A 109128-nucleotide genomic window follows, 5' to 3' on the forward strand; every position below is an offset into this window, starting at 1 on the left:
AAAACCACTGAAATATCAAAGGTTGTCCAAGGGGAATTAAATACAGCCTGTGCTCCCGCGCAGGGAGACAAATCAGGCAGAAAGACAGCGTGAGCACAGACTCCGCAAGTGGAGGGCAACGCGTCCTTCGTGTGATGGGACTCTCTCCTGAGTCTGGGATTGACCTGAAAAACCTTTGATACGAAAGATAAATTTAGCATGCAAAACAGTCACCAGTTTACTGCAAATCTGCTTTTTGAGTTGATCTTCTGTTGGATGCTGCCTGAAAATCTTTCTGTGTGCTGCTGTAAGGCTCTGGGAATTAGCGTGGGATCATATTTTATCCATATGTCTCCTAACCACAGATTCATACTGTTTTAATTTAAAGCTTTATTATAGATTGCCTGTTTTTCTGAAGGGCAAACTGAAAACAAATAATTTCTGATGTCATAGGTCAGGACGATGGTTTTGGTTGCAGAAATATTTTCCACTTAACTATGTGGCCGTTAAGACTTGGCTTTGTCCCTTAGTTGCAACTCTTGATTATTATTGGTTGCCTTTAAAAAAACCTGATTATGCAGGTCTCATTTTTAATGTGTAAATTTAATGTAATTTTGATTTTTCTAGTTTTAATATTTCTTAACTTATTTAGCAGCAACATTCCCAGCAAAACTGTACATAGGCATGTGAAATTACAGTAAGCATGTATTCTAAAAAATTAATTGGTATTTGGGACAAATACCTGTTTTGAAATCAATGTCTGATTGATGTGAAAACCTGGTGTATGTCAGAGCAGTGTATTGTTCTAATGTCCCTATTTGACAAGAGATTGTTTTAAGAAAGATGAGATACATAGAACTGCGCAGGAGAGGCACAGGCAGTCCCGACAGAGCAGTGCTGTGGAGAACTTTGTTCTCCAGCCAGGTGAGGCTGAAGCAGGACGGCACGAGGCCGTCAGGTGAGAGGGACAGCTGGATTTTTCTGCCCCAGAGGAAACAGCAAGCTCTGGCCTCTGGCGTGTCACAGGATCATGGAACTGTGGAGGTGGGAAAGCACTCCCAGACACCGACAAAAGCCCCAGCTCAAGCAGGGCCCGAGCGAGCCGGCTGCCCAGGATTGTGTCCCCTCAGTTGGGACGATCTCCTCAGAGAAGCGTCTGGTTCCAGTGTTTGGTTTTACGGCAGCGGCCTACCACAGCCGGCTCTGGATTGCCGCGGATGGCCAAGGCTGCTCATTTTTTGAAGTGCACTCCGTGTTCACACACTTCAGATACAACTTAGGAAAAAAAAAAAAAAAAAGAACCAAAACCCGACTCCCAAATTAGAAGTGTTGGAGCTGTAATGCCTTCAGCCGTTATACCCAGCTATGAACTCTAGGGGTTCTTCCCCTTATCCAAACTTACTGTAAATCTATTCTCTAAACCTGCTCTCGGGCCTCGTTCGGCGGCCGGTCCATCTCTCCGCTCTTCCCCAGCCGCCGCGGAGCCCAGCGCTGCCCGCAGTCCCCGCGGAGGGGCGGCTCTCCCGCGGGCCGCGCGCCCCCCTGAGGCGCAGCCGCCATTTTAGCGCTGCCCGCCGGAAGGGGCGGGGGCGGCGCGGGCCGGGATGGCGGCGGAGCTGCGGGAGGCGCTGGGCCAGCGCCTGCGGGATTTGGGCATCGCTACGGTCACCGCCGAGCACCCCCAGGTAGGGGCAGGGGCCGCCGCTGCCTCTCGGCATCCTCCTTACCTTCCTTCCATCCGGAACCACCGCTAGGGACAGGACACGGTGGCGCACTCTGAGGCCCTGTACAGAATTTACAGAATTTTATCACTAGGGAATTTCTCGCCAAATAGACCTCCAGGCGCCGGGCCTGGAGTAATATTTTAGTGCATTTTGGGGCCGTTTTGCGCACAGCCGCCAGGTTCCCCCTCTTTTATTTCTGCTGCCCAGATCTCCCTTTTCCCCTCCAGTTCCCCCGTGATTGCAGGAGCGACAGCCCATCCACTTCTTCACGGCCCAGGCACCACTCTAGGATGCTTTCCAGACTTCTTCTCCCTCCCAGTTAGAAGTGCACGTACCACATCATTCCAGTCTGGCTGCAGTGGAGCCGCAAAAAGGAAGGGTGTCGGGGCAGCCCTCCTCTGTTTTTAGGGTGATATTCTTGCTGTATATGAGACAGAAATGATTCAGAGAGCGTGCACGAGAAGCATGTCACATTTTATTTGTGTTCTTTTAAAATTTCTTCATAAAAGGGTACAGTTTTTAGGCTGAGTATAACATTCAATATTTTCCAAGTATTTAACAGATGATACCTGCCAGCACGCAACTGTCAGTCTAATGGGATATATAGAGTCTCACACTACACTGATGATATTTTCCAGGTGTTCACTGTTGAAGAAATGATGCCCCACGTCCAACACATGAAAGGCGGTCACAGTAAAAACCTTTTTCTTAAAGACAAAAAGAAGAAAGGGTTCTGGCTGGTGACTGTTCTGCACGACAGGCAAATCAATTTAAACGATCTTGCTAAAAAACTGGGTGTTGGAAGTGGAAACCTAAGGTTTGCTGATGAAAACGCTATGCTGGAAAAACTGAAAGTGGGCCAGGGCTGTGCGACACCCCTCGCCCTCTTCTGTGACCAGGGAGATGTGAGGTTTGTGCTAGATGCTGGATTTCTGGAAGGTGGCCATGAAAAGGTGTATTTTCATCCAATGACAAATTCTGCAACCATGGGCTTAAGCCCCAACGACTTTCTGAAGTTCGTGAGATCAACAGGCCATGATCCAATCATCATACATTTTGACGAACACATGAAGTAGATGCTGCTTTCTGTCACTAGGCATTGATTTTGTAGAGTATAAAAGCAAAACTGGTGAAAGTCTTATTATAAATAAAATTTTTCAAGTTTTGTCTCCTTATCATGAGTAAAATTGCCAATTACATGGTTTTTTTTTTTCCAATTGTGTTAAGTTTATATTGTATAATCTGGTGTGAAAAAAATACCATCTTGGGGTATTAGATGTTTTAACAGAGTATCTTTCAATGGTGTTAAGTTTATATTGTATAATATAAAGAAAAAAATGAGAAAGAAAAAAGTGAGAAAAAAACCCAACCCTGTCTTTGGGGTATTAGATGTTTTAACAGAATATTCTTTACAAGACAAGACATGTTTGCAATCTACCACTAATTAACCACTAAGTAGAGAAGGTGTTATTTAAAGGATGTTAGAGTCTTTATTAATAAAATGGACAAACCTGGAACTTTCTGTGCATGGTACTGACCTTGAAGGTTTAAACTTCAAAGAACATTATTAGGAAATAACAAATTAACTTAAAGTTCTAAAATATTTGTCAGTACACACAGAACAGAGATGTTTAGATTGTGTACCCGTACCCATTTATCCCCAGCTACATGTTGCTTTCTTTTTATTATTTTTACCTAGAAAAAAAATCAACTTGCCTACACTACAGAAAACGCATTTGATTGTCTACGTTTTTAGTTGCATTTTCAGAGTCTCCTCCCCTTGGGAGATGATGGAGCCCGCTGGTAATGGCCCCATGACCATGGGCACATGCCTTGCCCATTTTTAGAGCCCCCCAGAAGGGGCAGGACACCCGGAGTCACCAGCCAGCCACAGGCTGGGGGGACCCTGGTGCCAGCCTCGCCCCGGCAGCGTTGCTCCAGGGAGTAACGTTACTGCGGGCTCCTGACCCAGTGTCGTGTGTCTTGGGGACAGCTCCTCTCTCCCACCTAAATGAATAAAATCCCTCCCAACATTGTGTGTTGAAGACAGAAGTGGCAGAAACTGTGCAGTCCAATAAACATACTGTGGTAACGAGTACCCCCACAACACCCAAAGAGGGGAGAGGTGAAAGTGAGGGACAAAATGTGAAGATGATGGGGAAAAAGGCTTTTGAATGGAGCCTAACGAAAAGGTCCCGTACAAACTATGGCAAAAGGCAAGTGGTAGTGTCAACACAACTTGGGACAGAATGGAAATAAAGATTACAGAAGAGTGAAGAAAAAACCCCACAAAAGGCCTTGCCATCTTGGATGGCTGTTTGCTGCTGCACCATGCTACAGGAGGCAAAGCGAACTGAGAAAGGGAAACACTTCGTAAAAACACAAGGCAGAAACCAGTCAATCTGACTGGGTTCCATTCTACACGGCCAAGACAGTTCTGCGAGCTGAGAACATCATTAACATGGGTTGGGTTTTTTCCCCCGTAAGGAAATCTTCTAATTCTACAGAATGAACAGCTGCCATTAACAGAGTAAGGAAAAGCATCTTCTAGGGCAAGGCAAGTTACTTCACAAACATCCTTACCATGGTTTCCTTGATTTCTGAAGGATCTGGCCGCTGTTCTGAGGGGTGAACTTGACAGAATACTTCATACACAGCAGTTTAAATCCTCCCCTCCACCTTCAAAAGACATGAACCAACCCCCCCATCTATCACGGCAGTCATCTCAAACGGGAAAGAAGTGACCTAAAAATGTTGAAGCTCTAGGGAGAGTCACTAGAAAGATGTCCAGATACATGTGATTTTACATTTGTTAAGTGAAAGACTGAAAGGAACATCTGGTATTTGGGAATATTGGGTTGATTAATGAACTCTGGATTGACAAATGCATTACTAAATTAGCTAGATATTAAGATACAGTCTTATGTGTCTCTAAAAGTAAAATTTATCTTACCCTCACAGCCTGTCACTCTCTCTCTCTCTCTCTCTCCCCTTTAGGGTTTCTTCTTTGTGGTACCCCAAAATCCTTTAGCACTTAAATATTAAATTTGACTCGTCAAGGTTTTTTTAATCCAGAAAGCTCTAAATGTGAAAAATTGAGACATGTGCACAATAGCAGTTTACTATGCTTCACAAATCTTTATCTCTAAAATTTAACTACCTCTGTCCTCCCAAGAGATACTGAGACTTGTCTCAGCAAAAATAACCACCAAGCAAAATCAAAGCTTTAAATACTACATCTGGCAAATCTATAATGATTTCTTTTTCTATTTACTTATGAAATTAGTGTCTTTTTTTTAAAATAATATCAAAATAGCATATAGTTAAAAGGTACACTGGCCTACACAAATAAACAACACAAAAACTACACACTGTCCAGAAAAATTCTGCTACAGTTTTATCATTTTCCTTCCAGAAGAAATACTCACTGAACACATCACCAACTGACCACAACGCCATTACTTCACACCAATATCCTTCCAGTAACATCAGTTTCCAGCAAAAAGTGTGTATAAATGTACACACAAAATAAGAATAAAAATTATTTGGTTTGGCATTTTAATAACATCATTAATAAATGTATACAATGGCAAACATTAAAAAAAAATCAATATGTAAAGGAAATTACAGTTTTAAATAAGAGCTTTTTGAGTTTTGTTTCACACCTAGGTACATTCCTTTAAGGCAGTTTTATTAATATCAAAGCATTATTTACATATACATTATCATCTAACTCTAAAAATCATACATGAGCTCCTTTGTTGAGGCTGCATCATGTCTTGGGAAAAAGTTTAGAAATAATACGTGTTGGGGATGTTACTAAACCCTCAGCAGACTATCAGAAAAGTAAATTCAAATTATACATTGTGTAGTACTACAACCTCTTCTGTAATCTTGAACTAGCAGTGACAGATTTGGCAACTCTTGGGGTAAAAAGCTGTGTACTCTCCTTGTACGCTGTCCAACCGCTGCCGTGTTCCTCCCCTGGGAGTCTGTGTTTGAGAAAACGTCAAGTGGGTCCCAAATTAAATTTCCGGTTTTATTTTATTTTAAGGGCACAGACTGAAAAGATTAAGAAAGGAAAACAATAATTTAAGAATCATCAGAGCACGGAGAACATCCTGACTGCTCTTCTGCTCTGAAACTTCTTTGCAAAAGAAGGTGCTCACAGAAGTAGCTTCTGATCTTAAATGCAAACCCTGTCTGTGATCGCACAGATGCTTTAAGAAGACGTAATAATACGCAAAAAGCAAGCATAGAAGTTGTGCTGGGTGATCTTGGCCAACTTAACGAACACAGAAAGGAGCTGAGCTAACAACTGAAACGTCAGGAGATGTCCATGCGACGGAAGCGACGCGGCGCGTGTGGCGAGGGCAGCTTACACGTGCCCAGCAGCACTCCTGGCCACGCGGCCACGGCGATACGCCACTCCTGCCTAACTCCCAGGGCCTCGGAGAGTCTACCCAAACACACACAACTGCTCGGGTTCTCGGAATACAAACACCATTTGGCACTACAGTTTAAATCTGTTAATTCAAGACACGTACGTTCTTCTAAGAATAGGAAGGCTACTAAAGGGCTAGTGTTTGATAGCCTGAAATGCATCGGCCCTCTGTTTCAGAGCGAGCTAGGAGAATCCAGTCACAATCAGACCCTGAAATGAGCTTGAAAAAACCATCGTTTAGAGTCAAGAGATTATGTTCCTAACATTTATGGTATTTCATTCTCTCTCATAACAGCTATGCCTTTAGTAAGTGCTACCGGCATTCTAGACCGCGTACCTTTGCTTATGAATTCTGAAAAGGCAACTCTTCCTTCAGCCTGTGGCTCTGCCTACCTTGCAGCACCGAGTGGCACAGAAACCAAGCAATTCTTACTGCTTAGAGCGCTCTCCTCCCGGAGCACACCAGGGCTCGGGCTGTCTCACCTGGTATTGGGGGAGAAACTCGGCTGCCCCCCGAGCTCCGAGTGCACGCAGGAACACCCCAATTACCTGGACACAGGCCCTGAGCAACAGCACCTCCCCAGCCACTGCCATCCATCCCATCCGCCCCGCTGGTAACATCTCACAGCTCTCACTGCACGGCTTGGAACGCCCCGAATCCTCCTCAAAAACATCACGCGATGCCCCAAATCCTTCACAAAACCATCACGGGATCAGTTACAATATGGGAAATTATTCCACGTAGGCACCAACTGAGCTCTGGCGGCCTACAAAAGCATCGTGGAGCTGGATTTCAGGAGTGCTCTGGGCTTCAGATCACTCCTGGGACTGCTCATCTGTGTTGATACTCTGCAAAACTCACCATGCGGCCACTGAAATCCGTGAACATCCTGACACTGAGAATAAGGGACCACAAATGGATGCTAGTGGGACGCTAGTAATCAAAAAACGCCAATGATTTTAATGAAATATCAGAAATGTCTTCAGAGGAAGACTGGAAATTCTGTATGGTGGAAAGCTGCAAAATTGGTCCTATTTTCACTCAAAAAAACCCTCAAAAATGTTTAAATTCTATGTGAAAACAATCCCAGGCTGAACCAAGTATTTTTACTGTAAAACCAAAATAATCTGTTTAGATCTAGATTTTTTAGCACATTTTACCACAACAAATATTTCAGAAGGAAGTCACTTTAAGGAAAAAACAACAACAAAAAATTCCCCTTCTAAATCTTATTCAACTTTCCTCTTTTCTTCCTGTTTTTGACAAAATTTCAGTAAAAATCAAAAGATGACTTGCCAGTATGCTTTGGATCTGCTGAACGGCATTCTCCCTCCAGTGCAAGATGATTCTGTTGCACCTGTCCCTGACAGCTGGAGAGTTTAGACACGACAAAGCCTGTAAAAGCTGTTTGGGAGCTGAGGAAGCTGTAGCAGCTCTCCCAGTGTCAGCAGCAGCGGGCCCCACGTAGAGGCAGCCCGCCACCTCCTTCTGCTGACACCTCAGCCTTGCCTTCACTTACGCCACTGGAGATAGCTGGGGGGGAAGTCACCTATGTGAGTGCTGGCAGATGGGACACGAGGAGGTTACCCACTGAACCACCCCTTAGAACAGGAATATAAACGCGCTTACCCGTTTGTAATAAAACACGAATGTGGTAACTCATTTGGGATCTGCTTGTAAGTTCGTGTACGCTTCCTCTGAGCTCTCTGCAAATGCTTTCACAACAACAAATGTATGCAACCACTGAATGTACCAATAACACTTGTTGACTTTAATATAAATCAATAATGAACAAAATGTATCTTACTAGTAAAAGATAACCTTAAGGGGAACCGATTGTAAAATGCATATGATATTATTTACATTTCTTTTTGCCATCAAGAAACCTCCTAAGCCACAATCAGCTCATGTCAACAGACAAACAATAAAAAAAATTAGTCAATACACAAACATCGTAAGACAGTCTTATCCTGGAAATGCCATTTGTTGAAAACAGCCTTATATTAAAATAAAAGTTATAGAAAACTCATACCTGACGATTTCCTGCCAGAAACATCTGAACATATATATGCAGAATAACTTGGGAATGTGAAAAAAACAAACGACAAACAATTTCTATATAATACCATTATCCCATGACTCCCACTTTTGTTAGTTATTGAACTTTTTCATGTATGTAAACAGATTTTTCTCTCGCAGTATGCAACAAAAATCAGCATAGACTTTAAGAGCAATTTCATGCAGATTATGCTAACCAAATAAGGCAGTGAAGTGCCAGTAAGCTGTGAGGTTTTTGTATCTGTATATACAGTAAATTTCAACAAAATACTACAGCATTTACTTTAGATTTACAGAAGTAAATATAAACTGCTAGTTATGGGGTTTTTTAGCTAACTATTAGCAGAAGCTTAAGCAAATCAGTGGCTAATTTCAGAAACAGAAGATGAAAGAAGTTTTGTTTTTTTTTTCCCTGGAGTAATTCTTGAGACCTTAAAATTCTTGGTCCTTAGGGAGATGAGAACTGTCCTTTATTCAGTAGATCTTAACAGTGCAATGTGCAATAATTCCTAAGACCATCTACAAATTTTCGGCAGTAGACTCCAGTAGAGCTCCTTGATTCAAGGAAGGAAGGAAGGTAGGTAGGTTTTTATTTCTTGCCTGCTCTAGTCACGAAGAATGTAAAAAATTCCCTTAATTTTTATTAATGATTCCTACAGTCGCTGTCTTGTTACTTCAGATATAAAGGCTTCATACTGAGATACTGAAGGACACTTTTCTCTCTGTGTACAGTTGAAAGGTAGAAAGAGAAAAGAACGTAAGAAAAGCTTAAAGTGTAGAAGTATAAAATACAGAGTTAAGTCACTAACAGAACTAACAGCACTAATAGCATGCATCAAAGATGTTTTAATGAAGTCAAGAGAAGGACAGAATGCCAGAGACAAGCTTTATACAAAGGCAGTTTCCTTGTCGTATAGACTACTTCGTTTTGTTAAACTATTCTTTCAGATTTATCTGTCCCTTTCTAAGAACTGACTTCAATATTACTTCTTAGTGTGATTTCTTTGAACTTTCAGGAGATGAGAAAAATAAATTGTCGTTTTTACAGGCAAAAGACTAAATGGGATGAAGTTCCCTGCGTACACAGGCAAAATAACTGCTGAAAAACAACCTGTTCTGGCTTAACTAATAAGCAAGACAGAAGCCAGTTAAGCAAGCAGTATTTACATCTGGTTAATGCAATGTGCACTTGTTCTTATATGTAATGCTGTTAGTTATTTGTAAATGAAATTAATCTCATTTACATTTTGGGCAGGAAACTCACCACTTGGCCCACATCTCATGTAGTGGGCAATAGAATTAGGAGCTTTGTTGCTCCCTAGACCTGCTTTTTGAATTTCTGCTTTCTGGGATAGCTTCCACATCTGCAGAGAAAAGCATTTCATGTTATTCATTGTGTTCATCAGGACATGAAAAAAAACCCCTCATGCATTAAAATACATTCTACTTATTAGTAGAGCAAAAGGATATAATAAACATTTTTTTTTTTTTTTTAAGAGGAAAGGACAGAGGAGAGGGATAGAAGAAACCCACTGGAAGTGCCTATTCAACTGCACTCATTAAAATTCCTCTTAGCATTTAGAATAACCAGGTATTACTTTCAAAGCCACAATCAGATAGACTTAACTTTTAGATAAACTAATCCTAAATTTCTGCCTGCGTGAAAAGGAAAAAAAATAAAAAATCAGATGTAATCATGACTGAATGAACCTAGCACAGAACTTAACTCATCTTTGCATTTCTACCTGCTACACATCGACAGAAACGTTCACATTCAGTTCTGCAAAACAGAAAATGATCTTGCATGCAACAGCTCGAACGTGCAAAATGCAGTATCTCCATTTGCTGTTCACTTAAAGCAAAGCATCAAGCAAACCTTCAACTGCAAGCAAATTATTGAGCCTGAACAACAAAACCTTTTTTGGCTGGCAGCCACATATTTAGTGTTTATAATTACCATGCAAAGCCCTAATATAGCATTTTTTAAAGGCAGCAGGGACCAAGGAATGAGCAAGTGCATCTGAATGGCCCAGGAGCGGTGGTGACTGGGTCTGGAAGGCACTTCATGGATCCTTCCACTAGTTGAGCACAGACGGAAAGAGACATCCATTATGTATCTATTGTTAAAGCATAAAGTCCAAAAAATGGAGGAAAAAATAATCCTTCTGTACATGAAAACGTTTGTTGTCTTTCATATGTACTAAACAAATGTTGACAACTCATTTTTCAGTCACATTAAGAAGTCTCTAGCAGCATGCTTTCACTGCTGCACCTGAACTCAATGGAGCAAAAAGAGGAGCACAAAAAGTTATCATCCTCATCACTAAAATGCAATTCATTACAAATGTATAAAGCCATGCAAAATAGTAGCTTGAGCTGGACAAGGTTACTCTAGAACTCCCCCAGAGGATCTGAGACACTAGTGTTCAAAGACACTAACACACTCCGTTATTCTGAAGCCCTTTGTGTTTAGGAGAGAAGCTGATTTAATGCTGTTGTCCCCCTGCCCCAAAGGAGTAAGGTAAAACACAGGCTAAAAAGGCATTAAATATCAGGCATAAATATTCACTGTCAGATTTGGTTTGCACGTGAAAGCTCAGTGCTGTGAAAAGAAATGAAACAATGCCAACTCAAGTGCCCCACGGGCAGTGGCTGGAAAAAATGTACTTTGTTGCCTTGTGAGTGAGCTTTAACTTCACCCCACAGGCTTAACCTTTAAAATTTATTTTTAGGCATTGGCCTTGCTCATGATTACAATCAGGGTTCAGTGGTCATGCTGGAGAGTTCGTAATAAACATATCTGGAGACAATACTGGTATTTTTTTGTTGCTGTGACAGTCTAAGGACCTAATCAAGACAAGGCTGGCAAATGAGATAACAGCATGCCTGAAAGCTTATCCCATTTCTCCAACGAGAGCAGGTGATCTAAACAGAAGATACTACCTCTAGCAACAAACCTTGTTCTGCTCACAACAAGCAGTCTCACTGCAAGACACAGGCTTGCAATCAATTAAGAAAACTACAGATACTGGTAGCACAGGGTGAGTTCATAACAAGTACTATCAGAGCTAAGAAGATTTTCTCTCCAATTCCTTATATAACTTGCCAAATGTATTATGCACATCACTTCAGCTAACAGCACTGTTCAACTCAAAGCTAATTCAAACACACCTATAGATGAACAGAAACGAAGCCAAATGCCATGACCCAAGATCAGAACAGTGATCTCGCTGTGTGAGAGTAAACGTCTGTGAAATTAAGATTGTATTTCAGATTTGGATTTTTTTCCAAACGAGACAAATTCTAGAGGGGATACAGCACTGACAACACGCTGTGAACAACACTGAAGAGAAGGGAGCAATTTATCAGCCCAATCATAACGGATGCCTGCACGCATGCTAAAGGATGGCTGCTTTGCATTTTGAAATGGCAATTTTACCCTGCACAGAATGGCTCTGAGACATCCAATCGTCTCCTCTTGTTCCTTTTCCCCACCTTCAAACGTAGCTGGAGCTCTGCAAAGAGCTATCTCCGCAGTTTATTACCAACTCTCCTGTATGAAATGGAGCCCTTGCAGACTAAGCTACGGGACGTCTGCTGCTCTTCCCTGAGGAGCTGTGTGTCCGCAGCACTTCTGCCCCCTCCTACTCACTGAGGAACTAAAGCGCACCCCACACAGCAGCACCACGACAGCCACCGAACTGCCAGCAAAGTAAATTCAACTGTAAAAATCGAACTGCCAGCAAAGTAAATTCAACTGTAAAAATCAGAAGATGACATTCATTATTTTTAATATATAGTTTGAATTATATATATTTTTTCCTCTAGATATATTTTATTCAGGTTTTTTTACAGCGTATGTAATTTTGGCCTACAGTAAGTGTCAGTAACTATTTCCTCTTGCAAAAAATTGCTCATGTCTAAAGCCTCATGTAACTAGTTTAAGTAAGATACAATTTTAAACTCTGTTTATATTTATGATTAAGAAGCTTCAGGAAATGGCAGAGCCTGTGTTCTATTAAGTAATGACTTTTCAACATTCCTCTTTGATCATCTGGAATTTCATGAGTTATTGGCTTAAGCATTCCAGTTTGCAAGCAAGGTGTTTTTGTTGTTTGGGGTTTTTTGTTTGTTTGGGTTTTTTTAAAGTGTGTTAATTTAACATTTTCCTGTTATTTTTGTTACACACCTTGTTTTCTATTATATTAGTGTTACTTCTATTAAGAAGAAAAAATGAATTTCCACCATCATCAGTACAGGTTTTTATTACCATACATCACAAGGAGTCTCATGTAACTCTGTTATTTGACTCCTAATAAGACCATACACTTCACCACATTTGTACACCAGACGTGGAAACACAAAGCATGCAAAAGGGAAAAGGTGGAAAGGGTCATTTTTTCATTACAAGTGCTGCACATCATGTGACTACTTATTACCTCTTCATAAGAATTATCATTTATGTTTAGGATTATGAATGGCCTTTGTATTTATTAATGGTCAAATATTTTAATAACTGTGAACAGTAGTTCATATTTATCGTGCAAGCTAGAGGCACTGAATTACTGGGCTCTAAGCTGTTCCTTGTGCAAAGTGCATTTATGGCAGGACATGGCATAAATGACAAGGGCAAGACACTGAAATCTCCCTAAACGCTTCATAAGTATCTCGTTTGTGAAAGAAGAGGGGAAAAAAGTATTTTTACCCCAAGTACATAATCAATGTGTTACTGATTCATCTGAAAGCACGAGCACAACTGAAAAATACTGTCTTTGTACCAGAAGTGCTGTTGTTCACTGTGCCATTTCTGGCAATGCAGCATGCGACTGGTTTGACATGCATTCAGTAACGTACAGCAAAATACCAAAATATTTGTAATGCGTGACAAATAACAACATAGCTGGCATTATAAAGACTTTTAAAGGCATGCAAAATATATACAGTGCAATTAATGTTTCATGCAAACTTTGGTGAGGTTACAATTTTACATTCAGACATGCTGGAGTAAACAACTGAACCCTATGCCATTGTTCTTAGAAAACCACAAGCCACAGATCTAACAGGGAATTCTTTTTTCATTGTAGTGAAATTTTCTCTAAACCCAGTGGACACTGAGAAGAACACTTACATGTCACGTTAGACTATACGTGTATATATATATAATACAACTTCCTTATACACAACCATACTCATACCACACAGTTTTATTATCTTCAGAAACCAGCAGTGGGGCTTCAGCCTCACTAGTGTTCACACAGGTGGTAGGACCCAATTCACTAGTCAGAACTGCCCGCAGGTCACTACGATCAGATTTCTGATTAGCAGAAGGCTGTTCTTGGTTTCTCGGTACTGGTCTAAATGCTGACAGATTTGCCTGATCAGTTGTTTTGGATATAGATCTTGGAGGCAATCCACTTATATTACTAACTAATTCGGTGTTAAGGGATAAAAATGGCTGAGCCACAGTAAATGACCCTGTGCTGTCATTACCAGATATACTGACTTTATCATTAAACACACTCGTGCTTAGCAAAGTTCTCTCACGAAAATTTGACCTTTCCATCCTTGAGGTCTTAGGCACATCAGAGTTACAGCCTAAAAGATGTGGTTTAACTGCCTTAGCTGCATCGCTCTGTGGAACACAATCTACTCTGTAAGCCACACAGTGACAAAAATTAGAGGGTAACTGGTGTGCTGAGTACTCACTAGAGGCTGCTGGAACACTTCTGTCAGCGGTGGGTGGTGCTGGATCAACTGATACAGGTTGCCTACTGTCCTTAGACAAAAAATCGTGGATGCTTGTCCTTCGAGTAGTTCCTTCTGCCGTAGAAATCACGCTGCTTGCACGAGGTAAGGTAGCATAAGGATTGCAATCTCTTGATTGTCGCTGTGATACAGTTGCCTGTATCTTTTCTTTAACGGATTTGGCCTTCCCTTGAGTGCCCGATGTAAATTTTATTGGAGAGCTAGTAAAGTAGGTATCTTCAGTTTTACGAAGGCTGGGCCTTACAAGTTGTTCTGGTTTAACGGATCGTCCATCTGAGAAATCAACTGTGTTTTTCACACTTAAGGATCTCACAATACCACAACCAGCAGATGGCTGTTTTCTTAGCTTTTCCCTTCCTGTCAGCTCCACAGACTCAGATAAGCTTTTCATGACTTCATCTAAAAGATTCTCTTCACTTGCAGATTTCATCTGTCAAAAAAACCCGAAACACCAATTTATGAATTGTCATTTTGACATTTCTTAAGCAAGCTTTGTGGACATAAATGAAAAAATTCTAAAAAGTTTTTTTAAGTTTCCAGACCTAAAAGCGGTATTAAACATTTATGGTACATACTGATGAGTTTTCTGTACAGCTTACAAGCAAGTACTTTGAAAACCAGGTATCGGACAGATCACAACTACCTCGAGTTAGTTCCTGTCATCCTGATTAACTCAACAAGTCAGATGATCAAAACTTCCAGTCACCTTTTCGCTCACTTGCCCGCTGTCATCACTCCTCACTACTTCCCAGGCTATTTCATAGACACTATTCTTTTGACTTATACTGATCACGCAGAGGTAAAAGCTTAAATTCTCTATACGCTCAAATCATAAAGAGAAGAATCTCAGAAAGTAATACAAAGCACAGAACCTTTAGGTACCCTTGGTGCCTAAACTTGCACCAGACAGCTCCCAATTTTTTCTTTTTGGAGAAAAGAATTCAGAGCTAGAAAAAGCAGTTTAGGTGAATACTCCTCACGGACTCAGTGGAGAAAGACTGCAGTCTTTTTCAAACTGGTGAAAGAGACAATTTGGAAACAATTAAGCTAAAAGCATTACGGAAATGCTCTGGAGGAAGACTGTAAAGAGACCTCTTCAATACCCTTCCAATCTGAATGATTCTGTGATGAAAGGGATTAATGAACAGCCATGGACTAGACTTGATGACTCAGGTGGTTTCTTTCATTTCTGTTGCCAGAAGAATATTGTCTAATGCTTAAAAACCAAAAATCCTTGTCAGAGAGACCATAGGTGAGAGGTCATGTTATGTAACAAAAAAATCCAGAAACACAGTCCAGACTCAAGTCACAGACTACCTCCATCAATTCAGCTGTGAATGGATATGTTTCAAGTTCAATTGTGTCGTTAAAAATAGATGGAGTCTGATCCTTATTCTTGAGAGGTCCTCGTCACAGTAACTGGCTTGCTTTATCCTAGAGCACTTCTGGGTTTTGGACAGATCTACTCAAGAAATTAGAATACTAGCAGAGTACAAGGTGATTTTGGGCTTCTAACAAACCATCATTGATTTACAGAAATATTCTATTTGTCTTACTCCTCTCAGATTTCTATGAACTCCAAGGTCATTTTCTTTGCCCAGTAGAGTTAAAAAGATGAAACTGAAGCAGACAAGAGTCTCTCCTCAGGGAATGAAGTAAAGCACCTTCCTTCCCGTTGATGTACGACAGATCTGACAACAGCTCTTACTGAAGACAAGTGCTGAACTGGAAGAAGAAGAGTAAATCTACTTTGCATCTATGGCCTTCCATCTGAACCCTGATGAGCGTACCACGCATCAGTACACTGGACAATTTTATGCCCTAGAGATTGACTGTCTTACCAAATTCAGTGACCCGGAAAGGGTCAAGCTGCGAAATTCCAGATGATTTTATGTGTAACACAGCAAGTACAGTTTCTCAGGACACAGTCCACACTACTGAATGCAGATGTAACCAGTATCTCCACAAAGTTTTAAAGCAAATCTACTCGTTAAGAGTGTTACATCAGTTCTGTGTCCATATATGGGATACCACACAGTTAAAATATTTTTTAAACTAACCTCACTTGAGGTACTCTTGTTGCTTTCTTCTAAAAACTGTTGCAGGGTAACAACTTCACTTCCAGGAGAACCGGTTTTGATCTGTTTTCCATGACTATCCAGTGTTTCCGGCGTTCTTTGCTGGAGCACAGGACTGGACCGTGTATGACCTTTCAGATACTGAATAGGACTGCTGCTGCTGCTAGACCAAGCCTCATGCTCATGTAGCAGACTGAATTCCCCACTGCTGTGACTCTGTGGCCTGCTTTGATTGTTAATTGCACCTGCTTTTGGGGTACAGGGTATTAAGTATTTCCGTAAGAAAAAAAAAATAGATGAAAGTTGTTAAACAGTATAACCTACTCAAATCTGGAACATTATCAGATTCAGTTAACAATAATTCTACTTAAAATACTAAAAAAACATTTGTCCTTTTTTACTCAAACCAAATATATTAATACAATTGCACTCCCCTGACTTACCTCTTAAAGCTCTTTAAACATGATGTGATGGCTTCTGAACTAAAACACCACCTTTCACTTGTAATCTGCGCCCCCCATCTCCATAACACCATATTGCCTCCACTCTTGCTCAGCATCACTATGAGGCCCACGCTCTAATATAGTATTAATGAGTTTTACATTAAACAAAATACAAAGAAGGGAATGGAAAGAAAATATTTTCTTCATAGTTCTTCAATAAGAACTATTTAGGAATGCTGCTTCTCTCCAACAGTTTCTGCCGTTACTTCTAGTTTATTACAATTGTGACCTGAAGGAAGCATATGCCATTAAATGCAAAAAAAATCTCCACAACACCATTTCTTGTTATTTTTCAATAATTGTGAATTGCTTAAATAGACGATGAATAAGGAATTATTTCCTACTCCATGTTACTCCTAAGAAATGAACTTAAGTTTGAAGAATGATCCATTGTTTACAGCAGAAATTTCTAATACCATATAGAAACTGGGGCAAGGACTACCCCAAAGAATCTTTTACAGAAGGGAATAAGGAAGAGACACAAAAATAAACTAATAAAAATCTTAAGCTAGCCTATGTCTCTAAATTTCCAAAGAGATACTGTTTAATAAATACAAGCCATAAATATTAAAGTGAAGTCTTCAGTTGGCAGCACTCTACTCTAGCATGTGCAATGGTCTCCAGCTAGAATGGCCCTTACAAACAAAAATATATCAAGGCTCATAATATGTGAAATTTAGAAAATATTGTTAAATCCAGGAATGTTGTTAGTCTTTTAAAAACAAAATACAGAAGTTTTGAGGATGGTATTACATACGCCATTTTGTCTGGTTTGTGTTGTATGCTATACAGCTTTAGAGCAGCAGTGCACACGTAGTAGGATGCAAGGAGATGAAAAATGGAGCAACTCCTCTGCTTAAAAACATGCAATTCTAACTTAATTGGGGGCAATTCTTATTCTGGAACATCATTACTTGGGTTAGGTTTGGTTTAAAATCGTTTGAAACTAATATCACCCTTATAATATTTATTAAAAACTAAGTTCTATTAATGCTGGTATCCTTTCCTAATCTGGGGAATGAAGGCTCTAACATGCTTAAAGAAAAACATGCTGTGGTATGTTGTGGGAGTATTTTTTTTTCTTTTAACCTATATAGATGATCTTACAGAGAAAGTAATGGAAATGAAGCGTGTATGCAAATTCCCCTACAGCATACCTTTGACTTCATGGAGTGAAGCATTGTTATTGCTATTGCTAGTGGATGTCCTGCCACTATCAAGGCTGGCTGGTCTGGAAGCTAAATGGAAAATTAGGAGACACTGTGATGAACAAAATTTTAGCAGATGACATGGTACCTTTACATTCTGCTCTCAGAATGCTCAGAGGCAGGAATCATGCACTATTTCACAGGCTGAGCATGCCCATTGTCAACAAAGTGGTTTCTTACAGATCAGAAAGCGAAGGGATTTCCAGGCAGTCCAAGAGGACACTTTAGAAAAGGGCACTACAGGAATAGTAAGGTACAAGGGAGAGGAAGAGAGAAATAGAGTGTACATTTAGAATTGAAACTGATTGGTTAGTGGGAAACCAGGATTTCAGATGAAAGGATGGGCATGCAGAAAGCTGCTCGTGATTAGGTCACTTACAACAGATTTGACAAGGAACCTTGCACATTGTTGAAATGCCACGAACAGGAGGAGCAAGAGCATCTGCACAGATAATGTCCTGTACTCCTATCCAATACAACGGAAATGCACTGTTACTATCTTCAAAAACGTTTGTTGCTCATACTAATTTCAAGTGTTTATACTAGGCTTAAAACTTCGCGTCTAAATAATCTATTACAGCTTTCACTTCATAGCTTTGCTTGAAGGAACACGCAATGATTTTATAAAACACAGTACATGACAAATTTAGGTTTCACTGAACAATAAACATTGAAGACATCAGGCCAGATTTGGGTTTTTTAGGATTGAAATGACAACTTCTTCTATTTCACTATTAACTCCAAATAAATTTTTCAGAGGGAAAATGTTTTCATCCTGTTCAGATGCACTTCACAGATACTTTCTACTAGAGATATAGAACATCTATCTGATGCAGTAGTTCAGAAAGAAAAGAGTAATCTGAAGAAATGATACTATCCATTCAAGAGATATGCAAATCACAGAAAGCATGCTCACTTGTAATGATGCCATTCACTTTTTTTTTTGCAAACGTCGTTAACATTCACATAATATATCCTTAATTCATTTAATTCAAGTTCACATCTTACCATGAACTCTTGATCCTGTACTAGAATCATCACTAATACCTTGTGGACTTACATCTTCAAAGGATGTAGTATCTATACACAGAGACATAAAAGACAATGTAAAATAAAATGAAATTAAAATATTACTGAAATACTTATCTGTAAAACAAACAAAAACATTTTTCAAACCAATCCATTTTTACTTAGGTAACATTCTGTAGGAAAAATCCTGAAACATTTTATAACTGCAGTTATTAAACCCATTTGGTATCTTAGCACTGCAACTCAATTATTTAGGTTGCTTTTTGCCGAAAAACTTAAAACATAAGTAAAGGCAATATTTATATGAAATTGCTGCTACACATAGTCACATCACTGTGCAAAAAGCTTCCACCTATACCTTTATTATTTAGCAACTGCTTGGATCTGAAGCCTGTAGAAGAGTTGACAGTTGCAAAGTTGATAGCTGTAGTAGAGAAGGCCATAGCTCCCAATTCTTTCCTCCTTTTACCCGTAGATATATCATCAGGACCCTCCAGATGCTCAGAACTACCTGTCCATTGTCCTCCTGCTAGGACCATGGACTGCACCAGGTCATTCATGGCTGGGATGCAAATGAAAGCAAATGATCAGCATGGTCAATGTATTTGCTTCTGTTCTTATTTTGTATTGCAAAATGCTGGACAGTTTTCTAAGCATTAAAGTGCATTGAATACTGGAAGATATAAACACAAGATCATCCATGTTATGACATGCAATCAGCTCAATGAATGAGAAGTGGTGTAAGTCAGAGATATCTTTCAGCTCAGTATGGTTCTTAAAACTGATTTTATTAGATATAATCACCATGCTTGTGCTGCAATGATACGCAATATGTGTGTCAGAAGCTTTGATAGACTGTTTGCAATGATAAAATGGAATGAATAAGGATAAAATGGGCAAAGGTGCTAATACAATATAATGTCAACAATGATACGGGATCCTTGTACAGTGCAGGTTACTGCAGGGATACTGTATTTTACATAATAACAAATAAAAGGATCTGAAAAAGATGACATCTGATGATATTCACCTTTACTTCACAAAGCTAGAGAAAATTGTCCATCCCTCATTACAAAATAAAATAAAATAAATCAATACAACATTTTGGCAACAACAAGTGATGAATACTCGAAGAGTGACAGACCACCATATAGCCTTGCACTATTTTCTACACTTTCCTTTAACAAAAAGTTACAGTGATCTCTTAACAAAAGGCTTATGAAATGTGTAATTTAGAACTGCTTAAGTTAACACAGTGCACTGTAAATTTATATACACAGAGATGTGTGTATATAGACAACTATGTATACAAATATATGCCATCACAATGCACTGAATATATATATGTATGTGCGTCTGCTTGTGCATGTACATGTGGGGGTACGTGTGTGCACATGTGCACATATATAAAGTATTCAGTGCCAAGGTTTAAAAAAAAAAAAGAAAAAAGAAAAAAAGAAAAAGCTCCAGCTCCTTGTATTGTAGCAGGACTTGCACATTGCAAAATAGGAGGAAAAATACAGCGCAGTCCAGGGAGAGGTTAGTGAAAAATTAGTAATGGAAGCCAGTGTAGCCATTTAAAAGAAGCTGAACTGTCATAAAGTCTTACACATGGAGCGACGGTAGAAGGCCTTCATTTTGTCTTTTTCCTTCGGTCTGTTCCTCAAAAAGGGCAGTCTTTTCAGTGCAACCACTTTTATGTCATAGCATGAGGAAAAACGGAAACAGGGAAATGAAAGAAAAAAAGGGAGAAGAACAGATGGAAGTTAAATGTTGAAACTAAGGACAGAAATGAATGTCTGAGTTTAAGCTATGTATGCTATGCTAAAAGCTATCATTCCCATGCTTCCGTGTGATAATGAGATATGAAAACTACACTGAAATATGAGAATTACACTATGAAAACTTTAATATACTCAGAAATGCACCGAAAACAATGGTGAAGAGTGTAACAGTTAGAAATTTCTGTCAAGCTCTTGAAAAAAATATATGTAACTTCTTTGCAGATGATTATAGAAATTGACGATTATATAGTTTTACTGTGAAAAATAACATTTCTTGAACATAAAGAAAAATGTGAAGCAAAAAAAGCTTAACATGAAAGCAACTCTAAGTACAACTTATACTTTAAAATATGTTCACATCATTATTTTTTGAGATTCATAACTTTTTATAATGTTTTGCCCAGCATCTCTAGTAGGACACAATCTATTACCAATCTTCATTTGTTACATTTTGGGCTCATTAATAGTTTTTGTCATCTACCGTCTTGTACAAAAATTACACAGACCTTATGTTCAATGTACTGTTTTTGTGCAGTGATTTTAATATTTTAGTGAAATAATCCACTTCAAATTTCTAATAAGAAAAATAAAATGAAGATTTATTGGCTGGAATGGTATACACCAATTTTCTTAGCTGAAAAAAATACCAAAGATTAAAAAGAAATAGCAAAAGAAAATCCAATGTGAGCGTTGCTGTAACATTTGGAGAGGGCTAAGAGAAAGTTGTGATACATAATACCAAGAAACAGAGTTAAAATTACTAATAGTATTAGAAGATGGAGGAGGGGGAAATCACAAGTTAATCTTGACCTTAGATTCAGCTCTTCTGCATTAGTTATTGATTACTGGCAGACACCTGCATTGTGAAGCATCAGATAAATGTGTCAGCTGACTGCCAAGCACACAGGAGCCACATGCAAACAACTGGCATGTAAAGATCCAGAAAGAAATGCATAATGAAATTACTGAAAAGGTCTTATTTATGCAGATATGAAAGCAGCGTAGTCCAGTCTATCAGCCCAAAATCTGCTTATTTTAGCTCTCTCAAGTCACTTTTGAGACACGAGCTTTGTCGTTTGCCTTGGTTTCCTGCTCAAGCAGCAGCTGGGCATACAGCAGCTTCTATTTGATATAGCAGGGCATATATACATACGCATTTACAAGTGCACATTGTAAATGTTACCCTGAAAGAGAAACCTTTCTGCCTCTCCATCACATGGTTCTGTGCTTGCACTTACAGCAACAAGTTTACAGTGCTATACATCTTACAGCTCCCAACGAGCGCGTGACTGGAACAGCCACGAGTGTCCAAAACCAACACAGAAGTTCTCACACTGGCAGAATCTCACTCCGTCGTGATCGGAGAGGGACAGCAAACGCCCCCCTCTGTCAGCTCCTTACGACACGGGGTGGGGAAGACAAGAAAGGTACTTGTGCTACCTCTGTGAGATAGGAGTATACTAACTACAAGTTCACTTTGGAATTATTCGCTACATAGGTACACAGATATTGTACTATCTACAGATACTTGGAGGTACTTCGAAGTAACCAGAGTTTTGTTTTGGTTTGCTTCAGATCAATAAAGCATTCCTCCTCTTGTAGATCCTGAGGAAACAAGCCAAAACCAACATAAACAGAGATGCTGACTGGCCCAAAAAAAGAAGCAAGGCTGCTAAACCTCCCATAAAGGAGACATGCGTGTTGTCTATCTAATTGCATGTAAAAGTACATTTCTAATAACTCCCTGCCAAAGGAACATGAGGCACCGCATCAGACTGATTTTCTAACAGGTAAATAACTAAATAGTTTTGGCACTAATCCCATTCAAAGAGGTAATTCTATTTCTAACTTTTTGTCACCATGGTGAAACATGATTCTTTTGTAACTTCTATAACCCTTTGAAGACAAGATAACTGATCCCTCTATAGACAACTGATATGGACAAGATAACCGATCCCTCTTAATTAAAAATGTCCACCCTCATCTTATTAACAAGTAACCAGAGGATGTTCAAGAATCCTTTGAGTCATCTGTGATTCTTGTTCATTAACACAGATCACTCCAAAAGGACTGATTTATGGCTCTCAGCAACTGTACCGAACAGGAAACTCCACTGCAACTACTGATGTCCTGGAAATCGTACATCAAAACCTGTCCTTTGGCAAAATGCAACCTCCTTGAGACAAGGATTTACACAAGTAATTTCTGCCTAGAACAAAAAATACTGGATTGGCAGAGCTACAGCAGAAACAAACAGGACATCACAAAGTTTAGGTTAAGCAGCTTTAGCTCTTACCCCTTTATTCCAACAGACTTTAAAAACAGGATGGCAGGAGGACTATTTTGGTCTTGGTAATCATCTACTCAAAGAAGTCTAGATATAATTCACTAACTTTTCTTCCTCTTTTCAGTATTCTATGAACATGTTCTTGCTTTCTGAGCTGAGAATGAACGATGAGTATTGCAGAGAATTCCATCACTGGTCAGGAAATCTCCCATTTTGTAATCCTCCTACTGTTTGCCAGAAATATTCTGGGGATTTCTGCATGGATAGTATTAAAATCCTTACATCATTCCGTTCATGCACACAAGAAAATGTTAGGCAGACATCTTCTAAATGTTTTGGTAATAGAAAAAGGAGCCCAATATACTTTTTACTCCACCATGATACAATGTGTCTGCTACTGGTACTACTATTTAAACCTGACAAGCTTACTAATAGCCTTAATTCCTTGGGACACTGTTAATAAGCTGAAATGGCTGAAGTGGAAGATATTAAAAACAATCTGTTTTTCTCCACCAAAAAAAAAGAAACTCCACTTGTTTGACTTGGGTTTTCTATGCAAAAAGCTCAGAATGGTATCCCACCCCCCCAAGAAAAAAGGCTCTGCACGAAGCAGATGTCAGATCTGTTGGTACTCACCCGATTCAAACACTTAACACAGATATGAAAAGCAAAGGTGAAACTCTGCTATCTGAGGAGCACACGGTGTCCACAGCACCTGCAGGATTTACCTGGTGCTGCATGCAGTAAGAGACATACAGGCACCCCCTCCTTTCCAGAGAACCTCTGGAACCAGACAGGGCTTCAAGCACTCTGGGAGACCTCACGTGCTGTTTTCTCTGCAGAACAGGGTAACCCGATTTTTTCACCAAGATCACCTATCTTTGTAAGAGAATAGGTCTCTTGAAAACATTTGCATGAGAAAATATCCTGCATTAGGAAAACAGTCTCCATCACCACCTTCCAAAGAAGAAAATCTACAGATTTCACATAGAGAATCTGTATCAGTAGTGGTAGCAGCAGGATAATTCACTTAGGAATTGGTATCTCCTCTCAGTTCTCTGACAGGGGATATGGGGTAGGAAACCTATACATCTCAAAGACCACTTCATGTCAGAGACTCTGTCCTCTAGCTTTTGAGAGCCGCTGATTTGTGCCAGTGACGGCAAGTTGGGGGATGTAAGCTGCCTCCTCTTGCCTTCTGAAGGACATGCAGGACGCTTCACCTCCGCAGTTCCCTCCGGATCCATCTCCATTCCCAGACGCAGGAGCTCAGGGTGAAACACGAGCTGTCTCCTCCCGTACCCACAACTTCCTTCAGCCAGTGTGGAAAGCTACAACACCTGAGCATTTGCACAGACAGGCAGCGACTCATGGGTTTTCTCTGTCTTGTAGCTTGAGTGGAAGCCGCTAGTGCCAAGCCACTTCTTACAGAAAAGAAAGGAGCCACTGTATCTTGATATTTAGAACTTACAGTCATTCTAAAAGCAGAAGAAATAAGACTGCAAAATGCACACCATTACTGGTACTTCTCACACTGAGACGTTCTCTTAACTTTGTGAGATGCAAACTGTCTCAGTAAGACTGTCAGCATTGAACTGGCACATAATTCATCCAAATTCTATCAAAAACTGTGGTTGCCATGGTGACGTGTAATGGAGGAAGGTTAGGATCCAGAATTAGATCAGCTCTTCCAGTTTGTGGATAAATACACTGGGATTAAGAGGAACACGAACAAGGTCCACAGAGTAGAAAATTAACGAGGTCTGAACAATTTCAAACCTCTTTTGAGGATCAGCCACCGGAACTTCCCATGGCTCCACCAAGAGGGTAACTGCACACTACAAGGTCCCAAGTATCATGCAAAGAAAACTGTCACATAAAAGAGCCCTTCCACAACATGAAATCACTGACACAGATGCATATGGTCTAAACCAAAGCATGCACGCTCTTGATTCAAACCAACACACTTACAAACACACCTACTGCAGCTTCAGTCTATCCTGAATGCCACAAGACTTCCAGTTTGTGTGTAAAAGCAACAGTTGCTTTTTCAAAAATTCAAAAGTCCCTGTTCTGAACCTTAACAGACCCTTACGCACTGAAAAACACTAAGCTTCCCAAATTGACAAATTAGCGACAAGTGATAAAATGTACCCTTGAACTTAGTATTTTTTTCAGTTATTAAAAAAATACACACAAATCTGATTTTAAGTTTCCTTGAAACAGTGTTTTTAGAAGTTTTTAACTTTGACTAAGCTTCTGCAATAAGCACAGAAGAAAAAAAACTCCATCATAGTGGCTTTAATCATTTCTAACACAGTAAGTTCATAGCTGGCACAAAAACCCAGAATACTGATCTGCTGTCTTTTGAAATGCAAGACATTAAATTTTAAAAAAAGTATTGCAAAGATTTTAAGTGAATTTTATTACACTTGTATTCTGATGCTTTTACATGCATGGCCAAAATGGTTTTGGTGCATAATTGTTGAATACAATCATGACAACCTGATAACTTGGTTGTAATAATATCTCCCAAGTTGTGAGAAATTGGGACAGTTTATGATTCATGCCAATAGCGGATAACAGAAGATATAGATAAGAAATGTACATGCTGCACAGAATGTGGCCTTCTATACTGTGGGCATCCTAACATGACTGCTGTTAGGCTCTTTCAAGGTTAGCAAATTCTGTCTGGAATATTTGATCTATCCACACCTCTGTAACCCTCCTCAGTCTCCCTCTCAGCCACTTAACTCTAATCTTTAGGAACAGTAACTATCCACATCATCTTAACAGGTTACGTCTCTACATTAACTCTTCCTAGTGCATACTCAAATACTATCACAATTCTTCACTGTGGGTTTTGTTGAGATGCTGGAGAAACACCTTCAGACAGAAGATCTTTTTAGCAACTGAAGGATGTTAGCACAGCCACAGCTTGGAAAGCACTTCCAAGAGAGGGGGAATGATTCATGCTGGGACAAGAGGGAGAAATAAAAAAGGGTGCCAGTGGTGGCATCTGACATTCTATTCAAAATTCTGCTTGCCTGACCCAGTAACATCTTACCCAAGCACTGTGAATGTATTTTAACATTTACCTTTAGAGCCATAGAAATGTTAAAAACTAGTTCCTGTCCAAACACTCCAGGAGTTTGCAAGAAGTCAGTATAGATCTGTCATTAATAAATTAATCCAGGCTTCATTCCTGAAGACTTAACAAGTTACCTTTAAAAATCCTCCAAGCACATAGCTTTTTCCAGCACCTCCTGACTTTTAATCAAATCAAGAAGACATGTAGCCAAGGATTATTAAAAGAAAAATAAATGTTTTGCAGTACTCACTACTACTCTTTTTGGTCCCCAAGGTCTGGCCATCTTCAAGAGAGTTTGAGCCCACAGAGGAACTATCTTGACTGTCCTGGTGGGGCAGCTGAAGAAATCCTTCACTGGATTCTGAACGGGTAGGCGTAAGGGTCACAGACTTCAAGCGTTCTCGATTAACATCCTTCTTAGATTTTATCAGCTTCCTCATTTTCAGAGTAATCCAGTTACCCCTTCTGTTACCAATAATACAGTACATTTATTGCATTTATAATACGTTACTTATGCCTTCAGACGTTTCCTAATTTGTATGCAAGAACACAGACATGATTCTGCTCCCCTGAAGTTTAACAAAATCTCAATTTGCAGGTGGAACAGAATAGCTATGTCATGTTTTAGATTTATGTTTATTTTTATATCATGTTCATCAGTACCTTCTTGGCGGAGATGGTTCATAAAATTTGTACTGATCCATTATCTTCTCCTCCAATTTCTCCTTCTGTCGCCTTAATTCATTTAGCTTGTCACTGTAAACAGAAATTAATGATAATCTATGCTTCAAAAATATATATAACGTGTGAGCAGCATGTTCCTTTGGATATCTGTTATCTGAAAGTTGTCGTTTTCACAAGGGATTCTTATATAGCACTTGTTTCTTACTGAAAAATCAAGGAAGAGATACAGCTAACAAGCAGTCTTACATTTAATGTCATGATATAAAATTGAAAAATTTCCATTTGCCTTTATCACACAACAGTATTCTCCCCCTTTTTTAGTAAGGAAGTACATATAGGCTCCAAGAGAACCAGTTAGATATGCACATTTTCTCTTCTCTCAAATTCACTAAAAATGTTTAAAAACAAACACAGGAACTTTGCTTGTAGTGGAATGAAGAATAAATAACATTTTTATTTCTCATTTGATCATCACTAACGGACACAGTTGCACTGATGCTTTAGAACTAAAAATATCATGTTTGGAGTTTATCTGCTTTTCATATAATAATTTAAATTTTTGGAATAAAAAGAGAAGTATTTCAGAAATAGCATGTGTTAATTGCTATATAAAACAAAGCTTTTTTAAAAATATATAGGTATTAGTGTAACTGTCCTAATCACAGTAATTTAATTGTTTTAAAAAAAACTCACATGTACTGCCTTTGCTCTACATGGAAGAGATCCTTGCTTTCCATATTCTGCTCAAGTAATGTTCTATTCTGTAGCATTAATGTCTGAATTTGATCTAGTAGATGTCTGTTTTCCTCCTCCAGATTTCCTTTAAGCTGGCTAAGCAGCTGTTAAAATATATGAAATGGTACATGCATATATATGTGAGAATATTTTACACAGAGATAATAAGATTATGAAGAAAATTTAGGTCTACAAAGAATTCTGGTAGTCAAATCAAACAGAAAACTTAACTAAATCATGACTCAACTAACATAAGCCTCTTTGATGCTTTAAATAACTTAACACAGTTTACCTAAAATGAGCCCAAATTTTTGTATTGCCAGTACAACAGGCAAATTAATTTGTCTTCAGACCCGCTTCATTATCGATAAACCAAATGACTAAATCTCAAGCGCTTCGTTTCATTTTATGAATCTACAAATACACTTGTACAAATATGACAATGATACCAGCCTGAAAAACAGCGTAATTCCACATACCTCACATTGATTATTTAGTTTTGTCGATGTAATATCCAGTTGTTGGTACTGTTCTTTGAGTTTAGAAAACTCAGCTTCTAATCGCGTTTGTTCTAGTTTGGAATTGTTCAATAATGTTTTCAAATTCTTATGATCAGTTTGGAGAACTTCATTCTCTCTCAAGAGTTGACTGTATGTATGAGTAAGCCTGGAATTAAGACACCATAAAAGAATACACACAGATAGAAGGAAGCGTATTCATTACCCACGTTCCCTATGAAACTTCCAAGGCCCTCTACTACTCCACAGAATACATATCAACGTTTCTTACTATCACATACTGTAGGTAAGTCATCTCAGTCTAATTTTTGTAGGCATGCAGTCTGCCTTTAAGGCAAACACTCTGGGTTTCCTGTGTATTTTTTTTTAAATTTCTAAATTTAAATCTAAATCTAAAGGATTTCTAAATGTGGACATCGCAACTAGTTTTAAGATGCCACTTTTCAAAACATAAGAATCTTACACAACAGCCAGACCTTCTTGCCAACACAACATAGTAAGTAAATAGGAATGGCCCAAACTTTGGCAATCATGTAGGTTGCATATATTGATTCCTGGGCTTCCTTTGTCCTTCCTCCTAAAATGACTGTTTTGACGACTAATGGAGCGGAGCTGCTATAAGGTGAGGATTGCAAATGTCCTCAATTGCTGCGTCAGGTATTAAGGAATGTGAGAGGATACAACACTTGTTCATCAGACTATACTGGCGAGTGCTCAGAGCTTTACTGATACACATACCAGACTTTCACTTTACCTTTCATTTTCATCACGAAGTTTTTTATACTCTGCTGCTACAGTTTCATGTTTTTCATTTTGTTGTAGCATTTTCTCCTGTTCTACCTTGAGGACTTTCTCCAATTCTTCCAGCTGCACTTTCTGTTTCAGCAACTGATTGTACCTGCGAACAAAAAATAAAATATTTAAGTTCCTTTTTTTGGAATGACAATATGGAATTTTTTTGAAAAGGTGATCTTTCAAAGTTTTAAGATCTTAATGTTATATTTAAGTAATACTAATTTTATTCATAGTAGTTATACAGGTTTTTTTGCTTTTTGCCCAGGAATCACAGACTCCCAATTTTACTCATGTGTATTAGTATTTACCTATCTTCTAGGTCCTTATGCTCCACCTCCAGGTTTTTGTGTGCAGATTTAAGACTTCCATGTTTAGCAATCAGGGATTCATACTCGGCAGCTTGGCGTTCGTGCAGATGTTCCAGCTTTTCATGATCTTTGAGAAGCGAATCATACAACGATTTCAGATCCTCACGTTCCTTGAGCACACATTCATTTTCGTTTTCCAGAGCAGACTGCTGGATCAACAGTTGTGCATTCTGATTCATAAGAGATGTGCTTTGAGAATTAAGGGTGGAATTTTCAACCTGCAGGCATAAATATTTGACAAGAGTTGCAAATAAATTTCATAGTCTGGATTATCTTGTGTCTCTCCTCCTATAAAAGATTTCTTGAGTTTAACCCTTAGCATCTTGGCAACCTTCCAGTTGTTCCATTACCTGACAACCTTTAATGGAAATACTTCTTTTCTTATACTCCAATAGACAATTTCAATTCAAAATATTCCACGAAAATTTTCATAGCAGTATTACAAGAAAGCACTTAAGGATATGCTTAAATTGACATGGGATGGGGTGGGGGATATAAAATTATTATTTACCTTCAAGTATCTGTTAAAGTGCTATCTAGATGAGAGGTACATTTTCTTCTCAGCATTGACAGCTCTAGCATCAAAATATCTCAGAGAAACAGATCATCAGTGATCCTTGTATCACACAATAGGATCTGTCACATGACTAAAACTTTCATATTGGCACAGATTTTTTTTTAAATCTTTATTGTACAGAATCTCTATTGTCACCATAAAATCCTTATTGTGGCCACATATCCTTTAGAATGAGACTTCCAACAGTAGCATCCATTGAACAGAGAGAAAGGGAAATAAAACAGCAGCTTCTGGAAGGAACTACCCACATTCCATTTTACTGAGGAACTGCCATTCAGTTCCTTCTCTTCCAACAACAGTAATGTCAGTTGATCACTTTATGTATGTGTTGTGAGGTCTGGTGGAAAGTGCTCTTCTCGTAGAAGAGTACGATTTCTCCAACAATTATGTCAGAACAGTATTAATGTCTACTAATACATTAAAGCCTTCAACATTAGACAGATTTAAAGAATCCCAACAACTTCACTTTGTGTGCCTCTGGTAAGATTAACCTAACCTAAACCCTTGGATATCTTAAAGAACTGACGATACCTAAGGTGCTTGTCATCTGACCTGCATTAAGCTAGCCTCCTTCTCTTTCTTGTTCAAGAGATGAAAAACACAAGCTACTGAGAGGCTTCTAATACCCTCAGGATATCTATGAAGCAAAAAAAAAAAAAAAAGATCACTCCAGTGCACGCTGTTACTAAGGAACAAATCCCTTTCTGTTGGGACTGCAGCATTCTTTGTTACAGATGAGAAAGCTGAACCTTTCACTGGAAATGAAGTAATGTCTGATGGCAAGTGTATACTGTGAAACTTCCCAGACTCAATTCCAAGTTTGATTCAGTTCAGAATTTCCAGTTATCCTTTAAGACATCCATTCTTTTTTATGTTCCTTATGGGTATCAGAAGGAACAGCAGAATTACAGTTGCCTAAGGACAGTTTTGACAGAGTCCGTGTAGACCAGCTTAGTTTGCGCTTCAGATTTAGCTAACTGTTAATCACTCTTACTTTCTTGAACATATTTCACCTTTCGTTATGATTTAGAGTTGATGTAGAGTTGTCTTGCAACTCGCGTGAAGTTATGAGCAAGACAACTGAATTCTCAAGGAAGGAGAACAACTCCCTTTCTCAGTCTGTTGGGTATAACATCATTCAGTCATCCCTGGCAATAAAAATTACATTGCTTGGTGGGGTTCACCACAATATAATAATAATAAAAAAAAAAAATTAAAAGGCATAAAATGCTTCCTCCTCCCAATTTACTGTCTCAATACTTTCAAAAATATCGACAGCTAACTCCTTCTCCAGGTTTATCAGATTGGAAAGGCCTGTGCTGTTGTGCAATTCATGAGGCAAAAAAGGAACTACATATATATTCCTGTTTTTTTGACAAATGGTATTACAAAACACTCCAAGAGTTCTAAATCGCAGAGATATATCCTCAGTCTGCTTGAAATGCTCTACTTCCATGCCCACATCCACTAATTTTTAACAACTAGATGAGGACACAGTGTGTGCACAAATGTCCCGTTTTGTTCACAGGCTTGCCAGCCACAAAGCGGAGTACTGCGCACTAATGAGATTTCCATGTGGTAAATAGAAAGTGCATCTGTGGTACAACTATGTTCTGCTTTCCAGAAAGAGACACGATGATAACTTGAGCCATTCACAAAATGCATTATTTGTTTACTCGTTTAAAGACTCCTGCACTCTCTGACTTCCATCTACCTTCTATCATTTCTGACAGTGTTTACTATTTCTGCCAAATTGTGGACTTTGCGTTCTCTAAGTAGTTCTGATTCTTAGAGCCCCAAAACGCATTAGATCCATTAACAAGAATATTTCACTTAGCAGAGAAAAAATTACATATGTATTTAATAAGCCTGTTAAAAGTATGAAGAACAACATCTGAATTTTGGCCGTAAGAGTCTGTGGGCAACCATTCTTACAGTTTCCATGGTCACACATTACCTTTTTTTGCCTCTGAATTATCTGAATTCATTCTTCACATATTTATGTAGGTTTCAAAGGGTTTTTTTCAGATCTTCCGAACTTACTAACATCTTGACTTTCCTCTTAGGTATGGCTTTTACTTTTTTTTTTTTTAAACTCTATTTATAAAAATAGACAAAACACTAAATTTATTAGAGTCTCTTTGGACACACTACTTCCCTGACCTAATTTAGAAGTAAAAGACATTTAAAAAAAAAATTATCTTAGAAGACTGGATAAGAGAATCTACTCTACTCCTAAGTCAAGAGTTTAAACTGGACAAACATAAAGGATTAAAAACAACTTCTAAAAATGTTATTATTCATCAGCAAACAAAATGTTATTTGACTGCTCTTAGTGCAGATTGTTTACACATTACTTTCTTTTCCATGTCTGTACCAGAAGTGAAATGTGATTTATAATACATTATTGCCATTAAAGGTTTCATTTGAAAAAACTTTGTATTATTTTTGAAAGCAAAATAGGAAAATATTACCTGCAGCTTGGCATTTTGAGTTTGTAGAGTTGTATTTTGTTCCTGTAGAGAAACAGTCTGTCTCTGAAGTGCAAGAATCTGAGCCTGCAGATTGCTATTCTGTGTCTCAAGTTGCTTTAATTGTGTCTTTAGGGCTTGCTTCTCTGCCTGCAGTGTAGCATTCTTTGAACATTAAAAAAAAAAGACAATTTCAGTTCACAGCTCTTGACCGAACTTGAAGAAAAAAAACCTTGTTTCTCCAAAACCAACAAAGCACCATGACTTTGCAGAGATTTACAGGAAGAAACAAAAGTATAGATCACCTTATACAACGAAGTAACACACAGTGATATTATCACTACAGGTTAAGATTGAAAAAATGGGTAACTAATATTGTACCTATGGAGAAATAGTAGAGAAATCTCCATGACTCATGTGAAAAAAGATTATATGAGGGATTTACAGATATCTGAGGATTCAAAAGGGCAAATTCAGGTTTCCACATCTCCTTTTAAATACTGGTCGTACTCTTTACGGCATCCCTCAGAGCAGAATCCAGCTGCTTCATAAACTATAATTTATTTCAGATTCTGCTTGGTACGTAAACGACGTGATAAATTGCTTATTTTCTTAACAATACTCTCATTTGTTTTACTGCAACAGCTCACACCAAATAATTAAAACCAGAATAATGTTTAAAACACATCTTACATTCCTTTCCACTTCAATTAATCTATCTTTAACTTTCAATAACTCTCTAGTAGTTTCCTGATTTTCTTTCTCCCACTTATTGACAGGTTGGTTGTCTTCTCCACTTCTTGGAGGAGAATTCTGAACCATCCTTTCCTCTTCTTGTCTTTGCTTGAGAGCTTCATAGTTCTTTTTCACCTGAAATTATTACGACAACTTACATCAGGTTCAGAATTTTTCATTTTCTACATCCTAATTTATTACATGACCATACCACTTCTCAAAGAGCAGAAATTGCCATGTTACTGTATTTGTAAATGTGCTTTTTGTAGAAGTTTGGGGAGGTGACATACAAATTATTTGTGGATATGGATAGCTTAACCCTAACAAACACTGGTCTAAGAAGAAGAGACCTCTATTTTCTCTTTTATTTCAGTGCTTTCAAATGTATCCCCCAACTACTATAACCAAGTCCTACAACCTAGAAGACTGTATTTGTTTATTTTAACCAGTCCACTCAGGCTGTTCAAGGTAAACCAGAATATGTGACTGACAATGACTACTTTTGGCATCCCAAACTCAAATCAACTTCATTATTTATCTACCTGACATATTCAATGATCAATGAATAAACCCAACAACTTTTCATGTGATTTCAACACCGGGCTCGTATTAAAGTCTTAAAAAGCAGTCACCTTCACCCTGCTTGACATGACGCAAACAACACCCATCTCTTGCTATCTTATACAAAAGGTCAAGTGTAGAAATAACAATAGCTGTATAGGAGTAATTTAACCTTATAGAACAAATGTTGTTCTCCTTACTGTTTTAAGTTCCTGACGAAGTTGCTGGTTTAAATTTGTAGATTCTTCTAAACGAGCCTCCAAAGCAGCAATTTTTTCTTCTTTGATTTCGAGAGACTTCTTAAGTGTGGATTCTAACTTTGACTCCAAAAGCTTGTACCTACTGATCAATGACATCACACACAAAAAAGTCTGTATTCCAAAAAACTGAGGTATTTAAATTCAAAAATGTTCTGAAACAGCAGCCTCATAGCTACTTTCAAAAATGCTTGTATGCTGACTCTATTCAAAAGCATGAAGACACCTCAGTATTATTATCAAGACCTATGTCTAAACAAACAGAAGATGGTGGTCAAAAACATTTCTGAATCCTTCTTTCTTTTAAAACATACTAAGACATACAAAAAGCCACGTTCAGCAACACCAGTAGGGTGCTGACTTTATCTGGATCATTAGCATGTGTGTGATGACAGCACTCTTCCTTCTGGCTCCACTCCAGAGGATCCAGCGGAGACCTGAACTAAATTAGAATGTGAAGTATTTGGAGAGCAAGATTTTCATCAATTTCCATTTCCTGCCAGCTCACAAAGAGGAGGCACTAGGGAAGAAGACAGAATACAGTGCTTTGCAGGTGCATACTCATTTGATGTATGAATGTGCAAATTGCTCACTCAGCCCAGCTGCTGATATTTTAAGACTGTTACCACTCCCCATGTGTAAAGCTTCCACTTTTTACCATGTTTACAGTACTGTAGGGCATCTAAAAAACCAAAACCAGATATTTGGGAGGTAAGTGGTCAGATTTAGATTATATCAGTTTAGGACAGTACCTCCTTTTTAGAAAATATTGAAAACCACACTCATTAATCACCTTTAAGCAGCGCAGTCACTGTATATGTGCTCAGAATCTGGAAAACATCCCACTTCTCCCCACAGTAGGATAAAACAAAACAAACCACTAATACCTCCCTTTTTAATCTTGACTGCTGAAAAAAATCTATCAGTTTAGTGAACGGAATAGATTGCAAGAGACTCCTGAATGGACAACAGCATTAGATCTAGTCAGGAACTGGAGCAGAAGACCAATGGCAAGAGAATTAATAAGTAGAAAGCTGTCCAGTAGCACCACGTAAGAGGACAAGAGTCCCAGATTTTAAGGTATGACAAGTAATTCTCAGGGACTTAAGAAACAGTAAGGCAGTCTATGACTAGTAGAATAGATGGCATTTCATCTTCTTGAGCTGAAGCATACATTCAGCTACAAATAAGAATTTCTATTACTTAAAAGTCGTGCAATTATGTAGAAAACAAAGAAGAAAGAAGACTAATAGAGACAAATCTCCAGTTTCCTTGTGAACACCTAATAACGAAAGATGGTACAAATTTTCTATTGTCATTGGGATTTGGGTATTTCAGATTCAGGGTCAAAATCCATAAATCTTTTTTGCCTAAAGACAACAGCCATTTGAAAGGCAAGAGAAAATGGAAAACACTTCAAAGTCAATTCATCAAACATGGTCAGCTTAGACCCCAACAGAAAGACTCTGAAGTCCTACCAAGAACATTCAATGAAGACCCACAAGCAGTTCTCCAATGAAGAAGAGAAAAACTGTGCATTTTTAATTTCTGTCATCAAAATGAGAGAGGGAGACCAAAAATACACTGAGAATTGACTTTGGCCATAATGAACCTCGCTTTCTAGCAGCCTGATGGAACAATTGCTAATGCCTCACCTAGGTAATAATATAAAGCAAGCAATCCAGGTACCTTTTGGATGAATGAGAAAGTTGAGAATAATGGAACGGCAGGGCAGTGACAGAGCACAATTTCAAGCCAACCACTCTGAAAACAAATATTCCCCATTCACAGTCACCCAGCTCTACGTGAAGTTGTTAAAGATAGGTCTACATTCTGGTTTGAGGAGAAGCTCAGAACAGCAGCACAGCCCAAATTCCTTCACATCTAAAACTATTTGGTCACAAGCGTGAGCTCAGAGGTAGGCTTTAGATAATGCTCTGGGCAAGCTTCAAGCTATAAAGCTTACTGGACACCTCCCCACAGATCAGTGAGAATAGGCACATCATACCCAGCCTCATATCCAAATATCTCATGCATCAAATATTCCATCTGCTTTTGTGGTGCTCGCACATGGTCAGTGCTGGACAATCAAATTTGCCGTAACACCTTTCCTGTCAGGCATTATCTCCTGCTGCAAAGCAATCTGGAAAGAACTAACCATGAGCTGTTTCTATGACAGTGTGGCTGAGCAGCACCAAACTACAAGAGATCTAAGGCCAGCACTAGACATGTGCCAAGTGCAGGTCAACCAGTACGCAATGCTTAAGCCTGCTCTCCGGGCCGTGCCCTTAATATATACACAGCAAAAACCATCCACCAAGTCCTTGAAAATGGAATACCGTTTAGAAGAGCACTAAGGAAAGGTGGGGGGAATGAAAAGGAAATTACTTATTTGTGTCATTCCCACACACAGCTAACCTGGAAGCAAAGGAAGAAATGAGACAGGTCGTGACAGGTGCCAGAAGTATGCTGGAAGTTCATCTACAGATTATAATTTAATGAAAGCTGGATAAAATTCCCCATTCCACAGAGACATGCAACTCCAAATTTTCTTCCAAATTATAATTTCTAGATCTATTATAACATCATTCTGTACAATGTGAAGGAAACACTAGTATTGTATGGCCCAAAGTCATAATTCATACAGCGTCACAAGTCAACTAACCTGTGAGAAGTGAACCCGCAACACCTGATCTTTAGAAGAGCACTTGTAAAGGACAAGTGCCATTGTCTGGAAAGTAGAAGCAGATTCATAGATCTTTTCATGCAGCATAATTTGCAAAAGCACCTTTACAGACCAATATTCTCTCCCTTTGCAGGAGCACTCATTCCAACCACTGGGAATCTAGAACATGATTTAGAAAAATGTTGCTCAATCTACACTTCTTCATCTAAGCAGTTTAAGCTTCAACTCAGCTCAAGGAATGGTTCTTCTCTGCATGGTATATTCACCTAAGGACAAAGCAAATGCATACTACACACTGTATGCTACACAGTAATGCTTAAATCGGAAGAAATCATACTAGTCAAAGTTCTGAGCACTTTTCTTGACAGAACTCTGTATCTGTGAGCTGAGAAAGGTAGATGAAAGACACCAGCAGAAAACAAGAGGTGGTAACAGATTCTCCCTACAGGATTCTGGCATCACCCCAGTAACAGAGCACAGGCAGCAAGAAAGGGAAACCGAAGGAAAAAAGAAAGTTGTTCAGTTTTCTTTTGATACAGAAGGCCCAAAATCACTCTACATGTTCATGACAATCAGTTGTAGCACCAGATCATGGCAGCAGCTTTTTGTTTTGTTTTTAAAGAGCACAACTGAAGAGCATCATGAAATAAAGACTGGCTAGAAGCCCATACTAGTCTGCTTTTCTCCTGTCACAAATTTTCCCTAAATCCCTGGAGGATAAGACAGAACACAACACACAGTAGAGGAAACAGATGTCAGGATAGCAGCTGCTTTATAACGGCAGGTGTGGTAGAGTGATAGAGCCAGTACGAAGTTTTGGAGACACTTAAGTATTGGATACTTCCCAGCCTGTCTAAGTGGGAATTGTAAACAGGTTCCTTTTGGTAGGAAGAATTAGAAGGAAACAGTTGTAAGGAAAGACTGAGACAGTTTAAGGTAACCATTATGTGACAAAAGCTTAAGAACCATTTCTATCAGTCAAGCAGTCAAAAAGGAAAAAAACCACTTTGGGCCTATTATCTTTTACTGCTACTGTTCCTGCTGCTAACGAGAACATAAAACATTTTAATTATACATCAACTGTACCTCCTGACATATTTCAAAAAATTTCTTAGTAGCAAAAAGTGACAATTCACTTTCACAGACAGCTGAATGTTAAAAGCACATCAACTACCTTATTAATTTCGGAGAACAGCAAGATCCATTTTGGGTCCATTAGCATGCCTTAAGAATCTCCGAGTATGCACAAAAACAGTCCGTAAAACTAGTTTATCTGTATGAGTAAAGACGACCTCCATTTCTACACTGTTCCAGGTAGGCCTGGACATTCTCACCTGTCGTCGCTGCTCTGTTCATCGTGCAAGAGACGCTCCTTGTTTAAGCCTATTTTTTCAAGTTCATGGGCAAGTTTTTCTAGATCATTGTTCATTTGTTGAGTCTTCAATTTTTCACTCACCAAGTCCTTACACAGGTAAAAATTACAGTCAGTATTATCATATTAATAAAATAACGTAGTCTTAATTCTAAAAGTGCTGAGGAAAGAGTCTTTTAACACTACGTGATTTGAGTAACGCAACGTTACATCTCCTTTCCTTCCAATTCTCAGCCTTCACCTCTATCAGACGTTATGTGTAACTATAACATGATTTCACCACACCTGTTTGCTCCCTTCCTTTCTGTAGAACTTCCCTTTCAAATTCAGTCTTGAACATTACAGGCAAGGGGAAACGTTTCAGCCAGAACAAAGACTAATATGAAGAATCTGAACAATGTTCATTGAAGAAAGGCTCCGTGACAAAGACCTCTGTAAGCAACCTTGCCCAATTAAGTGCAATATGGTTATATTACACCACTTGATTATTATATAAATTTTGATTATCTAACGCTTTCCCTACCGTAACCACTGAAGATGCTAATGGTACACAGATTAAAGCACAAAAAATACACGCTTTTTTCAAAAATACAGATATAATTTCTCTACATTACAAACAGATAATGACAGCAATGGTAACTAATTTCTGTTTACCTCTCGTAAAGTGACGAGGGTTTTCTTATCGATGGTAGCTCTTTTTACAAGTTCTTTATTTTCTTTTTCGAGTTCTTTCAGGCGTACACATGACTCTTTATAGACAACTATTTCTTTAAATAGAGATTTATTTTCCTTTTCTAGATTACTAATTTTTACATTGTTTTCTTCTAAAGTACTATCTTTAATTTCTGCTTGTTGTCGAAGCCTTTTATTTTCTTTTTCTAGCTGCTTCTTATCTTTTTCCAGTTGAGAAGTCTCTTGTTCTAACAACTTATTCTCCTTTTCCAATTGCTCTAGGCGCTTACTAGAGATTTTTAACTCTTCTAAGTTCTTTTGCAGAGTCTGATTTTCAGACTCTAAATCTTGTAATTCACTTTCTAATTGCTGAATCTTCTTATTGCTGTTTTCAAGGGCTTTCTGTAGCCTTTGGTTTTCTGTGTCTAGGCCTTGGTAGCTGACTTCCAAGCGTTCAGTCTTCTTAAACGAGGCTTTCATGAGTTCAAGGCTTTTTTTAAGTTGCTCCTTTTCACTCTCCAGTTCCTTATTTTCTAATTGTAACTGTGCCACTTTAATGCTTGTACACTTCAAGGATTCAATTGTTCTTCTTAACTCTAAATTTTCTTCATCAAGCTGTGAATTCTCCTTTTCTAAGGATTCTAACTGAAAAGTGAGATTTTTTAGGCTATCCAAAGTTTTTTTCAGTTTTCTGTTTTCCATTTCCAGGTCTGAGTTTTCTTGTTCTAAGGCCTCAATCTTCTCACAAGTAATTTTTAAGTTCGTAATCTTTTTCTGTAATAATTCATTTTCCTTCTCCAGATGATGCAGCTCATTTTCAAGTTCTTCTGCTCTCTCCCCTTTCTCTTTATAGTGTTCCAGTTCTTTCCTGACTTGCTTTTTTTCAAATTCAATCTTATTTAACTTACTGCTGGTCTCTTTAATAGACTCATGAAGGATTTTATTTTCTTTCTCAATTTCTTTCATTCTCGCTTCAGCACTGATTTGTGAGCGTTGTCTTAGAGAAGCTACAGTTTGATTCAAATGTTCATTTTCTTGTTCTAATAGCTTAATCTGATTTGGGGGGAAAAAATTGTAAACTCTGGTGAACAACATGCCAACAAGTAATTCCTTGCCTATATAAACTGAAAGCTACTAAGATAATAAGATTACATCATACTTCCCTTTTATTAGAAGATTTTAAAAAAAAATCTCTTATTCTTACTGGTATTTAGTTGAAGCATTACAAACACTGTATGTACACAAGTGGAAGTTTGACAACAAAATAAGTCAAAGTGAATCTTCGAGTATCTTCCTCTTAGATATCAGTAGATAACAAAAATAAAACTAACAAAGCACAAACAAAACCAAAGTTGTATCTATTTCTCAGCATCATTTCATTTTCATTTGTGTTTACTCATATTTACATTATTTTTCTTAAACTCTGTGATTTCCAGAGCTATGTGTCCATGAAGAACAAAACTGCAGTCAAGTTCTAAACCAAACTTGAGATGGAGGTCTGGGAGCTGCAAAAGTGTCTTTGTTTCACTTGGGAAAAACAGAGGTGATGTGTGCGCTAAGAGGGCATCCTGATCACAGTCAGTAACATTTTGTGAAGAAACACAAAGTTATATTAATTTTTGGGTTATAAAGAACCCTTGGACATGCTGTTCCAAAACAGCTTCCAAAGTATATCATATTAGAACTGAATTATTTTCTTAGGTAACATATTCCCAGATTTGCTTCAAGGATAAAGGCAGCATTTACATCTTGATTTTTAGTATTTTTTTACTTTTTCAGTTACTCCAAATCATTTGAAATTATCTGGGTGCGTAACAGACAGCAAAACGCAGGCAACTGTTTACATCAATATGTAAGAACACACTAATAACACAGCATAAGGGATGTTTCAACAATAAACTGTTTTGGAGAAAAGCGAAAGTGCTAGTTGCAATGAAAAACAGACCAAGAAAATTACAGACTGTTCTTTCATATTTACGTCTGAACGTAACTATTAATTACAGGATCTACGGCTCTGTTCCCAGCAATGACAAGCTGTTCTGAAATGATTAATGCGAAACTAATTAACAGGTGTCTGAAAACACAACTTTGCAACACTTCTTTACATAACCTGGTATGTTACTTAACATGCATAATTACTTTCCGTGAAGTTTGCTTCTGCAACCCAAACTTAACAAAAAAATCATGATCAATGCATCCCTCATTTTTGATGAAACCAAATGAACCTTGTACAGTCAACTGCAGTAAGTTTCAGCACAGAATTTGTAAAAGACATGAAAGATGCTGCTAACCCATCACAGCTCCTAAGTACATTATTTTTAAGCAGAAATAGTCCCACTGAAACATCAGTCCTAGTCCAACATGTTTAAAAGAATACACGTATCGCTGATGGTTGAACTGGGATTTACGACTTATTCCAGAAAGTTTTAGCCCTTTTTTCCCTAGAGTGCACTTCTAATACAATACACAAATCAATTACTGTAAACAAGATAAGCTTCTAAACCTCTAAACAAGAAAAGCTGGCACATTTTCCTTAAAATTATCCTTGGTGTTCTCTTTAAATGAAAGTAAAGCTTCAATGCAAAGCTTCCCCCACCACCACTTATTTTTTTTTCTTTCTTTTCCAAGTATGGAATTTCACTTGCTGATTAAATTGGGCTTTCAAAAAATTTCAGGACTTTTTAAATACAGTATTCTGTATTCCAAAATACTCTACTTTTAAATTAGCCTGAAAGATGTCAATCTCATCAAGAAGTATCAGTGGAATTTATAAAAGGTAACTACAATTCTAGTTCTGAAGGACTTGATTACTAAATATGGGATTTCCAGAAGTTTCCGTAAGTCCTGTTTCCTAGTGACTGCCTTGCACAGGTGAATTGCTCTCCAAAGACCTTTAGGAGTTGTCAGCACCCACTAGATACAGATATGTCAGTGACATTCAGTACCCTCCCAAGCACAGCTCGAATCTTTGTAAGAGACCCAGATGCCAGTTTCTGGCAACCAAAAATAAATTCTGCTATCCACCTACAAGTCACAGCTAGAAAACATTCTAGTAAAGGGGAATATTTTGAAGCTGGGTGTCATGGTTCCCACCACAGCTAAGCAAGAGTCAAGTGACACAGGAGCAAGAGCCAGCAGAGGAGCAGCAGACCAGCTCTGCTACACTGGTCTCGGTCGGGCCCCTTGGAGGGCCCGGCTGCTGTAATTCCCATTAACACTCCGACATTACTTCAAACACTGACCCGCTGTCTGGAACCTGTTCTCCTCCACTGTGAGGTGCCTGGCTTACCTCCAAAGTTCCCAGTTTTCTGTTTTGGCTGAGCTACACCCTCTAAGCAACTATAGCAAATGCACAGCCCACGAAAGCCACAGAAGCGTTACAAAACACTACAAAGTTTTAAAACTAACAGTAAAGTCTCAGTTAAAAATGAGTCATGTCTCTCACTGGCTGCAGGTCTTAAGACAAGCTATTTTGCTGCAGATGTGTCTTTCTGGCAGATCTGCTACATTTACAATGCCTTTATGCCTGTAAAAAAGTACAAAAGGGGAACAGTAGAGTACAACACAGCATTAAAATTTCTGATTCTGCTACTCACTTGTCGCTCTGAGTTTTCTCGAAGTGCTTCAAGTGTCTTTTCAAGCTGTGCTTTTTCTTTTGTCAAATCTTTACTCAAATTTTGACTGTTCTGAAGACTTTGTTTCTCTTGGCTAATTTCATTCTCTAGCTCTTCAAGCTAGGGACAAAGAAACAGATTTTTAAAAATGTACTTAATGACAATAGTAGTACTCTTCGCTGCGTTGAAGGTGCCCTTATAGTAATGAATAAAGAAGGTTAAAGGAAAGAATAAAATGGAATGTCTCTTTTTCATCTGAAACAACTAATCTCTTCTAGGAATAAATTTACTTCTGCCAGAATTTGCTCCCTGGCTCAGAAGACTGTATCTATAAAGTACTTTTACATAAAAAAGTGGTCAGATTTCATTGGGCTCTGGATATTTCCCCAAGCATCTTTCTTTCTCTTAAAATTCTGTTTTAGTGAGATTTATACTGCTCCTCCAAGTCCCTCTGAACTCATAAGGGCTGAATGTTGTTTGATCTTACTTAACTACTTCAAGAGACACTTATGATGATTCCCTGGGAATTAAATATTCAGGTTTGTTTGTCAAATGGTTCCAACTCGCAATGCCACCAGACAGCAAAACTGTTTACAAGTGAAAATAACCAAGTGTAATTTTTCTGTCACATGTAAGTTACAATTAGTTACTTAGAAGCAACATACACATTGTATTTTTAAACAATTACCTGCTGGAAGGTTTATATTCTATGTCAAGTCCATCATCCACATTACCCAATCCTAGAGGATTCCAGACCCCAGGCAGGGGCAATACTTTTACAAACGAGTTATCTGAATTATACATTAAATTGCTGCTAAATACCGAGAGATACAATCACAAAAAGGCAGCAGAATGGAATTTGTTCCTCCACGAAGCAATTTGTTGATCCGAAATAGGCAAAAAGCATGGCATCACTCAGGCCAGAACCTGAATTAAATCTTTCTCTTAGGACAAGAATACTAATGTTTGACCAATCTTTTGCTTCCCTCCTCCTCTCAAGTTCAAAACCTCCTGGTCCCTTGCTTGGCAGACCAATGCCTGCTTTACAGGAATATTGGCACTTTGAGTGGTTTTTGCAGAGGAGAAGTAACTGGCTCAATCACCCCTGCAGGGATGCAGTCAGCCTTCATCTGGGAACCAAATTTATCCCTCATCTGCCCAACTGCCAAGTGGGCACTGGAGTGGAGTTCCTGTGGTCACTCTATCTCGTATTTATAAGATTTATATATTATATATTATAGTGGTTTAAGAGAAAGCATGTCCAGATAGAAGTGGACTAAGTACACAGGATCCTTAACAGACATTTTGTTCAACTTCACATTTTGCTGAAGTGATGACTGTTCAGAACATTTTTAGGGGCAAGTGAGAAAAAAGATGTGTCGCCAGACATCCAAAATGGTAAGAATGGTTATCAGAAACCACAGGGACCTACTATCGCTTGCTTCTTATACCTATTCCTTTCTTTTGTACCCTCCTAACTGTCTTTCTGGTACTGTACAGAAACTCCAAGCAGCACACAGGCTGCTGCAGAAAAATACCATATTGTTAAGAAGTCAGAAGCAGCATGGAAAGATGAAGTACAGTAGGGATTTATTGCATTTTTTTTTAATTATCTCTTACCCACTCTTCTCTAAGAATAGCCTAACATCTGCTGAAGTAAAAGCTATTTCAGAAACTTCAGACATTTCACTCCACCGTAATCAGTCCCTGTTTTTTCCAATTTTTATTCTCTATAAATATCACTAAATTACTGTGCTTGATATACATAATTTGGAGAGCAAAATATTGTAGATCAGCACAGATAAATCTGACAAACTCCTCCCATTCACTCGCTCATCAATTCCTTAGCCACTCTTCTCTCAATTCTGAATGAGGACACATGACCAAGTTTTCTGCTTAGGTGAAAACTGGCTGATGGGTCTATGTGCACATACTTTCCCCTGCTTAATAATTACAAAAATTAAAATAATGTTGTCAAGTTTCATAAAACTCTTGGATTACTTATTATGTTCCCAAAGTTAACATACTGATTTTTTTTCCCCTCGCTGGTATAAGAGCTTTCTGAATGAAATGGTCACATTCTTACATCATTAATAAAAAAGCATTATTAAAGAGGAGAAAAACCTCTCTGGGGTTGTTTTCTTTTTACCATAAACTACGAAACACCGTAACACCATCCAGACCCTAGTAATACTTTACCCAAAATAACAGCAATTCATAAAATTACCCTTTAGAAAGAACATGGCAAGCAACATTAGGCAACTTATACACAATTCAAACATACACCAACGATTACCTTTTTGCTAAGTCTTTGGTTTTCTTTTTCCATTTTCAGAATCCTTGAAGTGCTGCCTTCTACAGAACCCACTGCACTCTGTAGTTCTTCCACTGTCTTCAGCAAACTTTGGTTTTCCATTTCCAACTTCAGTAATCTGCTTGATGTCAGTTCATTTACCTCATGACCAAGTGATTTCTGTGGTACTGTAAGAGGAAAAAAAACCACCATTATAAGAAATTACTTATTCCCTGGAGTTCTTGGACTTTGCATTTTTAGACTTAGGGGATTCAGAAGCCTTGGATGGTCTCTCCAATGCCTTCTTGGTGAATAAAGGCAGCTAGGATCAATGACCCATCCTCCTTACCCAACACATAATACTGCAGATGCATCAAAGGAAATGTTCTACTCATCCTAATGTTCCTAAACACAGCAGAGATTTGTTTCCTGCAACTGAGGATGTATCTCTAAATCTCCACAAATCCTTTGTATGGCATCCAGTGCATGACCGAGCATGCTGTATTGGAAGAATCAAAATTTTTGCCACAGCTATCTCTGTAAACAATTACTCTGAGAAGCTTTAACACATCTTTCTTAACTTTGAGAACAGTAAAGCAAGACGACTCATGATCTGTCCTACAGAGTATAGAAGTTTGAATGGCAACACAATGTAACTCCAAGGTATTTATGGGTTTTAACTGACAAGAATCACAAGAACAGAGACTTTTCATGTAGGCTATATCTCCAAGGATACACAGGATTCAGTAAAAAAAAGCAAACAAACAAAAACAACCAAACAAAAAACCTAACCCCAACAAAAGCAAACAAAAACCAACCCAAAACCCCAAACTGTCACATCTCTCCAGAGGACTAAAGCTCTGTACTTTAGAAATAACGACGCGTAATTTCCTAATGCTGTCCAGTGTCTGAGCTTTCAATTTTTCTATTTCATCAGTCTGCAAGTATTATTATGTTTACCTTCGGAAATTTCAGTAGTCCTATTTATCTGTTCAAGTTCCCAGCCAAGATGCAATGATTCATCCATACTTTGTTTCTGAGCCATTTCTAGAGTCATATTTTCCTCCATGAGTTCCTCAATCTTCTTTCTGTCCATATCACGCTCCTTAAAAATTATTGCACATGTTACTTCAAAAAAAAATATGTCTCAACATGCACTAAATATTTTAGTATCCAGTATGCCACTGAGAAATGCAAAGTGCATTTTCTGATTTGCTAATATACAGTGAGACAGCGAGGGACACACAGAAGTATGGAGAACTTGAAGAGAAGTCTAACAACCAGTAAAGAGAAAAATGTCAAGAACAACTTCTCATCATAACGTGTGGCAATGACTACTTATCCTTTTTCAAAGTTCACTTTTCTCCATATATCAGGAAAGAAAGTATACATGATAAGCACAGCTTGGTAGCCCACAAAGAACAAACGGACAGAGAAGCAAAACTTTTAACTTCTCCAAACTATCATAAGACTACTTCCAGGCAAAAAGCTGTAACAGGACTGGGTCCATGAAGAGCGTCTCAGCTGGCTCTTCATCAGTCCCTCTCCCCACACATGCCACTTTAACAGGAGTAAGCTGCAAGTGCAACTCTCAACATTTTGCAGAAAATGAAAGTGAACAGAAGGTAATAACCTGTCAGCCCTTACAGAAAACAAAAAAACCCACTCAGGCAAATTCTGACTTTATATTTTAGAATATTTACTTTTTGGAGAAGGATTGATTAAAAACAGAAATTATTTTGGGAATATCCTTCTGATAAATATGTCACTGTATTGCCAGAATTTGAAATATGAATAACCTCTCTTAACTAAGTATTTAAGTGACAACAGACTCTCTTCACATAAAAAACCTGATCCTATTGTTATTACTAGCAAGTCTCTATTTCATATCACCGTATTTTTAGCTATCCAACTAAACACTGCACTGCCTTTAAGAAGAGTACTGCCTTGGCAATTTTTCCTTCCCAAGGCAGAACCAAAGCTACTGTAGGAAACTATATCTGAAAAGTGTCAGCAAATCAAGACATACCTTTCTTCTGTCCCACAGCATTTTCACTGGAAGTTCTTTTATTAAAAATGGAAATGAAATTCAATTCATCAGTTGTCTCTGTCATCCTCCATTTACACTTACCATCTCCATATCATGTAATTTAGCTTTTAATTGTAGATTCTCTTTTTCTAACTCATGTAATTTATCTGAACGAGCTCTAGTCCCCTCTAATTGATCTTCCAACATTGTCTTTGTTTCTAGCAACACTTGATTGTCTTCCTTTAACTCCTGCAAGAATTAAGCAACAAAACAAGTCACAAAAAGAGGTATTTCCTTATTAATACAAACTCTGATACACATCACACCTAGTCTTAGAAACACTGCTCTCATGCTAAAACATTCATTTGGAAGCTGTAACTGACTTTTTATGTATAAAGAACAAATTTACAGCGATTTCACATAACTGCAACTGGTGACATTTTTATCAAAAGGAAATTTTACCTAACTTAAAAGAATTTAAATAGTGCCTAAACCATTCAGAATAAAAACGTACTCATAATTACAATCAAACCACGTGATCCGAGATGTGACTTGGAAAGATGTGTTGCACGTATATGGATTACAGCTAAGCAAAAGGCTGACATGAAATAAAAATTACAGACATCAGGCTCCAAACAGACAAAAAAAGTACTTCACACACCATGTAATTGAATTGTGGAGCTTATTGCTACGTAATTGTGTAGATGAAATGGCTTACATGTGTTGAGAAGTTATCTAATTCATGCAAGAGAAGACCAAAAAGCTCAAAAGAACAATTTTCCTAAGCAGAGTATCATTTTTCTCTCAGTATAATTTTCCTGAGCAGGGACTGCTGGAGTTTGGGAGAGCACAATAGGAAAGTATCACCAAGTGCTTGCCCTGTTCTTTCACTCTCCCCTAAGCTCTACTCTTGGCCACTGTCAAAGGCTGGAGACGGATGTAGATGCTGCTTTCAGTCCATAATTTATCTTAGGATCAGGCTGAAGTCCCTAATCTTTGTGTTGAAGAGCAAAACTTAAGAGAATAATTTTCCACCGGCCTACAGAGCACTGGGCAAACTTACTTAAGCCCAAAGTCAGAACATGATGCTGAAAATGCAACCGCATTCTTAAAATACAACCTGCCATATTCAAAGGTCCTAAACAACTTTACGTACATAGAGGATTTTTTTAATGGCATCTGATGAAAATAATAATATGTAAGAACTCCTAATTGGCAATTTTACTCATGATATAAAGGCAAAACTTTTCAAACTTCAGCATCCAGTCAGCTGCAAAATCTGAAAAAAGATCAGTGAATATTACATATAAATATTTATCCTTCACACTCCTCCCTACACAAATATTAACATTATTATTATGAAGCAAAGCCAACTAAGTAACATCTGTCTCTATTCAAGCATGCTTGAAAAATCAGATAGTTTACAAGCTATGAAACACGTAAACAAATACTAGGTTTTTTAGTAAACAATCTGTGAAAATGACGTTTCCACTGCTTTCAAATCATGTACACTACTAATCTCTTTTCCTTTACCAATATCTTTAACCACATGCTTTCAGTCCCTCTTACAACAGTAGTAGATATACGCAGTCTAAAAAGTCGTTCATGTAAGATGATTTTCAAAATAGTTCACATACAAAGGTTTGCTCATACACAGGCAGGCTGATGATAATGCTCCCCACTCACAGTACCTGACTTGCCAACAGATCCATGCATGCTGACCTACTACATCATATACAGGTAACAGCCAGCAACTTTGAGGAAATTTGAGAACATAAATCACAGCACTGGACCTTTAACACTGAGCTCAAGTTGAATAGCAGTACCTTGTTCAAATTATGTCAAGCACTGAGGAAAGATCCAGTGTTGGAAAGCAGTTACCAGCCTTTGTTTTCAAGTGGCACGTGAAGGCAGCTTTGGAGCCTCCTCAAGAATGGATGTTTCAATGACAGCTGTTAAGGTCTGTATTTAGTGTATCTTTAGAAAGTTTCCTCCAGTTTCATGAGATTATTTCACATTACACAGTAAGATGAAAAAAATTATTTCCACAAGCAAAGCTACAAACAAGGCATCTTAAAAAAAATAGTCTTGGGAACCAAGACTGTTTTAAAAATTTCCAGAATGTCTAAAGCCCTTTTAACAATGTTTTAATCTGCACCATGCACCTTAACTCTCACTACAGTCTGCTGTTATTTTTTTACACTGCAGTTCACTTGGAAAAAACTATCCATCCCATTTTCCATTACAAAGCTATTAACTCCCACGTCAGTCAATATGCTTTATTTCTGACTAAAGGTATTATTAGAAGTTCTGGATGAAGGACCTGCACTTGAACATCAAAAAGATTTGGGTTTTGCCTTGCAGTTTTTCCTCTCTCATCAACAGTAACTTCTATCAGAAGTAGTTCTTTTCTGCTGTGACATAGGAAGTATACAATCATTAACAAGTTTTAAGTTTTAAACACTCAAAGAAAGAAGTCTCTTTCCAGAAGATGCTACACCACTGGTTGTTAGTATTATGACCTTTTCCAGCTGCAGTAAGTAGAATATTGGAGATATTCCATCATGTCTAGGCAGCAGTTCAGTGGGAAGAAAATCTGGAGGTTACCACAGATCACAATGTTGAAATGTTGCTTAGGAGTTACTATACGAGAAGGTATACAGAAAAGTCATCTTTCCACTGTATTCAGAACTGGTGAAGCCAAAATGAGAGTGTGAGATCCAGCTTTAGGGACTCAATTTTAAGAAAGATTTGAATTAAGACAGAACCCAGAGAACAGAAAAAACACCTCCTAAGGCAGAATGCTGTGGGGCTGCAAAGCACAAAGAGCCAGAAGAGACAACACATGACACATCAGTCTTCAGAGAAAAAAAAGGCTGCTATGGAATGCTGCAGAGACTTCACCACTCAGGTCCTAAAGCACAGATTAATGCCAAGCATTCATTTGGAGTGGTATGGGTATATCAGAAATACCACGCTTAAAGCAGAAGGACCGAACGAGTTCCTGAGATCCCATCCAGGCCTGTGAATCCAAGAGGCCACATTAAATGAAAAAGTTACATAAAAATATCACGCGTAACAGTTTAGCCTAATATCTTGGGTTTGCTTTTTGGTCATTTTTACCCTAAAGAAAGGGCTTCATACCAGGATTGTAACAACTACACCTAGGCAACATAATATTTTTTCCAACAAGCATTCATTTTGAGTTCTCCCTGCTTTCCTAGCAGTCTTTTGTTTTTAGTGACCACCTTCAAAATTTCTTTAAACTTTCATTAGTTCTGACCCCCACAAGTAATTGTTTCTTTCACAAATTCTGCCACCTTGGTATGTGCCCAATAAATTTGACATTTACAGACAGAAGGACGGCCTAATAAAATCCCGCATGTTGGCGATCTGTTTCTTAAACTTCTAATTCATGACCGAACTGTGATTCTCTCTTGCCTGGTGACAGTGCATCTTTTTTTAGCATATTTTATCCATGGCATGCTGTCATCCTATACTCATTTATGTGTATAGCCACTGTTTCCTCCACACTTTACTTACAAAATTACCTTCTCTTCGGAGATGCGCAAGAGGAGAAAGAAATTATTACGTTTATAGCATATTTTTAATTAACTCCTCCTTGGCTTTCTCATTACATAGTATATGTCCTGCACACAGGCTCCTAGTGATCTTACTAGCTTCGAGCTATGGTGAACACTGCTGACTTCAAATGAAACTGCATGCCATTAGAAACAAGGACTCTTATGTAAAAACTGTCATTTATCACAAAAGACTATCATATATCCCAGAGCAAGAAGCTCTAACACTGTTTTCATGTCCTAATGTTTAAGTCACCAAAATAACTCTGAAAAAGCCACAGCAAACAAAAATCCATGGTTATTTGTTTGTTTTTTTTTTTTTCCTTACTATACCTCCACTCTAGCTTTGTAGAATTCAATATCATGCAGCCTCTCTTTATACCGGCTGACTTCACTTTCAAGCTTGTCGACTCGAATTGCCTTCTCACGAAGAGCATCTAATTCATCTCTGTACACTCTGGCAGAACGGGCATCTGAGAGTAAATTCATATTCTAGAAAACATGAAAATACAGAAATTAAAGGCAAGAATACTGGACAGTACACACAGAAGGATAACACAGCTGCTTCCTTATTTAAATTGGGGTACTGCAGAGGGATGTAAGTTAATTCTGAGAAAGGTAAAGAAAACAATAATTTAGAGGCTCAGTCCAGATGATGTATTTCCAAGAAAACTGCATTGGCCTTTTTCAAGGAGAGGTATGCACACATGTGTACATTTCAGAACAGAATATTTCTTTTACAGATAATCTCAAATGACCCCAAATAATTTTATACACTTATTCCTAATAATAAATGAATCAGACATTCTTCCTCATTATCAACACACAGACTCAACGTGTAAAAGAAAACCAGACAAAATTTAAGTGCATTGGTTTTGAAAAATATTCAGCACATGTACATTCACAGGATATTTTAGTGGTAAACTGTTTCAATGTGGAAACAAAAAAAATTAGAGAAGAGATACTAACTCAACTCAGAATATTCTTCCAGCGTACTAGAGCAAAAAAAGGAATAAATTACACGAGATTGTGTTCAGAGTGCAAAATAAAAAAATGCATGAAAACATACTTCCTAATACAAAAAAAAGGCAGAGGTGAGTGTGTGGATTGTTCTGGTGGTGGCAGCTTTTTTTAAAACAACAGATTTACAAAACAAATACCTCTTGCTGAAGTCTCTTCAGTTCACCTTCCATCTGTTCAAGTTCTTGTTTACAGTCAAGTAACTGCTCAGTCTTTTCCTCACTTAGAAGACAAACACAAAACCAAAATATGACTACAAAGCTTGATAATTATCTAGTTTGACAACAAAATACTGAGATTCATGAAACTTCTCTCATTTAATCCAGACTTTAATGGACATCAGGGTGTAAAACCTAGGTATGTCATTATGCTTTAGATATTCTTTAGGCTATAGTCTATATCTCATCTTTTAAATTTGGCCAGATTTTTTGTAGTCCTTAATTCTTGTACACTAAGGTTTCCTACTTATGTGGCGCAGAAAACATTAGGGTGTGATAAGGGACTTTTTTGGGATAAGGGATTTCTTTGGTAAAAAACCCCAGAATGTACACATGAATGTGTACCAGGAGATTCATGTCCAAAAGCAAACGTAGAATAATTTCAAAATATACATTGAAAAGGTCCAAAGATTTTCCAGACAATGATCGCTGATGCATCCTGTCACAGATCAGGTAAAGCCAATTTTAAAAGCACTTTCATGCTTTTGTAATTTTTCTTTTTCTTACAGAGAAGAATTAAGGTTTTCAGCTACCTTTACTCATTAAAAGAAGATACCGCTTCATAACCTTAATAATTTTGTGAAATGCATAACGAATTTTAATTTTATGGAACCAACACAGTGTCTGTTTTAGTCTATTCAGAAATTTATAATAAAAACAATTTGACATAGAATACTACAACTCTTACAGGACTCATTCTTAACTCCAGCTAACACATATTTCTCAGAGCTCAGAAAAGGAGTTCGTTAAACAATAAGGAAGCGCAAGGGAAACATTTAATTCTCTCAAAGGCACAGAATACCTAATGTTCAAATTTCAATTGCACCTCAGAATAAACAGTATTCACTGTTGAAAAAACCCGCTGTATCCACTATTATATGTCCCTAAAAGATATACTGCGTATTCAAACATGTTACTATATAACTTAATATTTTGGAACAGAAGTATGAAACAAAACAGAAGTAAAAAAAGGGGGAAATAAGATAATTTAATGGACTGAAATGTATAATACAATCTAAAAGTAATCATACTAAGAAAAAATATATTTGTTTTGAACAAATCTAGAACAGTTGCTTTTAAAAATGAGCCCATCTCACAAGTACCTTTCTGCAACCATACATCATTTCAAAGAGGTTGTTGACAGTCTACAAGCATACCGGGATCCACCTACGTACAGCTCACTGCAACATCACTGTCCCCAGCAGGTATCAAAGCTCTCCCTCTACACGGGGGTTCAGAAACCATACAGAAATACATATGTATTCTGTATTACGTTAGATTATTGTAACTCTTCTATTAACATTCATATTCCTATACTATTGTTCTACACCGAAACACACTGGACTTAATATAGAAAACTAGATGTGCAATTTCCAGTTCTGGAGTTTCTTACTACAAGTCAAATCGCTGTTTTGCCTCCAATGGAAAAATAATCTTTACAGACCTTTAGTATGAAATTTTATTAGCTGCAGCGCATATTGAACCAGGTATGAGGGTTCGTTGCCAAAACCAGATTATAAATAATTTTTAAGCAGAGTATTTTCAACCCTGGAATCAATCTAATTTTAGATTTATCAAATACATGCAGCACTTAATACCAAATGCGACAGACAGAAGTTAATTTATCAAAGTCTAGTATTTTAAATATACTGCTATGCGTAAAGGAAATTTATTTACGAGTTGAATTTAAATAGAGTGCAAAATGTGAAATGTTCCGAGCCATCACTGTTGCCCTAATTGCATGCTTCAGCTACAGACTAGAGGGGATTGTACTAAATTATACAGAACATACCAGTGTTCACTGTTTAGGCTATCTATTAACTGTCAATCAAACTAATAACAGCAATTTTTTCACTAATTTTCTTGGTGCAGCTGTTTATAGAATATCCTGGGCGGGCTCATTTCAGTAGACACATAATAATACAGACATGAGAAAAAAAGAGCCGTATCTTTTTGTCCTCTATTCTTCATGAAGACCAAGATGTAGTGGGGGAAGGGGATCCTCTGAGTAAATCAACCAGATACTTAATCCAGCCAGCTAGAGATGATCTGATCAACAAACTCTGATAAGAGCAGACCAGCGAGCTGATAACTGTGACTTATGCTGCCTTCAACTCTAAATTTAATTTTACCTGTCTCCTCTCTCCATGAAATACTCTGCATTAAAAAAATCTGCTTCTAACCTACAGGCAAGTTACATATTGAATCTCCTCAGATTTAAACATTTGTATTTTAACTTAAGACTGCATATACTTCACTCTGCTAAACAACATTACACGTTGCTGTAGGGAGAAACAGATTCTCTACTGGACTATTATTGTTCTTCTCTTTAAATAACTCTTCAATGCTGCTCAGATTTGTTCCTAGACTATGAAGTCAAAGCACCCAATGATACTTACTGAACCAGTTTTCTTCATAAAATAAAAGGGATAAAAAAGTTTTTCATTAGAATATGGAAAACCAAAGGAATAAAGATCTTTGTTACAATGAGACTGAATTTTCACAGTACTTGAATGAGGGGAGGAGGGGAATATACCCCTGAGCTAAGAGGTCAGCACCTGGGGGAGAAGACAACACTCCCTTAACTGGCTGAAGGGAGCAAGCTGGAAACTGTAAGAAACTATAACTGACCCAAGCTGTTAAAATTTACTCATTTTACAAATTACGTTATTCCTTAGACATAAATAACCACCCCCTGCCAGCAAACTCAAAGTCTCCTTCACTGCATCCGTGTTTGCAGTGGGTCAAGAGATTTAGTGGAGTTGGGTTTGCATAATTTTCTTTTCAAGCTATTCTCTTAGAAACATATGAATACAGATATATTAAAATTATAGTCAGACATTCATTAATGATAGCAAACAAGAAAGGAAGCACAAAGGACTTTTCTCTGAAACAACAATATGGACACAATATGTAAAAAAAAAAAAAAAAAAAAAAGCAGTGCTGCATTAGATTAGCTGTATTTCTAAAAGACAATTTCGGTAGAGCCAAGAGCCCGTTACTGTATTGTAACATGCTCAAGAGATCGCTCAAATGTGGTTAGTTTTTCAGAAAGTTCACAGTACAAAAGATACAAAATTACCACAGCACTAGTTCAATGATTTCAATATGTTTATCATTAAACCATCAGTATAATTCATAATACAAATTAGGACACAGATGAAAAGTTGTATTTGTCACACTCGTCCACAAACATGCTTACATGATAAAAATACACTTCCTGCAGTGCAATAACTAAAAAAAGCATTTAAAACTGTAATTTAACATTTGAAAGAATGAAGAATTTGTCTAGAGAATACTACTATTGTGCAAAATCAACAATGTTTTAAAATCCTCAACACACTTCTGCAATCTATGTGTACTCACAGCTCTTGCCTAAGCCTTCTTATCTTTGCTTTGGCATCTGCTAGCTCTACTGACAGGTGCTGTCTGCTTTCTGTGCGCTTCATGCCAGGAGACCCACAAGGTGATTGTGCTGCCGATGCGTGAGGTAGAAAACGGAGACAGTCCCGTTCTTCTGAGAGTTCTATGATAGTCTAAGAAATTAAAAAACAAAGAAGAAAAATGAGAGACAGAGGAAAAAAACTATAGAATTGCATTCAGAGCCATTTATGTCAGAAACTAGTATTGTTTACTGCCTTAAAGACTGAAATGAAGCAAGAATTATGGAAAAGTTTTGCCATAAAAGAAGAGAGAAGCCCCACATACACCCCTATACCTAAAGCAAATAAATAGTCACAGCTATTTAACAGTACCACTTCGCTATTCTTACATTAGTCAGATTTAGACTTTTTTGTCCACAAAATCATTGGTGCTCAGAATGGATTGAGTAAAGAAAGGGCATGAATTCCTTGAACATGAGGATAAATATATATCTCTAAAGAAACTGGTGTTCTTCAGTGAGCAGCAGCATCCTTGCCAATTGAATAAAGCATCTGACCTATAGGAATATTCCTATTTCATCATATAAATAAAGGTGTTATCCTAATATGAAGAGCTCTTGTATTTTGAAGTCACTTTTCCTTTGCATTGCAAAAAAGCATTACCATGCATCCTCTCCCCCCATGGTTAAGATTCTGTTTTATTCTTATTAAGGTTGTGAACTGCAAAGACAGGTGGTAACTGTCAAAGGAATATTTGGAGTAATTGCAACATTAACATATGCATATTCTACTGAGGGGCAAATCTGAAGGCACCAAAATGATTTGTAACTTGCAATTTTTATTAAATACATTTCTGTTTCTTGATTCTTACACAGTACAACGATTGTGCCTCGCGGTAAGCTTGTACAACTTCCTCTCCTAGTATGGATTCTGCTCCAGTTCACTCAAACCTGTACAACAGGATATAGTAATATAACAGACATCTTGCAGTGACTAGCCTGCAAACCGACAGGGCACCGATTCCTGGAAACAGAGCTGATACAGCTCTGGATTGTCTGTTTTCAACTACAGGTGAATGTTATTTGAAGTTGTTTCAGATTCTGGTTTCGTGCAAGCGATCATCTATTACTAACTTTTCTAGTTTGTCACAGTATTCAACAACTAGTATGTGCACTGTAACTACCTGAAACAACTTTCTGGGAGTAAGGAATCCTTGCTTAAATAGGCTAACAGAAGATACATTAAACTATTAGTTATAAAAATGGTAAGCTGTAGCATCTTAAAAAAATTATTTCCTGTATTTCTCTTAAGCAACAAACCACATCCATACCTCTGAGTGCTCGTCTCTTTCATCTATAAGTCTTTTTAAATGTAATGCCATATTTTTCAAGAGAGGTTCCACATATTCTTGTGTCAATACAATAACATCCATCCACTGCAGATCAAACACATTTTCCTGATTATGAGTTACCTACACGGAATGAAATGGAAGAGAAGAAACATCCTCTTTAAATTGCAAGAGTAGAAAGGAAGCATAAAGAAAATAAAGTAGAAACTCTATGGGTGAAATTCTCTAGACCAGTTATGAAAAAAACATTTCAAATAGACTAAATTGTATGTAATGGAATAGCTTCTTGTCTACCTGAAAGTACTACCTTGTACCTCGGGCAAAATGAAAAGGTGAGTATGACATAATATGTATTACATATCACATACATGGCATCTGAACTATATTTTATAAATAAATCTGCATATGAAAGTTCTACTAAACTAAATTTGCTGTAATTCAAGAAATTCTTGGAGCAACAAACTTGCTCCCTGGTACTGCTTTAACAATGTAATCCAAAGGAGCTCAATCATGAAATCTTTTTGGGAATCAAGTTCAAAAATAAAGGCATTTTCTGCTTACTAAAAACACTAGATATATAAATCACAGATTGGATTTACTTGCTTTTGAACAAACACAGTTAATGTCCTTACAATACAGCGTTCCGCCTCTAGAAAAGTTTAAAGCACAAAACCCCCAATCTACCTCTTGAATATGGGCTGCAACAGCTGCTCTAGTGTCAAAATCCAGACTTTGTATTCTTTCAATAAATTCTTCTTTTTTCTGACACTAAAAATAAAGACATCTATTTTATATACATTTATATATATAAAAAAATCACAAGTATTTTCATTCTTTCTTTGTATTTCTGAAACCTAAAAATGATAACACTGACATTACAATGATCACATTACTAAATTATTATCCAATAACTTTGCTGACCAATAAATACTTGGTTTATGCCATGTTACAGTAATTACAACTTTCAACACTAATAAAATTATAAAGAAAATATAGGTATTGAAATAGGGCAAGGAAGAGGTTTCTTAAAATAGCTATTAAGATTTTATGATAGTGAGTTTCACAAGCACTTTTTCAGCGCCCTCCTCTAGTACTCAGGTTGCTCAAGTTGTTACGAACATACAACTGGTTCTATTTTTTCAGTTTAATTAGCTGAATGGTGCAAACTTTCCTAATAAAAACAGCAGTCCATCAAACACGTTTATTGGATACGTGAAGCAGTTTCAGTAAGAGAATTCTTCAGTACTTGACCATTTTCTTCCTTTCTTTACAGTATCAGGTAAAATAACAATATTGCAAATAATGAACTACTAGAAATCCTTCATACACAGTTTGCCGTATTTGTACAACAAACTGTAAGAGATGCACATTGTAGCCATTTTAACTATAAGAATATCCAGATTTTCAAGGAATGCAATAGCACCACTAGAACAAAGAAGGTCAAAGTTATACACCTCAGGTATTAAAATAGTAAGAAAAGAGATCAACAACACTTAAACCATTTCATACAGATATAAACATAATTAAACTTACCTGAACTGCACAACCAAGTAAAAGCAGGAGGAGTTTTTTTATTTCTTCAGTACCTGGCTCTAAGAAGAAAACAAGAACAAAAAAGTGGTTGGTGTAAAATGGTAATTTGAGCTTCTTCCCCTACCCCTCAGAAAACATCAGATTTTCTCATTATTTCATAAAATTTATCTTAACCTAGTTTAGAAAGCAAAAAAAAGATGAAGAAAACGCCATCTATCCAGCTTTCAACTTAGTCCTCTTTGCCATTTAACTGCCAACTTTCAGTGTTAACAAATAGCTTAACATCCATAATAGTTTCAAATGAAAAAACCCATCATTTCAGGCCTTCATAAAGCAAAACTTCAGACTGACATTTTCAGAAGTGCTTTGCAGACCTACAACCAAGTTTACACATGTAATCTCAGGTGTCTCGAGATAGGTACAAACGTGCTTAAATTATTTGCCACCCCCAAGCGCTAAGAGTTAGATGACATGTTCATTTAAATTACTTTATAAAGCGATATTAAGATATTCATCTGCACATCTAAAAATCAAAATGTATTTCTAAATCTGGCCTTAAGCATCTTAACCTCCTAAAGAAGCTTAAATTACTCTGTTTACAGATTAGTAAAGATGTTTCTTACTTTTTACATTCAAAATGTCCTTGTCTTGCTACTGAATATATGCTATACCTAGAATATAAATGCCATAAAGCAAATGCTTTAAGGATGGCAAAATATCTTAGGCTAGTTGGAATTAAATTCTATATGGTCATATATTGTCTTGCTCTACTGAAACAGAAAACACCATCCATTGGGCTATCTAGGAATAGGAGGGTCCTAATAGCATCCTTTCTACAAGATACTCTGGATTTCAGCCAAGAGTTTATTTCATTGTTAGCTAACCAGACAAAAGCTATGCTGCCAAACATAATAATGTTGGGTCTGGCTAGAAATCTGACCTTTATTCTGCAAAACTGTACTCTGTGACACAGCTGGGGTAACTCCTACCGATACTGAGAGATTCACTCTCGGTCCAAGCAGCACACAGTGATGTCTCGCGTGTACTAAAGAACGCACAGTCATTTGGAACCTGACCTAAGTTACTCAAGTCCCTTTTTTCAAAGGACTCTGTTGGTAACCACAAACGATCTCCAATGATCGTGAGACAGTTATAAGCATCCAAAAGAAAACTCAATCAGAACCTTCCTTCCGAAAAGGCAGTTTACAATCCTCTTCTACATCAGGCAACTAAGTCTATTTTGGATGAACCCCCGCACACCAAAGATGTAACCAGACACTTAAAAGCACTTGAGAAATTGTTCTTTCATTTGATCCACGACAGTATTTTGTAAGGGAAGCAAATGTAAAATCCTTCTCAAAAAGTTACAGATATGAGGTAATCTTGATCAAAAGAGGAAATTAAAAAGAAATCAAGAAAATCCTAAAAGGATACAGAACTCTTAACGATTTTGACTAGCTTCCACTAGAGTCAAGCCTCCTGCCATAAAGCAGAGATGAAAGACATGCTAAGCTTCTCCACCTTCCTCATGGCTTCAGGAATTATCTGTGCATTACAATATTAATTAGAGAACCTTTTTTCAACATTGACTCAACCTGCTCCTTTTAGAGGGAGATATGTATAATCCCAGTGAACATGCAATGTTTAAAATTTTCAGAAGAGGTTTGTCAAGGAGATACGTTACTAAGAACATGAACTCAAATGGGAGATCTTTAATCATTTATACAGACTTCTTGTATCCCAAAGACTGGAGTTGTGAAGTCTTTTACATAGTAACAGAAAACATCAATGAACATGTTTCATCAGAAGCACGCTACTTCAACTAAAGCAGGGGAATTCAACCTGGCTGCCCGTCTTAATCAATCAAGGTTAACCAGAATATTGTAACAGAAGGAATCCATGCCAACATCTCACATCCTGCATTCACTTAACCCAATAAATTCATCACGCTTTTGGTTTTTTGTTTGTTTGGTTTTTTTTTTAAAAGCACACTGCTTCAGCACCTCTTGACTGGCTTTTAAAAGCCTACCTGAATATCGTTTCCATGTCTCTCCCCTACATTCCCTGAAGGAACACAGCAAAATATTGAACAACCCCAGCTTCCCACAGCTACCAATCATCGTGTATGCTTTTCTCACTTTTTCTGCATCACAAATACAGAAATAGATCATTCTTTTCTACACCCTCCAACTTGCTGCTTGAACTTTGTCCCTACCCTATCCTATCCTTTGATCTTCACTGCACTCCCTTTTATCCCTGACTTCAGATCCTCTGTAGCCTTCCATCCACCCCTGGCTTGCTCCCTCAGAAATATCAACTGGTTTTAATCTTTCCTCTTCCCCCATTAAAAAGCATTTGCCTCATTATTATCTCCTTTTTCCTTTTCCTCTGTAATTTAAGTTAACATTTACAATCACAGCCTGTAGCTCTTCTCCTCCACTTTTCTTCTCAAACTGGCTTCCTGCCAATTAGCTCAACAGAAATGTTACTTGATAAAGTCTCTGATGACCTCTTTTTACCAGCATTCTATCTACATTCTCCTTGATTAGCCAACTGCCTCTGATACAAACATGTTTCTCTTCCTGAAATCTTATCTGACCTTGCATTCTGCAACTTGTTGTCTTCTGGTATTTCTCTGCTCATCATTCCGTAAGTGCAAAGGGGAAAAACTGGGAAATACTCCTAAGAAAAATCACAGCTACAGCCTAAGCTTCACTAGACCAAATCCTAACCACTATCAGAGAACTGACTTTTACTACAGTGGCTTGCCTTGATGTAGTCAGATTAATACAGCAAGTCTCTCAAAAGGTCACTGAAGTTTGATTTTGCTACAGTTGCCCACCAGAGAAAAAAAAACTTAAATATCCCTACAAGGATGGGGTCCTATTCAAGTTAACACAGCAAGAGCAGGCTTAACTTTCAAAGGGGAAAAGTTCTGGAAGGAACCCCAAAGAACAGGTCTATCTTCTGATTTAGATCAAACTCCACGATGAACTCAAGCAGGGATCTGAAACACCTTCAAGAATATTGTCCATACATAACCAATATTTTTACTATGTGCGCTATGCTAGAGCCAAGTCCATATTTTCTCACAAATCCAGTAACATCCCCTCAGGAGAGCAATGCATACACCACCAGAGGTTCCAGGTGCCAAACCACAAAAGCTGCATAGACTTCGCTGAGGTCCCAAAACAGGAAGAAGCTTTCTTATTAATGACTAAAGCATAGGGTTTTTTATGTATACAACCGAATACTAAATTATCTTTGTGGGTTTTTGTAGTGCATTTTTAATAAAATTTCATCTTATACTACACAATATTGTTAAGATGCATTTTGTTGCAGTATCTTAACAAGAATAAAAAAATGTTACTACAAAAACAATACTATGACCTTTTTTAAAATCTGTTTTTCAACTAAATCTGGTCCCTAGGCAAATCCATGGATTTCCAAAAACCTGAGGAAAGTCTGGAATCAAAATATAAAAGCATGATGCATTCTGATCTTTTGGAAAAGAAGAGACCACATTCACACTTCTGGGTGCATACGATGGAATACAGCATCTACACATGAAACTTAAAAGGCTGTGACCTCAGAAGCAAAAGCAGCAATATTCAAAAACGGAAAGTAAAAATCAAAAAAATTAAATCAAGATACCTACATAAATGGGATATATGCAGATGAGATATGGAAAGTATCAACATTATGAACCCTGAAATTGAGAAGTGAGGTAACACAGATGGTTCTTCTTGCTCATGAGAAAGATCTTGTCTCACGTACACAGAAGCATGGCATATAAGACATCTTAAATAAATAAAAAAAGCCAGGGGAAGCTACACAGCCTGTTAGAGTAGTTCCTAACCTCTCTGCTGAGGTGCTAGAACATCAGAAGTAGAACACCTGGGACACATTAGACCCAAGTAAATAAATTCTGCCCAATCCATAGTGGCTCCATGCAGGCCAGGTGTGTCTGCTCCGTGCTTCTGGAATTGAGAGCATGGTGCAGAGATTCCCAAGTGGCTGTGGATAGTCAGCTGGGTCCATACAGGCTAATTTTCTTGGTCTGAAAATTGCAACTTTCAGAGCTGGAAGCAGAGAAGGTGGGAGCATGGAGAAGACAGTGTCAGTTCAGGGCAGAAAGCAAAAAGGTAATTGCAATATTTTTCAGGTAACGATGTAAGAGAAGCAGGAGACTTTTGGGGAATGAAAAACAAGAATTCGGAGCTGGATCAAGTGAGATGCATTGAACTGCCAATTTTCTCAAGACTGGATTAGGTAAAGGAAGTTGAAAGTGTAGTAGCTGGGAATACATGAAACTTATACTTTGTCATATCAGTGGCTCACTGGTTGCTGGGAAATGCACTTCGTTTCAGTATAAATCCTAATGACAGCCAGTGCTGAGCTTTGGACAGAACACATTTTTGTAAAGCGTGGACCTTTGGTGTGAACAAAGAAATTGTTACTCATCATTATAAAACCACTTATTTGCTGAAAGTATTTACGCAATCTTCTGTTGAAAGGCTTAATCCTATAAGAAGTGTATTACCAGTGAAATAACAGAAACTGTTATACCGATATAAATTTTAAAATTAAACTAAAAAATTTAAATTAGGTTTATTAAAAATAAACTTACCAGAAAAAGGATTTTTGCCAATTATTAATACATTTGGCAAAGACATCATGATCAACTGCTGCAAATTCTCCTATAAAAATTAATTAAAATATTATTTAAATCATATATACATGTATTGAACGATAGCAAACATCAAATACTAACCACCACTAAAGAGAAATTAATATTATGTAAGCAGTTTAACACTTTTCAGGTCTTCATACGTACATGTTCGATACTTAACTATTGGACTCTAAAAGAAACAACTCGCAAGTATGAATTCCTTCTACAAAAGCCTTGTTTTATGGGTTTGCAAGATCATCTCAGCATAGGAAAAGCCTCTCGTGGGAATGAGCTGACTTATGGATCTTAAGCCAACTAGATTCTGTGCTTCAGAATGCAGCAAGACTCCTTTAAATGATTAGTGTTGATGTTTCTCTGACTAGTTTATTGATAGATGTTTATTTTCTTGGCTCTAGGTTGCATTTATAGTATAAAAGATCAACGTCCTCTATTTCATGTCTCAGTGGCCTCGCCCAAATGGGGATGTGAATGTTACAGTTTTTCCCCTGCAGTTATCCTGGGACAATCCTGAACATAAAGGTACAAAATCCTATTTGCATGATCAGGCAGAGTTTTAGCTTCTAAGTCGCACACGCTCAAGCAGCAGCTTTGCCTATCTATTCTACAGATTGTATCAATGGCCAGTTTCTGTCAGCCAGTAATGGCTGTAATCGGGTCAAATCCCCAGTCTAGACAGAGCCTAATTCTTCTGAAGCAGAATAGTCTTCCTCCTGTTCCCAGATGTTTATTCACAGCAGATGCCATCCTATCAGCAGCTCTGGAGTCATGCTTTTGTTTTTCCACAGTGACAGATTCATCAATACATAAAATGTTCATACTCCAAAGCAACATATTCCAGAACCATCACCACTTTACATCCAAAAGCCACATATTGTGGGTCATATTGTAAGCTAAAAACCTAACATAAGACAACTCATTTGATGTCACATTTGAAAAATGACAGCATTCTTGAAAAACATGCTGTAGAAATTATTAGCTGTAGCTATACCTCTCACCAGTTAATAGAAGACAGAAAAACATTGTATCTGAATTAATACTAGACTGAAAAATGTGTACTCTCATTGCACATGCCTAAGACCAATTAGGAGGGAAAAAAGTTTTGACCTACTCAAACATCACGAATTTCAACCTACCATGACTCTTTGTACTTCTGAGTCTAAAGACAATTTTCAAATTAAAAAAAAAAAGATACCAAGTGCACCACAGGAAGTTTTAAATCAATAAAGAACAGATAAAATATGAGGAATTCAATGAGAAAATAGTATGATTTAAGGAGTAGGGCCTTGGAGGTTTTTTTGTTGTTTGGGTTTTTTTGTAATAGCTCAAATAATTCCATGATGCTATTGTAAGGCTTTTCTTACTGTGAAGCAGACCAGAAGCAGGGGTAACCAAGAAATGTGTCCTCTATGGACTAATGACATTAGCACCTCCTTTCCTACAACACCTCTACCTTGCTTCAATGTCTACCACCTTATCTGTCACACAGTGTTAACTTCATCAGCAAGCTTGGTGTAACTGCTCTGTTTTTGAAATTACTGCTTCTATTAAAAACCTGAAATTGGAGCCTGTGCATCCCAAAATTCAGAGACTTCTTTTAACTGTTGTTTAACCTGCAAAAATAAACTAAGCCTGTTTACAAAATTCTGCCTTGCTTGTACAAACTTTTAGAGTTCATTAGCATTTACTTTATTAAAGACTCTCACATCATCTGTCAAATGAGGCTGACAGAGCACCCACGAGAGTCGTGGAAGCTCACTGTATTCAAACCTCCCAAGCCCACCAAAACTTATAGGGGGATCAGTTCTCCTGAATCAGCTGCTGAGAACAATTCCACACTCTTATGCTGCCAGGAAATGTGTAGGCTCAAAAGACTGTTTTGAGACCTAGTAAGAGCTTGGTGATGCTGTAAGGAAGTTAAGTAGCTTCACTGGAAAAAACCTGCAATTTTAATTGCAGAGAAGAACAAAGATGACACAGGAACCAAAAAACTTGTATAGTTTAATGTAACTTTCTGATTTTGAATGTTATATTCTATCAGTGCAGGTTTTTTGACCAGTACATATCAACACAGATGCAATTATTTGCTAAATTGAGACATTGTTTTCACAACATGGGTGGAAAACATGTTGAGTAAGCCAGCGTGGACAAGTTCACAATAAAAAGTTTTAAGAGTTAGGGTAACATAATGCTAAAAATTAAAAATCCCAGTATCTGTCACTAACTGATTCCCACTGTAATATTTCAGAGGTTAATTAATCCCGTACCTCAATAGACTGATTATGTTCCATGTTGCCTTACTCTCGGATCTCGGCCATCCTGTTGAGGACATGCAGGAAGCCTGATGCCTGTGCAGAACCCCACCTGAAGCACTGCGGGGTGAGGGCTCCCACCTCTGCCAGGTGTACCCCAGGCTGCGAGAGACCTCTCAGATGGATTCCAAGGCATCCATCAAGCATTGGCTTTTCTGCCTTGGGTCATTTCACGGGCGCCAGGAACTAAACTGAGCCCTCCTTGAAACTGAGTTTGCTAAGCTGCCTTGCTAACCCCTGCACAGGCTGTGGGAAACACCAACTGCACCAAGACTGAGCGGAAACAGGGACTTCAGTCCATTCTGTAACACTTCTCTCCAAACCCAATGAACTATCACAATGCATAAACCTCCCTGCATGCATGTGGGCGTACCTGAGTGAACGCCAACACACGCAAAAAGCAATTTTCAATCTGAACAAGCGTTTCAGTTAGGCTACTAAATGCTTTTACTCCTACTAAAATGCCAGACCTGTGATGTTTGCAAGTTCCCTCACGTGTCCTATTCTGAAGAGGCTGGCATCTCACAAGACTAGAAGCCCGTGAGACTGGGGAGGGAAATGGGGGAGAAAAAGTGTGTGCAGTTCTCTATAGCTTATACTTACACGGGACAAACTTGAACCATTGAAGGCATGGTGACCTATTTTAACATTTCTTGAGTAAGAGTATTATTTTTAAAAAGTTCTATTTATTTCTAACACAAAAGTTTGGAGCAACCTTCACAATTCTGAATCATTCAAAGGTAATTTACCTAAATGCAACCAATTCTGCCTGATAGCGTTGCACTAAGACTGGCTGATACTGTAAGGCCAAAGCTGCCCCGGGAATGCTTTGTGTTCAAATAAGATCAATCCTGTCAGTGTTTGAGCCTTCTGTTGCACCAGTTGTGAAACACTAATGCCTGGTCAAAAATGACTACCATCAGGAAATGGAAAAGCACATGGGTCTTAGCGAGCAGCACTTATACCCACGTGTAGTAGCTGCCAGGCAAAGGATGACATGAAGTATGCATACACACCAAGTGCTGCGCAGAAGGATGCACAGCGGCTGACCTCCGCAGCGAGTGACAGCTGGCAATCTTGACTGGACTTTGGAGTTTTTGAAAACATGTACTACATGCGTACCCAGGAGGAAAAACATACATCAGTACAGGCTCTGCTGAGAGGCAGATCAAACTCCCAGATCTGGACTCTCCTGGCAGAAAGGAGCAGGGAAGTGTGGAAGGGCACTAAAAGACACACTGTAAGGGACACTGGTGATATCTGCAGTGTCCATGTGCACACCACTCTATCCAGGCTCTCAATCTAGAAGGCGTGCTACCAGCTCTTACCTATTGCACAAAGCACACAAAAATTCCATGGCTATTTTACAGCTCTAAATTAGATCGTCACTGCATTTACTATGAATTCCCATTTGATTCTTATCATCTGATTTTTTTCTACTGAAAATCAAATTAATTCTAAAACCAATAAACTTCATCACTTTTACATACAAAGATTACATTGCTAAGACTAAATGTACATGTAATAATTTCTCCCATAGGTACAAAACTTGCCTCAATTCAGAAAATACCAACCAATACTGCTTAATGTACTATATGAGTAATTGAACATGCAGAATATCTGTTATATAACCAGATCACCATTCACAGACAAGTGTTTCCAGATTACTACTACAGCTGTAAATTAAGCGTGATAAAAAATTTGACCAGATTTATAAAAAACCATCCCTACAAGTATCTCAAAATATTAATCTTATTTTTGTTACCCTTAAAGGCATAACTATAAAAGAATACTTAGAAACAATTCTAGGCAAAACGTAAGAAACAATTACTGACCTGATAGTAAGTTTTTATTTGTTTCACCAAAATAGACAAATTTTGAATCCTTAATGATGCATCATTGTTTACTTTTTTGTTTATCCTCTGATTAGCGGACTTTGGATTACTGGGGAAAAAAAAAAAAAGAAAGAATAAATTAAACACACTGAACATTAATCCTTAAAGCACTCTATCCAACAGAAATGATATGGTTAATGTGCCAGCATAACAACTTTTTGCTTTAGCTACCATGCCCCTTTTTTTCCCCTCGACAAGTAAATAAGGAGCTGTGGAAGTGACTGCCAAAGGCAGCAAGAAGTAACTTGAAACATCTGTCTCCGATACAGCTACTCAGATTAGCACCCTTTTTGGCTATTAACGCAGTATGTAATTGGGAGCACCCATCCCCATTACAGGAGACTGAGTATTAGAAGAAAAGTTTTGTGGCTCTGCACTTCTCCACAAGCAGCCCCATCCCTGAGGGAATACAGAAAGCAGAACACAGCTATAACATAAATATTCCAGCACACGCTGCAGACATCAGGAATCATTCTCACAATTACAAATAATGGAATTCAGTCTGGCTACATTAACAAATGTCTATATACTGAAAGACTACACAATGCTATTTTACTATCATACGGCACAAAAGCAGAGTGTAAGTTTTAATTTTTAGAACCATGAGGAATATGAAATACATCATGCTAACACACCCTAAATTAATTTAGATTTATTTACAGATGACTGAAATCTGTCAACAAAGGGATTACTAATTGGAGGTTTTCTCATGTACTCTCACATACTACCAGATTTTTCTCTGGTTTATCTTGGCTTCAGATAGGAAATCAATCCCTTTTTCCTTCACAAAGTCAAAAGGATCTGAGGAAATGCAGATGAGTCACCCTTTTTCAATATCTCGTAACATACCACCTTATTAGTCACATACAAGACAGCGTGACAACCACTCATTGTGATCTTTCAAGGAAAACAATGCAGAATCAAAGCAGCTCCCCCGCAGCACCCTGTAAAAGGCTTAGAGAATTCAGAAGGGATGGCCAACGTGAAGTTTAACTTTTACAAAGGTACTTGAGACAGTTGCACAACACAACTTTTGATAGTTAATGATACTATTTGTGTTGTTGAACGATATCATCAGATAAATGCACAGCTGGCTGGAGTACTGCACTCAAACAAGAAACTACCACTGTCAAACTGGAGGTTCCCACAAGGGTGTGTGCCTTCTGGGTCTGGTTTTATTCAACGTTGTCATTAATGATTTAGACAATGGAACACAGAATACGCTTAGCAGAACTGCCATTGGCAAAAATTGGGAGGAATTAAAAAAAACAAAAAACAAGAAAACCTTCAGAGAACACCATGGCAATTGAGAACAACCCTGATAAAGTACAGAAGTGGTGTGACAGCAGTATAAGGGAACTCAGTAACAACATGTTCAGGCAAAGGATTATACTCGGGAATCAAATGCAGAAAGAAGAGTAACTTGCTATATTACAGAAATGACCTGAATAGTGTAGCGGGCCCAACCAAATACCAAGGGAAAAGAAATACCACTGCCAAAAAAAAACCCCTAATTCGTCAATTTTCTAGTACAAGTGCTGTCTGAAAGAGAAGTAGCTATTCTATGCATGGTACAGATGCTGCTTCAGTTCTTAGAGCCACACTTCAGGGCAGGTCCCTGTTTGCGCAGACTTTTTCCACAGGTGAACCCAGGTGGGTTCTAAGCAGCACACAAAGGCTCCCCCCCTCAGTTCCTTGGGCGTACTGTATTACTGGGTGACATACAGGTACCCCTGCCCCTGGAGACTGGGAACTGCTGATTGAGAAGCACATCCATCTCACAGCGAGTTCCTGCAAGGTTCCTCAGGAGGAGATGGAACGGAGCAGCTTACAGGTCAGCACAAACTGTCCTGGCAGGACACCGAGGCCCTGCAACCTGAAAGCCAGATACGAGGGATGCGCACAAACTGAAGGCTGTGCAAGGACTCCCCAAAAAGAACATGCATCATGAAGAACAAGTATTTTATTTAAAGTAACTACACCGGAATAGTCTACGAGATCATCAATATACATGTGATTCATACGTTTCTAGATAGATACTCAACTGGAATGTCTAAGTGTCAACAACCAACCCCCCCACATGAGCTATTCCCTCTACTCCACTGAACACAGAAGTATCATGATTTGTTTTGATGCAATTTATCACTTTGGTAGTTTCACGTGCTCCCTCCACAAGTGTCACCACAGACAAAATTTATGTATTTTTCATTTTATGTTACCTAAACAAACTTTTATTTGCCTTTTACAGCTTTCTTTGGTTTTAGCATGTTAGACTTTTCAAAAGACACATTTATGACTTTTCTTCAGGTTATTGCTATCAGAATTCCCTGGCCTGTAAGCATGAAACAGTGTAGAAGAAACTAGATAGAAATAATGTAGAAGAAAAATTTCTGGGAACGAAGTCAGATCATATATAAACCACACCTCCAACATAGTCATTTTGAAAAGAAAAGCAGTAAGCATAACATCTTTTTTCTCATATACATGAATATAAATCTAGGAAAATTAGGACACGGATCCTTACACAGGTAATTGCCTCATTCCTAAATGCTCATCACCGCGTTCTTAAAAATACTATAAACAATTACAGTACATTTTAGCATATATTACCAAAACTATGTGATTAAGATGTCAACCTGGATTTATTAATTCAGCCAACCTGTAGCTGCAAAAGGAACTAAATGGGCTAAGAGTGATTATGCTTTGCAGATGTGCAGAACTGAACTCCTTTCCAAACTGAATTCATTCAAATTTGTTAAAATCAGAAAAGAAAATCCAGGATAAATCCTGCTGACCTGATGGCATACAGAGATCAGCTGAAGTCTCCTATTTCTACATTCCTATCTCCAAAAGGCCGATTTGGGCCCTTAATCTTCATCTTTAATCTTAATGACTATCGGATTATCTCCAGGCTTTTTCATCATCTTCAGCAGCATTTCTACAGCCATACATTTTAGATGACTCTCCCTTTAGTGCACTCAAAACAGAGGGCACTGGAGTTTCCTGGATATTGTAATAGCTCTTACTTCAGTATCAGCACAAAAATTAGTGTGCAACCACAAGAATTCACAACACAAGTGTCATAAAAGCTCAGGCTTTACACTTTCTCATTTCGAAAGCTGTACTAGAAAATTTAGACAGATCTTGTAAGAACAAAAACTTTAACATTTGCATAGCACTGTGGCTTCATAATGGTAGGTAAACACAAATCTTTACACACTTAAGACAAATTGTTACTATCCCCATACTACAAATGGGAAATGAACACAGAAACAAATTCCTGAACAACCACAGAAACAATCAGTGCCAAGGCTATCTGTGTGGAGGAGGGAAAAAAATGGGCAATTAGAGCCCAAGATCTCTTAGGACACAAATTCCTAGTTCCACACCTTGGTCACCACCACCATCTTCACGTTTTGCAGGACAATTATTTCACTACTGGGACTTGCACACACCAAAGATGCAGCATGTGAACTTTGAGTTGTATTTGATGATATGAAAATTAATTTTTGAAATTAGAAGTCATAACATCTGGGCAACATCAGGAACTGTAGGGTGTCATTGTACTTATACCTGCACTTTGCTTCCGAATACCAGCATTTCTCCTCACAGTACAAAAATAAATAATTCACATTTCTCAAGTGATGCACTAACAGACACGGAATCTGAGCACTTTTAGAACACTTTAGCAGACGCTTGGCAACAGTACAACAGCAAGTCATTCTTATGTTTCATCTTCACCTTAATCCTTAGAAACTCAACAGTGTACTAACAAAGTCCATGAGACATTCTGAGGTATAAGTTTTGTGTCAAAGATAATGTTGATAGATATCAATGATTTTTTTAGATCTTTCAACTACTTTTGAAAGCAAAGCAACATTCCTTTACTTCCACAAATTCACCCCATGTATCCCACTCCCCCCAATACAGATTTTTTTTTTTTAATGTGGTACATATCTTCATCCAGCAAGACCAACTCAATGACTGACACACATTCCTTACGTTTTATGGAAATTCCAGGCTTCTTTTTTGATAAAAGTTACACTGTTTTGGGTCAAAATGATTCATTCCTTTGTCTTAAAACAGAAAGCATTCCACTTTTTTTTTTTTTTGGCACAAATTGCAGGAAACGGTTTACTGAGACTGTGAATTTTGCAGGGAAGGCTTGGGCCACAGATGTGCTCTGGAACTGCATCTTTACCACTTGAAAAAACTCACAGTCCAATCACATGGTCCTTCGCCAGTGCACAGTATCAACAATTAAAATCAGAATGTCAGCCTCAGGACAACCTGGTGCACAGAACATATCTATTTTAATAATCTTAAATTTTTCCAAAAGATTATGGTGACAGGTCCAACAGAAACACAAAACTCAAAGTTCCCTTAACATTTTTCAGCAGAACTTGAAAACAGTTTATGGTAACAAGAAGTTGAACCCCTCGCTCTTGAGGATCAATAAAATTAAAGTTACTTAAATATCAGTATTAACACTATTAATCTCTACCAGTCATTTTTAATGTAATTAAACATGTAGCCTCAATAACTCACTCTAGTTAGCAGGAAAGTTTTCCTTCTTTGATTTTGTCACTTTTTTTGGTAAAGATTGTTGTGCTGGCTCATTATTCTTCGAACAGGGGAGGTAAGTTGCCTTTGACAGTCTCAATCAGTACATGTTAGCAATGACTAGGATGACTTTTACTTGGAAAAAAATTGCTTCTAGCCTTTCCTGAAGTGAAATCCTGCTCTCAATACCTTCTAGTGCAAACGGGACTTCACCTCTGTACTACGGTAATTTACATCTTCCTAACCACATTATGTCATTAAATGATCATACTTTACAAACACAGACTATTAATAGGCTACCTACTAAAATGACCCACATGTTGAAATGTAAACATTTAAAATAGAGGCCGCTGGGTAGAAGAATTCTTCAATGTTGGTATTTACCAGTCTTCCCTAATTTTCAATCACTGCTTTCTAGCTTTCAGATTCTGTTTGAACTGTCAGTTTTGACTTGCAACATGTTTTAAACAGCCAAGAACAGGCCTGATGGATCACTTCTTGCACCATGCACTGTTACCAAAAGAATTGTGATTAGGTCCTCCAGCAGAAGAGTCATTATTTTAAAAAATAAACCCACCTTCATTCCCAATACTGATAACCAGGCCTCATTCTCTCAAAGCCTCCAACTTTAAACCTCAGTAGTCTCCTTAATTCACAAAACACCATTTTAAGTAATCTTAATTTAGTCAATATGGTCCATCCTCCTAAGTATTGATGTCTTAACTCATTCCTCTCGACGAGGAAATAACACAGCATGATGTTAGCTACACATTTTCCATTGTTTTTTGTATAATTGTATTTTGTCAGACTGGTTCAAAGCCGAGAACAGACACACTAATTTTCTTATCAAGCATTTGAAATAACTAATGAGAAAAACTAATGAAATATAATGTGCAAATACTTTTCATACAGAAAGCTAAAATTCTAAACATAAATTGCCAAAATCTGTATCGCTTTCAAGAGCATGCATCTTTAAATTAGTTTACATTTTTTGGCAACTAATTTATTACAGATTTTAATAAATTACTTGTATCTGTATGTTGAATTGTTTTATTTTTATGACCAATAAAATTTTGATAATAAGTAATTTTTATTAATGCTAAACAATTCTGTTTATTAGAATACATTGGGTCCAACACCAGTGAAATAAACTAGTACATGCTGTTGGAAATACAAAGATGTGAATGAAATAATTTTGAAAATAGATCAGTTCTGAACTACACTTTTGTAAAAATAGCTTTAAATCCAGTTTTTTAAAAACATAATATTCTAGTGGCTACTGCGCTAGTTACACTATAAACATATTTAAGGCAATACACGCTCTGAACTCTGAACTGCTCCTTTTATTAGGCAGAACTGCTTCAGTGGCAAATAGCCTAGCAAAATAGGGCAAATCTGTCTAGAAGTCAATAGGAAGCAGAGCAGTAACAGATACCCTTAAGCAATTTTACATTTAAGAGCAACCTACTTATGACAAGATACATTAATTTCAATAGCAATAAAAAAAGACAGGAGCATCTATCCCAATAATGCATTAGTTTAAAACTACTGATTACAGAGAGAACTTCAGTGGTTTTGAAATACTACCAGTGTCATGAATTACAGATTGAGACCTCATATAATCGGGGATTATGTGTCTTTAATTTTTCATTGACCAAAATCTATCAGAAATGGGAATGTGATAGCTTAATGGCTTCATGCTTAAATCTATGCAGACTGCAAACCAGTTGTGTCCTCTCTTGCCATCTGTTCCTTGATGGTACTTAATAATTAAGTCTAGTATTATAACGCACCCTAATTTTAAATATATCATTGTTTGAATGTATTTGTTAAGTACAGTGAAATGCTGAAACAAGCACTTTGGAAAAGATTCTACACAAGTGTACATCTCAAGGGGTAATAAAAACTGTTATTCTATCTGTGTTTTAGCTCACAGTAGCACAGTATTCACCTTTATGCAGAAATGGTTTTGGCCTAATAAAGCCATATCTCTTGCAAAGTCCCTTTAATTAGAATACAGAGGCTTACTCTTGCTTTCTGCTGAATATTTCAACAATTACTGGTATCAGAATTTTTTCATAGATTTCAAGTAATAACACAGCATTTCCATTATTTACTATTAGCAAGAAAATAATAAACACGTACAAGATGTGCTTTACAAAGACATTTAATAAAGCAGTGTCCTTTTACTGTGAAAGTAAAACCAAGACCTTCACTAGAGAATAAGATAATCTCCAATTTTCTTCCAACATTTGAAGCAACACCAGACAAAGCAGTCCACTGAAGCAATGAGGTTATCAGAAGCACCTTCACCTAGGGGACAAAAGGAGCACTGGCCTTCACGGGTGTACTGTTCCATCAGTTATAAAATCATCAGCCACAGTCAAAGGGTCAGTCTGCAGGAGTGACAGTGTCAAAGAATGGGGCAGATCCTGAAGTACAATACTGTCACTATCTGAACCTTGGGATCAAGCACATCCTAGGAACGTTGGTGCAAGACAGCATACTTCAAACTCCCTCCTGCATCTATCAGTATGACCAGTTTCTGCTGCCAAACAGTATTTTCCATGATAAATGTATCAAAAAGATAAATAAATCCTAACTCCTTCTCTATACCTCTGGCATGTGCTCATCAGGATTTCTGTGCTGACAGAAATGGATTTGAAGGGATGACTTCCTTGAAGAATAATAATTCGGGACACAGACTATCCACTGTTGAAGCACGCAGAGAAAACTTGGCACGTTCTTATCTGAAAAAATAGATGGCAGTAAAATCCTTCCACCTCTTGAAAAGCATCATGCAAGACATGCAAGCCCTGAGGCTGCAGTGCATCGATTACACTGACAGACCTGATGGCCGGGTGACATCACACAACACACACATGACTATTACAACCGGAGATCCGCAGTCTGAGTCGCTGAAGACGCGAGGGATGGACATTCTAGAGTTGGTCGAGTGTTCACTTTGGAATCCTGCTTAGCCTTGTATCTTTGTGCACTTACATCAGATCCAGTAAAAGGATGCTCTAATCCTAACGTGGGATAAGCAAGCAAAGGTTGTGACTTACATTAACCACTCCTTCTTTGCATTTTTTGCACGCCTTTATCACAATCTACCTCTTCCTTCTAAAACGCCTGTATTTCTACCCTTGAGACAATACTGTTTGAGCAGCCATCAATGCACAGTTCAAATGGCCATGTAGTTCTGCAGACATCTGCTCAAACATGCAAAGGTGCCATTACAAATGCTGAGATATCCTTTACCACACAATAATGTACATATGAATATTGCAATTTAAAGATACTTTGCTAACTGTGCACTTAGCAAAGATTGACTGTATGTGCCAAAAGTTCAACAGTTGTATCAAAGGGGTTTTGCCTCATGCTAATGTGAGTTTCAGGAAGTAGGTCTAACATCAAAAACCTTTTGTCCCTTGTGCAAAACCCCATTTCCTAGGATTATGTCCAACATCATAAACTATTAGGAGGCTGAAGCTCTATGCCTACTTCAAAAAAAACCATGACCAAGTGGCCTACAACAGATCGGCTGGCTGATGGGGATCACAGGGAACACTGCCAAAAACACAGGAGTGGATACTGAGCACGTGCAGCGAGCTTTTTCCTACTCCCTGCCTTAGCTCGCAGCATCTGACCAGGCTGAACTACTCACAGGGTAGCTGCACAGTGCCTAAGCTCTCTTGCTGGCACTCACAGCAGTGGAGCTGCCTAATTACTCATGGCTGAAGAGTGCTAGAACAGCTGTATCTGAAGCAGTGCCACAAGCCTTTGTGCCGGGTAACCCTGTCTCTCCCTTGTCCGTCAAGATGAACCTGCTGTGCCTCACGACCTCAGGGCTGCTCTGGCCAACTGCTCTGCTGGGTGGTCCCACTGTCAGTGGTGTTATCTGCATGAAGAGACATCCCCTCACATCTGTACGCTCCCAAGTTTACACATTAATGTGCAAACAGCCAGACAAAATCATAGCATATTCAAAAGGTCTGGTGACTGATCTTTAATTTCTCCCTCACAGAGTTTTAAAAAAAAGCAGAGTTCAGAACAGCCCAGATTTACTTTTTATCCCTTCTCTTTTCATTAATAGTAATAAGGAAGATGCACGCAGGTGAGCAAAACGTAAGAGAAAACGAGAATAAAACAGTTCACCTGTCATTTACTAAGCACACACGTGTATCACTGAATTAACACCCTGCAGAAACCCCTAACTTCCAAGTTTACAGAGCAACAGCCGTCTTTGGCATCACATAGTATGAAACAACTTTACTACTATTGTTTCAACTCGACTATCAGATGCACTTTTTTCCTATCACACTAAAAGGTTCTATTTTAAAAAAAAGCTTTCTGCCAAAGAACCAAAATAGCAAATCACTACTCCCTGCCTGGAGTAACCTGGGTGAGCTCCCCACATCAACGAGAATGCAGAGCAGCCTCTGCCCCACAGCTAGCAAAAGGTAAGCTGGCTCCCACCAAATTAAGAAGTTTCACTGATGGAAAGGAAAATCTATAGGATCCAGAGCATCACAAAACACTTAACACTGTCACACAAAATAAACTCCTGGGTATTAAATCACCAAGAACTCTGAGAGGAAACAACTTGACAAACAAAACTTTTTTTGAGCAAACAGATGAGAACCAGAAAGTCTGACAAATACGCTTTTACTACTTCAACAAATCTAAGTAACTTACAAGGGTTATCTTGTTGGTTTGGTTAGTTGGTTGGTTTGTTGAGGTTTTTTTAATTGCTAAAGGCCTAGTAGCAGATGCTGTTTGAAAAGGTAGAATCAGACTGCTATAGTACTTGTACTATACTACTTTACGAACTAAACTAAAACAAAGAGGCAGCACAGGATGCAAGAGCAAACAGTCTACAAGGGACAAGCAAGAAAGGTGGCCATACCACAGAAACAAAGTACTGAGGACAATGACTACCCATTCGACTTCAAGCGTTGTGTGTTATTCAAGCATTGTGACTCTCAGGGTCAACTTTTTTACCTCTGAAATGAGCTCAAATTTTAAGAGCTATTCAGTCCAATACTAATTAACAGAGTAACTGAAAACTATTTGACTTTGTGATTAACACCTCAATGTAACTGACCATTAGAACACTGCAAACATTTACACCCGCAATAATCCCGTGGCAACACTAGGATCAGCTTTACATAAGTAAGCACTCACAGATCTGGATCACAAGATGCAGCGTGACTTGATACCCAACATCAGAGGGCATTAAAGTGCAAAAATGTTTTTACAATCTACCTTGGAAAGAACACTGTGCAAACACACAGGTAGTAGTTTGGAACAAACATCAGAAACAGTTATAAAAGCAGCAGAACAGGGTCAGAAAGTCGTCATCACAGATAGGAAGCAGCAAGCAGTACAGAAGAGAAGCATATAAACACTTATTGCCCTTAGCAAGTGACATTTGTGGAGCTAACAGGCTAAGATATTAATAAGGTAAAATAACTTATCTAGGATTTTAAAGCAATACACATTTATGCAGTCTTCTTTATTTAAACTTAAAAAAAACCTCTTTAAGAGATAATAAATTTGTATATACAAATTCTTCTCTTCTACCCTAAGCAATTTCCAACACCACAGCAATATGTGCTTTGCTTTATTTGATAATCATAGCACTACCAAAAATAATTTCTCCTTGGAAGACTGGGAAAAATGTTCACTCATTTACTTTGAACCTTGCTGAATCTATACATTCTCAAAAATAGTTAGTACTTCAGATGCAAAATAGCCTGACCATAGGTAAGCATCGTGGCACACTGAGTACTAAAAAATGCAGGAAATAGTGATGTGAGATCAGCCTAGTGAGATGACAACAAAGCTACCCGAATATTACAGTGACTGCAGTGACTAAAAAGATCTTAAGTCATAAAAAGACTGCCACATAATTTCCATTAAATACTTCTAGTGAGAACACTATGACTCTAGAAGTCCCTTTTTTATGAAGTACAATAAAGCCTCTATAAGTAAATTAATAACAATAAAAGACACATCTTCCTCTTGGTCTGTACCAGTTTTTAGACCACCACGTGACAGATCTGAGCCCTTTGTACACATTATTCCAAGGAATAAGACAAATTCAAACGCAAGGCTCCTGGAAATAAGGGGACTGCCAAAGAAAATAGGTTATGTTTCTTGTAAAAAATGTATCCACGTGAGCAACTGCATTGCTTCAGCAGACTAACTGAAATGTGTTGCAAATTTTGCATGCCCATCAACAGATGTACAATCAATCCCCTCCTGAGTTAGATAAAATAGAGCAGTACCTGAAGGACCTTACCCCGTTAACTACCCAAAGCTACAAGATAAACATACATACAAGGGCCTGTAAAATAAACGCCTTCTTTTAATCTTAAAACATTAATATTCATATTCTTGCTGAGATGCAAACCAGCACTTAGTAAGTATGACATCTGTCTACATTCTATCACACATCAACTAGTACCTGTATTTTACTCTTGTCTGGCACATACAATACAATACTCTAAATATACAACCAGTATATTCCCAAGCTATTGGGAAATTACACCAGACATTTTTTGCTCACGGGCCTACTTAAGAAAAATGAAGATACCACACCAACAAAAACTAGAGCAAGTATTTCCCTGCAGCTTAAAATAAGGTAAAATTGTGTAATAAACCTAAGTGGACTCCTATCTCCTGTAACTCTCGAGAAAGGAAGCAAGTTTTTGAGTGTATCTAAACGTACCACACAGATTCAAAGATTCACTCAAGAGCCAGGAATACAAGACAAGCCTCTTAAAAGTTCATCCCTTACTATTTCCCAACCCAGAAATGCAATGTAAGAAAGCACACCAACTGAGTCTGGGTCAAGCAGTAGTCTTGCTTCAATTCAACGCCTTAACATCAATTAGTCCAATGAAATGAAGGGCGGCATTTTGTAAATACTAATTAATGACAACTGCCGAAGAGGCCATGTCTCTCTGGAGCATCTTAAAGCATAAATACAGGACTCTAAAACAAAGAAAACAAACAGAGACTCCCACAAAGTTATTACCAAATAATCTCTGACCACTGAGGTCATGCGCTCTAACAAAGCAGCATTTTGAAAAAAATGTCTTGATCCCTAAATAATTACTACATAGGGAAAAGTGGTACAGTACGAAAGACAAGGAAGGCAACAAACTGGTATTAGTTTAGAGGAAAAGGAGGATGAACCAAAAATAAGAGGAACATATGAAAGAACACAATGCTAAAAAACCTCTTCTTAACAGAAGAAACAGATGAGGAAAATCTAGAAGTAAGCTTCTCAAATTTAACATAGGATTAAGATGTGCTTGATTTAGTAACCAATTTGTCAGTTAGCTAGATTAGTTTTTACAAGAAAGATCAGAGCACAGCAATGCTTTGCAAAGGTTTGTGGTGTAAAGATCCCCAAACTAGTCATGAAACCTGAAGAAACACAGCCTTGCCAGTGAAAGATGCAAGCGGATCAGCCTAGGTAAAAATATTTGTAGCTAACCTAAAACTCTGGAATTTACTGCTGCTATACTACCAAGAAACATGGCAACGTTGTAGGGCGGCTCAAGGCGGCTCAGCCACTTGGGCAAACACCTTTCTGGTATAAAAATTAGAGTAAAGCAAGTGCTGTATTGGCTGTCCGTACAACACAGGGAGTCAGGACAGTGGCCATATGGAAGGAGAGGCAAGTAAAGAGCAAAGTCAGCCCTGCAAACAGAAATATTACAGCCAGCCATAACTGGAGCCAGAAAGCTCAACCCAGCCTCAACACTGGGTGCTGCTGAGGGCAAATGATGCCTACACAAGCCACCGGGCCATCACCCCCAACCGCCGAAGCACAGAGCACAGCCACTAGTGCGAAACTGGGAGGCGTCTTCCCTGGCTCCGTCACACTCGCGGCATTCCCCACACGGCCCTGTGACTTCTGCTAAAGCTGACTCTGCCGTGGGCAAGGGCAGCTCTATTCTGTAGTGCTGCCCTGTGCTCTGCGGCTCTGCCATCTCCTCTCCCTCCCTCCGGCATCTCTGCCCTGCGGTCTCCAATGCAGTGTACGTGTGGCTACATACAAAACAGCCTTAAGTGAGCTACATCACAGGAGACAGGTTGTCAGTACACTCCTCCTTACCTTTCCTTGACAATGAAACACATGAAATACATGCCTGGAAAGCTATTAGTGAGTTCATTTCATTATTTTCATAGAGTGCTTTGAAACAGCACATAGAATGTGAGTGAAATGCAAAATACTATAAAACTGTACAGCCATAGTGAATACACATTGTTTTCTTACCAGAATATTTTCAATGCTGAAACAAACTGTTTTGATTCTAGATCTTTCAGTTACAACTGCTATTTATGGAGCAGGTAGATAGAGCACCTGCAACAGAGGACCTCTGTATGTATTAAGAAATGTTTTTTAACTCAGCTTTTATTCCCTGGCCCCAGCTACTAGCCTAGACTAAAGACGGGCTAAGTAGTACACTACCAAAAAAAAAAAGGAGGCAGAGTCCAAGAAAGGTAAGACAGCACATCAAGAAGAGAGCAACAAAGTGGATGTATACACACAGAGGTAGATTAGATTATTTACTTCCTAATCTTCAAAACACTGCGAGAAACAAGAGTGAAACAGAATAGTTTACTGAACAGAAATAAAACAGGGTAGACAGGATGAAGGAAAGTGGACACCAACTGTGGAAAAGGGTAGAAAAGCATCAAAAACACTAGTAAAACAGAGACATAAGCAAAGATCAAACACTTTAGGCATTTTACGTTCAACCCACACTTTTTTCCCCTTTAGCTGTCAGAAACTCAAGCGCCTCAGAAGTACAGGTATCAGCCTCTGTCCACCTCATTTGTCCAATTCAAAGCTCACTGCAGACAGATGTTCAAGTCTAAAATTAATCATCATTACACCGTTAAGAACTGTATTTTCCTTTTTTTGTAATCAAAAGATTTTAATGCCAACAGTCTTGACCAGAGTGCACATCCTGCTGGACCATTTGTTAAAGAATTTGCTTCTTTACAGAAACACCAAGTGTTATAAATTCAGCTTTCCTTAAGAAAAATCTAGGCCCTACTGCTGCAGAACCACTCTGAAGAGCAACAACTCTCAAACTACTGGAGTGACATCCACCTTCCATTAGTGGAAGCCTGACAGAGCACGTCTGAACAGTGTGAATCAAATCCATTTGCTTCAAGAAAGTGAGAAAAGTGCAGACTTAATAATATTTGACTTTTTTTTTTCTAAAATAAGTGCTCTATCTCACCAATTTAATTTTCCCCAAAATTTTTTTCCATTTCCCCTCCCAGCCAGAACCTGGCTGCCTCTTGGTATTTGGTCTTCTTCACAAGAAAGAGTTAATTGGATTGGAGTGCGTGTTCCTGCACTCTTTCACAGAGCCAGGCAGCTGGCTCAGGCACTAGAGATGGAGTCCAGTTTTCAGGGAAAGATATAGGCAAGCCAGAAGTATGGGCTGGCAAGCTCAACTGTTTGGAAAAAAAAAAGCGTACAACTAAAGACTAAGAGCTCAGAAAAGGAGTCAATGAAGCAGTCTACACATTCTAGGCACACACCACCAGAGTGGTGGAAGGAAACAGTCAGCCAGCCCGCCTGGAAAATTCTATGGGCATGAAAGGCCTGATGTGGATACAGTCAGTGAAAACCAGAACGGCAAAAGGGAGAAAAACAGGAGAAGAATAAAATACTTCATCCTTTCCAGTAGTTTTCAGCATGTCTGGATGCAACGACTGGTAGGGATAGTATTGACTGATACAGTCAATTAAGACAAAAGTTATGAACGGAATACCGTGATGAAAGCAGACAGGTTCTCCAGACAGGGGATTAAATTAACAGTTTCAGAGTCTGCTTCTGTATGGGAGCAATTCTGCATACAGTTTGTCCACTAGTTCCTTTAAAACCAATCCGTTGCCACAAATACAAAGCACAGTAAAATAAAACCATTAAAACTAAAATACAGTTTCAAGTCTTTGTTACTTGACCAAATATTAATGGTGGTGCTAAATGTAATGAAAGTCCCTATCTTGTAATTACTTGCAGCTGCCTATTTTTATTCAAAGGAACTAGCAAGACTCTTGTCAGTTTGGGAACCACAGTTTGTACTACAAGACTTCCAGCATTTCTTACACAATCCTACTGGAATTCAATTAACAAGTATCAGAGAACAAGACCTATCAGAAATGAAAATAAAAAACAGTCTCTGTTTCTGCAAGAACACCTTGATCTTCTTGGATCAGAAGAGTATGTAAAAGTTACAGTACTAAAACTAAAGAAAAAAAAAAAAAGGTGTTGTTAGGTTCTGGAAAAAATATCTTTAGCACAACTAAGTATTACTTTACTGTAGATGTGCAGCAGGTGACTAACCCGTTGAATTACACTGTTTCACTTACTTCAGTAGTATACCAACATATTTTACTCAAGTATATGAGCACTTCATAACGTTCCAAGTATTACTACAGAGGTACAGTAAAGGTACGAAGTATTCTTGGTATGTTCCCCCACCTCCCTGCCATGGCAGAACACCAATGCAGTGATCTCTTGGTTTCTGATTTATATCCAAGAAGCATGACCCCTTCCTGTATCAAAGAACACAAAGAAAAAGGCTCTGATTTAGAAAGACAGATGGGTTTCTATCCCGAGGTATCAGATACTGACTGATCCCAGCAGAAGGTAGGTAACCGAATACTTTTGAAGAACTGGACCTAAATTTAAACAGGAAATGAGAGACATTCTCTCAAGTCAGGAGCTAATATTATAATGCTGAAAGTCTCCTTAATTAAAAATAAATTAAATTATAATAATAAAATTGGCCTATAGCATCTCCAGCAAAGAAAGAGCTCTTCAGATGTAACTGGACACTGAGCGGAATCTGTGTGATTTTCACATGTACTAAAATATCCAAAAAGTCCAAAGACATACAAGGAGTGTAATGAATTATTCTTTCTCATGTACGAGATACTAATAAACTCAATGCTGATGAAACCCGACCATCTCAGTACCATTATCCTGCAACTACTCCAATGCTGACATCTATTTCCTCTGCCTGAATCATTACAATTGTTGAAAATAAATTTGGTCTAGATCAGCGCAAGGAGAAACAAATGTCATACTAACAAACTCTCACTTGCAGCTGACAGAGGGCAGGATTAACTCTTTTAACTGAACAAAAACCTTCTCTGAGTAACACAACCACTTTTTTTTGATTGTGTAACTGTTTACAAACCATGCCTAATCCAATATTAACACTCACTTTTATGGTCACAGAATTTGTTTTTTTCAACATTTGGCAAAAATAAAGTATTGAAGGATAAATAAAGCAGAACCACAGCACCTCTAACAGCCTCCACTTGTTCATGCCTTTAACACCCTTTAAAGCATCTAATGCTGCAATGGCTTTCCAACCCCAGCAATCGACCTGCACTGCCACCACCACATAACAAAGTCCTTAGCTGACAGGTACACACTAGCTGTGTTCTCACAGCAAAACATTAACAGTCTTAAACATCTCAAAACTAGTGTAAATAGTAAGCACCATATAACTCAACTCGTGTAAAAACAACGTCTAGTGGTGCTTTCCACACATTTCTACAATGGCACTCCTGGTGACTTCTCCAAGAGCTTCTAAGAGTGCCACAGCTCCTAGTTCTCATGTGAAGGAACTCACTGAGAGATTTAAAAAAAAAAAAAAAAAAATATCAAAAAAAACCCCAAAAAACACAACATCCAACATTCTGAAGAAAAATATTTTGCTTTTGAAGCTACCTGATACAAATTTTTCTGCCACATTTCCTCAACATATGGTAGTTAAGACTGCAAGGAAAAAAGAGAAATACTAATAAAATGGAAAATACTGAAAGTTATATTGATGATTAATAGGCGCTGCATCTTTTAAATGTTTTTGCAAATGAAGACATGTTTCTAGGTGGATATTCAAAGTGAATAGGACTAGAAGTTAACACAGGTTTCCACAGTGACTTCACCAGAGGGAATCTGTCTGCAAAACACAAAACATTTTTTTCCTCTCTTTCAATCCTGGCAAAAAACCCAAAACACACCCCACACACCTCCCCCCAAAATAAGAACACAGTTCTGGAAACTTCAATTCTAAGGAGTAATCAATCGTAATAGGTTTCAGTCCCCCCAAAATGTATTTTAAATAAAATACACCTTCCAATGTAGTTACATATTTGTAAAATGAATTTATTTGTATGCCAGTCCTTTTTTACGCACCTCTAGTTTAAGGTAGTTGTAAATTGTAGTGACTACCAAACTATTTTATTTTAAATTTACATCTCCCATGTGTATTTTTTTTTTTATACATACGCACACAACTCCTTCCAAGTCAACCACAGTAATCACGGTATGGGGTCAAAGATGCACAAAGTCAAAGCCAAATTCAATGCACAGTGCCTTAAGCATGGGAATGTTCCCTCTTGGTAGCTCTCCATTTTACATACACGTATCCCACATCAGTTATCAATTTATAGTCTTAGTATTCCAAAAAACTACTGATGAAGTTTAATTTCAAGACTATATTCTTCAAAATCACCTTGTTCCATTTCCAGTACTAAATTTGCCTTCTGGCTGTCAAATGTTTTTACCAAATAGAAGCTTTAAATGTTAAATGTGTGGTCATAACTGACAAGCTACTTAATTTATACGTAGTCCAAGAAAAAAATAAATGAACTGTAAAATAAAAATAGCATGCTTCAGTGAATGCATCACTTAAAATTCTTACTAAAATATGCCAGAAATACACTCGAGATTTTTCTCAGAAAGTTCAATTCCACCAAGTTTTCGCTGTTTCTCAGTATTACAAAAGTGAATACTTGGAATTTTAGTTGCACAGAAGTAGGTGACAAATACTGGTTTTAAAAGGATGCAAATTCAAACTTGTATGTAGTAACCTGCAGATCTTTTTACACAGATTATACAAGCTGAATACCAACAGCAAAAACTTTTAAAGTGCTAAATATGACTAAAAGCCATAAACAGAGTAAAAGGATGCCCATCACTGAGCAGTGTTCCTGAGGAACAGCTGTCAACACAAGCTGCTCACCCACTGATGTATCTATCCAGCCATCCATAAGCTTAATTTTTCATACCTATACAAACAAGAGACGTATTTCTCTGTAATGACTTAAAATATCAGAAAAGTAGGTATGGAGAAATTTTTTCCACTGGTAACATTTTTATGATTATATGACTAGACACTTGACAAAAGTCTTACTCTCTAGCATTACAGTAGCAGGCAACATTCCAGTCAATACTATGATTAACAAAAAGTTGCCATAGTTATAAGGAAATTTTTCTATCAATCACAGTTTTCCATAACAATTTAAAAAATGGTGTGAAAATGTTTCCTCTGTGGTTCGTTGCCAGAAAACATTCTATACTCTCAATTAAAATATCAGTTTTACTGCACAACTGCTATCTACACTAAGTTGGAACTGTGAGAAGCAGAAGGAGTCAAAGGACAGTCCATTTACTCAGTAAACAACATTATGTGACTCGCATATGATCCTTAAGTTGTATGTCACGTGAACTAAGATATGTATTAGAATGTTATTAGCCAAGCAAATTTATCCAAAATCTTGTTTATGGACATGACTTCCAGTAGAACGAACTTTTATCCTTCTCAGTGGAAATCTGGGTAACTATTTACAGTCATCCAATTTTCCAGTAAGTTCTACATGTCATGATTCAGCCTGTATTACACTATACATCCTGTAAATACATCACTCAAACATTAAACTGTGAAGAGTATCTGCTGTGCTCGGAAGTCTCCTCTTAACGGACCACATGACTACTTCAAGTGTAAAATAAATTTACTGAAGTCGATATGGGGGAAAAAAGAGTTTTCATAAGCAAGCAAAGCATACAAGAGCAACAAGGCAACGGCAAAAAAATAAGCCCAAGACACAACTTGCACACACTCACATTTGCAGCATGACTTCGTTCAGAAACACGCCATCCACTAGCGCCACATATTCCTCCAGGTTGGTCCCATTTCCTCCAGCTAATGGTCCAAATGTCTTAACCTAAAACATAATCATCATCACCGTGACACTAACTCCACCTTATTCTCTGCCGCAAGGCATTTATCTTCAAACAATGAGCAAATAAATGAATAACGTGCGAGGAAAGATGAATGCTTACCCAGGTGACAAGAGGGCTAGACATGAACTGCTCCAAAAGGGGTGTGAATATTTCGTTCTCCATCTTACAAAAAAACGGTTAACATCAATGTAGCTCCTCTGATGCAAAAAAATATGAGAAGTCCTTCACTGTAGCAACTCTCTGCAGTGCTCCAAGGATTTAGCTGGAGTAAGTGAACCTCATTTTTACCATGCAATGCAACAAAAAAGTCAGTGCACTGGCAACTGGGATTTATCTTCCTCTTTCATGGAAAAATGCATTTGAAAGTCCATCTACGCCTATTTCAGCCTTTCCATTGATGTCTCTCCCTTCCTACATACCGAAGGGGTAGAAGGAAGGAAGGAAAGAAAAGAGGGAGGCTGCCTAGCTACTGGGATTCTGCATCAGACAAAAAAAAAAAAAAAAAAAAAGAAAGGAAGGAAAAATCTGCTTCAGCAGCGGCAGCTCCTCAGAAAGGAAGGAGAAATTCCAGTAAAACTCTGCAGGCTCATCCTGCCCCTTCCCCACAAAAAAAAAAAAAAAAAAAAGAAATCCAGACAAGGGGAGGCAAAGAGGGGCAGAGACCCCCACCCCCACTCCCAGCTAAGCCCCCCAGGCTGCTTCTGCACACCAGAAAACCCCTCAGCACCCCCCCGCGATGGCACAGGCAGCCCACAGAGGGGGAAGCAGCCCCCGGCGGCGATGAGAGGCTATTTTAAACCAGTTCCCTTTTCTAACCCCTTCCCTTTTCCACTAAACTACGCCGCAAGCGGGGAGCGGAGCGGCACACGCCGCCTCGCCGCACAGCCTCGCCCTTCCCCCGTCCCCTCCCCTCAGCTCCGCTCCCTCCTCGGCCCCCCGCCGCCCCGCGCTCCCGGCGCCCCCCACCCCAACGCCCGCCTCCAGCCCTTGTTCCTCCGCTCTGCCACCACCCCCCGCCCCGGCGCGGGCTCCCGCGGCCGCGCTTCCCCCGGCTCCTTCCCGCTAACGGCCGCCGCGCCTCGCCTCAGCCCGCCCGGCCGCGCCGCATCCCCCGTCCCCTCCTCCCTCCCCTCCCTCCCGCCTTTGCCCGGCGGGCGGGTCCAGCGTATGGATCCCTCCGCCGCGGTCCGCCGTGCGGCAGCCGCTGCTCCCTCCGCCGGGGATCCCTCCGCCGGCGCGGGTCCCTTCCCCCCCCGCGCCGCAATGAGAAAGGGGCGGGGCGGCTGCAGGGCTCGCGCGGAAAAACCGGGGTGGAGGGGGATGAACCGCACCATCCGCACCCCTCCACCGCACGCTCCCGCCGGGCGGGGGAGGTAGGACGGGTTTTCTGCGGAGGTGAACTCCAGACACAGCCGAGTTAACGCAGAGCGCGGCTTTCTGGGGAGACGGAGCGGGGAGCGGGGCAGAGCCCAGGGTGACAGGCGGGTCCCGTGCCTAAGCCATTGTCCTTAAGCTCGCTCTGGCCACTTCTGTTCCAAAGCTCCAATGCTGCATTAACATACGGCACCGTATCTGCTTAATAGATTATGTAGTTTATCGACAAAGCATCTCCCAAAATCTCAGGACCAAAGCCAGCTTCTCTTCCATGGAGTAGAAATTAAACCGCTGCAGCATTTTTCCTAATACCTTTAGTTTTACACACAGTTAACGCAAAACAGTACAGTGAAAGTGACTGAAATGAAGTCCTTTTGAAAAACAGCACACTAACAGCTAAACAGATCAGGTTTTTTAACCCAAATACTGGATACAGTGTTTGTCCTAATGGTCCAAGATCAGAAAAAAAATTCCAATCATGACCTTTTCCCCATATGTGAAACTGAACAGAATGTTTAAGTAAGAGATTAGAAAAATAAATCATGGACCTGGAAATATTAGTATGCAGTTTGTATTCCAGGGGGGTTTATTTTTTTTTAAACAAAGTTGCATAGTTAAGTGACTTTCTTTGGATTCTCACAATTACAGGTTTTCAGCAAAAATCAGGTCTTTCCCTCCCAAACCAGATCTTCAGAGTGAACTCACAGTCCTGTGAAAGAAAAGAAAGAAAGAGCAAAGGAGAGATCTGCATTCTTGGAGCTGAATAAGAATCTGGTGATCCATGGGTGAAATAACTGCCAACAAACTACTAGCCCTTAAAGGCAACTACAAAAGCATTTTTGTAAAAGCCTGACTAACCAACTGCTACGCTCCCTGTATCTGGCAACAGTACATAATATGCAATTGTGCTCACAATACTACAGAAGTTGCCTGGCTCATCATTTTGCTTCTTGTGGACTCTAATTAGGCAGTAATGATTTTGGCATAAAGCAATTTCTAAGAATTAGAGACTGGCTAGTAGCAGTTGATAGCCTATGTAGTAGTCACGTGTCAAAAACACTAGCTGGCTCATGAGTTCCTGAAAAACATTTTATACTGAGATTTCATAATATTGAGATAAAGGTTTGATTAAACAGTTTTAGATGTTTTTACTTCCATCCACACCGTCCATTTTGCATGCACTCTCAGCATTGCTGTAGATCACTGTTCCGGCAGAAATACTATTATATTTTAGATAAATACTGCATACTATCTGTATGAAATGCACTGTAACCTGTTTTATCTCAGATGATTTACATTTCCTTATTAGAAGTGGAGATCAGAAGAGAAAGTTTCAGAAAAGCTATCCAGAAACAGTCATCCAAAACAAAACCAAAAGCAAAAATTCATTTTTTTTTTTTTTTAGACTAAGAGCCCTCAAAACCTGTGAAGAAGCTCTACAGTTTCTCTGTACACTTTGTCAAACCAAGTGTAAGAATATTTACCTCATTTTCAGGTAATACACAGACATCAATCAGAACAAACAGCTGAACGGGCAGCTATTTACAATGTAGTAATAGCTGGAAGAAACTGGACAAGCGAGAGATTGTTCAGGTGCCTTGAGCGTTCAGGTCAGCTCCCCAGGATACCTACACGTGGTAGGGACATTGTTGGCACCTGCTGGTGTAGCCAGGCTTGACCAGTTGTGGCTCTCCTGGACCACCTCGCTCCCTCGCTTGTGCTCAGCTGCAGAGTGATGCAGTTTAAACTGCAGCCCTCCAAGAGAGGTGAGATGACGTGCTGTACGACAGCAAGCTGGCCACCGTTGATTCCTGAGCCCGTGTTTGACAGACGCCCCTTGAAATGAATTAACAGGGAGAAAGAAATGTTAGTTAGTTTTCTGATCCCAAACTGAATATGGAAGGCTTCCATTTTCAGCGTAGCTGTCAGGAGTCTTCAGGAGTATTGACCTAGGAAATACTTGCAAGTCACAGCTCTACTTCAAGTGGCAGGGCAACATCCATGACCGGTAGCTTGCGATATATTTACCTGCATTGTTTTAGCACTTTTTACCTGGGAAGACTCCTAAAAGCAAGTTTGATGATGACACAGGGGTAAATCCCAGAACTTTGTTACTACAATTCAGTACCAGCTGAGGAAGTTGGCACCTGGAGTTAGCTGACCCAGAAACACAGAAGGCTGGTAGCAGGCGGTTGCTTATGAGCTGGCTGAAATCCTCCTCCCTCCACGCCTTCCCCCCAGGGTGCAGCATTTGGATTCTCAGGTGTCTAGCGAGGTGTCGGCTTAGATCAGCACCACTTCCTCAATTAGCAAACCAGTGCGCCAGGTAACACAGTAACTGCTCCTCCTCTCACAATCCCAGCACTGCACACTTCCTAAAAACCACACTCGTGGCTTTCAAATTTCATTAGTGTGTGTGCAGCTCTCCTAACTGGTACGATTCCATTTGAAATTATAGCTCAATCTTCCTGGAAAGGAAAATACTTTGTTTTGGCTATATTGGAATTGATAAGCTAGTTTGAATGATTCTTTTACTTTGAAACAGTAAAATGCAGAAGCATTATTATTAAACTTCAGTATTTAACTATTCTAGGAATGCATATTCAGGAATATTTTTGAACTAAAAATCACCCTTTTTATAATTTGAAGAAATGCACAGTCTTGTTCTTTCACATGTCCATTCTCCAGACCAGACGTGGCAGTATTTAATACCGTGTGTATTAAATACCACTACTTCTGAAAGAACTGATTTAGAGATCAGCCTTGTTATTTGAAGTGTAGCGTTTGTTCTTCTATGGGCAAAGCACCCCTTTGCACTTCTACTGCATCTCCTTTGGTACCACAAAGATTCTACACAGAAAATGTGAAAATTATAAACAATCTGTGCCTAGACCTCATATCTGCAAATTACACAGTTACTTCATGATTTCACTTTGTTTTACTCATCACATAATTGCCTATGCCTGTTGTTGCAAAATAAAAGTTGAAAAAGAACAACTAGAACACGAAAGTGATGCCTTAAGTCTGCAGACAGCAGGAAAGCCTAAATGTGGTACAGCCCCATTTACCTCAGAGTTTGACAAAAGATTTCTGGTCATCCCCACCCACAGTGAGCCAAGGGAGGGGACTGGTTGGGGAGAAGAGTATGAACAATCTACCCATCTTTAGCTGATGTCAGAGACAGTGGTTTTCTCTTCCTCTCCTACGCAAGCAAAGGAAAGAGGCGGCAAAGAGAAAGCTGGTGCTGCTGTTCTTGCCTACTGATCTGCACTGCTGGGTTGCCAGGCCTTTCCCTGGCCTGATGAAACTTCAGAACAGGGCAAACCAGGAACCGACTGTGGCTGCTTGGGATGCACAGCAGGGTTACGGAAGCGCAGTCAAAACTCGAGTTTTCTGAATACGGGCTGGCTTGACAGAACAGTGCCTAGTGAAAACTGCAAGCAAATGACAAGGACGTCAGCTGGGGCAATAAAGGGAAGTGTAAGGGCAATGAAGGGATAAGTCGTCTTAAGTATAGCTAGGAATTCCCAAAGGTCCCACAAGTACAGCGCACTAAAAGTTACCTCTTGTTCCACAGGAGTGGAAAGAAGGGGAAATCCCTCCGTGACATGAAAAATGAAGTGGAAATTCCACAACAATTCTTGAATTTTTCTTTCCTGCTACTGCGTCTGCTCTGATGTGACCAAAATTCCCCATCAACTTTAAGGGAACTTACTGAGCAAGAACTCTAAGTAACCTCAGAAGGAGAGTATCTTGAGTGAAAAATTAAGAACAAAACAGTAGGGGCTTGGGGAAGATGGCTGTTGTCTATTTAAGTTGTTTAGATCCCAGACATTTTACAGTTTATGTCCAATTATACCAAGTAGCAAGAAGTAAGTAGCGAGACAGCAGACAAGGATTACCCTGTATGGATATCTGTGATCCAGGACAGTTCACTGCATCAGTGTCAATGCAAACGCATCAGAATTTCTGAACAGGTATTGACCCCTTCCAGCCATGCCTAGCTACCATATCCACATCCATCTGATTCATTTTTACCCATGTGGATACTGAATGCATCATTTTCAATTGAATGACTAATAGAAGTGCAATCTAGCACATTCCCACAGATCTAGGCAGCTTCTGATAATGATTTGTTGTTAAAAATAAACGAGTTGATTAGAATAAGTTCTAACTTTAAGTACTTAACTCTTCGATACACTGCATCTTAAACTCCAGAGAAGTCAATGCAGTATATTGACAGGGACAGAACTGCAACAGGAGAGCCAGATTCTAACTCCTACTCTATCACTGAATTGCACATTAGACAAGTCTTATTTTACTTGAAGAACCACAGGGGTACTTAAAACCGTGAAACAGTTGGTGCAAGTATTATATTTAATGCCGCTCTTCATCTGAAGGGGAGGCGCTTACAGCTTTTTGTTCCTTCTCAATCAGACAGACGGGCAGGAAGGATGTTACTGTGGCAAGTCAGGTGATGTGATGAAAAATAAACAACACCGTATTCATCTTGATTTTTAAATTTAATAGCCATTCCTAAATATTTCCATAGGCTTAGACTCCTAAGAGAATGTCAGACCGATACTGCCTTACAAAAAAATTCAGCTGAACTTGGTATTACAGTTCAGATCATTTTCCTGCTTGGCCAACAAGACATTTTTCTGTGTTCCTGACTTTCATCTGTGAACTACAAGACTGTCTAATAACGTTGTCTATGAGTCTATTTGTTGCATACCAAGAAAATAGTTGTTTTTTTTTTTTTTCTAAAAGCACGGATTAAAAATTACAGCAAGAACAGCAGTTACTTAGGACAATAGCCTTGGTACTAACTTCTGTTGCGGCCAGTGGAGCGAGACTGAGCAAAAGCTCTTGCTGACATGCCTTCTGTCAAACGAGTTCCTGCCAGTCCGAGTAGTGTTTCTTATGAACTGGGTCAGAAAGATGAATTATAGGGCACGCTCTGCGTTTCCTCTGACAAGGAGCGAAGTGCAGCCCAGTCTGCTAATGGTTAGCAATTAGAGCTAGCTGCATGTATGCAGATCTGTGGCTAGAAAAACAAGAGGCTGACACTGCATCAGCAGCTCTAATGCCATCTTGGATCCCTGACGTACAGAAATGTTGAGCTGATTTTCTTCTCTAGCGTTTTTCTTCAGGAGAGAACGCTCTCGCCATTTGGCTTAAGAAACCAGAAGAGGTTCTGTATCCCCTGTGACAGTCTATCTTACCTCTTCAAACTCCACTTGCCTCAGTTTTATTATGACACGAGGCTTGCTTTGCTCCGCACAGCACCGCATTACTGGTAATTGCCTCCCTGTCCTTTGCCACAGACTCTTGCTGGTGCCTCCCTACTTTCATCCCGGTTTTTGCAGCCTTGATGTCACTTGACCCCAGTAGCTTGGGCAATGCTGGCATGAAACCCATATTTATCAGCTCAGCAGAGGTTATTAGCTTCCATTTCACATCGAGCCCTGCATCACCTTTGATGTTAGCATGTCTCATTAGAGAGGCATTCCTCACCAGCCGGGCATGGTGTTTAGGATCTTCCCAAGGTCAGTCAATAATGAACTGGATGGAGTACCTTTCTGGGTTTGAGATTTCAGTTTGTGTACATGGACTTAGTTATGCCCACAAGAAGAATGAAAAATACACAGCACTAAGAATATAATTGTAGTACAATCATTTCTGTTCAAATCTCTGAGCTCCCTCCCTCAGGATTATCTATTAATTTTCATGTCTGATTTTACCCCTGGTTATTTGTCAGATTATTTACGTCTGAAAACAGCTTTTCTCTCTGTGAAATACTAGTGCAACAATTAAAAGCTCTAAAAAAAACAAACAACCCTGTTTTGCCTTTGGGAAAATCTTTTGACAGGCTTGTAGAGCAAGAAAACACAAATTATTCTCTTACATCCTTACATTAATAATACTGATATTAAAACATTTGAACTAATTAATAGAAAAAACTAAAGGTCATGAAAAAATAACTAATCCTGGATTAAAAAAAAAGGTAATTACACTTCCTAGATAGCATTCCTGATTAAGTGTCTTGCAAGGATGTGGATCATGAGCCACCTAAAAGTGGGAACAGCCTACTCATTCACACCTCTGTAAGACCCCTTTGTTTGCATTATGTCCAGATGGTTCTATTCACTGTGATAGCAGTTTAATTGTGAATTCAATGTAATTGGAGATGAACACAAAATTGGAATTCTTACCTATTCCTGTTCATCTCTGGAAAATACGCTATAAAGGTTTGTAAAGGCACCTCAAAATTCCAAAGCATCGATTCAGAGGAGGTTTTGTGAATCCCAGTAAACACTAGGGCCGTTTTCAGTAGCGCACAGTTACTGGCATGTTCATATCATCCTCACACTTCTATTACATCCACGGAATGAGTTAACGGTGTGTAGTAACAATACCTCCGTTATTTTCTACAGTCTATTAGAAGTAATCTTGAGAAGGAACTCCAAGGTTCTTATTATGTATACAATCACAGTCTGATAGCTACCATTATACTAAATGGAAAAATGATGTTAAGTAGAAGCAATTAAAACAGGGACCACTATCACACATGAACAAATCTGAACTTCTTAGTTATTTCCCTTTTTCTTATTTTCTGATACACTTACCCTGCCATTTTTTACCCAAATCTGCCCCATTTTAAAAATTTTTATTCAAGTATTTTTCTATGACAGCTGATTTTACATCCGCCGAAGCCTACAGTGATACATTTGGTCATTTTGTTTAGGCTTCCTCAACCACTGTCCTATCAACAGCTGTTTCCTGTATATATTGCTTTCCAGTGTCTAAATACGTTCCTTGGGGGGATTCTTCTTGACAGCTTTATATACCTATAAAATGCTATATTTTTTCCTAAGGTGGTCATGCAATACTGAAGTTAGTTATGATTTTTACATACTGCTCTGTAACAAAATTTCTGAGATCCTCTAAGTTAAGGGTATAGTGTAGTGTGCTGGTGGCTTAAAGGTCAAAGGATGGTTTGGCAAAAGAGTAATTTTCCCCTGTAATTTCAGGCTTATACTGAGACGTCGGATTTTTTTTTTTAATCGACTATGAAGCAATTTCACACACTAGTGATTTTTCTACTGCTTATATTAATAATCTACTAAAATGATTAGATTTGTTTGATTTTTTTTTAATAACCTGGGTAAGATTAGAATTCCTATTTCTGTGTATATTAGTCTTGATTCCAGCTCGATAATTCTTGTGTGGGCCAGAAAGGGTTTATTTTTGTTTAAGATTATTACTTTTAAATATTAGTGACAGGTCAAAAAATTTATAAAATATTAACTGTAAGTAGGAGAATATTGTAGCCCTTTTCACAGTGTTTTTTGGTTGTTTTGTTTTGTTTTTGTTTTTTCCTTCCAGAAAATGCTATACTGAAATAGTAATTAGTTCAAAATTTATTCCTCACAATTCCTTCCTCCTGTTATGACCTACAGGACATTTTTGATCGCAGTAGTCCACCTTAACAGTCTACCTTAAAAAGATGAGATTATTCAGCTTGTTAAGTCTGTATCTCTGTAAAAGGAAAACACCTTAACAAAGAATGGTTTGTTGCTGACCTGCAGCTGGTTATGGTATTTCATCTGAAAGCCTATTTAAGTCCTTAATGGTAACATTTATTCCCTCTCCCTCAGAGGAGTATTTTACAAACAAAATTAATTAACAAACGAGGATAGCCAATTTTGTGCTATAGTTTAGGCTGACAGTCACCCAAAAGGGGTGTTGGCACTAATAATAATCATTATCTCAAAGTATCAAGAGGTCTTCTGACTCTGATGAGAGCTCTGCTGGAGCTGAAGCTTTCATCCTGGGGTGACGCATGTGGAGCACAGCAAACAGCAGCTGGCAGAAAAGCTGAAGCTGTGGCAGAGGACACGGGTACTAACCGTGGAAACAGCCTACAAGTAACCTCTGACTCAAATTAGCAGCATCTGAACCCTTGATTCTTTACCCAATTCATCCTTAGTTCTATTAAGAAGACGACTGACACGCCTCCAGCTTGTGAGGCTTTTTTAAACGTTTCAGAGCTGATTCTTCTACAGTGAGTGGATATCCACCCTTGCAAATGATTCAGATTGACTTGGCTTCCCAACTGCTCTGCTCGCAGCTCGGACGGTTTGCTCTGTCTAGTTCTTCCAAAAGAAAGAACTGCTTCTGTCTTGTGATGCAGTTAAGTGGAAGCTCGTAACAGGGAAGTATTAGAAGTACTGTAGTTTCCTTTATAGCGACATGGACTGTGTTTAAGAAATTAGTCAGGCATTTAGGAACTGCTAATCCTTCTTCTGTAGAATACAAGGCTTGTTTCTTCGAAGGAATTTCTCACACAAGGGCCCAAGACATAGTTCAGTTTTACCTACTAAATGCTCTTGCAGCAAGACAACGATAAAAAAAAGTAAACATAGGGTATTAATGTAATTTCCTTGCCTTACTGCCAATTTTTCTTGGGCTGCTCTGTGACGGCATTGTTATGATAGATAATATCATATTTATGTCTGCTCTTTGAAGAGCTAATAATTATCCCTGTGCTTAATAACAATGATAACAAAGAGAAATCCAGCTATTCTAAAGGTAGTAAAAGTAGTTTAATAGCATACAGGTTTAGAAATAAATTGCAGTTCAGTTATCACAGGTTTGGGAAATGGACACCAAGCAGAAGGCTTCCTCTAAATCACCAAATAAATTCTTCCCATAAGCATCACATTTTTCACTGTCACTATGGGTCTGCTCAGTTTATGTATCCTAGTCTGTAACAGCAGGAAATTCACAATGTCACATAGGGTGACAGTTGATTTCTCCCCTGCTTTTACACCAAAAAAAAAAAAAAAAAAAGTAGTTGCAGAAGGTGTAAGAAAAACAATGGAACAGGTAAGTCAAGTAAATGCCCAATTTCTAAATAATAAGCCTTCATTCCTAGTACGATCCTATTTTAAGTGAAAGTCAAAATTCTGGCTGCAGACATTATATAACTAGATTTACTTTATACCAGAATTATAGAATTGTAGATCCTTTACCCTATGTAACACTTATCTGAGCTTATTTTAACTGTGACTTGAAAGTCATTCTAGGAGCTCCTTAAGCTTTTTTTGTCAATGTACTACAAAGGAAAATCAAGATGAAACTGCACCTACTCTGTATTGTGTTTAAACCGATAGTGCCCCCTTGAGGAGATTTTTTTAATATGTATATATGCATAGGAGTAGACAGCTTAACGATGACTGCTCAACTACAAGGTAAACCAAACATAGTATTTTTATCTACAAATAAGGCCCCAGACAGTTCATACATTTATGAGATTTCTACAGTTTTTCCGTAAGGCTACTGTGGACGCAAACAAGCCTCGTTGCTTCCAAACCTCTCCGTAATTTTGGCTCTGCCTAAAAATGTCTAACTAGATTGTTTTATCCGGCTATAGGACAAATTCTGCAATTTTGTACTGAGGATGGTACTTGTAGGACCATTAAAGTAGACAGAGTTCTCCAACTCAACCCTCTACGATCCCAGCCTTTCGGGTAAATGACACCACAGACCCTGTGTGCCTTTGACTTTGCTCTGTTAATGCTGATGAGGCACTCATTTGTCTCAGGATACATCTGCCTGTGGAGCTCAAGTGTGCCTACAGCTCAAGGTTCTGTCCAAACTGGAAACCAATAAGCCAGTTAAAATATTAGCAGCATAGCTACAGTATGTCTGGATTCATCTGCTGCATGTTTACTGAGAGCGCCTAGTAGGTTTGCACAGCGTCTACTATTAGAGCTAAATTTCTACTAGTATCTGAGCAGACTCATTTAAACCTATCTCAGCACATCTGCACAAGCTATTAATTATCACATTGCCAAATAACTATGTATAGGTACCATTAGAGGAGTACAGGAAACAATCAGTGAAAACAATGATTTTTTTTTTCCTCCACTTTGAACATTTCCTATGCTATGACATACGAGACTAAAGATGATAGAAGAAAATACTTTTAAAACATTTTTCAAAACTAAAAAGCACGCTAAAATGCCAGTCTCCCAAAAGCAATGTTCTCTCTAAAACAGGAAGAAAAAAAGAAGTCTGACAAATCTTGAATAAAAATAATGATGGTGGTTTGCAATAAAAAACAACATATAAATGCTTCGCTTCAAAAGATGGCGATGGGAAAAAAATTCAGAAATTTGGGCAGGTAAGGACTTCAGAAATAAACAGGCAAGATGTATTATGATACACCAGATGATTAGAAGGAGAACGCATGCTAAAACAAAAGTTCCTTGACATGGAAAAAATACAAGAGGAACAGATAGGAGAAATTCTGAAAGTGACATGTATAAAGTTTAGTAAGAGAACCACCGATTTGAAAATCGAGAGTTGCTGCTGTTACAGGGTGTGCCCACATAGGGGAGTGGAACAAATTCATTGTACTGAGCTCAGACACTTCTTACTGAAATGATCTGCATCCATACCATGCAAATCTTCGTTTGCAGCAACTGGCAAGATATTACACATATGCTTCTGTTAGGAAGTAGTTATGTGATGGCACAGTAAGTTGCTATTAACTTTCATACCGATGCCTCGGAGCTATACATTATTTTGCAGTCCCTCTAGGTGCTTCACCACACAACTTGGCTTCTCACAAAACCATGCAGTCTGCTTATGTGATCTAGTGTCATGAGTAGAGCTCCACCATCCTTTGTACTTACAGGACTCCCATTAGATTCAAAGAGTCTTATGCAAGAGACTGGCTGAGCCCTGAAGGAGAAGCAACATGCTGAAGGAGGCCCTGATAACAAATCTCTCACAGCCAGCTATCCGTTCCTATGCGCACCCAAAGATCCAGTCCCCCAGTCGAGACCTTGGTTGCTGGCTCGTTACACCTGCTACTGCTGTATGCCATTAGCATTATACTTCATGATACAGACTCAATATGCACCTTAAAAAAAAAAAAAAAAAAAAAAGAACCTTATCAGATACTAGCATATTGGGTAGATGTGACCTTTTCTCCTCTAATCAGGCACGCAGAAGTGGTCACTACAAAGGATTCTGGTTAGAATCACTCTTGCCCTGTATATCTCAAGCCATCTGCTCCTAACCAACCCCAACATCATTCAGCCTGTCACAAACCGTCATCTTTTTGAGCTCCCTATCCTGACTTCTTAGTGTCAAACCTCCTCACTCATGTATTCAGTGGTAAATGCTCTGAAGGCCTAGCACAAAAACCACCACTGCAGTCTTCAGGATTAAACAGTACCTTGTGCTCAGGGACTTACTCGGCCTCCATCCCATCCTTTCATGTTGGTTCAGCTTCAGTTTGCCACTCTGGAAGTGCTTCTCTTTCCCATCCATTATCCCCTCTGGCATCCTGGATTTACAAATGAAAATTCTACCACAGAAAGCGCTCACTGGGTATATAGCAAGGAGCTAAACATTTTGTGAAGGTCAGTTTGAATCACTCCATCATATTATAGATTAGTATACAGGACAGAACACCACATGAGGCCTTGTGGAGGCATTTCCCAAGTAAAAAGTATTGCATTTCATCTGTACAAAAGCTTTCAAGACATATTTTTCTCATATAAAATTATTCTGGCACAAAAATGCATACAAACAGCAAGGAGCCAATAATATTAATACCAACCATATTAATACCAAACATGCTAAACTGTATTTATTTCACTGAAAACCATGTGTCTTTCTGCAGGGAATGTAAAATTGAATTTTAAATACAGGAAGTGCTCTATTACTGCTCTGGCACTACAATGCAAAGTTGCTTTGTTGTTTGCTCTAAAATAGTAAGCTAAGGCTGTCCAGCCAAGGAAAGCATCAGGACGGAGTCTTCTGAACTGTAGCACCAAAATGTATCTTGCTGGTCTCTTGTCAGCTTTCCCAAACAAGCACTTTTTCCTACTTTATCATGCTGAACGCATTACTAGTATTAAGACTCCCAGCAGAGTCTCAAATGCAATTTCTAACCTCCCTCCAACCCTTGAACTCCATCCAACTCTCCTCCCGGCCTAAAGCCCTGCCAGGATTTCTGCAAGAGTGCAAAAGCATAGCTTAGCTTCACCCCATGAGCCTCAAAGCCCTGTTTGCCAGCCCACTATGGTAATACGCAAGCCAGCAGAACACCATAAAGCCTTGCAGAGAGCCATCCACTGCAGCCCATCACGGCAAACATCTGAAGAACAGATACTGAACTCCGAGGAACCTTGGCTGTGGCAGTATCCCAGTATTAGGAACTAAGAAAACATCATAAGCGTGCTCCCCCTCCAAAAAAACCCAAACCCAACAACAAGGAGGGGAGGAATTAGAAGCCTGGTCTTGCAAGGCCCTCGAAGCCTCCTCACATTGGGAATATCTCAAAGTTTATCTCAAAGACTGTCCAATCAGCCTTTCTACCTACAGGCTATTGCAAACAAAAGCCAGTTGCTGACCTCTGATCCCTTCAGCTGAAAAGCAGGGTGGCTTTCAGGCTTCTACCCATTGAGAAAGCAGAACTAGGACTGGAAAGAAAAGGTCACAGCAAAAATCTTTGTGCACCAAGAGCTTGACACTCTCGGACTCCCACTGTTAACACCAATTTGAAATCACTAATTTTTGTACCACTCATTTCACTTCATTTCATGTCTTTGTTTTCTACAAAACCTAAATAGCCTGCTTGTTCACGACTTGGTAAAGAGTGTTTAGAAGTTTAATAAACTTGCCATCATTAGAAGGTTTTATAAGGTTAAAAAAGCATGAGTAAGACATACGGTGGATGAAGTAAGTCCTATACAATGACAGCATAGCTCCCAGCTTGAAGTTCTACTGTGGAGTAATCCATGATAGTCACAAAATAACCCACAAAGTTCCTGCATCACTCGATAACGAATATTCTATGAAAGCATAGTTTCCAAATTGTTTTTTTTTTTTAAATCATAACATTAAAGCACAAGTAAAAATCCCATATCCTGAATACATAGTCCACAAATTTAAACTACTTAATAAATAACTCATGGTGCTTTCATAAAAATCAACTATGAAAAGTTACACAAAGCTTAATGAAAACCATGCAGGCACTGGAATTCTACACTCAGTCTGTCCTCCAAGTAGGAACACAAGCAGCCCTGCTTATGCTACTATCGTTTAGTCTGTTCATAAAGTTACGAGAGGCTCCACTCTTCACCTCCCAACTCTGGTTTATTGTGCCCTGTTGTCAGAGGTACCCGCGTGGCAGCTGTACTCAGTCAGGGAAATGCTGCTCAGCAGCTCCTGCCCATGTACAACACAGCCTCATCTCTCCCTCTGTCCCAAATGGAGCCTCTGGTGTAAGCCCGATTAGGTGGCACCTCAGCAGACAAGAAAAAGGAAATATCAGAGTAAGAAGCATATCTAATTTGCTAATCTAATTTGCATAATTCTTCCAATACCTGACTTGCTACAAGATCTATACATCTGAGAACTATGAACAGGTCAGACTATGTTCTAGACAAAACACTTCCATCTTTATCTCCACTGAAATATTCTTTCCTGCACATCCAATGGATTTTTCTGTTTCAGAAGCATGAAGCACAGTTCCTGTGAAGCACTCTAATGCATTGTCTTTTTTGTTTTTCCTGGCTTTTACAATCAACAATGCAATGCAATTAGCCAAAATTCTTGGGGGCAACTGAAACATGTGGATAATAAATATCAGAAATGCAAACTCTACTTCGGTTCTTCCAAAGCGCCTCCAGAACCAGCACTTCTGCCTGTGAAGTCCTAAATGCCTTCTTGAAAGCCAAGCTCGGCGGTAAGACTAAATGACTCAAAACAAACTCCTGTGCCTAACCGTTGCCTGTAAAATTCTTCTTGCACTATGCAGACTATGAAACTCCAAGGCTGGGAAGCCTCCAGATCTATTCTAGTTTCACTCTCCATCTATCCTCAGGTAACACTTCAGTAATCCTAATAATGAGTAGCCTTTTTAAAGGGAAGTTGTAAAAAGAAATTAAAGTGCGTATTTCCTCAAGTGTTAAGAACTGAAGAGAAAATGAAACTAGCTAGTATGTAATAGAAGTCTTTCTGCTTAGCTGGCATGACACTTGCCTGAAGATGTTTGAGCTACTAAAGAGGGATCTGGGACTTATACAGAAAGTTTCACAACCTCAAGAACAGAGAAGATATTTCCCAAAAATCCATATACAATTTCTAAGGCTACAATTTTTTTTAACTATTATTTTCAAGGACTTGTGGCAGTCATGTTCCCTGAGCTTTTCCTACTCTTACTCTGCAATAAGAAAAATGCGCTGGCATCTGGAAATTTATTCCTATGTTTTTTAGATTAGAACATGAGACAGAGTGAAAGTTAAATCGATTTAAATCAATTTATCTTCTCTTAAGGCAATTACGACCATATGACCATAAGTTTTCTAGGTAGGCCAAAACCAAAACCAGGATCATGCTTCTGTCAACTTTGAAGTAGTTAACGTATTATTGTGTTGTCAGTAAGGTTAACAGTGCAGACTATGATCAAAGCTAAGGCTGTATTAGTTACCAATTTAGTACAATAAAATAAAATCAGTAGACGGTGCTGAGAATACCATGTCTGCAGTTCAAGCATTTTAGCTAGAAGTAATTTTCAACTGGTCCCCCTGAACAAGCTCATGCATGGTTCAAAGCTGGCCCAAGGACAAGCCATTGTTTTGGAACTTTTTAGAAAGTGATGGGTATTTGGTGCTCAGCTGTGACAAACCTTCTGGCTGACTAAACCAAATCAACAGGCAGTAAGTGGACAGCCTGGAGATTCACTTCAAAACTACAGCAGTGCTCCAAACCCAAATGCTTATGCAGCTTAGAGTGTGTAAAAGACATCTTTCTGTGCATCAAACAAAACTGACAGACATGAGAATAAAACTATAAAGAAGGCTATATTTTGCCTATCTGAGGAAAAAAACCAACATTTGTACCACCTAAAGAATTCTAGCACAGTTTGTCACTGAGCTTGTAGCCTCTATTACATACTGTCTGCTGTAATCTACTTCTCATTGAGGAGCAGCCACGAACAGCCCACTTGGTGAAATACGTGAACGATGGCCATTTTCAACACCAAATAAAGCCTAAAAATCTTTGTACAGTATATTTAGCTTGTAAATGTAAAACCATTCCGAACATTTCATAGGAATATGAACGCTGCATTAGTCAGGTACCATATTTGTGAAAGGTTTTCATGATACTGATGAGGAAAGGTTGCAGCAGACTTGTTTAGACTTTTGCTTTAGATGCATTTCAAATATAGACAGCAGCCAAAGCAGGAACACTCCAGAGGAGCCAGGAGCAATAACAACACAGACCTTATCAACCAGGGTGCAGTCCTGCAGCAGCCAAGCAGAGCAAAGTTGGTGATAATAACAGGTGCTATCACCCAAAAAAAAGCCTCAGACAAGGCAGGATAACAAGCAGAACCAGCAAGTCCAGGAAACACCTTGGAAGCAGCAAGAGAGTGAACACAAACCTGTTTACAGCAGAGCTCAAGCAACAGGGGCCGGTGCCTGAGCAAGCCCAAATGGGCCTCCCGGGCCAGTCAGCTGGGGGTGTGTGGTCAGGTGAGGCTGGGAAGGGTGATTAGGGTGCACCCAGGGCCCCGAGAATACGGACAAATCTGCTGAAATCAATTTTATCTACTGTGAAATATATTTAACTCTAGAAGTTGCTTGACCTCTTCCAAATATAGAAATAGAATGTATGCCACGTAATTCCATGCTGCTGGGTAAACAAAAGATATTAACACATCCTGAGAAAGTAATATATCTAGGATCATCTTAGATTTTGTCATAATACTGCATTAATCAAATGAAGAATTTGGTTTCTGACTTCAGACAAAAATTTTAGTCTGAAAAATGTTAAAATATGTTTTAATATGTTATCTTCAGACTGCTTCAGTTAGGGCTGTATATATGTTTGCGATACACTAAACTAGAGAGCTTGCCAATGTCAAAATTCGTTAATCATCAGAATTTGACAAAGTAAATTGCTGACTTATACTGAACAATCATGCTGTGCTGTATCTAGAGACCTTTGATCTGTGCGCTGACCTCCAGATAAGATTTCCTCCCAAAACTGAGTCAAATAACCAACTCTGCTGGAGAAATGATGCTATGAATAAATATACAGTTGCTATGTGAACTCAGGATTATTATTTTAATTTTTATGAAACCCAGCAAAATAGTTTTAATTCCTTGGGACAGTATCATCCTGCTTCCACTAGATTTAGGATGGAACTGTGATTTTTAAGGGCTGGAATTCCCAGAGGCAGTAACTCTGTGTCTCTCCCCTGGCACTCTCTGACAGCTTTTTCTACGGCAGAGAAAAGCAGATTCTCTGTCTCAGATGAATTCTTGCTGAAAGAAACCACACCTTGTGAGAAAAGCCATCCTATTTTAAACTTAAAATGTTTTTTAAAAATCACAGATGGTATACGTGTGCTCAGGATGTATGTTCAAATTTAAAAGGAAAATGGCAAAACTCCAGTCAGAGCTATCTTCAGAGCCCTTGACTGTAACCCATTACACAATAATCAATCCTAATCTAATTATACTGATTACATGAAATTGCTGGTGAGACTGAAATACAGTATTATCTCACGGAGAAGTTCTACTTACTAATCAATGTCAGAAATTCCTTTAAGACCACTAGATACCTTGCTGCACGCTACAAACTTGGACCGACTATGGTAGTGTGGACCCAGAAGATGCTGCTTCTGCTTGTGTAATACCAATGCTCAGACAAGGCCAGGAGGCTTTTTTATTGGCAACAGCTCCAACATTTTGTGGTGTCAGCAATGATGTGCTGACAGCCTTCCTGGTGACGGCAGGACAATGGAAGACACTGCTGAACTCCAGAATGGCAGGGAAGCTCTTCCATGCGCAGTCTAATTAAGGGTCATGTCTTAATTTGTAATTAAGAATGAAGAGTCACGAGGGAACATTTCCCAGTTTTGCAAGTGCCTGAGATCAATTACTGGCTGAGCAATGAGACCAAGTGTAACCCTCGCAAGAAGGAGGTGCTGCTCATGAGAAGGGAACGCTTCAGAATGCTTAGAACTCTTACAACAGCAGTCAGCTTCAACTCCATGTCTTCCTGGAATTTAGATTTAGACTCGTCCACAATTACACACATTTTTAAACTTTTAGACTGGAATATGGCACTAGTATAAAGCAGTAAAAGCATGAACCTTGGAAATTTTGCCTGATTTATAAAGCAGCGAAGTGCGCAGGGTGAACTACTCTTTTGTTCCATTCTTTGCCTCTGGCTGTAATTTCACATGAGCCAGCTTCCACCCCTTTTTCCCTCCACTCTCATGGCTGCCAGCAACAGTCAGAAGAGCCCTTTGACAATTTGGAGAACCATTTCTTAATTTTCCATTGAAATGATTTGCTTAATTTGTATCTTCACTTTAAACTGCAGCATAGTTTTCTCTGCTTTAGGATGGAGTTTCTTATCAGGTTCTTATCTTCTTACGGGAGATCCTATCTTTTCGGTAGCAACATATTCCAAAGCTGTAGGAAAATGGCTTTGCTGATTTAGCCCAGGGATTTTGAACAGCCACAGCTCAGATCTTTTGTGCGGCCTCACTGCGAGGCTATTGACTGTCCTTGGCTGGGTGTTTCCTGCCAGACATACCTGATGTATAACCAACGATCAGCTGAAAGTGAGGACCCAACCCAGGTAACCTGTGGTCTAAAGATTGCTGTTTAAAGTTTAAAGCTCCTTCAGTTCTTCCGAACGTCTGACATAAATAGTTTTACAGTGGCAGTCTAGAGCAAGCTTTTTAATTGTTGTAATTCTTAAATCTTCCAGCACTGGTGCATGTTAGAAATTTGTACCTTTATGTGTATGTCAGCTTTTGTCACTCGCACCATTTCCCAAAACAGCAGGATGGCCATTTTGCTGTCACAATATTGTCTATAGGGAGGAAGGGGGAATGGAGGGGAGAGGTAGCCAGAGAAATGGCGTAGTTGGAGCTATCGTTCTCTGACTTGCTCTTTATTTGTACAGTCTCCTATTGAATAATTTTAGGTATTCAGATGGTAACGACTGCAGTAACCATCATAACAGAATTCACTAGTTATTTCAGAGCATTTCCATTTCTGTCATACACAGGGAACAACTGAGAGAATAAATAACATGCTCACGTTCTGCAGTGGCCAATGAATTTCAGCATTTTGCTTTGGGTTTCTAACCTTTCATACCCTTACTGATACTATTTCATACTCCACATGCTTCCCATGCTGCCTTTCCTGGTTCAGTGAAACTGTCTACTTCAAAATGAAGGTGACAGAGCTTTCAGAGCTTTTTCTTTTTTTTTTTTTTTTTAACTTGCTCATGGCTGCAGAACTCCGTGCCAGAAGAGATTAGAATAACAAAGCTCACAGGCTTCAAATAAAAGCATAGAATTCACCTTGCCCTAGTTTGTCTTCCCTCAATAACAATCAAGTGAAATTGGACAGAAAAATCTAAATCAATTACAAGGCTTTTTAGAATTCAGGATGTGAAGATGTCACAGAAAAATTAATGGTAAAAGCTCTAGAGTGATTAGCAAAATACTACTAAAATACTGAGTCAATGTGTGGAGAAAATTCCTATGAAAAGTATACATGTATCTATGTGAATAAATCCTATTTTTGGTAAATGAAGAACAAAATTTGCTGTGGGAAAATTGTGAAATCAAATCTATGGATAGACTTTTGGATAAGTGTGCGGGTGAAAATGCAAGTATATAAATGAAAAAATCTAAAAGAGAGAAAAAATAAGTAATCTTGTACTTTTTAGTACCTCTTATTTCTACAAATTATAAGGTAAAAGCATTAGATGTTGGATGCTTTGGATGCTTTTAAGAGTAGATAATTTAGCTAAGAAGCATTATCATTGTATTAAAAGCTTAAAATATGAATGATAATGACTCAAAAATAGAGTTGGGGGGGTTGGAGTCAGCAGGGTCAAGTAGTTTCTTAGTAATAAATCAAGTCTGCTCATTTTTAATAAAAACAGTTGTCATTTCTGACATGTTTATTGGAGATGACAGCTGAAAAATATGACAGGATAAAAGAGAACAGGGAGTATGTTAAGAATATTTTTGTGTCTCTATTAAATCCTGCTTTTGGACTTACGCACAGATTCAGCAGGGAGTAAGTAAGGAGCCAAGTTGCTACTCCAAAGCCCATGCTAATGGTGGAACAGTTTTGGTTCCCTCTTCAGCATCCAGCAGTGGGAAGGTGTGAATAAGCGAGCACCAAAGGAGAACCGGTACCTGCACCAGGGCTCTCCCGGTGCCTTGCTCAGCCCCGGGGCGAAAAGGAAATGTTGGCTGAACAGTGACATTCCTGAATCTGTTTGGTACCTGCCCTGCTCTTGGAAGAACAGAGCTAGGAACGGTGTCTGACGCAGGATGAATTCTTCAAGTCACAAGAGAAAAGACAAGCTTCATAAAAGAAAGAAAATGACCTAAATAGGATGATCTTTAAAAGTTCCTGCAGGAGTTCAATATCCCTAAGGGGAGGAAAATTAAGATAACTCATGATTCCTTATTTGACTTTAAGCACTTCTTCAATGTGTTTGCGTTCCTTAGAACCAATTTCACTTCTATTTTAGCTAAAGTACAATGAAGTCACTACAGTATACCATGTCTGACAAAAAAACCCTCATCAATAAGTAACTGCAAATAAAACCAGACTGATTAGTATTTTGACCTTTTATGCAAAAGTCACATTTAACTCTGCCTATTAGACTGAAGAATATGAGGCACGCTGAGTTGAACAGACTTACTGATATTGGCAGCTTAATTAAACATTTTATGTAAGGACTGCTGAGTACAAACCACCTTCCTAAGTGCATGTTGAACTGTGCACCTAAAAGCCCCCACACTTGCTAGAACATACGCAATTTCTTCCTGGTGAAAAATAAAGAATAAAAATATGAACTTAGATTTTTAGTATATTTTTGCACGTGCTGTTGCGTAGGAAGAAAAAAAAGAGAATGAAAAATATGTGCAAGGACTTGCCAGGGACTATGTATGTTGACACTGATGTGAGACCTCTGTATGATAACCGGGATAGGCAGCTTTAGCTCTGACCGTAGTGTTTGCCCCGTGAATCAAAATACATGTGAGAAGACAGCGTTTGGTAGATGTTTTTCCTGCTGTTTTATATAAATATAGATTTTTTTTGGAAGAGCAGCCTTGCTGCCATAAAGCAGACTCCCATGGTTTCTTTTTTCTCATAGTAAATATTTTGCAGCTGGGTGGTGAGGAGACAAATTTTGACCGAGTTCCCAGACAAAAGAAATGTGCTACTCTTGAATCGTCTGGCTACCGACTTCAGGCTGTTGTTCTCAGATAGAAGATGAAGTTCTCACACCTAAGCAGGTCAACCTGAGCAAGCAAGCTTGTAGTCATGAGAATTAACCCTACAAACCCCCAAGGGAGCTACCCTCCCATGGGAGAAGCTCTGCCCATTTCCCAGGACATACTCATATGAATAAACGCTCTGGCCTGCAATTTGCAGAGCTGTTCATGTTTTGCTGCAGTAAAAACAACGGCTTAAAAATTTATGAACCGCACAAATTCAGAGGCTTTATCAAGTCATAATATGAGCTTGAAACCTATTTACAACCGTTTCAACACAGGAGAACATCATTTTAAATACAGTGTATGATGTACATTTTTGCCCACGCTGTTAAATATCCAGTAACACTGTGTTCCTGTAGCCTTTCCATTGAATTTAATAGCTCTGTATTTGTGGGTCTAGTAGGAGAAATTGGATAATGGGAAGGTTACAGAATCTCTTTTATTAGAAGTTTTGAAGAACAAGCTAGATACAAGTATGTCAAGGACAGCCTAAGTATACCTTTGCTACACGGAAAAAGTGGAGTGCACTACAGCTTCTCAGGGTCTGCTCCCACCCTACAGGCCCACAGTTTCCATGAAGAAAAAGGCCTTTGCACCACCGTTTTCCAGAAGACAGCTTGAGAACAGGGTTCTCTTTGAGGTCAGGGTTCTCTTTGAGGTCAGATTCATAAAACACAACTGGAATTTCCTTTCAGAGATACAATTATTCCCTAAAAAAATCCCTCCCAAACTAAATTTATAAAAATAAATTGGAAAAGTTATATTAGGTTTACTAAGCTGAAAATATTTATAGTTGTTACAGTTGCAAGACTATTTATTAGATATTACAAATTAAGGGGATGGAAGAATTAAAGCCTAACCAAGAGAGTAATAAGACTGTTCAACTGTAAATCTAGATATTGCACCTTTGCCGATATCCTCAAAATTCCTCAAACATCAACAAAATTATCCACATTGGAAAGAGTAAAAGGAAGAAATCTAAGGTGATGTAAAAACTAGCTTTGCTTTGCCAACAGCTAAAAACTTATCTGCCTTTTTGCCTCTTTTTTATTTTACTTTTCAAATTCATTAGCTTTGGCTATCTGCAACAAACCAAAAACTAGGTGCATGGATACACTTCCAGCTTTTTCAAATACCAAAACTAGCACAGATAACACCCAGACTGCCTAGCTGATAAATATCCTTAGGGCCTGAATACACACAGTAGTGAAGCAAACACTGTGAAACAGTGCCTAATAAAAGGCAGATATAATTTTTGTTTTTTAACCCAAAGGTAATAAATTAATAAAATGCAGTTACAGATCAACAATGGCATTCACCAGTAAGAAGTCTGATATTCTAAAGATTTTGGAATTTCAGACTTCCTTATAGTGCTATAAGGTCTAAGTGCAGACAGAAAGACAGCATTAGACACATCAAAATTCAATCAGAACAGTCAGCAGAACTGCTTTCCTCTTGATCTTACGTGCTTTTTTCAAGGCCATGTTTTCCAGAGGGAAATATTTACAAGTTGTGCTGCTACTATAACTTTGTATTTTGATGCCAGAGTCAGACTATCCCCTTAATGCAGGCTTAATGCAGGATTGATGGGATGCAGTCCAGTAAAATGTTCACGGACTGACAGGCTGTGCTCAGATACAAGGGCTGCACGTGGATGGTAACTGTTCAATATTTCTGTTCTAAAGACACACACAATAGAAACAGTTTATAAGCTTAATTTTATACCTAATTAGGCTAAGAAATAACTTTCAGAAGGCATTAATAATAGAAATTATATACTAGCATATTTTCCAGATACTTGTGGGAAATAAAAAATAATCTAGCTCTTATTGCAAGAATTATTTCATAAAAGACTGAAGAAAAAATACTTTGGGCTTTGTGATTTGCTACATTATGCATATGAGTGGAACCCAGTGGAGGTGAAGAGAATTGGGTACTGACATACACAGCGGTATGCAGAGACTGGAAAGGCCTGACAAAATTTACTTGTCAGTATATATACAAAGCAATGAAACAAGAGTATGTCAAAATGTCTGATGCAGTAACTTGTACAGAGAAGACAGAAAATTAAGCAATAATTCCTCTTCTGTGAGTCAGTCAGGAGAGCATTTCCTGCTCTATCTTTTGTGTTATTAAAAACTAAACCACATCCTCCTGACATCTAAGAACAGAACATGATAATATTGGGCAGTTTCCTGTGAGGTGATAAAATGATTTTGATGAAGGTGGACAGAATTCCCTCATAATTGTTACTCTAGCAATTTTTCTTGTAACTATGATGAAATGCTTTAAATTTTATGCAGCAAATAAAAAGTGAAAAATAAGATTACCCATGCTGAAAGAACAAGAAGATTTTTCTCAGTGTCAGAGCTGTGTGTGTGGGAGACATCTCAGCTGACCTCAGCAGAGACAAAGCACATTGCTAGCAGAAGTGCAATGTT

At 38.5% G+C, this 109128-nt stretch overlaps 2 protein-coding genes across 17 annotated transcripts; one reads left to right on the forward strand and one right to left on the reverse strand.

The window, feature by feature from the left end:
- Window positions 1-1537: 1537 nt before the first annotated feature.
- LOC141920409 (prolyl-tRNA synthetase associated domain-containing protein 1-like) lies at window positions 1538-2878 on the forward strand. Its single transcript, XM_074817101.1, has 2 exons — window positions 1538-1664; window positions 2342-2878. The coding sequence occupies exons 1-2, from the start codon at window positions 1584-1586 to the stop codon at window positions 2777-2779; spliced, it is 519 nt and encodes a 172-aa protein (XP_074673202.1). The 5' UTR covers window positions 1538-1583; the 3' UTR covers window positions 2780-2878.
- Window positions 2879-5244: 2366 nt separating this feature from the next.
- On the reverse strand, window positions 5245-85683 carry CCDC88A (coiled-coil domain containing 88A). 16 transcript variants are annotated; one of them, XM_074817096.1, is made up of 35 exons: window positions 85048-85683; window positions 84829-84929; window positions 66240-66348; window positions 62033-62102; window positions 57403-57461; window positions 56554-56637; window positions 55852-55992; window positions 54505-54674; window positions 51061-51142; window positions 50234-50392; window positions 46422-46568; window positions 45251-45395; window positions 44294-44478; window positions 41980-42117; window positions 38366-39436; window positions 37674-37801; window positions 33597-33738; window positions 32794-32970; window positions 32104-32265; window positions 28993-29270; window positions 28644-28787; window positions 27851-28037; window positions 27330-27475; window positions 26616-26708; window positions 26203-26417; window positions 20400-20483; window positions 19149-19352; window positions 18770-18841; window positions 18141-18227; window positions 17942-17998; window positions 17711-17791; window positions 16033-16298; window positions 13913-14402; window positions 9471-9570; window positions 5245-8928 (listed from the first exon to the last, which is right to left on the reverse strand). In XM_074817096.1, exons 1-34 carry the CDS (start codon window positions 85108-85110, stop codon window positions 9506-9508), a joined length of 5802 nt encoding a protein of 1933 aa, XP_074673197.1. In that variant the 5' UTR covers window positions 85111-85683; the 3' UTR covers window positions 5245-8928; window positions 9471-9505. The 16 variants fall into 16 exon arrangements, with proteins under 16 accessions (XP_074673197.1, XP_074673199.1, XP_074673198.1 ...); XM_074817098.1 differs by lacking the exons at window positions 17942-17998; window positions 18141-18227 and having other exon boundaries at window positions 33597-33735; XM_074817097.1 differs by lacking the exons at window positions 17942-17998; window positions 18141-18227.
- Window positions 85684-109128: the final 23445 nt, after the last annotated feature.

Source organism: Strix aluco, chromosome 3 (genome assembly GCF_031877795.1).
Source record: "Strix aluco isolate bStrAlu1 chromosome 3, bStrAlu1.hap1, whole genome shotgun sequence".
NCBI lineage: Eukaryota > Metazoa > Chordata > Aves > Strigiformes > Strigidae > Strix > Strix aluco.

Bases quoted from the DNA above. Each gene is read 5' to 3' on its own strand.
- CCDC88A (XM_074817084.1), bottom strand. From the start codon at position 85,110: ATGGAGAACGAAATATTCACACCCCTTTTGGAGCAGTTCATGTCTAGC. The intron at 27,476-27,850 runs GTATGTGGAATT...ATATTTTAACAG, and splicing joins AACTAAATAATCAATGTGAG to CTGCTTAGCCAGCTTAAAGG. The intron at 19,353-20,399 runs GTAAGACTTTAT...TTTGCATCCCAG, and splicing joins CTTCTACCGTCGCTCCATGT to CCATGAATGACCTGGTGCAG.
- LOC141920409 (XM_074817101.1), top strand. From the start codon at position 1,584: ATGGCGGCGGAGCTGCGGGAGGCGCTGGGCCAGCGCCTGCGGGATTTG. The intron at 1,665-2,341 runs GTAGGGGCAGGG...GATATTTTCCAG, and splicing joins TCACCGCCGAGCACCCCCAG to GTGTTCACTGTTGAAGAAAT.